Source organism: Gopherus flavomarginatus, chromosome 1 (genome assembly GCF_025201925.1).
Source record: "Gopherus flavomarginatus isolate rGopFla2 chromosome 1, rGopFla2.mat.asm, whole genome shotgun sequence".
Classification (NCBI taxonomy): Eukaryota; Metazoa; Chordata; order Testudines; family Testudinidae; genus Gopherus; species Gopherus flavomarginatus.
Genome location: NC_066617.1, coordinates 346,738,624 through 346,882,802, shown reverse-complemented (window position 1 = coordinate 346,882,802; position 144,179 = coordinate 346,738,624). Strand labels below are relative to the sequence as shown.

The window sequence follows — 144,179 nt, the reverse complement described above, 5'->3', positions numbered from 1 at the left end:
CAACCGAATAACCCTGCCACAGGGTAAGTGCAAGAAATGTAGTCAACTTGCAAGCAGTAGTGTAATCAGAACACACCTAACAGTTAATCCTCTTCTTGGCATGTGTTGCTGGTGATGGAGCATGATCATGAAAACATGCCTGTCTCTTTTTGAGATGTAGGAGGGCTGATGCCTCATAGGTGTTTTGAGCTCTGCAGTGTTTTCTTCACAAAGATGTTCGTGAACGGCAATTTGAATTGTATTTCATAGTGATTGGGATGTGTTTGATCTTCCTTGTGCCGTGTGAGACCCATCTGTTTGTTCAGATTTTGCCTAAGCTGGACAGGCATGAAAATGGGAGTGGTTTTGGTCTGAGGGAGTCCATATAGTTAATTACATGAGCTGTCTGTCTATTCATAAAGTTTAAGGCCAGAAAGGATCATCTAGCCTGGCCTCCTCTGTCAGAGAGGCCGTAGAATCTTATCTGGTTACCCATGTATTATGTTTCTGCAGGTGTATCATTTCATATTCTAGATGGAACTAGAGCCTACCATCTTAGTCACGTTGAGTGGCACCTTACTCCGTAAGTAGCCCATTGATTTAAATAGAACGACTCACAGAGTAAAGTGCTACTCAAAAGTAAGGATGGAAGAATTTCAACATTGCCAGCTTGTGTGATTGTTATCGCAAGTGTTGCAATATTTGGTGTTTTTCTTTAAGTCCCAGCTTTTGGAGTCATGGCATCATGTGAGAATATCAGCTTCAATTAAAAAAAAGTAAGTTTCTAGGCCTCCTGGTTGGGGAGAAAACTTGAAATGTGACCAGAGTGTACCCTAAAGGCTCAAAATTTAAATTGAAAAGAACCCCAAATGTATTATTTTTATAAAACTCATTATTTGAGCCAATTTCATTGTTTTTATAGGGCTCGACTCACAAGTTTTGAACACTTGAAGTTGGCAATACTGGAAACTAACACTTCATAAAGATCTGCTAGAGGAGACAGTGTTGTGACACTACACCCCATATTCTTCACAGAGATATTACTATGATATGATTATTGCATAACTATGAGGTATTTTATGCAAAATGGGTCATGTGAGATATTATTGAAAAGGTTATGAATTACTGAATATGATTATCCTAGTTGTATGCATGTATCACGTTTGTATCTGAAGTTCATAGATTGTAGGGCTGGAAGGGACCTCGAGAGGTCATCCAGTCCAGTCCCATGCTTCTGAATATTGTTGTGCATATTGACTACGTATCTGTGTTACAAATGTTTTTACACATGGGCAACGCCCACTGGGCAGAATACACTCAGTCTAAATGGCTGGCTGGGAAGGGCCATTAGAGAAAACAATAGGCCTTAGAAGAAGTTTATCTCCCATAGGAGAGGAGGGGGCTCTTTCTGAGGATGCTACAAACAGCCTCCAAGCAATGGCTTGTGTGGCACTACAGGGAGATGTAACCAGGTCATCCTTATAGAATGGCTTGTGTGGCACTACAGGGAGATGTAACCAGGTCATCTGGTACTGGACTTTATCTTGGAATACCAGTGTTTTTCCACTGACTGGTGTGGGAAGCAAGCTTTGAGACAAAGGGTTTCCGCCATATGCAAAAGCTTTTTAAGGCAGAGGAGTGACATCATAGTGGTTCTTCAATGACTCCCCACCCCAAAGAGACTCTTGGAAACACCTGAGGAACAAAGGCTGAAATGGGGGGAAGTGCTGGACCCAGGCTAAAGGGATTTTAGCCTGTGAAAGAAATGCTTGGGGTTTTGAAGTTATAAGCAAGTGCAGCTGGCCCCTTAAGAATCTCTGCAGCCTGCTTGAATCATCATTTAGGGTGAGAATTTGCTATTCATATCCAATCTCTTAATATATTAAGCTTAGTTTGTGTGTTTTGTTTGTTTACTAGGTACAGTAACTCCTTGCTTAACACTGTAGTTATGTTCCTGAAAAATGTGACTTTAAGCGAAATGATGTTAAGCAAATCCAATTTCCCCATAAGAATTAATATAAATAGGGGGGTTTAGGTTCCAGGGAATTTTTTTCACCAGACAAAAGACTATGCACCTCTACCCCGATATAACACGGTCCTTGAGAGCCAAAAAATCTTACCACGTTATAGGTGGAACCGTGTTATATCAGGGTAGCTGCGGCAGGGCTCTAGTGGTCATTTAAAGAGCCCCGGGCTCTGGCCGCTGTGGGGAGCTCTGGGCCCTTTAAATCACCACCCAAGCCCCACTGCTGAGTATAATATGGTAAAGCAGCCCTGCCCCTCAGAGCACTGCTTTACCACATTATATCCAAATTTGTGTTATATCGGGTTGCATTATATCGGGGTAGAGGTGTATTTTTATATATATATATACACACATACATACAGCATATGTTTTAAACAAACAGTTTAATAAACTAGTACTCGGCTGGGCCCTCAAGGGTTAACACATTGTTAATGTAGCCTCATACTCTACAAGGCAGCACAAATGGAGTGAAGGGAGACAGCATGGCAGACAGAGACAGAGACACATGCCCTGTGTGTGTGAGAGAGAGATGCATATTGCCCTTTTAAGTACGCTGACCCCTCTAAGTACATTGACTTTTTAAATAGATCAGCAAGTTGAGACAGCAGCTGCTGTGAGCAAGCTCCCTCTGTTCTAAGCCCTGTTGTGTCCCCTTCCCTGCTCTATGGAAATGGGGTAAGCAAGGGGCAGGAGCAAGGGGAGGGGGACACTCTGACATTAGCCCCCCTCTTCCCTGCCCCTGCAAAGCAAGCAGGAGGCTCCTGGGAGCAGCTCACGCCAGAGGGCAGGAGCAGCACATGGCAGTGGTGGGAGGGACAGCTGAACTGCCAGCAATTGATAGGCAGCTGGGCGGCTGCTGCACAGGGAACTTAGGGGACCTTGGGGCTGCCGGTCCACCCTGGTTCCAAGCCCTGACCAGCTAGCTCCAATGGGCTGCTCTTTCTGCAAACAGTGGACAAAGCAGGCAGCTGCAAAACAACAGTAGAAGGGAGCACTGCACAACTTTAAATGAGCATGTTCCCTAATTGATCAGCAACGTAACAACGAAACAATGTTAACTGGGATGACTTTAAGTGAGGAGTTACTGTAATCTGCTTTAATTTGTTTGCTATCCTTTATAATCACTTAAAATCTATCTTTTGTTTAACTTATTTTTGCTTTGTCTAAAACCAGTATGTGGGAGTCATAATTTGGGGCAGTAAGCTGTTGCATATCCTTCTCCCCATGGAGGGAGGAGGCAAATTTTATGAGCTTGTGCTGCACAGACCTCTGTACAGCACAAGACCGTATAATTTTGGGTTTACACTATGGGGTGGGGGGGTGCACTTGAGTAGCTGGGCAATTCCTTAGCTGTAGCCTCCCCATGCAGAGCTGATTGCAGCTGGGTGTGTCCCTACCTGTATCTGCAGCTGGGTGTGTCCCTACCTGTATATGTGCTGGAACTTGGGAGAGGGTTTGCCAGGCTGGTCACAGCAGTACAGTGTAAAGGGAGCACAGGCTGGTGGGTCAAGGGGCTCAGTTATACTCATAGGTGCTGACTCTGTAGGTGCTCCAGCCCTGGAGAAAAATTAGCGGATGCTCAGCACCCACTTGCAGCCAAGCTCCCCACCTCCCCCCGCACCCCAGTGTCTGTCTGCTGCTGGCGGCCCCGCTGATCACTCCTCCCCCTCCCTCCCAGCGCCTCCTGCCCTCCATGAACAGCTGTTTTGCGGCATGCAGGTCGGCTCCAGAAAGGTGTGGGGGAAGGGCGCACTCAGGGGAGGAGGCAGAAAGAGGCGGGGAAGAGATGATGTGGGGGCTTGGGAGAGGGGTGGAGTGGCAGTGGGACCTGGGTGAAATGTGGGGTCGAGCACCCCTCTGGATACAGGGGAAGTCGGCGCCTATGGTGGTACCCTAGTTCCAGGTCACACCCCGGTCAGGCGGGGGAAACCCTCCACAAATGTTATTTAGCAAATAGAGCCCTGGTCTAGGAATAGTGAGAATGAGTTTTAATCCTGGCTCTGCCACTGACCTGGTATGTGACCTTGGGTAAGTCACTTCACTTTTTTATGATTCAGTTTCTCCTTTTTTATTTAGATTTATAAACTCAGGGGAGGCAGTGTCCTCCTTTAGTGCATATACAGTGCCTAGGACAACAGGACTCTGATTTCACTTGAAGCCCCAGCGTAGTATCATACTACAGTGATACTACGTCTAGATGGAAACCAAATTCACACATGCTGCAGGTGACGTCATTGACATACAAGACCAGTGCATTCCTACATCTCTGCATTACCCATTAACTTAATATAGCTGAAATTTAAACAAATTCCAGTTACTGCTAATGTTCTGAAGATCCACATGATGATATCTGGTAAATATCCTTTCAGTTTATTCTTCCTTGTTGTTTGTTTGTGACTTCTAGCTCAGCCTGCACAATGAGGAACTTGTCTCTGGATGCTTTAATGTGGCTATCATCAGGAAATTATTTTCTTGCACAGCATAGCTCCACACATGTTTCTTAGACAGTTGCTTACTTTAATGACCCAAACCCACTTCATTCCACTTATGCTGTATTGGCTTTGCTGGTCTATGGAAGAGGGAACTGGATTTTCCTGCATTGTCAACAAAATGGCGAGCAAAATTCCAATGGTTTACTTTTTATTAGTTGTGATAATGGAAGAGCCAGAAAAAACACAGTTTCAGTTTTCAGAGCCTGGATTTTGAGTTTGCTGCTGGTCATCAGACAAAACTTTTGAAATATCGACGGTAGAAAAAATATGGAGCTTTGTCATTATGTAATTTTTATAGTTATATTTCAGATTATGGCCCCAATGCCATAATTAATTTCATATGAGTGGACCCCTGTGCCTGCTTGATGCTCATTGCAGGACTGGACTTTAATATCAAATTCAGGAATTATCTTTGAAATTTTCAAAGAAATACATAAAAGCTTTTGCATATATCTCTCTGATAAAACAGGATGGTGGACCAAATTCAGAACTGATATAAATGCTCGTGTAAGTTATATATCAGTAGTTCTGTGTCACCTGCACAGGGGATGGAATGGCAGGGCATTAAACGGTAAGCAACAAGCAGGAGTGTGTAGAAAGTTTTCTTGCTGTATCTTACAGCCTGCTTTTAGTTCCATTTTCTGCTACAGATTAGCCCTTCTCCCATTCTGGTGTGTAACGTACATTAAGTCATTTCAGAATTAGGTCTCATTGTTCACTATTTTTGCTTATTTTTACCTGGATGTGTGTGTGCGTTGGGGGCAGGTTGTTTTTAAAATCCTGGCAGACATAATGAGATAATTCTCAAATCTTGGATTTCATATTAAAGTGAAGTTATAGCCGGAAAACGTGACTGAAGTAGAAGAGATCATTTTTGTTCGGCTTCATATTTTTCAGCCTCTATTTCAATATCAAAGTGTGCTCAGTATTATTATTCAGTGATTCAGTACCATTTTATATTATTTAGAGTAGCATCTGAAAGGTGCTAGGAAGTCAAGATGATTGCTCCTGCCATTCAAATAGAAAGGCTGGAGGGTAGGGGAAAGGAATGTTACATGCAAACCAAATGGTTGAGTTACTATCAACACATGGCTTGTTAGTTCTAAGTCTATTTTTAGAAAGAAATGATACGTCATGTGTGTCACAGTTCAGGGCAATTGCACCTGTAATTTCCCCTCAGTGATCCAGCAAGGGCACACACCCTCGGGCTTCCAGCTCCCTAGCTGTTGCCTTTCTGGATGGAGACCCACCACTTGCTCCCTTCTGACTGGAGTATTTCAAGCTGCATAGTTCCCTGTGTTATCCCCAGCACAGACAGGCTACCTAAGGACACCTGCTTGCTTTCTTTTCAGAGATGGTTACCAGGTGTAATTGCTATAGTTATAATGTACCACAGAGCACTTCCTGTGCAAGCCTATTTTATTTTTAAGGTGAAAACATTACAGAGACAACATATTAAACATAAGAGAAGATCCTACACACATGCTAATAAGCTTACCAGACAGCACCTCAACTCTGACATGAGCTTTGGCAGGAGCAGTCCTTCAACACCCCTCCCACATGGTTTCCTTTGTGGTCACAATTCTTCACAGCTTGAGCTCAGAACGAGCACCCAGTCCTTATGATTGGTGCCCTCCATCCACCAGAGATCCTGTCTATTTGTTGGATCAGAAAGAATGCCATGGGCCAGTTAAAAACCAGGCTATTTTTTATCCCAAAATTCTTTCTTTGTCTGTGGAGAATCCAGTTTGAACTAGTATATGCATATTTCTCCGTGGGGGTGGCTTCAAAGGCTGATAACAGAGGAAGTACATTAGGATCCCTCCTAGAGAAGGGACACACTCTAACCCCTTGGGATTTAGAGAGCACGGTCCCTTTGAAACCTCATTCTGAGACAGAGAAATGCTGCTTGATCCAGGGGAGGGGGACCAGTGGGTGGCTGTAGCTCCAGACAAGAGGTCCTACAGCGAGCAGGCCCTCATGCAGCAAAACAGCTGAGAACCAGCCCAAATCCCACGAGGGACAGAGCATCTGACTGGGGATGACTCAGGACAGGAACCAGGAGGAGCACCGTGCCAGGAAGGAATCACCTGAGAAGGACAAATCGGAGCCAGACCCAGTATCATGGTGATTGTAACCAGAGCTGTCTGGGGCTGTGAGTACTGGGACTTGTGACTTTGCACTGGGAATAAGGATGGAGGCTGCAGCTAGCTAAGTGGGGAGGGCGTTGCTTTGTGTGGGTTTGTGGACAATGGCAGATGAGGACACTGAAGGGGTTTGTTGGGGAAAGGTTACTGGCACCGAAGATGACCAGGAGCACCCAGGACTCACTACCAGACTGGAACTCTGCCCAGGATTCCTGAACTATGTGTCTAGATGCAGTGCTTGGCATCTATCCTTTAATACTCTGGTACCACCAGGCCCATGCGTCCTCATCCTGTTTTACCACTCCCCCTGTCTTTTGTCCCTTGTTTTTCTTCATTCATCTCTATGTAAATAAACCTTTTTTCCTTTCCCATATTCATTGTACTATTCTGGTGTGTGCATGAGTTTACAGCAAGAGACGGGGGATGCCTCTGGGGTGGAAGGGAGTTTCCCTGCTGCATTCCTCCATGTGCCTTTTCTTGGCCAGAGACTCCCCCAGCAGTGTAGACTCTGCCTTGGCCAGGAGGACACTACAGTTACAATACCATATCACAATAACACATACACAATCATATTTTTTAATAAAATGGACCCCAAAGACATTGAACTTAATTCAGTAAAGTTAATTCAGGATATTGTCAGTCTGTACAATGTGTATAAACGATCCCCTACTACCACCCCTCTTCTTAGCTATTATTAGTTTTCTGATTTCTTCAGGCATCACAGTAGGAGTAGATCTTTAAGAGGGATTTGAATAAGGAGAGGGCAGTAGCCATGTGGAAAAGATCATAATAATAAGAGTACCTCTTTATAATGCTTTTCATCAGTAGATCTCAAAGCACTTTACAAAGGAGGTCAGCATCATTATCTTCATTTTACAGATAGGGAAACTGAGGCATGGGCTGGTAATGTGACTTGTCCAAGATGACCCAACAGGCAGTGGCAGAGCCAGGAGTAGAATCTAGGTCTTATGAGTCCTAATTCTGTGCTCTATCCATTGGACAACACTGCCTCCAAGCTAAAGGGAGGTGTTCCAGGGATGGGAGGGTGGCACGGAAGAAAACATAGAGACAGTTGTGTGGGTAGTGGATCAAGATGCCATTCGGGTTGGCATTGGCTGAACTAAGGATGCAGGGGGTGACATTTTAAGGGACAAGGGCATATGAATAGGGAGAGACAGAAATATGTAGGATCTTGAAGGTAAAGATAAAAAGCTTGGACTTAATGCAGTGGAGGAAGGGGAGCAGTGGAGGGATTTAGTGATGAGTGGGGTAATTACATGTTACAAGTCAAAATATGGTTTGTCTAGCTACCAGAAACAAACTCAGAACTAGGATCTGAAAATCAACTGTGTTCTTTCTGCCTCTTCCACTATTATCAGTAATAAAGACTCTACCATTTGAATTTTGCTGACTGTTTCATTGACAAGGCAGATGAGAATCCAGCTCACTTTTCCTTAGCACAGAAGAGCCAATATAAAGCTTAACTGGAGTAAAAATTGTGGTGTGCTTTTTTTGTTTTTTGTTTGTTTTTTGGTCAGTAAAGCAAGACAGAAAAGGGGCAGATATGCTGGGTAAGAAAGTGACATTTTTATAGAGTCACTTTTATATTCTTGTAGCCACCCTGCCTTATTTTATATCTACCCTCTTTTTATAATCCTCCCGCGCCCATTTCCCCTGCTTTATCGTATAAAACATACCAATTGATATTCTCTTATGGCAGCTTACTGACATGTAAATGCCACCATCCTATATATCACCTATGCTCTAGTTCTTTCTGAGTAGCCATACTGGTACATTTATCATCTCTCAGTTTGTGATGCTTACAAATGAGCTAGTGGCAAGGCTAGAATCTGTGACTAAATCCTTGGATCTCTTTGGAATGCATATGCTGTAGGACATTCTCTAAGCAGTTCTGATGGTGTCTCATGCAGCTGTCTCTGTTCTTCAGTGAGCATGGGTGATACGATAACTTTGGATGGTGAGGGACTTAAATGTCCATTTAATAAAGATTTTTTTAATAGTTGAGAGGGTATTTTTAAAAGCCTAAACACACTCTTCATGACTTTCACTAACATCTTTGTGAAACAATAAGATGAGATAACAAGGTCCTTGGTCAAGATGATTTTGCTGCACAAAAGGATTTCTCCATATTTTGAGAATGTCTCTTGGTAGCATCTTTTCTGAATCTTGGTGACATGCAAGCTGCTAATACATAACGACGTAACTCCCAGCAAAAAGACTGAACATTTCCAGAGAATTAGCAAGTGGAAGATAGGACTGATTTTTAAAAAAAAATATGGATAGGCACAAAGAAAGAAAAAGAAAAGGCTTGCATAGCTCAGTTTCCCAGCTCTACAATATGTTTTTTGGGGAAAAGGAGCTTCTGCAGTGACTAGAACTGAAAAGAGAGAGAAGATGTATATTGGGGAAGAGTGAGGATAAAATAATGTATACAAATGAATCTTTACATGAACTTGGATGCGACTGTTATTAATTATGAGATCTCTACCTCTAAAAGATAGCAATCCCCTGCCTAAAACTGCCTAATTATCTTATTTAAAGCACATTATTCTTTTAGCATTTTAAAATGTAGATGAGAGAACAATTCATGGTATGGGATTTGGAGATTTTCATGTAATGTTAAGAGAAAGATGAAGATGTTTCTCTACCACTGTTTGATCACCACATGTAATCACTGTTTGACCCTTCTTATATGATTGAGAGTCATCTGGAGTGCTGTATTCTCAGAGCTTGGGCAGCTAAAGGCAGACTGTATTCAGAACCTTGAGTCTTTGTTTTAGGGTGAAGTTCCTAAAAACATTAAACTGGCATACAAGTCTGAAAAGTGATTGTAAAAATGGGACCCTTGGGTTCTATGTTTATTCTCTCATTGAGTTTTGGCATGAAACTTGCTCAGTTAACAAGTTAATTTTTTTTTTCTTACTGCCACGGCTCTGGAAATCAAGCTGGGATTTTTCCTCTCTTATTGGAGGAATATCGCAGTGGTTTGCGCATTGGCCTGCTAAACTCAGGGTTGTGAGTTCATTCCTGAGGGGGCTGTGATTCTGTCCCCCATAATGCTTTATGGGAATGACAATAATGAATATGTTTTGTGCTGCCTGTGCCACGTAACATATCTCTGTAAAAGTTATCGTCCACTATATCTATTCATCCTATTTGTACACATATATCATTTTGTACTTGATGTTAAGAATACTGGCTGTATACTTGCTTGATTTCTAAGTAAGCTTTGTGAGGCATTTGGTCAGCTTCTTTAGGGCGAAATTTGCAAGGTTAAGTACCTGATCAGGAAGCACTTGGGGTCCAATGCATCTTGGAATGCTCCAGTCCACCTAAAGTCTTCCTGGAGATACCATCTGGAAAATGGCTTCTGCCTGTATGGACATGTGACTTGCCCAGTTGACTCTAGAACTCCATCTTGGACCTGGACTTTGCATAGGAGTGAGGAGGGGGTCTCTACCCACAAGAGAGTCTATTTAAACCCCTGGGAAACCCTTCCATTGAGTCTTCAGCTGGCTAAAGAGAGAGCATCTCCACCCCCCAGGATACTTGGAAGAAACTGGAACAAAGGGGTGGGAAAGCAGCAAAGAGTCCTGTGGCACCTTATAGACTAACAGACGTATTGGAGCATGAGCTTTCGTGGGTGAGTACCCACTTCGTCATTTTTTAATTACACCCCAAAATCCACTTGCTGTTGAGAGAGACATTTGACAATTCCTTAGCATGAGAATTTTCCAGATCACAATCCCAGCATGCCTCTTCTAAAACATATAACTCATATCTTGTACCTTCTGTTGCACTCACCTGGCAAGAACAAATTCCATACTGCAGTTCCCAAAGCCCAAACTAATGGCACAAGCCCTTTGCATATTTGGCCTAAACTTTCTTTTGAACTGGAAAAAAATGCTCCAAGAAATCTCAGAAATCATAACTATTCAAACTGCCTAGAGCAACGGATTCACTGAGAAACGAAGACAAGAAATAAACCAACCAGATAAATTGAACACTAGGACAAGAAAATAAAATAGATTTTCTCTTAATCATTAGACCTAATGTTATTTTTTTTAAAGAATCTTATTTGTGAGTTGCTGTTGAATGCCCAGGAGTTGGTTAGTTTTCTTGCTGTTGTCTTGGGGAGCTAATATCTGGGTGCTTCCTAAACCCACAGCATATTTTAGTGACAACCTTACAACACAATTATCGTAACTTCATATGCATTAATGATGTACATATTTAGATGGAACAGTGGGTTTCAGCAGATCATAACCTTTCCCATGATATCTTTACACGGCATGCTTTATATGCCATATCACAGTTCTATGTAAATAAAGAATATAGGGGTTACAGGGTGCTCTCCCAAGGTATAGAATGTCAGTTATACGTACCTTAAGGCAAACTAATTCTGGCATGTCCCCAACTTTTGAGTACTTGACTTTGCAGCCCTGATAATATTCTTTTAATATAGTTTTTTTTGTTTGTAATTTCTTAAATCTGAGAACTATTAAACATTAGCCACCCACTTTTTCATTGGCCTAACTCTGTTCCCACTGATGACATTTGGAAACCCCATCCTCTAATGCAGGTGTGGCCAACCTGTGGCTCCAGAGCCACATGCGGCTCTTCAGAAGTTAATATGTGGCTCCTTGTGTAGGCACTGACTCCAGGGCTGGAGATACAGGTGCCAACTTTCCAATGTGCTGGGGGGTGCTCACTGCTCACCCCCTGGCTCTGCCAAAGGCCTTGCCCCCACTCCACCTCTTCCCTAAGCCTGCAGTGCCCTCACTCCTCCCCTCTCCCTCCCAGAGCCTTCTGCATGCCGCAAAACAGCTGATTGGGAGGGAGGGGAGGTGCTGATTGGCGGGGTTGCTGGTGGGTGGGAAGCGCTGGGAGCAGGGCGGGAGAGCTCATGGGGGGCTGATGATGTATTACTGTGAGTCTTTGGCAATGTACATTGGTAAATTCTGGCTCCTTCTCAGGGTCAGGTTGGCTACCCTTGCTCTAAGGGTGCTGCAGGAAATGGAGCTGTTGAGATAATTCAGTAAGTGGTGCTGCTGCTCCTGATTTTTTAGCCTAATATGATGGGCATTGGGAGGTGCCATCTTTCAACCCAAGCACTGATCATTAAAAATGTGTGACCCCTTTGCCGACAGAAAGGAAGTTAGCACCAAGCTTCTACAATTCTAATTCAATTCCTATGTGGGTTGAGTTGGATGCGATATTCTTCAGTTGCATAGTATTGTTGGGTGCTGCTTAAGGGCTGCTACCAGTAAATCCATGACAATTCAGGGCCATATCCTCAGCTGGTGTAAACCTGCATAGCTCAATTACTCACAGTTTCTAGTCTGCTTTGAAAGGTTCAGTCCTCTGGGATCCTTGGCTGAAATATACTAGTTAAATACCATTTCTATGTATTTGCTATTGTAATGTTCCTTAAGGATTTACATTTGGAATTTTAGTCTATTCACTACTTCACTGTCTTCTTTCCCTGAAACTGTAAGCATCTAATAGTTCTGATTGTCTCTTTCCTCCTCCTAATGATACTATAAATCTTTTTACTTATTCAAATAAGTCCATTTTTTCCATTATACGCTTTTTAGTAACATAGCATTTGAAATGCAAAAAGGTAGAAAGAAACACTGTTTTGTCACATTTCCTTTCACTCTCTAACTTCCACTGTGGTGTCTTATAGCATTTAATTGTATTCCATTCATCCCCTAACTCTTCCAAACCAAACTTATCTTTATAACGTTGACTATTTTAACTTTTCCCCTTGTTGTTTAAAACTCATCCTAATGGCACTTTGATTCAAATGGCTTCCTGCATTCTCCCTTTGCCTTTGTTTTCATATCCTCTATGTTACTTAATAACATGTCTGGCAATGTTGCTTTCCTTGTTGCTTGATGCTCATATTGAGTTAAAAAGCAATTTTGTACCACCTCCACAAACATACCTTCAGGCCTTTTCCTCTACTTAATGAATTCCAGTCAATGCTTGAATAATCAACATCTACAATAAATACAACTTTGCTCTTTAACATGATTTTACCCCCCTATGCTATGGGAAAGTGTCTGGAGTACACAAAGACTATTACATGAGCCTAGGATGCAAAAATAGTTCCCCCACATTTCCAAGCTTCATTGTGATGCCTGTTGAAACAATCTCTCTTGTTAAGTAGAAAGACTTTATTATTTAACATTTAGCCTTTCATCTCAAAGGCTTTCAAACTATGGGTGAAATTTACCTTTGGCCAAGGGCCAGCACAAGACAGATGCACCACTTACTTCTCACTTTTAAGTGCTATTAAGTGCTTCCCAGAGATGACTTTCCCTCTACATACGTGTCACTGAAGATTCGCAGGGATGAAGGGCAGCTTCCAGAGGATAGATAATGCACAACTGGATGGGATTAAGTGATATTTCGGCCATGGAAAAACATCCAGGACAAACTCTTGTTACTTTTCACATGTTCACATAGAGCAGACAGGACTTCATACATGAAGGGCACTACATACTATTCAATCCATCTAACTTAGAAGGGAGGAAGACTTAGCTGAGCTTGTCGGAGTTCCAACCTTAGGGCTTACCGAACCTAGGAATTTCAAACCCTTCCAATGCTGTACCATCCTCTCTAGCAGACGTAATTGCACTCTACTTTTTTCTCTTTATTTTCCTTCCATTTCACCAAGCATCTGTGCTAGAGGTGACCCATTCCCATTAGATCCATGGAGATTCTGGCAAGTTAGTACCCTGGGTAGCAGTCATTTAATTTCCTTCACTTTGACCAATGCCAGAACCGCATCTCTGAATGACATGGCAACAGTGGAAACAACCCCAACCAACAGCTATTATCTGATCAATGCAGAGTTGCTTGTTAATGAAACCATATAGTCATTGATGAAGCACCAGACTTTGCTCATTTTAGAGACCTTGAGACCTTAGTAGGTGTGCAATAGGGCCCTATCCTCACTATGAAAGGGACCAGGCTCAGTCCCTATTCTTACGCTTCTGATATGCAGGGGTCAGGAATCCTCCTAGCACAGGGGTTTTCAAACTAGAGGTCAGGACCCCTCATGGGGTCATGAGATTATTACATGGGGGGCTGTGAGCTGTCAACCTCCACCCCAAACCCCACTTTGCCTCCACCATTTATAATGGTGTTAAATATATAAAAAATTATTTTTATTTGATAAGGGGAGTCGCCCTCAGAGGCTTGCTATGTGAAAGGGGTCACCAGTACAAAAGTTTGAGAACCACTGATCTAGCACCATCAGTGGTACTAGATTCTAGCACTGTAATCACCAGAGCATTTTTTCTTCTCTGATGCGCATTGCTCTTGATCTTGTTCCCCCCAGTGAAGTCAGTGGCAAGATTCTGCTTTGCTTCAGTGAGAGCAAGATTAGGCCTGCAATATTGTGCTGATATAAGCTACTGTTTACAATTCAGTGGCTTCATAAGATGCAAAGCTGGTTAGAATGTTTTTAATGTATTTACCATCTTAGTTGTATGTAGTTAGCTCCTCATCTGATGAGTTTTTTTTTAATTTGCCTCTTAAAGAGCCTGGTATCTTTTACTGACTGAGTGAGTGGAGACGGGGTTATATTAAAGGGGAGACCAGTTATATTAAGGGGGAACTGGAGGTAGTGAACCTAAAAGCAGAGAGAGAGCTCCCCCCCATTTCCCTGTCTTGGGGGACCACCACTCTAATTTCCTCCTCTGCTGGTACAAAGCAACCTGCCACTCTTGTTTCACTCCACTTTAATCACTGGGGGCAGTATGTGGCATATCTACTCATCACACTGAGCCTTCAGCTCCCCTCTTTCTACATTTCTTTAATGATATTCCATTCTGCAGTAGAGTTTCATATAATGATATTGACAGATGATTTAAGGAATTCGACTGTGTAAACTCCAGGCCAGTAGTTGTCTAGAGATGCCCTGTACACATGGTACCAACTGAAACAGCATCAGCCATTTAAAAAATAGCCACATATCATGTTTTTGTTTTTTCATTTTATACTTAAGAACGTAGACTGAACTTCCACATCTGCATGTTAATTTAAGTAATAATGATTGAGGTGCAGAGCATTTCCTGGGGATTAATATCCATTTGGGGTGAATGCCCCTTGATGCAGTTGAGATCCTCAAGCCCCAGACAGCCATTAATCTCCAGGAAATACCCTGCATTTCTATCATTATTGTTCACATCAATGTGCAAGCCTAAATGCCAGTGCTCTGTCTACATTCCTGAGGATAAATCCTTAGCATTGAACAGAAGCTGGGTACATTTTCCCCCTGTTATTGACAGAACCTTATGAAAAATTCTACTTCTGGATAAATTCTTCATCCTCCTGATTTTTTTTTGTTACATTTATCAGAGAAGATTTGCAACCTGTGCATTTATATAAATATGTCTACTGTATATTTCGGCTGCTTCTATCAATGGTTATAAATCAACAGAAATACAGCAGAACCTCAGAGTTATGAACACCCAAGGTACAAACTGACCACGCACCTCATTTGGAACTGGAAGTATGCAATCAGGCAGCAGCAGAGACCCTCAAAAAAGGAAAAAAGCATATACAGTACAGTACTGTGTTAAAAATAAACTACTAAAAAAATAAAGGCAAAGTGTAAAAGAAAAGATTTGACAAGGTATGGAAACTGTTTCTGTGCATGATTCATTTAAATTAAGATGGTTAAAAGCAGCATTTTTCTTCTGCATAGTAAAGTTTCAAAACTGTATTAAGTCAGTGTTCAGCTGTAACCTTTTGAAAGAACAACCATGATGTTTTGTTCAAAGTTACAAACATTTCAGAGTTGCAAACAACCTCCATTCTTGAAGTGTTTGTAACTTTGAGATCCTACTGTATGCCACTGTTTGAAATATTGCAGTACTTAATGGGGCGAATCCTGGCACTATTGAAAAGTAAGGATTTCACTCATTTAAATTTTCATGGATTCATATATATGCACCATATAAAAGAAACAATCAGAACTTTATATTGAAACTTGAGAGCCAAATCCTACAGTCTTTTCTCAGCCAAAACATCCATTGGAGTAGTGTGACTTTTCCTTGAGTAAGGACTGATGAAGTACTGCAGAACATGTCCCAAGAGAACCTGTCAGTCCATGGAAAGGACATACTTACCATCCCTTTTGCCTCCAATCCCACCTCAGAAATAAGATCCAGAGTACCTCTAGCTATGTGAATCCAAAAACCACATAGGACAGTCACATGGCTGTCCTGCTGACCATGGGAGCTTAAGTTGGCCCCCAGGGATTGTCATCCGTTTGGAAATTGAAGTCACCCAATTAGTTCAGGCAACCTCAGAGGTTCTGCAGAAAGAAATGTTGTCAACTCAAGCAGGGACTCTGTGGTATAGTGAACTGTACATCAGTGTGGTACATAGTGCCCCTGTTTCACCCTTCTTAAGATTCCCATACAAGGTGGTCACACCTTCAAATCTAGTGGCGTTGGGACTGCATTCAGAGCCAGGTGTAAACAGCACTGTCTCGCCATCTTTCTCATGGTTTATGTTGAACAGACTTCTTGGTCAGGGTCATCTGAGCCTGCAGCGTTGGCCAGCTGGGTTTCAATTATACCTGGAAAGCAAGGGTTCCCATCCATCTTTTATATCGTGTATGCTAATTATAATGTTAGCCACTTGTCCTGTATTCAACTGCATGAAGTGAGGGAGCAGGAGCACTGTCTGCTAACCCAAGATGAGCTGGCACACATAGCCAGTGAGGCCAATGTTACATGCCACACTCTTGGCATATGCCTAGTCAGTCTCACTCCACTATGAGAGGACTCAAGCCTCCCACAAACTGTGCTCACTCTGAATTATCAAAGCAGCACTGCAGGGTAGGAAGCTGTCAAAGAGAAAATTCAAGCCCCTTCCTTATTTCAAAGATTGTTTTAACCATTAGCTAGCACACACCTGTGCCCTGTTCCACATAATAGACCAGTTCTGCTTTCAGTTACAGATAGGCAACTGCACTAAAATCAGTGCAGAGAATTTTTCAGAGACACCACGAAAGTACCTTTGTAATATCAGTTATTCTTGTGGGTTCTGGCAGAGAATTACAGAATGTTTTATAGACATTAGGATATTCATGAGTGTTTTGTGTGCCCTGAACCTAAACAGTATTAGCTTGGTGGCATAGGTAAAATTAAATTCTAGCTTTTTAATCAGATTAATTTATTAATCCTCACTTCACATCTATGAGGTAAGTAAGCAAGTTTCCTTATCCCCATTTTAAAGTCAGAGCAATTGAGACAGAAAGGTAAAACAGCTTACCCAAGGCTGTGTGGTGAGGCAATGGGGACAGCTGACTTGCCACCCTGTGATCACTACTCCAGATTATCCTGCCTTTCTAGCTGTGCTAAAACTATCAGCTGCTTTTAGTACAAGCACCTGAATGCTATGTGACAAGGGAATTATGGTCACTCAATCTAATGATACGAGCTCTGTGACTCTGCTTTCCATTTTAAATGCAGTTAGTTAAGGGGTGATGTGGGGCAATGGAATTTGCCTTTCACCTGTGGAAATGCATGCTCAAATACTAGTTTAGGTCATGAGTGAAAATTAGTCTATTTCATTCCAGCCTTGTGTTTATAAATGCCATAAAACCACCATACAAAATGGCAGCAGAGGCCCAAGAGTGGCCTAGCCTGGAGGATCTAAGATTAGGGCTGGGGTGAGTCAGCAGAGATGTGCTTGGAACTGTCACCTGGCACTGCACTGTGCTCGAGCCACCATTAGTTCACTTTTTAGAGCATTCAATTCACTCCTAACTCACAATATACTAGCAATAACAAAGATTTTTCAATGGCACTAAGGGCAGTTATGTGTCCCATTCGTGCTTAATCTTAATAGGATTTAGGAGCCTAACTCCCTTAGGGTCCTCTGACAATCCTGGCCTAAAATATCCTTGATTCTGTAGTAGCGTTAGGGTGCGTATATGTGCGGGGTCTCTCCCACTCCTTTCTCCCTATCTCCTTTAATAGCTCAAAAAAGAATACATTTTACTCCTGCCAGGGAATGACATTCCAGGTGCAATCTAGACTAGTGAGGAGCTGTGTTACCACTTGCCCTGCAACCTGGGGTGCCTCACAATGCTTTGCTGGTGTACTTACCAACATGGGCTCCTCACAATCATCCTGCAAACATGCAGGTCACACTTCGAGGCTATGTCTACAATATCGCAGTAAGTTGATCTATGTTATACAACTTCATAAGGTAGCTGGAGTAGATGTAGCTTATGTTGACTTACTGTGGCGTCTACACCACACTGGGTTGATGGGAGAGTGTCTCCCATTGACTTACCTTATTCTTCTTGTTCAGGGTAGAGTACCAGGGTTGATCAGAGAGGGATCTGCAGTCAATTTGGCGGATCTTCACTAGACCCGCTAAATCAACCCTTGGTGCATCGATCGCCAGAGCGTTGATCTGGCGGTAGTATAGACATAGCCTGAATGTCTGTGGATAGCCACAGCTTTGGCCAGCAACCTGTTAGCAAATACCAGTCACACTCTGGCTTCCAGTAGCCTTGGTTACTACATTCAGGGTGACCCCAACATACTTCCATCCTGGGTTTTCCCCAAATAACATATATTTTACACTATCCAGCCCTCTATTGGATGGTCCAGATAGATGAGGTCTATTGCTCCTCTAAGAGGATCAATATACAGCAGTCTGTTACCTTAAATGAAGTTACCCAAACAATTCACAACAGTGGATTAACTGAGTTTTAATTAAGGAGAAAAACAAGTTTATTTAACTACAAATAAATAGGTTTTTAAGCAAGTACAGGTATAAGGCATTAAAGTCAGAAATGGTTACAAAAGAAATAAAGATAAAACACTTTTTAAACTTAACAAACTAGACTTGGTTCAAGGTGCAATTCTTACCACAGGTTCCCAGTAACATTACTGACCAAATTCTGAGGCCACAATCTGCTCCCAAAGTCCAAAGGCTGTTTATTTTGACTTCTTATGTGAAAAAGAGAGAGATGGATAGGTAGAGATAATATGGGGTGCTTTAGCCTCCAACTTTTATAGTTCAGTGACATTTTGAAATCTTTGAATTGCATTTTCCTGAGGTTACCCCTAGTTAAAGTTCATTGAAACAGTAAAGAAGGTGACATGGTATCTGGTGGTGAAAGAGGATGCATGCTTTTTCTTCTCACCTCTGTTTGCTGAAATGCAGATTTTCCTTTTCTCCTGTCCAACCCTTCTTGCTGTCTGAGGACCCTATTTACAACTTATATGTAAACTGAAGTAACCACACATTCCTTTATTTAGGACCTGCTTGACCAGTCCTGCCTACTCAGGTTTAAACATGTTGCCACACAGCTTTTACCATAATACTATTGACCGGGAAGTTATTAGTTTTAAATGATACCTCACAGGGGCATATTTTGTACAAAGATCATTACAGCGGTGTAAAGGGTGTGAATACAGGGCTGTATTCAGTCACATAGGGCTAGTTTTGTTGTTTTGCCATCCCATTGCCGAGTGTCAGATCTACCATACAGCTTTGACAGATTTCTTAAGCTGCATAGCACAAAAAATGACTTGATAAAGGGAAAAGGTTTCTACTTTCTAAGGGTATGCGCACAGGCTAGCCTACTCAAGCTAGCTTGAATCCAGCTAGTTTAACTATATGAATGAAGACAGCACAGCATGAGTAGTACAAGCCTGGTATGGACCCTGAGTTCGTGCCTGCTTCACTAGCCCACTCTAAACCCTCCACCTCACTGTCTTCACTGCTATTGTTACTGGCGCTAGCTAGAGTCAAGCTAGCTGTGGTGGGTTAGCCTGTGCATAGCTCTGGTTGTGCAGACATACCCTAGGAATAATAAACTATTCCACATGTCCCAGTTTAACTCATTCAGAGGTCTTGTGATTAAGATTCAGGAGACTGGATTCAGTTCCCAGCTGTAGCATAGACTCACTGTGTGACCTTTGGGCAAGTCACTTAAACTCTGTAAAATGGAGATGAGAACACTGCCTTTTTCACTCTTCTTTGTCTTGTTTATTTAGCTTATAAGCCCTTTGGGGCAGGGTCTGTCTCTTACTATGTTTCTACACAGCTTTTACCATATGGTGCCCCAGTCTTGGATGAGGCCTCTGGATATTACTTTACTACAAATAAATAATAATTGTCTGTTCTTGTGGTGGGGAGTTGGATGGCAGTCACCCAGTTGGAAGATCCCACTGACTTTTATGGAGAGTTCTAGGGGAAAATAAAGCTATTTTTAAAAGTTGGAAAAAATATGCAACAAAGATAACAACACTGGCTTTGATTTCTAGATAAGTACCTTCTTATAGTGTGGGAGCAAAAAAGATGCACATCAAATAGCAAAAGTTAGTCGGTCAATCAACTTTGTTTCTGGGATGGCACCGTTTCTCCTTTCTGCAAGGAGATACTGCTTTTTGTGCAGGTTCTCAACAGTAGACAAGAAGTGATGGGCAGAAGAGGCTTTCTTTTAAACATTGTAACTTGGGCCTGATTTGACTCAAAAGTAAGTCAAACTGTTTTTGAAAGAATTAAACTTGGATCAAATTGAAAGCAGGAGAGCAGCCTAGATTCTGGCTTCCACCGGGATGTGCAGAGTTTAAATTACCATGAAATTAACACCACTGAAAGCATAAAGGTGTTTTAAGAGATGGTGCATTCAAGTTCAAATTGCACTGTTACTTTACAGAAACGTGTGATAACATAATGAATGTGCTGAGAGGTAATTTTTTCTTCTGTTCTACTGGGAAACGGAAAATTTAATGGACGCCAGCAGTAGCAACTTCTTTCTTCTGAAATTACATTCATGTTCATGAAAAGTTTACACTTGTGACAGCTGGTTAAAGATAAGTCCCTTTAAAAAAAATCAGTAAAACACAGAAAACGGGAGCATGAATGAATCTTCAGGAAGCAGCCACACATTTTCAGGAAAAAAAGAACAATCCACAGAGAACAGCCTTGGGCAGCCGAGTGATGTGTGGAATATTTGATTGCTCCCCATACAGGCAATTCCTTGGTTTTGTCCTGCAGCAGACACACAGAGCCTTATATTGCTTAAAAAACAAATCTGCCTGGACCTACATCACAGAATAAAATTACTTCCCCTAGACATAAAATGAGGGGCAGGGGCGTAGAATTTTTCAAATGAAAATAAAAGATTTTTAATATTACTTTTAAATACCAAGGCATTTCTCTATATTACAACTCAATAGGAGTACCTTAACCACAAAATTGATCTGTTTATATAATCAGCAGAAGTTATTCTGAACAAACACTTTTTAATTACCCATGACTGTTCTCAGTGCAGTTTTCCAGATTCACTCGTAGATGAAGTACCACATCCCACTTCAAGTAAAAGAAAAAAAAATCAGAGTAAGGGTGATCTTTTTCAGAAAACTAAAAGAAGCATTTCCTAGAGAGAGCATCCACAGATATAACACAGGAAAGCATTACTGGGAAAAGTCCCACTGATTCCAAGCATTGATAGATAGTCAAGGCTTTAAAAAATGGGCTCTTGGACTCCTTAATAAGTTACCTGATTCTCAAAAGTGTTCAGCATTCAGCAGTTCTCATTAGGGTCAATGGAAAATGATGGTGCTCAGCAATTTTGACAATCAGATCCTCTTACTTAGGTGCCTAAGTAAGGGGTAGGTGCCCCATATTAGGTGCTTATTTTTTAAAGTATGGCTGACGTTTCTGGACCAAATTCTTATCTCAGTTAAATCTTCTTCTTTTGTATGGCTGGTGCAGAGCAGCAACTACAATTTCACCTGAAGTTGATCGAGCCAAATGGCTACATCAGGAACTGCAGAATTTATTGCAGTAATGCATGCTTCATATTCATAAATTGGGAAGTAGGTAGTGATATGTTTGATGGTCTGTTGTGGGGAACCAAATTCGCACGCTGGGAGTCCTTGATTTTCCATTTGTGCATTAGATGTGCACATCTACCATTGTTGGTTCGAATTCTGTTCAGAGTTGACCAAGATGACCATGGAAGGTCAAACCTAAGAACCTTCTGAATGGGATCTAGTACAATTTTTAAGTCTTATTTTATTTGTTAAGTCTTATTTAGCCCAATCTGCTTTCCAAGCCTCCTTCTGACCGTAGCCTGATTGCTTGAGGCTTAACGAATGTCCCCAGAAATGCCTGTGGGACTTAAGACGTTGCAGGGGATCAATGTCAAGGTCTTGGTGGATAGGAATGCATCCATTTTCCTGGATTCACTGAGCTTTGCAGAATGTTGCAGCAGTTTGGTGTATCAGCGAGGGAGTGACGTTAGATAGAACAGGTAGCCATGGTGTTGGAGTTGACTTAAGGATGCCTGTCATGCACCGCATCACTGTATTCAGATGGGTATCCACAAGTCGTGTGTGGCTGCATCTGCTCCATACCAGTGCACAATAGTCAACTTGAACAAATTAGATGTCTTCAAGTCACCAGGGCCTGATGAAATGCATCCTAGAATACTTAGGAGCTGACTGAGGAGATATCTGAGCCATTAGTGATTATCTTTGAAAAGTCATGGAAGACCAGAGAGGTTCCAGAAGACTGAAAAAGGGCAAATATAGTGCCAATCTATAAAAAGGGAAATAAGGACAACCCAGAGAATTACAGACCAGTCAGCTTATCTTCTGTACCTGGAAAGATAACGAAGCAAATAATTAAGCAATCAATTTGCAAATATCTAGAAGATAATACAGTCAGCATGGATCTGTCAAAAACAAATAATGTCAAACCAACTTGATAGCTTTCTTTGACAGGGTAACAAGCCTTGTGGATAGAGGGGAAGTGGTAGATGTGGTATATCTTGACTTTAGTAAAACGTTTGATACTGTCTCTCATGACCTTCTCGTAAACAAACTAGGGAAATGCAAGCTAGATAGTGCTACTATAAGGTGGGTGCAAAACTGGTTGGAAAACCATTCACAGAGAGTAGTTATCAGTGGTTCACAGTCATGCTGGAAGGGCATAAAAAGTTCAGTCTTGCAGGGATCAGTTCTGGGTCTGGTTTTATTCAATATCTTCATCAGTGATTTAGATAATGGCATACAGAGTACACTTGTAAAGTTTGCAGATGATACCAAGCTGGGAGGAGTTGCAAGTGCTTTGGAGGATAGGATTAAAATTCAAAATGATCTGGACATACTGGAGAAATGGTCTGAAGTAAATAGGATGAAATTCAATAAGGACAAATGCAAAATACTCTATTTAGGAAGGAACAATCAATTGCACGCATACAAAATGAGAAATGACTGCCTAGGAAGGAGTACTGTGGAAAGGAATCTGGGGGTCATAGTGGACCACAAGCCAAATTTGACTCAACAGTGTAATGCTGTTGCAAAAAAAACGATCATCCTTCTGGGATGTATTAGCTGGAGTGTTGTAAGCAAGACAGAAGAAGTAATTCTACTGCTCTACTCTGCACTGATTAGGCCTCAGCTGGACTATTGTGTCCAGTTCTGGGCACCACATTTCAGGAAGGATATGGACAAATTGGAGACAGTCCAGAGACAGCTTATTCTTTTGACAACTCATTAAAGATAAATACCTCAAGAACAATACAACAATGAAACTTCCATTTAAAATGGATCATTACTAGTTTGTTGGTGGTAAAGTGAAAGCAAAGTTGTGCTTATTGTAGGCTTGAGTCTTATCTGTTAAACAGATACAATGCTCTTTATTTTACAGCATCAAGACAGCAGCTGAGGAATGTCCACTCAGTAGTGATACTTTTGAGGGCAGAACTGGATTGGTTCAAAATATCAAAATTTTGGGACATTCTTTCATGTACAGTTTGCAAACGATGTTGATGACTAGGCTGCCTTAGAGATGTCTAAATACAAAGCTACACAACTTTAACTTAAAGCAAAATTTTTTTAAACTGATTTTGTTAAACTGATGCAAAAGGCTGAGTGGACAGTTGGGTTTTAACTAGTGTTATTTCAGTTTATCTTAAGTTGATTAAACCAAGAAAGTACTAATAAACCGAAACTGAAGGGTGTGCACTAGTTTAACCACTGCAAGTTTCTGTGGAGAAAGTACCTCAAAGAGGCAACTGGCCATAATGGAGTAACTATAATTTTGCTGTTGGATTGGCCAGAAAACTGCCTCTTTTTGGGGAGTTTGCCTGTTAATACCAGTAGGCTGCTAACCCTAAACTCAATGCTTGGTAAAGTATGGGGAGAAAAAACTATGGGCCATATGCTCCCTTTGCTATGTAGCCCTTAATCCCATGTAAAAAAAAGCATGAAGGGGCCACTGAGAAGGGAAATACAATGACATAGTAAGTTTTCCTGTATTATATAGCTGCCAACCCCTCCTCCAAGAAATTCGCAATAATGGGGCAAGAAGAGAAGCAATGCAGGAGCATGTGGCAAGATCCTTCCAGAAAATGGTGCAAAGTGGGTCCCCAAACCTTTTTCACTGAGACATGCATGGTTTGGCCTCCTTTTTCTTGCAGATCTTACTTTTTGTATTAATTGAACACAGGTGTGTGGCAGCCGTCACTCCCACTGCAATTCTCCGCTCCAGGCCAATGTTGGCTGCAGGAAGTGGTGCGAGCTGAGGGACACGCTGGCTGCCCTTCCTGCAGCCCCCATTGGTCTGGAGCGGCGAACCGTGGCCAGTGGGAGCCACGATCGGCTGAACCTGTGGACGCAGCAGGTAAACAAACTGGCCTGGCCTGCCTGGGGCTTTCCCTGAACAAGCGGCAGCCCTAGTTTGAGAACTGCTGTTCTAGGGGATTTCAGTGCACATGTTGGATGAGACTCAGACCTGTGGAAAGGAACAATCGGGAAAGAAGGAGTTGGCAAAAGTAAGTCAAATGGAATTCTGCTCCTGACCAGTGTGCTGAACATGAATTTATTATTACGAACACCCTTTTCTGACAAAAGGAAAAGTCCAAAACATCTTGAAGACACCTACAGTCAAAGCACTGGCATCTCCTCAACTATGTCATAGTTCGTACCCGAGATTGTAGTGACGACTTCTCACAAGAGCAGTGACAAGTGCTGATGACTATTGGACTGATCATCGCCTTATTTGATCCACAATGAAAATTAAGATCGCTCCCAAATGGAGGCTGCAAAAGAAGCAGGTCAGACGCAAACTGAAGAGTTCAAGATTTGAAGGACCCTATTAAGCATGACCACTTCCAAGCAGTCTTAGAAGAAAAGCTCCCATCAGTTTCCAGATGAAATTGAGGAACTTTGGAGCCAGTTGAAAGCAGTAATCATCAATGCCTGTGAGGAAACCATAGGCTACCACACCAGAAAACATCAGGACTGGTTTGATGAGAATGATGCTGAAATTGAGCAACTCATCAATGAGAAGAGAATGGCATTTTGTGCTTGGCAGAATGACATAAATTGTAATATAAAGAGAGAAGCCCATGCCAAGGCAAAGGCAGAAGTACAACGTAAAACCAGAGAACTTAAGAACAAATGGTGGACTGAGAAACCACAAGAACTCCAACATCTCACGGACATCCACAATACATGTGGTTTCTTTAGTGCCACCAAAGCTGTTTATGGGCCAATATGTCATGGCATGAATCCTCTTCACTCTAAGGACGGAACCACACTTCTGAAGGACAATGAAGCCATCAATTCTCACTGGAAAGAACATTTTGAAGATCTCCTTAACCGTAATTCTATGGTTGTAGATGAAGTCCTTGAGCAAATCCCTCAACAACCATTTAGGGATGAGCTCAGAGACCCTCCCAATTTCTATGAGGTGCACAATGCCACCATGCAGATGAAGAACAACAAGGCAGCAGGTCTACGTGGGATCCCCGCTGAAATCTTCAAAAATGGTGGACCAGAGCTAATTTGGCAGCTTTACCTGCTTATCTGTAAAATCTGGATAAAGGAGGAGATACCCAATGAAATGAGGGATGCCTTGATTGTCACCCTCTTCAAGAAAGAGGATAAAGTGGATTGTGGAAATTATCGTATCATCTCCCTCCTAGACACTGCAGGCAAAGTTCTGATGTGGAACTTTGCAACCTGCCTTCTGCTCCTGTCAGAAGAAATTTTACCAGAGTCACAGAGTGGTTTCCGACCATGTCACGGAACTGCGGATATGATCTTCACAGCACGGCAGCTGGAAGAAAAGTATTGGGAGCAAAACCGACCACTGTACACGGCTTTTATTGATCTAACTAAAGCCTCTGACTCAGTGAATTGCCATGCTCTCTGAACTGTACTTTCTAAGTCTGGATGTCCTGGTAAATACATCAATGTCCTAAAATTTCTTCAAGTGACTGTTCTGAGCAGCACTAGCTCCCAGAGTGAACCTTTCAAAGTACAAACAGGAGTCAAACATGCCCCAGAATCAATGGACTGTGACTGGAGAAAGTCAATCATTTCCTCTACCTTGGAAGTCATCTTTCATCCAAGGCAGATATTGATGCACAAATTCAACATCTCCTGAGCTGTGCCAGTGTAGCTTTTTCTTGTTTATGACACAGGGTCTTTGAAGATCACAACATTTGAACAGACACCAAGCTTCTTGTTTATCAAGCCATTATTCTCCCAACACCGTTGTATGGGTCCGAAACTTGGACAACCTATAGACACCACTTGAAAGCCCTTGAGAGGCACCATCAATGCTGCCTTTGTAAGATTCTGAAGATCAAATGGGAAGACAGGCATGCCAACATTAGTGTTCTGGAAGAGAAAAAGACCACCTGTATTGAGGCAATGATCATCCATCAGCAATTCCGCTGGAATAGTCACGTTGTCTGGATGCCAGACCATTGCCTCCCAAAACAGGTACTGTTCTCTCAGCTGAAAGAAGGGTACTGTAACGTGGGTGGATAAAGGAAGCGTTATAAGGACTTGCTGAAGGACAACCTAAAAAAATGTAATATTGACATTGATACCTGGGAGACACTTGCCCAGGACCGCTTAAAATGGAGTGAAGTCCTACATGATGTTCCCTTGCATTTTGAACTTGCTCACCAACAAGTAGAAGAGGACAAGAGGTGCAGGAGGAAGGAGAGACTGGTGTCCGGTCATGGTCAACAGCCTCCTGCTGAGCCTGAAAACATCTGCCCTCATTGTAATAGAACTTGTGGTTCAAGGATTGGCCTTATTAGCTACCTGAGGACCCCTAACTCCCATGGAAGATGATCATACTCGGTAATGAGTGATTGCCCATCAACAGAAGCCTAAGGGTGGATATGTCCATGTTAGGGGCTGTAGTAAGTGAAGGCGCTGATAAAGGCCCAGTATGAGGTCTGAGGCCTGAACTAAAATAATGGTCAAGACTTTGCTAACATAAAGCAAAGTGAAGCTGTGAGCCAGAGGCAGGCCCTGCTCACAGAAGCTGGCAAGGAAAGGGCTGATGCTGCAAGAAGATACGTACCTAAAAGGTACTGAACACTAGATATCAGAACATTCACATACTTGTACGTTACACACAGATAACAAGGAACAGACTGACCCATCCCAATGACAGGGGCAAAAGGGTAATATGATGGATGGAGTTGTTTTGTTCAAACCAACATGTACAAGGTGAGAGGCGGCACCTTACTATGTAGAGGGGTTCTACCTTGCTACGTAGAGGGGTTGCACCTCAATACGTCAGGAGTGATGTGTAACTTGTTTGTACCTGTGTATAAGAATGCATCCCTGGGGTGATGTCTTTGTCCGGCCTAGGGGGCAGTGGAAAGTCCCGCCACTAACTGAGCCGAGTCCATTGACCGTGGGTACATATTCGTAGTATGCCCTGAATTAGGCTAAGAAACCTAGAGGCAACTATTATTGTGTCCAATACGGCAATAAACCTGGCCGAAGTGCCTTCGTACCTTATTAGACTCTGTGGTCATTGGGGGTTCTCTTCGGGTCTGCTGTGTCAACTATCTGCGCAGAGCTGGGGCAGCACATAGAGGGAACACACGCACGCAGCCGAGTGATACCAACAAGGAGACAGCAGAGCACCACACCGGTAGCCTCTGACAACACATCTGACAACAGAGGTGAATCCTACAACATAAATAAATTATAGCCAAAGTCTGCCAGGAAAGTCAAATCTGCGTGACTTGTGAAATTCACAGAGTACACTGGATGTTATTTATCATACATTGATCAATTTATCTGTGAAATTTTGGGGAGTAGGAGGGGAAGTGAAGTCGCACACAAGTCTGGATCTTGTATATAATCTTACTGTCATATCAGGAGGCAATGTGGCCTAGTATATAGGGCATCAGACTAGCAGTGAAAAGATCTGGGTTCCTGTAATCATAGTTCAAATGATATTCTATGTGCGTAACCTTTGCCACTTCTGTAAGTCATGCCTATTTAGATTGTAAGCTCTCTGAGGGCAGGGACTGTATATCACCCTAGTGTTTGTGCAGCATCAAACAAAATGGGGCCCTGTTCTCAGGTGGTGTCTCTTGGCATTAATGTAACACAACTAATAATACATACATAATGTCATGCATCTGAAGAAGTGGGTATTCACCCACGAAAGCTCATGCTCCAAAACGTCTGTTAGTCTATAAGGTGCCACAGGATTCTTTGCTGCTTTTACAGATCCAGACTAACACGGCTACCCCTCTGATACTTAATAATACATAGTGTGTATTGTATTATATTTAGCAAATGATTATGTTCAGTGGTGCCCAATCTTATTACACATGAGGGCCACATAAACCTTAGCACAATCTTGCGTGGGCTAAACAGATTCCACAAATCTTAATAAGATTTAAAGTCACCTGTATTGATTTATATTTTAAGTTCAGCTTATTTCATACGTATTTAAACAGGTTGTTTCTATGTACAGTATTGTTTATTTACACACTTGTGTAAACTAAAATGATGTAAACATGATGACAAAATGCTAGTGAATCAGCTATTAATATATTGTATTGAAGCAGGCTGTGGGCCCTATGAAATGCTCTTGTGGGCTGTAGGTTGAGTACCCCGACGTAATCCATAGAAAGTGACTGAAATTACTTTATAGAAAGTGACTGAAATTACTTTAACTGGTGGGAAAGCAATGGAACATTTAGAGCCAGACAACAGATGGTGTAGAGCCAGGAGGTGAGGAGGGATTTCCCATTACAACTAACTCACTCTAGCTGTTAGACTAATCCTGAGGAAGATAAAGTTCTCCTCCTTGGGTGCCTCATGTGTAGTTACTGACTTTTAGTAGGGAGACTTGCTTTAGAAAATCGCCTCCTGCCAAATCAGTTCTGAAACTCCAAGCCTGACAGAGATAGTATAGATAGAGCTGGATTACATGGACTTCTTAATTAAGATAAACTCTAAATCCAAAGCTCTGCCCTGTTTAAAAAAAAGGAGATGAAGGGTTGCTTGCTGCCCTTAATTACCTTATCTTGGTTAGTCAGGCCATTCAAACGTCAAAGGCAGTGAAACCAAGGAGGAATTGCTCCTTTGGCAGCTATTCACCCAGCCTCTTCTCATGAGTCATGTGGAAGCCCCAGGATCTCAGCTGGCATCTCCTGATGTCCAAGCTCAGACTCCTGGCTGGGTGCCATGCAGCTCCAGCACTGTCCTGGGAAAGAAGAGGCCTGGACATCGACACCTCTGAGGCTTATTGCTAATGAGTATTGTCTTTAAACTCTTCCTCTCCCAGCAGCAGTGAGCTGCGCCATAATGGGCCCTTCTGCTGCCACCCCCACTCATGGCTGTGACTTATCCCACACAGAAAGGCTCCTCTACCTCATGCAGCCCCTTCCCCCCCCCCCCCCCCCGCTGCTTCTTCACAGGAAGGGCCCTGGATCTGCAGCTCAAGATCAACCCCTCACACAGCCCAGAGGCACAGCTAGGCTTAGTGCCTGGTGAGACTGCTGCTAGCAGCGGGGGACATCCACGTCAGCAGGACCGGACCCCTTGTGGCGTGCGATCACCCCTGCCTGCCCCACTTACAGCAGCAGCAGCAGCATCCTCTACACTCCCAACTCAGCCACAGCCCCCAGGCCTGTGCCAGCCCTGCTGCATGCAGTGCCCTGCACCTGGCTGTGTATTACCACTGTACCAGGTGCCAGGCCCCAGCTTGCATGGTGCCTGCCTATCTGGGGGCTTGTCTACATCAGAAAGTTGCAGCGCTGGTGAGGGAGTTACAGCGCTGCAACTTTGAAGGTGTACACATCTGCAGGGCACCACCAGCGCTGCAACTCCCTGTTTGCAGCGCTGGCCGTACTCCCGTTTTGTCTCGGGTGTAGAGGATCCAGCGCTGGTGATCCAGCGCTGGTAATCCAATGTAGACACTTACCAGCGCTTTTCTTGACCTCCGTGGAAGGAGGAAGCCTCTGGTAATCAAGCTGGTCTCCTTTCCCGGTTTGCTCTCTCGTTCCCGGAGCCCAGAGCAAGCAGGTCTCCTTCCCTGCGGTTTGCTGGGTGGCTCCGGGAACGCGAGAGCAAACCGCGGCGAAGCGGGTCTCCTTTCCCGGTTTGCTCTCTCGTTCCCGGAGCCCCGAGCAAGCAGGTCTCCTTCCCTGCGGTTTGCTGGGTGGCTCCGGGAACGAGAGAGCAAACCGCGGCGAAGCGAGTCTCCTTTCCCGGTTTCCTCTCTCGTTCCCGGAGCCCCGAGCAAGCAGGTCTCCTTCCCTGCGGTTTGCTGGGTGGCTCCGGGAACGAGAGAGCAAACCGCGGCGAAGCGGGTCTCCTTTCCCGGTTTGCTCTCGCGTTCCCCGAACCGCCGAGCAAGCAGGTCTCCTTCCCTGCGGTTTGCAGGGGGGTTCGCGGAACGCGAGAGCAAACCGCGGCGAAGCTGGTCTCCTTTCCCGGTTTGCTCTCTCGTTCCCGGAGCCCCGAGCAAGCAGGTCTCCTTCCCTGCGGTTTGCTGGGTGGCTCCGGGAACGAGAGAGCAAACCGCGGCGAAGCGGGTCTCCTTTCCCGGTTTGCTCTCTCGTTCCTGGAGCCCCGAGCAAGCAGGTCTCCTTCCCTGCGGTTTGCTGGGTGGCTCCGGGAACGAGAGAGCAAACCGCGGCGAAGCGGGTCTCCTTTCCCGGTTTGCTCTCTCGTTCCCGGAGCCCCGAGCAAGCAGGTCTCCTTCCCTGCGGTTTGCTGGGTGGCTCCGGGAACGAGAGAGCAAACCGCGGCGAAGCGGGTCTCCTTTCCCGGTTTGCTCTCTCGTTCCCGGAGCCCCGAGCAAGCAGGTCTCCTTCCCTGCGGTTTGCTGGGTGGCTCCGGGAACGAGAGAGCAAACCGCGGCGAAGCGGGTCTCCTTTCCCGGTTTGCTCTCGCGTTCCCCGAACCGCCGAGCAAGCAGGTCTCCTTCCCTGCGGTTTGCAGGGGGGTTCGCGGAACGCGAGAGCAAACCGCGGCGAAGCTGGTCTCCTTTCCCGGTTTGCTCTCGCGTTCCCGGAACCCCCCTTGAAGCCGCCCAACAGCGCTGCAGTGTGGCCACATCTAACACCACTTGCAGCGCTGGTTGCTGTAAGTGTGGCCACTCTGCAGCGCTGGCCCTATACAGCTGTACTAATACAGCTGTAACAACCAGCGCTGCAAAACTTTAGATGTAGACATGGCCTGGGACTCCTCTCTCACCAACACGCCCTCTGTTTGGGGCTCTCTGCCTTTTGTCCACACACCCCATTCCCTTCACCCAGTGGTTTTCAACTTGTGGTCCGTGCACCCCTGGTGCACCCCGTGCAGACCAGTAGTATAGCTGAGAGGGGGAGAGAAGTGGAGCAGTGGCCACTCCCCCACTGAGCACAAGTGGCGCCTTTTCAATTTCTTGCCGCCTTTTTAATTTTACTCACCCGGCGGTGCTCGGGGTCTTTGGCAGCACTTCAGCTGCAGCTCCTTCACTCACCCCGGATCTTCAGCGGTGGGTTCCTCCCTTGCCCCGGGGTGTGTTTGGCAGCACTGAAGGACCTGCCGCCGGAGACACATGGAGTGAGTCAAGGGCCCGCCGCCGAAGACCCGGAGCGCCGCCCCATCAGTAAAAGCGCTGCAGCGGCTGGCGCCTCGCTCCCACTGTTCCCTCCACCGGGCTATGCCGCTGCTGCAGACTAGGACCGAGATTTCCAAGGGGGTCCCTCTGCACTTCCATTTGAAATATTTTAGGGGTCCACAAGTGAAAAAAGGTTGACTGCCACTGCCCTGATCATGTCCCCCTCCTCCGTGAGTCCCCCCTCCCTAGGCATCCTCCCCTCCCTCGTGAGCCTCCTTCCTCTACGCACCCTTCCTCCCCCCCCCTTGATTCCCTCTCCTCTATGCATCCTCCTTTCCCCTATGCTTCCCCTATCCGCCGTCAGTGATAACCTCCCCTATGGCTGCTCTCCCCCCTGTGCATGTGCTCCCCTCCCCGTCCGGAATCCCCTTCCCTTACACACGCTCCCTCCCCATGCCCGCTTCCCCGCCCCCCCTGCCCGATCTCTCCTAACTCACTCGGAGCCGCCCTGTTCACGAGACCCCGCTGCCCCCCTCCTTGCTCAGGTGCCGCCCCGCAGCAAAGCTCCGGCGCGCTGGCTCCCCCCAGCGCCCCCGGCCGTAGCCGAGCTGCAGGGAGCGGCGCGCGGGAAAGTTTGCAGTCACGCCGGGCGCCTGTGTGTGTGGGGGGGGGGGCGGGGGGGAGGCAGGGCAGCGCGGGAGGGACCGGGCCGGCTGCTCTGAGTCTCCTCCCCGCCTGCCCCAGCTCCTGGCGGGGCTGCGGGCCGGGGGCTGGCGAGAGATGGGGGATTCGGGGGGGGGGGGGCTTTGCTGCCTCCCGCCCCGCCCGGCCGCCGCCCCGCAGCGCCTTCTGCTGGGGAGGCAGCGGGGCGGGGAGCGCAGCCCGTTAAAGCCCAACCCGCCGCCGAGCACCGCTAGTCTGCAGCGCCTGGGCACCCGGGGCGGGAGGGAAGGCGGCAGCCGGCGCTGCCATGGGGAGCCCGGGGCGCCCCAGCCGGTGCTAGGAGGAGGCGGGCGGGAGAAGGGGGCGCGGGCGGCCGCGATGCTGGGGAATGGCTCGCTGCGGAACTGCTGCGAGCTGGGCGGGCGAGGGGGCTTCGGCTTGGCGGGGCGGGAGGCGGCGGCGGCCCGGCGGCCGGCCTGGGTGGGCCCGGCGCTGTCCAGCGTGCTGATCTTCACCACCGTGGTGGACATCGTGGGCAACCTGCTGGTCGTCGTCTCGGTCTTCAAGAACCGCAAGCTCCGGAACTCAGGTAAGAGGCTGGACGGGGCCGCTTCTAGAGCCAGCCCTGGACTCTGGCGTAGCCCTTCGCTGCCCAGCCCGGGGCGGCTGGGGTGGGGGGCGGCGGCTTTATACAGCGGGCAGCCTGGTACTCAGCCCGAAACTATCCCGCTGCCTCTCCTGGACCCTTCAACTGGGCCACTCCCAGAGCTCTGCCCGGGACTTCCCAACTCTGCCGAGCCCCGCAACTCAGTCCGGAAACCACGGCACTGGGCTGGCCCCACACTTGTGCCAATCCCTGTCCTCGAGCCGCTAACCCCGGCACTGGCTCCTAATGGGCAGCAAGGCATCGGGTAATCTTAGTGCGGCGTGTGGTGCCGTGTTTTATAAGGATGCGGGGTAATACAATAGCGTTTCAGGATTAACTGAAAGTTTTCCCCAAAACTGAACGGGAGGGAAATCTCTGTAGAGATTCAGACCTGTCTAAGGTACTTTTCAGTGAGTGTGTGTGTAGGAGAGAGAGGCTCAATCCACTGTCCGCGGGTTTATCAAATTCACAGTAATCTTCGTATTTATTAACCAACGTTTTCTGCCGCCTGCTTGGTCATCCTTAAACACCAAATAAAGGGGATTTTTCGAATCCTGTGTGTGTTTATTTCTTGAGGTGATGTAACTGATAAACTTTCTGTTTGCCTCGCAGTTTATTCAGTTTGGGGTTGGCTAAAGATGCAGGTGGCTAGACATTTGTTTGCCCTACAGAACTAGACAGGGGGAGGAAATAAGTGGTACCCAGATGGGACTGCTTTGCCATGCCTCTTTTAGAATGACTTCCCATTGTTGTTTTATGTCGTTCAATGGACTTTTGTTATACCGCCTACGTGCTGTCTACAGCCTGATTCAGCCGAACAGGAGTTCATTTATAAGTGCTAAAAAGTTAGATTGTTCATAGGATATTTGCACTCAGTCGACGGTTAGGTATATGGATGTAATGGAAGGTGTTATTATCCCCACTAACTGAAGGGAACGAGCTCGTTTGAGTTCCCATTACTAGCGGTTCCGGGACTGCACTGTTACTTCAGATCTTCAATAGCATTATTTTATGACGTGAAGGAACTCAGTCCTAAGTAACAAAACTTTGTCAAGACCAGATCCAAGTTAGGCGCAGAATGCCCCATACCATCTCTATGCTAAATGGGAGACTGCTTTGGTGCTACAAGAATTTTAGATCAAAGAGATACATCGGGAGCCTCGCTATGAACCCTCCCTTTGTTAATAAAATATAGTTGGTAATATATCTTTATTAAAGTACTTTAAGCATGCAGGTCTATTTCAGGGAGGTTCATTTCTTTTGCAGAGGTCTTTTCAGTGTTTTCTTGTTTCACATTCATTGTGGATAGATCTTGAACTGAAGGGAATTGAGGAAAATTCAGTCCCTGTGTTAAATACAAAAAATGAAATAGTGTGTAAAGAGATGACATTTCAGTTCATTAAATGTTTATTGTTGGTGCTTTAACTATCTGTATGCATCCCCCCCAGTTGACAATGCAATACACTAGGTTTCATTTACTATAAGAAAGGCTGAAATATCTCTTTATCTTATGTATTAACTTACCTGGTACAAATGGTATTCTTGTAGTTCAGCTGAAGCATAAGACTTGTACAAAGATCATTTCAGATGTGCAAAACTCTGGTTTATGTAACTTGACACGAGTAACTCCTATAGCTATACTGATTAGACTTGTATTGAACAGTAAGAGGCACTAAGAACTAGGTTGCCTTTGCTTTTCAAAGAAAAAATGCTTCTCTAGGAAGCAGAAATAAATGAAATTGGAAAGAATACAATATACAGAGCTATCATTACTATTCTGTTATCATTTGGTCAATACTTAGATACTATTATAATTTTTAAAAAAGGAATCTGGCCTCTATCAGTTTCAGTAGGAAAAATAAATCAAAGGAACAGAAAAATGAAAATATAGGAACATAACCCATCAGGAAGATATTGAACTGAAAAAGGGATGATGCTGAGTTTTCATCTAAAAGCAGTTTTCTTTTAGCAAATGACTGTGTTTAGTCATCAATTGCCTAGTAACTTGATAACATGTTTATATTTTAAGGGCAGGATGTGGATTAGAAGGCCATATAATATAGTATGGTTAAAACAATATGCTTCTATTGGGCTTTACTCCATGTAGAAACCTAATTAGTTAGGAGGAAGATAATGACATATTCCTCCATATTTTAAAATTCCTCCTATTACACTGAGGCCACCTGTACCTCTGCTGATGAGAAAATACTGTAAGTGGGGAGAGAAAACATCACAACAACCTACCAGTCCTTAGACAAATAGATCTATCACTTATCAGAGCTCATAGATATGAATCACTGTAGCTTTGCATGACCCAAAGACTGACAGAAATGTCAGTTCTGCTCTGAATAACCCTGGGGGTCTGGGAGTACACTGCTGTCACTAGTGCCCATTGGTTGATGAAAATGAATAGACCTTTGTTCACTCATCTTTGTGAAGCTCAGATGGACAGAAACATCAGATCATAGAGGAGGAAGGATGATCAGGACTTCTGTGCAGGTAGGCTGATATGGTTTGCTGTGTTCATTTTACAGTGCACAGAAGTTACTGGTGAGTATGATAGTGGGAATAAACTTAAATTAATTATCAAAGTGCATGGTGGTATCATAAGATGTCACTAGTTACAAGCATTATTTTCATAATAGAATTATTAATGCATATTATTAGGTCCAGTAGTGCCCACAAAGTGCTAGCAACAGTTTGCAATTCATGAGGCCAAGCAACATGCTGAGGGTCAGGGAGAGGGACACCATAAACATTTATTTTCAATATACATATTCTCTTCTTAACCTTAAATATTTATCTACATGTGACTGTCCCACAAATTCATTTTTAGGCATCAGGAAGAAATGACTCTTAAGGATGGATTTGAGGGGGTAGAGATAGGTAGAGGCTTATGGGTCAATTCAGTCAGATTTCCATGTGTAGAATGCAGAATGAAAGAAGGTGTGAAGATGACTGTGGGAGAATCAGAGAGATGGACATTCAAGACTATCACCATTAATGGAGTAGTGGAGAAGGTGTGGAATGCTAAGAATCAATTACTTTGGAGATGGAGGGAAGAAGAGAGAAGAGGCAGGAGTTGGAAAGATAGGTGGGTCAAGAGTTGACTTTTTGAAGTGACTGGAGCATAGGATTATAGAATCATAGAACTGTAAGGCTGGAAGGGACCTGAAGAGATCATCTGGCCCAGCCCTCTGCGTTAAGGTTCTGTTGGAGCCTATTTCAGTGCTTAACTATCCTTATAGTTAAGATATTAGGAAAAACTGTCTAATCTCCCTTACTGCAGATTAGGCTCATTATTTCTTACCCCACCTTCAGTGGAGATGGGGAACAATGGATCACCATCCTTCTTGTAACAGCCCTTCACATATCTGAAGACTTATCACATTTTCCCCACCCATCCCCATGTTCTTTTCTCAAGTCTAAATATGCCCAGTGTTTTTAACTTTTCATCCTAGGTCAGGGTTTCTAAAATTTTATCATTTTTGTTGCTCTCCTCTGTATTGTCTCCAAATTGTCCCCATCTTTCTGAAAGTCTGGTGCCCAGAACTGGACACAGTACTCCAGCTGAAGCTCACCAGTGTCAATAGAATGGGACAATTACACCTGTGTCTTACATACAACACTCCTGTTAATACAACCCAGAATGATAAGACTTTTTCCCAACTGCAGCCATTAACGCATATTCATCTGTGATCCACTCCAACTCCCAGATCCTTTTTTCAGCAGTACTACTACCTAGCCACCACATTTTATAGTTGTGCATTTGACTTTTCTTCCTAAGCATAGTACTTAGCACTTGTCTTTATTGAATTTCATCTTGTTGATTTTGAGCATCTTTGTAATTGTGAAGGGAAGGAGCAAAGGAGAGTCAGATATTGGGGAAGGTCAGGAGGTGGTGAGAGTGGATGGCAATGGATGTCAGAGACAAGAGGGACTGAGACAGTGGAAGGGTTAGAGGAGGAGAGCAGTCCAAAACTTTGGTGTTGGTGACAGGAGAAAAGGAGGACAGGGTGCTGGAAGAGAGGAAATAGGAGGAATTTTGGTCACCACTATATAGAAGAGATGTAGAGAAACTGAAAAGGATCCAGAGGCAAGCAACAAAGATGATCAAAGGGATGGAATGCAATCCTTATGAGCAAAGGCTGAAGGAACTGGGCATGTTTTGTTTGGAAAGGGGCACATTAAGGGCAGCAGGGGAAACATGATAGAAGTCTTAAAATACTTGAAAGGCTGCCATAAAACAAATGGAGAAAAATTGTTCTCTCTTGCCACAGAAGGCAGGACAAGAGGCAATGGGTTCAAACTACAGCATAGCAGATTTATATTAAATCTCAGGAAAAACTTCTTAACTGTAAGAACAGTAGGACAATGGAACACACTGCCTTGGGAAGTTGTGAAAGCTCCTTCACAGGAGCTTTTCAAAAAGAAACTGGATAGCCATCTGTCTTGGATGGCTTAGACACAACAAATACTGCATCTTGGCAGGGAGTTAGACTAGATGACCCTTGTGGTCCCTTCTAACACTGTGGTTCTATGAATGGGAGAGACCACTTCAGATCTTGACTACTTTTTCTCTGAAAAAGCTGGTGAACTCTTGTGTGGAGGCAGAGGGAGAGTTTTAGGATGTGAGCTGAAGGTTACGACTAAGCAGTGTGGATTTAGGGAATAAAGAACCCAAGCTCAATTACTTTAACTAATATCACTAATAACCTTCTCTTCAGGAATCAAGACACCATTATGTCATAGCCCCCAGATTTAGACACACTGTTCTGTCTCAGGTTTTACTAAGATCCTGATAATTACAAATTGTTTAATTATGAATCATCCACCATACAATTAAGGAATGATCAAAAGCAAATGTTTCACAGCCTTCGTATAATATGGGGCTCACAGAACTGAGTGAAATGAAATGCCCCATTAGCCTTTATATAGAAAAGTGTAGGTTGGTATTCATATTCAGCAGAAGAGGAGAGTCAAGGAAGTGTGGGGCATTGTTAGGACTGATGCTTTTAGGGCCTGATCTTTCTGTCCTACTACATTGGGAGTTTGGGCAGCATTACAACTGCAGGCTTGATGTACATACTGAAGTCTGTTTCTCAATTGTGCTTGAGAGAAAGGGAGTGAATTTGTGAAGGCTTTTTCTACTAATTCATATCTAATTGGTATGACTCCACACCACTTGTCCAGTTATGTAACTGTAGCCAGACTTTTTGTAAGATCCTGAGCAATTTCTGATCTCTATAAATGGTTCATTTTATAGAAATTAGTGCTTTTATATTGTCTGATTTTGAAAGAGAAATAATTTTATCCAACCTGTTGCAAAATTAAACAAAACTTCATATGTGGGAAAGATCAAAGCGAACTTTTTCTTTCGGTTTGACATAATGTACTGAATTTTCAGAAGTGACTAATGATTTTGGGTGCCTTAATCGTTGTTTTCCAATTTTGACATATCTTTAAAGGGGCCTCATTTTCAGCTGAACAGTCACCCTAAAAAATCAGGTCTCATTAAGATCACTAGTCACTTCTGAGACTTTCAGTCCATATTTATATAGACATAGATAACTCTACTATTCCAGTCCCAAACTAGCTCTTATATAGATACTAGTGCTCTCGAGATGAGAGAGACAAAGACAGAGACAGGCTCATAAGCAGCAGCTAGCACAATGGAACTCCAATCTAGATTGGGGTATCTAGAAGCTACTACTATATAAATAATAATAATTCCACTCTTTCCTCCATTCTTCCCTCCCCGAGTCATCAGAACACTGGTGTATATAGACATGTAATTAATTCTTGGTAGTCCATCAATCCGATGATGTCAAATGATGATTTGCACAGGACCTGTGCATGAAAGCTTTTTAAGTGGTAGAGCCGTTGCACGGGAGCAATCCCACTCTCTCGACCTTAGAAGCCAGATACCAATGATACGAAAAATCGTCATGACTGGTAACTTCTTTGGTTGCAGTGGATGGCCCTGACATTTTTCGTGCCTCATCAAACCCTTTGCTGTCCACAAAGCGTTGCAGAACCGCCTTCTTGGCTGTTAGATCTTAGTGATCTCTTTCACCCAGTCCGCCGGAACTGACGTCGCATGCAGGGTAGGCATATCCCTAATTCACTGAGGGTTTGAGACCCATCAGTTACACTCACCTGGTTTAGCCGACCTGTTGAAGCCGTTGCCCGGGGTGTGGCCACTGCGCATGCTGCAGCTACTTGGAGCCACAAGTGAGAGCTGAGTGACTGGTGGGGACCAAAGTGGACAGACCACCCCCGAAGGGTTACGACAAGTCCCCCCATCAGAGGTACCACCCCTCCCTGGGCACCCCCTACACCCCTGACATGTAATTATATATCTATATATACACATATTATGTACATGTCTGCATAAACGGTTATTTCTATATGTAAATATATACACATCTGTAGAAAATAAAACATTCCTGCACATGGTATTTTAACAATTTTGGCATTCAACTTCCTACTAAATAAACTTTAAAAAATGTAATTGTGACTTGTGCTTTTCTTCTTCATTTTCCCATTTCTCATCATTCACACCACATTCTTTCCTTTTTCTTTACATACGGGTGTATATTCTCCTCCATTATGATTTGTAGCCTTCCCTTATTCCTCATTTCTCCCTACATCTCCCTTCATTTTTCCCCTGCATTGTGTTCTCTCCCTTCTTTTCCATGTTCTCTCTCACATCTAATTTCCACTCTCTGTATCGCCTTTCCTTTTCCCCACCCCAGGCTCTCTGCACCTGTCCTTTCTTACCCACTCAATTGTACTGCTACTCTTTTCTAGCCATCAACATCAATCTGTCATCTCACTTCTACATTCCCCCACGTGTCCTTCACTCACCCCTTCCCATCCCCAAAACACTGATCCCTTACAGCATTCTGTTTCTCTCCCTTTCCTCCCTCCATCAAGACTCTCTCCCTTCTTTCCCCACCAGCCCACTCTTTCTACCCATCGTTAGTAAGCTAAACACAGTACGTCTCTGTTTTCTGGGAGATGGGATGGGAGAAGATTCCCAGTGGGATGGGAGAAGATTCCCTCTTCCATGTCAGCTGGTTCAAAAAGTAACTACGGTTGAGTCACTGGTTTTGAGACATTAATTTTAATGAGCATTGGGTGCCTAAATACTTTTCAAGATCTAGGCCTAAGTGATAATGACTGAAATCTTTGCCCTATGGGAGTTTTGCCATTAACTTCAAAGGGCTAAGATTTCACCCAGTGATAACAATATAATCCACTTCAATGTTGCTGGAGAAGGGTGTGTATCAAAAGCTAACACTTTGACCAAACTTTATTTATTTTGTGCCAAAAACTAGAGCTGGCATAAATCAGCATAACTTCATTACAGTAAATAGATATACACCAATTTACATCAGCTGAGGATCTGATCCTTTATTTTTAATTATTTTTTAAAGAGGAAGCTAGTCAAAAAGACCCTAACATTGAAAATAAGGACATTAAACTCCTTAGACTCAACACGGAGGCTATTTAAACAGCTACAGTCGAGTCATAAAAGGCATATGTTATAACCTTAGTCCCAGATTTGGACCTTAGCGTCCAAAATATGGGGGTTAGCATGAAAACCTCCAAGCTTAGTTACCAGCTTGGACCTGGTACCTGCTGCCACCACCCAAAAATTAGAGTGTTTTGGGGCACTCTGGTCCCCCTGAAAAACCTTCCCTGGGGACCCCAAGACCCAAATCCCTTGGGTCTCACAACAAAGGGAAATAATCCTTTTTCCCTTCCCCCCTCCAGGTGCTCCTGGAGAGATACACAGACACAAGCTCTGTGAAACTACACAGACTGACTCCCCCTCTCTGTTTCCAATCCTGGAACCAAATAGTACTTTCCTATTCCCCCAGAGGGAATGCAAAATCAGGCTAGTAATCCAACACACAGATCTCCCCGATTTCTTCCTCCCACCAATTCCCTGGTGAGTACAGACTCAATTTCCCTGAAGTAAAGAAAAACTCCAACAGGTCTTAAAAGAAAGCTTTATATAAAAAGAAAGAAAAATAAGTACAAATGGTCTCTCTGTATTAAGATGATACAATACAGGGTCGATTGCTTAAAAGAATATTGAATAAACAGCCTTATTCAAAAAGAATACAAATCAAAGCACTCCAGCACTTATATTCATGCAACTACCAAAGAAAAGAAACCATAGAACTTACTATCTGATCTCTTTGTCCTTAAACTTAGAAACAGAAGACTAGAAAGTAGAAAGTACTTCTCCAAAGCTCAGAGAAAGCAGGCAGACTCACAAAAGACTTAGACGCTCAATTCCCTCCACCCAAAGTTGAAAAAATCCGGTTTCCTGATTGGTCCTCTGGTCAGGTGCTTCAGGTGAAAGAGACATTAACCCTTAGCTATCTGTTTATGACACGCCCCCCAAATTGCAGACAGTGGGGAAGCTCACTGGCGGCGATTTCCTTCTAGAACTTTAAAATAAACAGATTAATACAACACATGCACCTTTACATATACCCCTAAGTATATAACTAACAGACTTCTACATTTTAAGAACACTTTTTAACTACTGAATTCTGGGAAACTCTCACGGGAGAGTGCATCAGCTACTTTGTTAGAAGCTCCTGTGATGTGCTGAATTTCAAAATCAAAATCTTGGAGAGCTAAACTCCAATGAAGAAGTTTCTTGTTGTTCCCCTTGGCAGTATGAAGCCACTTTAGTGCAGCATGGTCAGTTTGTAGTTGGAACCGCCGTCCCCAAACATATGGGCGTAGCTTTTCCAGGGCGTACACAATGGCATAGCATTCCTTTTCACTGACTGACCAGTGACTTTCCCTCTCAGACAGTTTCTTGCTGAGAAACACGACAGGATGGAAGTTGTGATCTGTTGCTTCCTGCATGAGCACTGCTCCTATACCACGCTCAGATGCATCTGTTGTTACTAGGAATGGCTTGTCAAAGTCCGGGGCCCTGAGCACAGGGTCAGACATGAGCGTTGCCTTAAGTTGGGTAAAGGCCTTTTGACACTCATCAGTCCACTTAACGGCATTTGGCTGGGTCTTTTTGGTCAGGTCGGTCAATGGGGCAGCGATTTGGCTGTAGTGTGGTACAAATCGCCTGTAGTATCCGGCCAAACCTAAGAAGGATTGGACCTGCTTCTTGGACCGTGGGACAGGCCACTTTTGGATAGCATCCACCTTGGCCTGTAGGGGGTTTATGGTTCCTCGACCCACCTGGTGCCCCAGGTAAGTCACTCTGTTTTGGCCTATTTGACACTTTTTGGCCTTAACAGTTAGTCCGGCCTGCCTGATGCGCTCAAAGACCTTTTCCAGGTGTAGTAGGTGTTCGGGCCAGGAGTCTGAAAAAATGGCCACATCATCGAGGTAGGCAACTGCAAATTCTCCCAGTCCAGCTAGTAGACCATCTACCAGCCTCTGGAAGGTGGCGGGTGCATTTCGAAGGCCGAAAGGAAGGACATTGAATTCATACACCCCCGCATGGGTGACGAATGCTGACCTCTCCTTGGCAGGTTCATCTAGTGGTACTTGCCAGTACCCCTTGGTTAAGTCTATTGTAGACATGAACTGGGCACGTCCCAACTTTTCCAATAGCTCATCAGTGCGTGGCATTGGATAGTTGTCCGGACGAGTTACAGCATTTAGCTTACGGTAGTCCATGCAAAAGCGTATTTCCCCATCTGGTTTGGGTACCAGAACCACTGGAGATGCCCATGCACTGGTAGATGGGCGGATTATACCCATTTGTAGCATGTTCTGGATCTCCCGTTCTATAGCAGCTTGGGCATGAGGAGACACTCGGTAGGGTGGGGTTCTGATTGGGTGAGCATTACCTGTATCAATGGAGTGGTATGCCCGTTCAGTCCGTCCTGGGGTGGCTGAGAACAATGGGGCGAAGCTAGTGACAGCTCCTTGATTTGTTGCCGCTGCAGACGTTCCAGGGTGGTTGAGAGGTTCACCTCTTCCACGCCACCGTCTTTTTTCCCGTTGTAGTAGACACCGTCAGGCCACTCAGCATCCTCTCCCTGGACTGTAAACTGACAAACCTGTAAGTCTCTGGAATAGAAAGGCTTGAGAGAATTAACATGGTACACTTTAGGCTTTAGTGAGGAATTGGGAAATGCTATGAGGTAGTTTACAGCTCCCAGGCGTTCTTGGACCGTGAATGGCCCTTCCCATGATGCTTCCATCTTATGGGCCTGTTGCGCCTTCAAGACCATAACCTGGTCTCCTACCTTGAAAGAACGTTCTCTGGCATGTCTGTCATACCAGGCCTTTTGCTCTTCCTGAGCATCCTTTAGATTCTCTCTAGCAAGGGCTAAAGAGTGTCGGAGGGTGCTTTGCAGATTGCTTACAAAGTCCAGAATGTTAGTTCCTGGAGAAGGCGTAAACCCCTCCCATTGCTGCTTCACCAACTGTAATGGCCCCTTAACCTCGTGACCATACACAAGTTCAAATGGTGAAAACCCTAAACTGGGATGTGGTACAGCCCTGTAGGCAAACAGCAACTGCTGCAACACTAGGTCCCAATTATTGGAGAATTCGTTGATGAATTTTCGTATCATGGCCCCCAAAGTTCCATTGAACCTTTCCACCAGGCCATTGGTTTGATGGTGGTACGGGGTGGCAACCAAGTGATTCACCCCATGAGTTTCCCACAGTTTTTCCATGGTCCCTGCCAGGAAATTAGACCCTGAATCTGTAAGGATGTCGGAGGGCCAACCTACCCTGGCAAAGATGTCTGTTAGGGCCAGGCACACAGCGTTAGCCCTGGTGTTGCCTAGAGCGACTGCTTCTGGCCATCGGGTAGCAAAGTCCACTAAAGTCAGTACGTACTGCTTTCCTCTGGGCGTCTTTTTTGGGAAAGGGCCCAGAATATCCACAGCTACTCGCTGAAATGGGACCTCAATTATGGGGAGTGGCTGGAGAGGGGCCTTGACCTGGTCTTGAGGCTTTCCCACTCTTTGGCATACCTCACAAGACCGGACATACTTGGCAACGTCCTTGCCCATCCCCTCCCAGTGGAAGGACTTCCCCAACCGGTCCTTGGTTCTGTTCACCCCAGCATGGCCACTGGGATGATCATGGGCTAAGCTTAAGAGCTTCCCCCGGTACTTAGTTGGAACCACCAACTGTTTTTGCGGCTGCCATTCTTCCCGGTGTCCACCAGAAAGAATTTCCTTGTATAAAAGTCCTTGGTCTATAACAAACCGGGATCGATTAGAAGAGCTGAGAGGCGGTGGGGTGCTCCGTGCCACCGCCCAAGCTTTCTGAAGGCTGTCATCTGCTTCCTGCTCAGTCTGGAACTGTTCCCTTGAGGCTGGGGTCACCAGTTCTTCCTCAGACTGTGGACTTGGGCTTGGTCCCTCTGGAAGCGATGTAGGTGATGGGGTTGTTTCCGTTGCTGGTGAACCGCTCTCCGCTGGTGCACCTGAGGGTATTTCAGGCTCTGGCTGAGCCTTTTGGGTATGGCTGTCTTTTGCTTCTGCCAGTTCTGGCTCGCTGGCGCCCTCTGGCGTTGAGGTTGAAGATGTGGTTGCACTTGCTGGTGCTGGTTGCTGTTCCAGTTCCGGGCCTGGGACTGGAGATGCTGTGGCTGTTTCAGTGGTAGGCATGGAATCCGGGTCCACTACCTCTGTCTGGGTCTCTGGTAACACAGACGGGGCCTCTGTGGACGGTTCAGGAACAGGAATGGGTCTGGAAGCTTGCCTGGTTTGGCTACGTGTAACCATTCCCACTCTCTTGGCCCGCCTCACCTGGTTGGCCAAGTCTTCCCCCAGTAGCATGGGGATAGGATAATTGTCATAGACTGCAAAAGTCCACATTCCTGACCAGCCTTTGTACTGGACAGGCAGTTGAGCTGTAGGCAAATCTACAGCTTGTGACATGAAGGGGTAAATTGTAACTTTGGCCTTTGGGTTGATGAATTTGGGGTCAACGAAGGATTGGTGGATAGCTGACACTTGTGCCCCCGTGTCTCTCCACGCAGTAACCTTCTTTCCGCCCACTCTCAAATTTTCCCTTCGCTCCAAGGGTATTTGAGAGGCATCCGGGCCTGGGGATCTTTGGGGTGATGGTGGTGTAATGAATTGCACTCGCATGGTGTTCTTGGGACACTTGGCCTTGATATGTCCCAGTTCATTACACTTAAAGCATCTTCCATCTGATGGGTCACTGGGCCGAGGTGAGTTACTGGAGACTGGTGAGGTTGAAGGGTAGGGTATCTGTGGCTTTACTTGGGTGGTATGTGGGGTCTTTGGCTGTCCTCGGTTGTAGGGTTTATGGTCTGTGTGCCCCCTGGGGTAATCGTTCCCCTTGACAGTAGCTTTCTTGCTTTCTGCCAGTTCCATCCATTTGGCTCCAATCTGCCCCGCCTCAGCGATATCTTTGGGATTTCCATCTTGTATGTACCGTGTGATGTCTTCAGGAACACCATCCAAGAACTGCTCCATTTGTATGAGGAGGTTCAGTTCTTCCAAGGTTTGAATGTTGTTTCCTGTTATCCAGGCCTCATAGTTTTTTGCAATGTAGTAGGCGTGTTTGGGAAATGACACCTCGGGTTTCCACTTTTGGGTTCTGAAGCGCCGACGGGCATGATCTGGGGTTATCCCCATTCGGTATCTGGCCTTGGTTTGAAAAAGTTTATAGTCATTCATTTGCAGCTTAGGCATTTCAGCTGCCACCTCTGCTAAAGGTCCACTGAGCTGTGACCTCAATTCTACCATGTACTGGTCTTCGGGGATGTTGTACCCAAGACAGGCTCTTTCAAAATTTTCCAAGAAGGCCTCGGTGTCATCACCTGCCTTGTAGGTGGGAAATTTCCTGGGCTGTGGAGCAATTTTTGGCGCCAGGTTGTTAGGGTTGGCTGGCACAGGCAGCCCAGCTTTTGCCAAGTCCAGTTCATGTTTTCTCTGTTTTTCCTTCTCTTCATTCTCTTTTTGTTGTTTTTCCATTTCTTTTTGTTGTTTTTCCATTTCTTTTTGGTGTTTTTCCATGTCTCGGCGGTGGGCCGCCTCTTCTTCTTCTTGCTTCCTTCTGTGGGCCAACTCTTCTTCTGCTTGTTTCCTTCGGTAGGCCACCTCTTCTTCTTCTAGTTTTCTTTTGTGTGCTGCCTCCTTGGCTGCCTCTTTGGCTGCCTGTTCTCTTTGGTAGGCTGCCTGTTCTCTTTGGTAGGCTGCCTCTTTGATCTGTTCTTCTCTTTCTTTCATCTCCATCTCTTTTTGTTTTATTTCCAGTTGTCGCCTGTGTTCAGCTTCTCTGAATTGTTCTTCGGCCTCAATTTTTGACTTAGAAGTCATGGTTCCTGTTTTCTTGGGTTGGGGTGCCCTCCGGTGTTTATCTTCTGCACTGCAGGTTCTCTGTTGCCTCCTGAAGTCTGCCTAGCAACAGTGCTTTTTTCCTTTTCTCTCTCTAGCTAATGTTCAATGAAGGGAAACCAGAAAAACCACTTTATTTGCATGCATATAAGTGCTGGTACTTGCCTCCTAATGGGAGGGCTATTGCATGACAAAAGACCCTCACAGTCTCTTAATGGCTTCTCGCTTAACATGCAAGCCACAAACTGCCAGAGAGAGCAGAAAAAAAAATTCTCTCTGGTTCCCTTTTAAAACCAACTGTTTCTCTCTGCTAAAAAGCCCTTAGCAGAGAAGAGAAAAATATAATATTCCTACTGGCTTCTGGATTCTGTCTATATCCCACCCACTGCCACCATGTTATAACCTTAGTCCCAGATTTGGACCTTAGCGTCCAAAATATGGGGGTTAGCATGAAAACCTCCAAGCTTAGTTACCAGCTTGGACCTGGTACCTGCTGCCACCACCCAAAAATTAGAGTGTTTTGGGGCACTCTGGTCCCCCTGAAAAACCTTCCCTGGGGACCCCAAGACCCAAATCCCTTGGGTCTCACAACAAAGGGAAATAATCCTTTTTCCCTTCCCCCCTCCAGGTGCTCCTGGAGAGATACACAGACATAAGCTCTGTGAAACTACACAGAGTGACTCCCCCTCTCTGTTTCCAATCCTGGAACCAAATAGTACTTTCCTATTCCCCCAGAGGGAATGCAAAATCAGGCTAGCAATCCAACACACAGATCTCCCCGATTTCTTCCTCCCACCAATTCCCTGGTGAGTACAGACTCAATTTCCCTGAAGTAAAGAAAAACTCCAACAGGTCTTAAAAGAAAGCTTTATATAAAAAGAAAGAAAAATAAGTACAAATGGTCTCTCTGTATTAAGATGATACAATACAGGGTCAATTGCTTAAAAGAATATTGAATAAACAGCCTTATTCAAAAAGAATACAAATCAAAGCACTCCAGCACTTATATTCATGCAACTACCAAAGAAAAGAAACCATAGAACTTACTATCTGATCTCTTTGTCCTTAAACTTAGAAACAGAAGACTAGAAAGTAGAAAGTACTTCTCCAAAGCTCAGAGAAAGCAGGCAGACTCACAAAAGACTTAGACACTCAATTCCCTCCACCCAAAGTTGAAAAAATCCGGTTTCCTGATTGGTCCTCTGGTCAGGTGCTTCAGGTGAAAGAGACATTAACCCTTAGCTATCTGTTTATGACAGCATACATACCCTTAAACAAGAAAGGAAGCGAAAAACCTAGTCTGGGTAAATGACAAGTTACAAGAGGGCATTTGAGCTAAAGAGAAAGTGGAAATCCAACCCAAGAGGAGCCAACAGAAATGTGTATAAACTCTAGCAGGTAAGACATAGGCTAGAAATCAGAGTGCAAAGAGGGAATTTGAAGAGCAGAGAAGTAAAACCAAATAAGATTATATATCTATATTTATCAGAAGCAGGAAGCCCACAAGATAATCAGTAGATCATGTGGGCTGCTAGGGGTTACAAGGAACACTTAATAAGATAAGGACATTGGTGAGAAACTAAATGACTATTTCAGATCAGTCTTTGCCACAGACAATGGTGGGGAGTTAACTAGTCTTTTCAGACAATAAAGAGAATGTACTGCTAGAGAATGGATACAAAACAATGAATGGGCCAGTGAAGGGAGATCAGGATCTTCTGTTCTCATAACATAAGAACCAGGGGATGTTCAATGAAAGTGAAAGACAAAAAATTCTAAACAAAAAAAAAAGAAAAGAAAAAGAAAAAGGAAATACTTTTTCACACACTGTGTAATTGGACTATGGAACTCTGCCACAGTAATGTATAGAGACCACACATTTAGCAAGATTCAAAGCGGGGTTGAATATTTGTAAGGAGCCATTCATAGTAATAGCTAATGTGAACAAAAAATATGAGAGGGATATAAAACTCATGTTAACAGATTTAAATGAATCTCTAAAAATTAGGGATTATGATTAGACTATAATTCAGGGGCAGATTATCTGACATCTGCTACTGCAGGATTTTTTGGATCTTCCTATGAATTATCAGGTGCTGGCTATTGTCAGATGGGATACTGGACTAGATAGGCTATGGGTCTGATACAGTATGGCAATTCCTATGTAGCTGAGGCGTCAAAAAGAAAGGTGGTAGAATGTAGTGCTAAATGAATGTGGAACAAGCTACCACAATCAGATTCCTGGGTCTTGAATTAATTTAAGAATGGAGTGCTGAACCCTAATGCAAATATGCAATCCTCTCTACTCTGGAGGACTTGAAGGTAGCAAATGTTGTGCCTTATCTTTAAGTAAGACATGAGGTGAGCCTGGCAATTACAGATTTGTGAGCCTTACTGCGGGCAAAATGTTTGAATGATCATTAAAAAAAATCACAATGATAAAATACCTAGATGAATATGATACAGGGATTTCTTGCACTTTCTGAAGCAACTAGTACTAATTACTCTCAGACAGGATGTGGAACTAGATGGAGCTCTGAACTGATCTTATATGGCAACTCCTCTGTGGCTTGGCATCTCCCCATGGACTCTGGAAAGGCTGCCCCTTTACAGTGCTTTCTGACTTCCACAGAATGTTCACTCTACAAGAGAGCTCCAATCCTGGCCAAACCCAGAGGATCTGCTGAGTATTCAGTGGTGTCACTGCAGATGCTTTGACACATTGATTCAGAGAGCGAAGATGCCAGATGCTTTCTACAAGGAGTAATGAAAATCATTTTTAAAGGGGGGATTTTTCTTCTAATTTTTTAACTGCTTAATATTTCAGATCGTGACGTGAGCCACCTTGGGCCACTTTGTCATACAGAGCCAGATCCAATTGCCACTGAAGTCAATGGCAGTCTTTCCATGGACTTTAGGATGAGTTCGATTGGACCCATATTGAGTACTAATGTCCTAGGGAGCTCACCAAAGTTAGGTAGCAAACTAGGGAAATGTGGTCTACATGAAGTTACTATAAGGTGCAGGGCCGGCGCTGGCTTTTTTGCCGCCCCAAACAAAAAAGAAAAGGGATGGGCGCATCGGAGTGGCAAAGCAGGGGAAAAAAATAACAAAAAAACACACAGCGTGGCCGGAGCGGCAAAGCAGGGGGCGGGGGGACAAAAAAATGGTGCGGCTGGAACTGCAAAGCAGGGGGAAAAAAAAATCTGCAGCACAGCCGGAGCGGTAAAGTGGGGGGTGGAAAAAACAAAAAAACACGGCACAGCTGGAGTGGCAAAGCAGGTGAAACAAAAAAAACAAACCGGCAGTGTGGCAAAGCCTGAGGGGGGAACAAAACAAAAACACAGCGCGGCTGGGGCAGCAAAGTGGGTGGGCGGGGGGGAAGGACAGTGACGCAGCCAGCAAAGCAGGGAAAACTAAAACAAAAAACCTCTACAGGGCGGCCGGAGTCAGGGTACAGGGGGACTCCCTGTGCTGCAGAATGCGCGCCTGGTCTAGTGGGGGGGAGGAGGAGGGAACAGGGAGGAGAGACAGAAGGGGGGCGGCCAGCGCTTCAGCAAAGTGCTCACCCCGTGGCCCCGATCGCCACACCGGCTGCCGGGAGGGCTCCGCGCTGCTCCGGTCAGCAGGGAGGGAAGGACAGGGGCTGCCCTGCTGTGTTTGGTGCAGGGTGCTCCCTTCATCCGCCCCCTACAGGGCGGCCAGAGCAGCAAACAAACAAACAAACAAAAGGTGGCCATGCCCCCCTAGGATTGGACAGAATGCCCCCCGCGAGAAGCTGCCGCCCCAAGCACCAGCTTGCTCAGCTGGTGCCTGGAGGTGGCCCTGATAAGGTGGGTGCATAATTGGTTGAAAGAGCATACTCAAAGAGTAGTTATGAATTCTTTGCTGTTAAATTGGAAGGGTGTTTTTAATGGGATCCCAGAGGGGTCAGTCCTGGGTCCACCACTATTCAATATTTTCATTAATGACTTAGATAGTGGAGTGGAGAGTATGTTCAGAAAGGAAAAATCAAATTTACAACTATAAAAGGAGGAATAACTGGCTCAGTGGTAGTGCTACTGAAAAGAATCTGGGGGTTATAGCGGATCACAAATTGAATATGAATCAACAGTGTGATGCAGTTGCGAAAAAGACTAATACCATTCTGGAATGTATTAATAAGAGTGTTCTAAATAAGCCAAAGGAGGTAATAATCCTGTTATACTTGGCACTAGTGTGGCCTTTGCTGGAATACTATGTCCAACTCTGGATGACACATTTTAATAAAGATGTGGACAAATTGGAGAGAGTCCAGAGGAGAGCAACAAAAACGATAAAAGGTTTAGAAAATATGATGTCAGAGGAAAGGTTAAAAAAACTTGGCATATATAGTCCTGAGAAAAGAAGACTATGGGGAGGGGGAACGACTTGAAAACAGTCGTCAAACGTGTTAAGGGCAGTTATAAAGACAACAGTGATCAATTGTTCTCCATGTCCACTGGAGGTAGGACAAGAAGTAATGGGCTTAATCTGCAGCAAGGGAGATTTAGGTTAGATATTTGGAAAAACTTTCTAACTATAAGGGTAGTTAAACTCTGGGATAGGCCTCCAAGGGCGGTTGTGGAATCCCCATCACAAGAGGTTTTTAAAAACAGGTCAGACAAACACGTGTCAGGGACAGTCAACATTTACTTGATCTTGCAGTAGTGTAGGGGGCTGGACTTGATGAGTTCTCTAGGTCCCTTCTGGACCTACATTTCTATAATTCTAGCTATTAGCCTCTCAGGTCAAGGACATTATATTTATATTTCCTTCTAAAATGCTGTTCAGACAAATGGTGAAGTGCGGAAATGAATAAGTTCTAGCATATTGACTTGTTCCAAGGAGGACAAGTGACATTAACCTCAGAAAACATAAGACGGTAGCAACTTGGTAGTACCCCACCCTAGACTGATTTACCAAAAACTTTGCCTAAGTGGCAGAAAGTGTGCTACAGGATGTAATTTTCCATACCTCAATGTCTGATTTTCATTAATCCATTATCTTTTCAGTCCTGAAACTTCTACCTTAACATGGGACATAAAAACAGAATTCCCAGTAACTATAATAAATGGAGATGTTATGGCTAATTCTCTGCTGGCTATGCCAATTGATAACTGAGAAATGGCCCATGATGTCTGGTATCCCCAAATTTACGTTTGGACTCAGCGCTAGCAAGTACAAAGTGTGAGTGATGTTAGGATGGTTAACATTTTCCTGTAATTTCAGCTAAACAGGAAATATATTAAACTCAGGGATGAAACAGCCACATCTTCTATTTGGCACCAGGTAATATTATCCTAGCTCTGTCCTTGTGTACCCGCACTGACAGAGGAGAATGAGAAATACCATGAAAAGTCAGCTTTCCAGGATATTCTGCAGTGCTCAATTTGTAATGAAAGAGGTGCCAGGGTTCATGCAAGTAGATGCCGGGGCTCGAGCAAGTTTTTTACTTTTATAACTAAAACTCAAGCCCTGTGGTGCAAGGGCAATGAACTACCAAGCCTACAGATGCCGGAGCTTGGTCCTGGCACAGATTAAGCACTGATATTTTGAAGTCTGCACCATACATAGGTGGAGTATGGACTGCTGCTTTTTTCCTTTTTTAATTGCAAATGAGCTACTTGAACATTTGATTAAGCTATTTGATAATAGCTACTAAACAAATTGTGCAGTAAAATCCCTCACTCGATATCATTAAATTTGCCTGAATGTTTATATTTTATCTAGTTCACTTCCTGTGTTTAAATATTATTTATGTAAACCTTGTATCCAGCTTATATTTTGTATTTAAATACCAATATCATGATTCTGCTTATGTTTTATGTTGCTCCCACAAACATTGACTCTGTCTTGCAATAAAATAACATCCTTCACATTCGGCAAGACAATCATAAAAATGTTGCATGCAAAAGTTAGCTGTTTGGCTAATAATAATGGGTAAAATAAGGATCCCAATATCAGCTTTGCAAATATAACTCTGTTTACCAACTATAAATCTTGAGCTGCTTTCTAAGGGTAAAATTCATTCCTGTGTAAAGTACTTACACAAAACTCTATGCATTGCATAAACCTCAATTTTAAGATTTAAAGCTCTATCCACCTCCCATTGACACTAATGAAAAGATTTAATTGGCGTCAATGGGAGATGGATTGGGCCCTTAATTTGAGTTTGAGCACTGAAAAATTAGATCAATCTAGTTACTTCTTGCAGGGGTGTGAGAAATTTACATCCCTGAGCACCATGCTTAGGTCAACCTAACTCCGGGTGTTGACACAGCTAGGTCAACAGAAGAATTTTTCCATTGACCTAGCTACCTTTTCTTGAAGGGGTAGATTAACTATAATGGGAAAAAAAACCCTTCCACTAGTGTAGGACACGTCTACGCTACAGTAGCACAACTCCAGTGCTAGAATGTATAAATGTTGAAGAGGGTTTTGCATGAATCCTATATCATCTCTCTGTATTTATGTCTCTGTCCAATATATCTAGGTACTTATTATATTTCATTCGTCACCATGGTATTGAAGCAGTCATATTAGTGGCTTTTATATCTGCAGCCTCTTTACTGGCTTTTATATCTGCACAGGTTTAAAGTGATGTGAATAGTCTAACTATTGAATGAAGTTAATTTGAATATACATACTAAGCTGTGTTGGAGAACCTTTGAAAGATTGGTTGTGGTTTTGATAAATATCCACATGTTCAGAGATCGTTTGAACTGCAATAGCAGGCTGGAAATCTTGCAACAACATTTCTCAAAAGATTCCACTCCTTTTGGGCCCAGAGAAGATAACCTCTTGCATAGTATTTTAGCAATCTGGGTACAACTGTGACCTGTGAGTGCACAGGCATTTCAGAAGGAAAATATTGTCCATAGACTTCAGAAGCACAAAAAAGTTTTGGTCCTAAAAACAAATGAGCTGGAAAGGAGGATGTGGGTCATATTGTTAATTATTAGTAGTGGTACCTAGAAGCTCTATTCATGTTCTTCCAGCTGGCATAAAATAGAGCTGTCTGGTGATTGATCTTTTTTATACTAAGTACTTGGACAATGGTTAGATGGTTCCAAGATCAGGGACCATAAAATAGCACTTGAGCTGCACCAAGTGTGTCTCAGAATCATCCCAGGATCTGGCCCTTTATATATTTCACCCTTCCCCCCCACCATTCATATCTAGTAGCGACAAAGTCATTTCAAAGAAGGAAGAACATTTAGAGGTCTGACTTGTCCATCTCTTCTCCTTGTTACTAGTGTCAGAAAAACATACACAACTGAAGAAGCAGGGAAACTTACAGATGGTTTCAGGAAGAATTATGGTAAATATTTTCTAAGTAGAACATTTATTGAGCATTCTTAACTGACAGGATAAAATGTATCTCGTGTCTGTAGATCTTTTGTAATGAATGATGAAAGTCACTAGTGAACCATATCATTGAAACTGTACATTCTGAGGCTATAAGCAATATTTATGGAGCAAAATGCTGGCTTCACACTCATCTTTGTCTTACAAGGAGAATGTAATCATTCTTTCCATGACACTTCAAACTGGGGTGAAGGAATGTTTTATATATTAGAAGAACAACGAGTCCTATTAAATCCTCCAAGCCAGGGCTCAATGTAGCCATTACTTAGAGGCGGTGAATCATCAACTTGACCACTCTACATATATATTGCATCCCTTCCTATTGATCTCCGTTTGTCTTTAGAGTGTGTAAAGTGCCATGCCTTTTCAGTGTAGAAATCTCTTAAGAATATCATGGATGCTACCAGTATTAAGGGTGGGATATTCAAATATGCCTATGTGATTTAGGAGTAAAGTCAGGACATTTAGGTGCTTTGGAAAATCTTGCCCTAAATGCATAATAATCCAACTCTTCACAGAGAGTCATTTTTAGTTGGGCTTTCTGATAAGATCGTGCTGCTGTCTAACAGCGTCACATTCACACATTTAGGGGCAAAGTAGCTGCTCATTTCAATCAGACCAGATCCTGGTTGCAGCAGTGTCTATATCATGGAGCTTACACAAACTGCCTGGGTAGGTTCTTCAGCTGTGGTTACCTATGTTAAAGTGGGGGTAGGTCCCGGAACAGCCTTACCTCAAAGCCAGTGAGAAAGAGCAAATGGGCCGTGCCCTGAAGAGGTATTTTCTAGATGACAGAGAATTTAGTCTCCAGGGCCATCAAACATGACAAGGGCCTAACTCTGCAATAGGTCTCCAGCTCAGCCCAGGAGCCAGCTGCCCTCCCCCTCAGCTCTGGAGCTGCAAGACAGCCAGGGCCGGCGCTAGGTTTTTTTTACCACCCCAAGCAAAAAAATTTTTGACTGTCCCCAACCTCAGCCCTGGGCTCTCACCTCCCCCCCACCAGTCCCTTCCCCCATCCGCTCCCTGCTGCCCCAGCCCTGGGCTCTCTCTCCTTCCCACACCACCCCAGCCCTGGGCTTCCTCTCCCTCCCACCCCATCCCCTGCCACCCCAGCCCTGGGCTCCCCCCTTGCCTCCAGCTGGTCCAGCACTGGCAGGGTCGGGGTAAGCAGCGGGGCTCCCAAGCCACACCTCAGCCCAGGGTCCCTCCAGCAAGGGCTCCCTCCTCCAGGACTGGCTGGGACCAGGGAGGGCAGAGCTAGGGCACCTCCCTGGCAGGGGACTGAGGAGCTGGGGCAGGGTAGCCCCAGAAGGATTGGAGTCCCGGAGAGCGGGATGCTGGCCCCACACGGCAGTGCCCTACCCTCTATGGCCCCACTTCTGCTGTTGCTTCTGGCCACCCTGACGCAGTCCCTGGGTAGCTCGAGCCACTTCGCTAAGCCCTGGCTGCAGCGCTGGGGTCGGCTGCCCTGTGGCATTTGCACGCAGCTCCCTCTCTATGGGGTGGCCCCCAGCCTGAGTGTCCCCTGCTCGGAGCCTGCCAGGCCCAGCCATAAGGTGCAGGCGCTGCTCCCCCGCGGCGTGAACTGCAGCGGCCCTAGGGCACAATGCACTGCTGCTGCCAGGGCCAGCTCTAGGCTTTTGCCACCCGAAGCAAAAAAAAAAAATGGCCAGAATGCCACCCCTGAAACATGCTTGGTTTGCTGGTGCCTAGAGCCAGCCCTGAAGACAGCAAAAGCTACCTTCAGGAGTGGTTCTGGCAGCTGGACAAGCCAGAGGACATGCCCTCTTATGTGCAGCTGAATGGTATATGGTGCCAGGGCAGCAGCATGGACCTGGACAAGGACATCTGGAAGACCCCACCCCAGCCACGACAGGAAAGTCCTGGAAGCAACTAAAGCTGGGCAGAGCAGAGATAAACAGCAGCAAGAGACCAGGGTTAGTTAAATTCAAAGAGCAGGTGTTATGAAGGGCAAAATCATTCACAAATATGAGTCATTCTGCTGCCATCCATTTCCAAACCATGGTCTTCACAGACCCAGCCAGAAGTCACCCTTCAGGACAACGAGGATTCAAAAAAGCCCTACGACTTCCAGCAGATGAAGAAGCAGTACTTTGCTAGAGAGGAGAAGGAGGGGGAACAGGAAGGGGAAGGAAGTGGGTTTAAAGGAGGCTCCCAGGATGCCTCATCGGAGAATGAGGGGAAGCAACAGCTGGGTGGGGAGTCCTATCCAGACAGGCATGAAGACAAGATCCTGTGCCAAGAAGCCAGGTTGCCCAGTGTGCAGGAGCCCCCATAGAGGAGCAAAGTGTATGACCAGTGGTCCCTGGAGCAGCACATGCACCTTCATGTGGCCTATGCAACACCTCCTTCACCAGGCACAAGAAATTCCAGGCCCACCAGCTCAGCCACAACATGGGGCAGTGATGCTCCCAGATCCAGCAGCTAACCAGTGCTGCTGGGTCCAGGCAAGCCCAGCTGGTGCCAGGATCAGCACGGCTGGAGGCAGAACAACCTCCAGACCAGCTTGTCCAGGCCCACATCAACCTACCTGGAACAGTTTTCAAAGAAGCATTCACTGCCCACCTGGACCCACCTTGACCGGGGTCAGAGGAGAATGGCTATCCTGGCAGTAGCTTGCCACTGGCTGATGAGGGAAGCATCTGTCTCTGTGCACTTATCCAGTCTTTCACCTCATGTGCTGACTTTAAATAGGCCTTTCCTAACTCAGTGTGCTTAAAAAGGAAGCTAAGTGATGTTTATTTTGGGTTGTCCATTTGCTTACGTTGTAGGAAACAGCTTTGTAGGAGGTATCTCCTCTATGAGCTGCCTTCATGCTGAATGTGTCTAGCTGCTCTGCTCCTATTAAGCAGGCAGGTGCTCCCAGGTACCCCATCTGTTGCTAATCATATTCTGGGCCAGATCTTCAGTAGAGCTGGTTGGGAATTTTTCAAGGAAATGTTTTGGCAATTCCTTGAAAACAAATCTGTTTGCAGGAAAGGGTTGATTTCAATGAATCTTCAAAATTGTCACAACAGCCCCATTTGACATTTTCAATACTAAAAATTGTGGGTTTTCATTTCAAAATGATTTTCTGTTAAGAAATTTAAATTAATTTGACCTTTTTTAAAAAATATATTCTATGTGAGAACTAAATGTTTCAAAATGATTGAAGTGAAGCATTTAGATTAACCCAAACTGATTTTTTTCTTCCAGATTCTCAGTTTGCAAAAATTGTTAAGATCTTGACTCTATCCCAGTTCAGGATAGGAAAAATGTTCAGAATCTGATTTTTTTTCCTGGGATAGGAAAAGAGTTTCTTGCCCAGCTCTAATCCTCAGAGGTGTTGCGCTCCTTGCAAGTCTCCTTTCAAATTGTCTCTTCTCAGGGTCAGGTCCTCTGTATGTGATGGCCTAACATTGCATGCATCTGAGACTCCAGTATGCTTTTACTTGGTCCTGCCTCTGTGCAGAGAGCTGGACTTGATCACTTCTTGAGGTCCCTTCCAGCCCTTCATTTTATAACTCTATGGGAGCACTGCATACAGTATTTCCCTTACAGCAAAACAAAAAATGCTATATTGGTCCTATTGCTCCCAGCTACACTGACTTGACAGTGCCAGGGGAGCGGCAGCCTAACAGGAAAAAGTTGCCAGTTTGTCTCTAGCAGTGTTGCCTGTGGATTTTCATGTAAATCCAGAGCTGTGTTGACTGAAACCTACCCACCAGTCCCAGTCATCCAACAGGATGGAACCTTTCAACAGCACAAAATTCATTCAATTGACAGATAAACAAACTCCGATTTTATTACAATCCTCTAAAAACATTCCAATGCCCACAGGATTTCAACACTTCATTAAGCTAAATCAGTGGTTCCCAGACTTTTTCAGGGCACAACCCCCTTTAGGTTCACCTCTGTTAATTTGACCCCAGGGGTCTGAGGTGTTTTGTTTTTTTTGAAAATTAAAAGCACAAAAAATCATTTCCAGACCACTCCCCTACTCCAAACATGGCAATAATGTGATCCTACATTTATATTAAAAGTTGTAAATAGGGTTACAAAAACTGGCCACTGGCTCCACCATGCTAACCCTTCTATTGCCCTCTCAGACACCCCTCCCAAACCTGCAGCCTGATGCCCCTGACCCATAAAGCTCCATACCCACTCCCTCCCAGGAGACTCCCTCAATCCTCAAGGGAAGGTGAGCCCCCCTGAAGTCACCTAGACACATGAGCCCCTGACTGCTGCTTTCCTCCTCCCACCACCACGAGCCCCTACATCCACAACCAACCTCCTTCTAGGAACCTCAGCCATCGAGGGAGCCCTGGTGCTGCCCGAGCAGCACTCTCTGTGCCCATGTGATTTGCATGCCAGTTGCTATGCAGCAGTCAGCACCTCCATGTTTGTGTGAAAGCTCACATTGGTTGCAATGTGACAGCATGTGTTTTTATTTCTCTCCTCCCCTACACTTTTTACAAATGCTTTCTTACATTTTCTTCTCCCATTTACCTCCCCCCCTGTTATTTTTTTTTAACATCTCATGAAACTCTCCCTGGTACCTACACATCAGGAAATGCCAGGCTAAGTGTTTGATTTCCCACCCCCAATGTTATGACAAAGTAAATTTACAAGCCCATCACAAACAAAAGACTTTTGTTATAAATGTCAATGACCGTATATAATATGTCACACTTTATTGCATTCATTCATGCAATTTTGTTAAATAGAAAAATCTGACATCCTGGTATCGTACTGGAATGTTAAAATAAACTACCTTACAATTAGGAGCCAGGACAAAACACTCCTCTGGGACTTGATCCAGTGAGAGACCATGTACCTCCCTGAGACAGTTACAGCACCCTTCAGGAACAAGCTCTTAATGAAATACAACAGAACCTTATTAGTGTGCTGTGTGTGCAAAGCCCTACTGAGTAAATATCCGGGAAGGCCAAAGGCACGTCCATGCTGTAGCTGGGGGTCTGATTTGCAGCTCATGTAGATGTACCCGCATCAGCTATAGTCTAACTAACTTGCTAAACATGGCATTGAGGACATGGTGGTGAGGGGTTTGGCAGAGACTGTATAAGTGAGTCTGTACCCAGGGTGGGGTGTCAAGTGAACTTGTGCAGCCCGCACTGAAGCCTGTACCACTGCATCCTCACTGATATTTTTAGCGAGCTAGCTAGATTACAGCTAGCATGGATATGTCTACATGAACACCAAATCACACACCCAACTGCAATGTAGACCTAAGAGACAGAATTCTGGAAACTTACTCTGAGGCCACAAAATACAGTGTATAAGCTTCACTAAAATACCTTAATCCCATGGTCCCCAAACTTTTCATATCATGCCCTCCCTTAATCCGGTCTGTGTCACCGTCCTGTCCACCCCAGGAGCAGAGACTAGGAGCTGGGCTGTGGCTCAGGATGGCAGGGGGCCGCAGCTGGGAGCCGTGACTGGGGTTGGGAGCTGGGAGCCGAGGCTGGGGTAGAGTGGCGCTGTGTGGAGTTCTCTCCCCACCCCTCCCACCCTCATGCGGGCTAACCTCATGCCCTGCCACTCTCCCCTGAATGTTCCTCCACACTGCCCCTGGGAGGGGGCTCACCCCACAGTTTGGGGACCTCTGCCTTAATCAGAACTTGAATCTTCACCTAGGACTCCTCTCTGGACCTGACCCTGCAGAGCACTATTGTAGCTAAGGTAAACAGGTTTATGATTGCTTTCGTGCCCACCTTGTGAATAAGCACTCCCTCCTACACTCTCGGTATGAAAGGCAACTAACTTTCCTTTACTGAAATGGCTCAGCAAATGGTACATTGTGAAGCCACCTAAGTAGTAAGTACTGCTGCACATCTACAGTCAGTCCAGTGAGAATGTGAGTTCTATGGCACACGACCATGTCTTCCTTTGCAATCGGTGCAATGCCAAGCACACTGTTCACATTTAACAAATATAAAATAACAAAGAGAGTGAGATTTTCAGAAGCACTCTGCATCCAACTGTTCCCACTTAGGCACCAAAATGAAGAGGCTACATTTTCAAAAGTGCTTGGCAACTCTTACTCTCCATAGGATCATCTGGTTGGGAAATACGGCCCACAGCTCCAACCCAACTATTAGCAAATTTGTTCATACCCACTATCCAGAGATACAGAATGCAGGAAAAAGGAGATGTGCTTTTGAACTGAAAGAAGTTCCATTGCAGGGACATGAATGCTTTCCCACAGCATGCAAAAATTAAGACCTGCTGATGAAAAAAAAAACAAAACAGCACAGCTAGGGACTCTGGCAGCATTGGCATTATTCCCATTACTGCTACTGTCAGTCAGGATGAAAAAGTATTATAGTCAACACACTAAAATGAGGTTAAGGGTCTGATTCAGACCAAGGAAAGCAAGTACACTTTGAGTCAAGGAGACAATTTTCCCTTAATTTACCCAATTGGGCCAACATCATTCTAAATGTAATACCATTTAAATCAATGCTGTTGCACTGGGAAGGAGTCCGCTCGCATATGTTGCTCAGGCAGAGTATACAAGTTGTAAATAGTCTGCAGTGGATTGAGGGAGAATTCCCTTGGTGCAGGCAGTGCTGAACCACTGTGAGTGGGCCTGCAATGGACCCTGCAAGTGCCAGTGGCTAAAGTGTGTGAGCCATAGTTCATGCAGTTACGGTTTTCGTGTCTTATGCCACAAAACACAGGCAGCACCAGGAGGCTGCCATAACTTAAAGCTGCTGCCAAGGCTGCCTAAAACTAACCGAAATGCCATTTTAGCCCCAAGAATCTAACCCATTTGGTTTACTTATTGGAAATGGTCATAGAACAGTGGGCAGTCTCACAATACCATGATGGTATGTGTTAAGGATGGAGTGCTAGTGTAAACTCTAACTCCTGCATTTGTGGGATTAGAAGAAACTTGAAATAGTAGTTTAATATCTTTGATTCCCTTCAATTCTGCAGGTATAAGCTAACCAGGGTTAAGCTTGATCAGTGCTTTGATAAGAGACATCCCAGGAAAATGCAAGATGCTGTAAAACATGCTATTGGTGACTGAGTAGGTATCACTCTTTCCTCTGATTCACTACTGAGCCAATGTCCCAGCATAACACTATACATTTCTCACAGTGCACTAACCTATATTGTTTAAAAGGCAGTATGTAATCATGTCATTAAATGTTGTATTGATTGGGGAAGAGTCATCAGCTTGTATAAATTGGTCTAGCTCCAAATGAGCCACACAAGCTGAGGATCTGGCCCAAAGTTGCATATACAAGCTTAGCGTTTGCATTTCCTCACTTTTGAGTTTTTAAACCATGCAGCCTAAATGTTATTTAAAGAGAAGATTGCAGAATACCTATTCAGGCTAGGGGAGCAGAAATGGTAAGAATAGTGATCTTTCATTTTAAGGCTATCTTTCCTACTTTTTACGGTTCTTGAACATTATCCCTCCCTAGTTTTCTATTTCTTTATTGTGCTCCCTTCACAGGAATGAATTTTGCATCCCTGAAAAGTAGGAGCAGTGAAATAAACTTATCATTGGCAACATGCTTACAACAGGATCAGTGCATTTGGTGGGACATTATTTCTTGCATTAAAAAACATGGAGACCTTTTGCTAAAATATGCATGATAACAAGGGAATGGTTTGTATCTGTGTAATGCTTTAAATTTACAGTGTTACTGGAAGCAGCTGGAACTTGGAGGTAAAGCCTGGTGAGCATTTTGTATCTGTGGGTAGGTTCAAATCTTAACTGAAACAAATATAATTTCAAAAAGGAGAAAAAGCAGACTGTCATATACTGAATGAAATCCAGGAAACTTCTCAATACAGTCACCTGAGATGGAGCCTTAGTTAAGTATAAAGGCCTACTACTGTACTTAGATAAAGAAACACTTATCTGATTAATGAGGGCCTGGTGTCCTTTTGTGCATCTCACTCAAGTCAGAGGTCACTTAAACAGGAAATTTAAAACTAAGCACACTCTGCAGCATGGTTATCCGAAAGCAAATGATACTTAGATATTCCAGTCAGGAGGCTGTGATAAAACGTTGATAGCTCGTGTGACAGAAAGTGATTGGTAGTGATTCTAAACTATAGAGCACTCTAGGAAAGGCAGATTACTAAGCACTGTGTACTCATTGCAAAAACACCCTCATAGCAATTTACGAATAGTGAAAAACACTGCTTTTCCTTGCCAGACACTCTTTTCTGAACTGATTGCCATGTTGGCCTGTGACGTTATTGATATAAACTGGGACCATATAGAACATGGGTTGCAACCAAGGTCCAGTAGTGGCACCAAATCTTATGTAAAGGGGTTCATATAAGGTGTCTAAGACCAGGTTATGGGTTACTGGTTATGATTATGCTGTCTGTACGTCTGTATCATTTTGTAGTTGAAGTTATAAGTATTGGCTCTATACTGTCTGTATTTCAATTTGGTGCTGCAGTTCTGGGACAGATCCCAGACAAGTTGGTGTTAGCTCTGCTTAGCCTGCTTAATGGCCCATTAAGGACCATCAGCTACACAATTGACCCATTGAGAGGAGGCAGATACGCCTTGTAACTCAGCAAAGTATGCAGGGACTTGCCCATGTGACTCCAGACTCCATTTTGCTGTAACTTTCCACAGTAAGAACAAAGAGGTGTTCTTGCACCTGGAAAAGCCTGTATAAGGCTGATGCCTCATCTCCATCTTGTCTTCAATCCTGCTTCCTACCTCTGGAGGGACTTTGGTACAAACTAAAGCTCTACACAAGGAACTGATGACCCATCCCAGTGGGGGATGTACTCCAGAGACTTGATTTGAACCTGCAGTTTACTCCATCACTGCTGCAAGCCTAAACTAAGAACTTTGCCATTACTGTATGTAATTGATTCCATTTAACCAATTCTAGCTCTCATCTCTATCTTTTTCCTTTTGTGAATAAACCTTTAGATTTTGCCCCAGACCCAGGTCAATATACACATCAGATCTTACCCACAAATCACGCTGTTGCCAATCCTTTAGAATCTAAAATCTAAAGGTTTCTCCGTAAAGGGAAAAAGGTAGAAATGAGAGATCGAATTGGTTAAATGGAATCAATTACATACAGTAATGGCAAAGTTCTTAGTTCAGGCTTGTAGCAGTGATGGAGTAAACTGCAGGTTCAAATCAAGAGAACATCCCCCGCTGGGATGGGTCATCAGTCCTTTGTGTAGAGCTTCAGTTTGTAATACTGATCTCGCCTCCTTTGTAAATAATACCTCTCTCTTATATAGCCTCAATAGATTTCAAAGCACTATGCAAACGAGGTCAATATCATTATCCCCATTTTACATACAGGGAAACTGAAGTACAGAGAGGGGAAGTGACTTACCCCAGGTCACCCAGCAGGCCAGTGGCAGAGGTGGGAATAAAACAGATCTCCTGAGGCCCAGTTCAGTGCTGTAGCCACTAAATCACACTGCCTTCCTCAAATCACTTTGCGGTCTACGGATGGTATGGTACAGTTGGGTGGGTCAAAAATGGCCTTTTTTCTCCCTGAATCAACAATTTTCACAAACACTAAAAAAAATTCATTTTTTTAATGAAACTGGAAAACAAAAAATTTAAACAGAGCTTCACTTTCATTTTTCTCCTCCCTCCCTTCATCTATCGTTTTCCTTTTTCAGTGGCAAAATGGAGAAAAGGAAAAAGGGAGCTATCATAACCTTAGTCCCAGATTTGGACCTTAGCGTCCAAAATATGGGGGTTAGCATGAAAACCTCCAAGCTTAGTTACCAGCTTGGACCTGGTACTTGCTGCCACCACCCAAAAAATTAGAGTGTTTTGGGGCACTCTGGTCCCCCTGAAAAACCTTCCCTGGGGACCCCAAGACCCAAATCCCTTGAGTCTCACAACAAAGGGAAATAATCCTTTTTCCCTTCCCCCCTCCAGGTGCTCCTGGAGAGATACACAGACACAAGCTCTGTGAAACTACACAGAGACTCCCCCCTCTCTGTTCCCAATCCTGGAAACAAAAAGTACTTTCCTATTCCCCCAGAGGGAATGCAAAATCAGGCTAGCAATCCAACACACAGATCTCCCCGATTTCTTCCTCCCACCAATTTCCTGGTGAGTACAGACTCAATTTCCCTGAAGTAAAGAAAACTTCAACAGGTCTTAAAAGAAAGCTTTATATAAAAAGAAAGAAAAATACATACAAATGTGCTTTCTGTATTAAGATGATACAACACAGGGTCAATTGCTTAAAAGAATATTGAATAAACAGCCTTATTCAAAAAGAAGACAAATCAAAGCACTTCAGCACTTATATTCATGCAAATACCAAAGAAAAGAAACCATAGAACTTACTATCTGATCTCTTTGTCCTTACACTTAGAAACAGAAGACTAGAAAGTAGAACTACTTCTCCAAAGCTCAGAGAAAGCAGGCAGGCAGACAAAAGACAAAAGACTCAGACACTCAATTCCCTCCACCCAAAGTTGAAAAAATCCGGTTTCCTGATTGGTCCTCTGGTCAGGTGCTTCAGGTGAAAGAGACATTAACCCTTAGCTATCTGTTTATGACACGCCCCCCAAATTGCAGACAGTGGGGAAGCTCACTGGCGGCGATTTTCTTCTAGAACTTGAAAATAAACAGATTAATACAACACATAGACCTTTACATATACTCCTAAGTATATAACTAACAGACTTTTACATTTTAAGAACACTTTTTAACTACTGAATTTTGGGAAACTTTCACGGGAGAGTGCATCAGCTACTTTGTTAGAAGCTCCTGTGATGTGTTGAATTTTAAAATCAAAATCTTGGAGAGCTAAACTTCAACGAAGAAGTTTTTTGTTGTTCCCCTTGGCAGTATGAAGCCACTTTAGTGCAGCATGGTCAGTTTGTAGTTGGAACCGCCGTCCCCAAACATATGGGCGTAGCTTTTCCAGGGCGTACACAATGGCATAGCATTCCTTTTCACTGACTGACCAGTGACTTTCCCTCTCAGACAGTTTTTTGCTGAGAAACACGACAGGATGGAAGTTGTGATCTGTTGCTTCCTGCATGAGCACTGCTCCTATACCACGCTCAGATGCATCTGTGGTTACTAGGAATGGCTTGTCAAAGTCCGGGGCCCTGAGCACAGGGTCAGACATGAGCGTTGCCTTAAGTTGGGTAAAGGCCTTTTGACACTCATCAGTCCACTTAACTGCATTTGGCTTGGTCTTTTTGGTCAGGTCGGTCAGTGGGGCAGCGATTTGGCTGTAGTGTGGTACAAATTGCCTGTAGTATCCGGCCAAGCCTAAGAAGGATTGGACCTGCTTCTTGGACCGTGGGACAGGCCACTTTTGGATAGCATCCACCTTGGCCTGTAGGGGGTTTATGGTTCCTCGACCCACCTGGTGCCCCAGGTAAGTCACTCTGTTTTGGCCTATTTGACACTTTTTGGCCTTAACTGTTAGTCCTGCCTGCCTGATGCGCTCAAAGACCTTTTCCAGGTGTAGTAGGTGTTCGGGCCAGGAGTCTGAAAAAATGGCCACATCATCGAGGTAGGCAACTGCAAATTCTCCCAGTCCAGCTAGTAGACCATCTACCAGCCTCTGGAAGGTGGCGGGTGCATTTCGAAGGCCGAAAGGAAGGACATTGAATTCATACACCCCCGCATGGGTGACGAATGCTGACCTCTCCTTGGCAGGTTCATTTAGTGGTACTTGCCAGTACCCCTTGGTTAAGTTTATTGTAGAGATGAACTGGGCACGTCCCAACTTTTCCAATAGCTTATCGGTGCGTGGCATTGGATAGTTGTTTGGACGAGTTACAGCATTTAGCTTACGGTAGTCCACGCAAAAGCGTATTTCCCCATCTGGTTTGGGTACCAGAACCACTGGAGATGCCCACGCACTGGTAGATGAGCGGATTATACCCATTTGTAGCATGTTCTGGATCTCCCGTTTTATAGCAGCTTGGGCATGAGGAGACACTCGGTAGGGTGGGGTTCTGATTGGGTGAGCATTACCTGTATTAATGGAGTGGTATGCCCGTTCAGTCCGTCCTGGGGTGGCTGAGAACAATGGGGCGAAGCTAGTGCACAGCTCCTTGATTTGTTGCCGCTGCAGACGTTCCAGGGTGGTTGAGAGGTTCACCTCTTCCACGCCACCGTCTTTTTTCCCGTTGTAGTAGACACCGTCAGGCCACTCAGCATCCTCTCCCTGGACTGTAAACTGACAAACCTGTAAGTCTCTGGAATAGAAAGGCTTGAGAGAATTAACATGGTACACTTTAGGCTTTAGTGAGGAATTGGGAAATGCTATGAGGTAGTTTACAGCTCCCAGGCGCTCTTGGACCGTGAAGGGCCCTTCCCATGATGCTTCCATCTTATGGGCCTGTTGCGCCTTCAAGACCATAACCTGGTCTCCTACCTTGAAGGAACGTTCTCTGGCATGTCTGTCATACCAGGCCTTTTGCTTTTCTTGAGCATCCTTTAGGTTTTCTCTAGCAAGGGCTAAAGAGTGTCAGAGGGTGCTTTGTAGGTTGCTTACAAAGTCCAGAATGTTAGTTCCTGGAGAAGGCGTAAACCCCTCCCATTGCTGCTTCACCAACTGTAATGGCCCCTTAACCTCGTGACCATACACAAGTTCAAATGGTGAAAACCCTAAACTGGGATGTGGTACAGCCCTGTAGGCAAACAGCAACTGCTGCAACACTAGGTCCCAATTATTGGAGAATTCGTTGATGAATTTTCGTATCATGGCCCCCAAAGTTCCATTGAACCTTTCCACCAGGCCATTGGTTTGATGGTGGTATGGGGTGGCAACCAAGTGATTCACCCCATGAGTTTCCCACAGTTTTTCCATGGTCCCTGCCAGGAAATTAGACCCTGAATCTGTAAGGATGTCGGAGGGCCAACCTACCCTGGCAAAGATGTCTGTTAGGGCCAGGCACACAGTGTTAGCCCTGGTGTTGCCTAAAGCTACTGCTTCTGGCCATCGGGTAGCAAAGTCCACTAAAGTCAGTACGTACTGCTTTCCTCTGGGCGTCTTTTTTGGGAAAGGGCCCAGAATATCCACAGCTACTCGCTGAAATGGGACCTCAATTATGGGGAGTGGCTGGAGAGGGGCCTTGACCTGGTCTTGAGGCTTACCCACTCTTTGGCATACCTCACAAGACCGTACATACTTGGCAACGTCCTTGCCCATCCCCTCCCAGTGGAAGGACTTCCCCAACCGGTCCTTGGTTCTGTTCACCCCAGCATGGCCACTGGGATGATCATGGGCTAAGTTTAAGAGCTTCCCCCGGTACTTAGTTGGAACCACCAACTGTTTTTGCGGCTGCCATTCTTCCCGGTGTCCACCAGAAAGAATTTCCTTGTATAAAAGTCCTTGGTCTATAACAAACCGGGATCGATTAGAAGAGCTGAGAGGCGGTGGGGTGCTCCGTGCCGCCGCCCAAGCTTTCTGAAGGCTGTCATTCGCTTCCTGCTCAGCTTGGAACTGTTCCCTTGAGGCTGGGGTCACCAGTTCTTCCTCAGACTGTGGACTTGGGCTTGGTCCCTCTGGAAGCGATGTAGGTGATGGGGTTGTTTCCGTTGCTGGTGAACCGCTCTCCGCTGGTGCACCTGAGGGTATTTCAGGCTCTGGCTGAGCCTTTTGGGTATGGCTGTCTTTTGCTTCTGCCAGTTCTGGCTCGCTGGCGCCCTCTGGCGTTGAGTTTGAAAATGTGGTTGCACTTGCTGGTGCTGGTTGCTGTTCCAGTTCCGGGCCTGGGACTGGAGATGCTGTGGCTGTTTCAGTGGTAGGCATGGAATCCGGGTCCACTACCTCTGTCTGGGTCTCTGGTAACACAGACGGGGCCTCTGTGGACGGTTCAGGAACAGGAATGGGTCTGGAAGCTTGCCTGGTTTGGCTACGCGTAACCATTCCCACTCTCTTGGCCCGCCTCACCTGGTTGGCCAAGTCTTCCCCCAGTAGCATGGGGATAGGATAATTGTCATAGACTGCAAAAGTCCACATTCCTGACCAGCCTTTGTACTGGACAGGCAGTTGAGCTGTAGGCAAGTCTACAGCTTGTGACATGAAGGGGTAAATTGTAACTTTGGCCTTTGGGTTGATGAATTTGGGGTCAACGAAGGATTGGTGGATAGCTGACACTTGTGCCCCCGTGTCTCTCCACGCAGTAACCTTCTTTCCGCCCACTCTCAAATTTTCCCTTCGCTCCAAGGGTATTTGAGAGGCATCCGGGCCTGGGGATCTTTGGGGTGATGGTGGTGTAATGAATTGCACTCGCATGGTGTTCTTGGGACACTTGGCCTTGATATGTCCCAGTTCATTACACTTAAAGCATCTTCCATCTGATGGGTCACTGGGCCGAGGTGAGTTACTGGAGACTGGTGAGGTTGAAGGGTAGGGTATCTGTGGCTTTACTTGGGTGGTATGTGGGGTCTTTGGCTGTCCTCGGTTGTAGGGTTTATGGTCTGTGTGCCCCCTGGGGTAATCGTTCCCCTTGACAGTAGCTTTCTTGCTTTCTGCCAGTTCCATCCATTTGGCTCCAATCTGCCCCGCCTCAGCGATATCTTTGGGATTTCCATCTTGTATGTACCGTGTGATGTCTTCAGGAACACCATCCAAGAACTGCTCCATTTGTATGAGGAGGTTTAGTTCTTCCAAGGTTTGAATGTTGTTTCCTGTTATCCAGGCCTCATAGTTTTTTGCAATGTAGTAGGCGTGTTTGGGAAATGACACCTCTGGTTTCCACTTTTGGGTTTTGAAACGCCGACGGGCATGATCTGGGGTTATCCCCATCCTGTATCTGGCCTTGGTTTGAAAAAGTTTATAGTCATTCATTTGCTGCTTAGGCATTTCAGCTGCCACCTCTGCTATAGGTCCACTGAGCTGTGACCTCAATTCTACCATGTACTGGTCTTCGGGAATGCTGTACCCAAGACAGGCTCTTTCAAAATTTTCCAAGAAGGCCTCGGTGTCATCACCTGCCTTGTAGGTGGGAAATTTCCTGTGCTGTGGAGCAATAATTGGCGCCGGGTTGTTAGGGTTGGCTGGCACATGCAGCCCAGCTTTTGCCAACTCCAGTTCATGTTTTCTCTGTTTTTCCTTCTCTTCATTCTCTTTTTGTTGTTTTTCCATTTCTTTTTGTTGTTTTTCCATTTCTCGGTGGTGGGCCGCCTCCTCTTCTTCTTGCTTCCTTCTGTGGGCCAACTCTTCTTCTGCTTGTTTCCTTCGGTAGGCTACCTCTTCTTCTTCTAGTTTTCTTTTGTGTGCTGCCTCTTGGGCTGCTTGTTCTCTTTGGTAGGCTGCCTGTTCTCTTTGGTAGGCTGCCTCTTTGATCTGTTCTTCTCTTTCTTTCATCTCCATCTCTTTTTGTTTTATTTCCAGTTGTCGCCTGTGTTCAGCTTCTTTGATTTGTTCTTCGGCCTCAATTTTTGCCTTAGAAGTCATGATTCCTGTTTTCTTGTGTTGGGGTGCCCTCCGGTGTTTATCTTCTGAACTGCAGGTTCTCTGTTGCCTCTTGAAGTCTGCCTAGCAACAGTGCCTTTTTTTCCCTTTCTCTCTCTAGCTAATGTTCAATGAAGGGAAACCAGAAAAACCACTTTATTTGCATGCATATAAGTGCTGGTACTTGCCTCCTAATGGGAGGGCTATTGCATGACAAATGACCCTCACAGTCTCTTAATGGCTTCTCGCTTAACATGCAAGCCACAAACTGCCAGAGAGAGCAGAAAAAAAAATTCTCTCTGGTTCCCTTTTAAAACCAACTGTTTCTCTCTGCTAAAAAGCCCTTAGCAGAGAAGAGAAAAATATAATATTCCTACTGGCTTCTGGATTCTGTCTATATCCCACCGCTGCTACTCATATCATAACCTTAGTCCCAGATTTGGACCTTAGCGTCCAAAATATGGGGGTTAGCATGAAAACCTCCAAGCTTAGTTACCAGCTTGGACCTGGTACTTGCTGCCACCACCCAAAAAATTAGAGTGTTTTGGGGCACTCTGGTCCCCCTGAAAAACCTTCCCTGGGGACCCCAAGACCCAAATCCCTTGAGTCTCACAACAAAGGGAAATAATCCTTTTTCCCTTCCCCCCCTCCAGGTGCTCCTGGAGAGATACACAGACACAAGCTCTGTGAAACTACACAGAGACTCCCCCCTCTCTGTTCCCAATCCTGGAAACAAAAAGTACTTTCCTATTCCCCCAGAGGGAATGCAAAATCAGGCTAGCAATCCAACACACAGATCTCCCCGATTTCTTCCTCCCACCAATTTCCTGGTGAGTACAGACTCAATTTCCCTGAAGTAAAGAAAACTTCAACAGGTCTTAAAAGAAAGCTTTATATAAAAAGAAAGAAAAATACATACAAATGTGCTTTCTGTATTAAGATGATACAACACAGGGTCAATTGCTTAAAAGAATATTGAATAAACAGCCTTATTCAAAAAGAAGACAAATCAAAGCACTTCAGCACTTATATTCATGCAAATACCAAAGAAAAGAAACCATAGAACTTACTATCTGATCTCTTTGTCCTTACACTTAGAAACAGAAGACTAGAAAGTAGAACTACTTCTCCAAAGCTCAGAGAAAGCAGGCAGGCAGACAAAAGACAAAAGACTCAGACACTCAATTCCCTCCACCCAAAGTTGAAAAAATCCGGTTTCCTGATTGGTCCTCTGGTCAGGTGCTTCAGGTGAAAGAGACATTAACCCTTAGCTATCTGTTTATGACAGGAGCAGAGGAGGAAAACTGAAGAAAATGAAAAGAAAAAAATAATTTTCTATAAATTGATGCAAATTTTGGCAAAAATTGTTCTTTTTTGAAATCCAAGGAATGAAAATTTAAAGAATTTATGAAAATTTTTGTGATTTTCCCCTTCCATTTTTCAACCAACTCTGCTTCAGACACACTGGAGTATCTTTAAATTAAGAGGATAGACCCAGGCCTTCTATACAGCTATCCAGAGTGTTACCAATGCTGCTTAGATCTACTGTTATTCTAAACATCCCTAAGGAGTTTAGCCTCCATTTGTAAAAGCCTATGGCCCAAATGTATAACAGTGGCCATTGAAACAGATAGGATTTAATGTTCAGAGATAAGGTGCACCTAAAGTTCCTATAACATTTAATGGAAGTAGAGCACTCAGAACTGCAAATCAAGGCATAAGGGTTCTCAAGTTGAGCACCCAACAATCCTAGAAAACAATCAATGGGAACTTTTTGGCTTAGTTGTGTAGGTCCCTCTTAATGGACAGCATGTGCTAGCAGAAATTACATGCTGCTACTTTTTGGACTAGCAATAAGGTGTCCCCCGCCCCCCCCGCCCCATCATATAGATTCATAGCTTCTACAGCCAGAAGGGACCATTAGAGCATCACCACTGACCTCTTGTATCACTCAGGCCAAAGGCCTCTTACCCCTGGATTGAGCCCATATATTAGCCCTGCATTTAGCCCTCCCTGGTCCTGAGCTGGAAAGATGGGCTCTTAAGGGACTGCTGCTCACATCCTCTGCTTCCTGCAATCTTCTAAGATGACTAGTAGGAATTTGCCGTTCATTATTGCTGGCTGAACTATTTATTGCAAATTATAAATGGCAAATAATTCTTGACTGAATATTCTCCTAGCCTAATGCTGGAATAGGGATGCTGAGCATGCTGCTGGATCCCCTGGTTTGAAGCGGTTTCTGTCTGATACAGGGTTTACAGTTTGGTTCAATGGCTCTCAGCACCCCCACTATACAAATTGTTCCTGCACCTCAGAATAATCTTGCTAAGTCTTGTGAAACTTTTAGCATTTGTGAACATTTTCACAAATATCAACCTCTCCTCTGTCTGAATACTTGCAAATAACATAAACCCACTAATGTCAAACCAACTCAGTGCTTTAACTCACAAAGAAAGTTTTACTCTTCAGCCAGCTATGCTCCAGAGTGTGATAGCACGTCCAGACTAGGTATTAAAATCGATTTTAGATACGCAACTTCAGCTACGGGAATAACGCAGCTGAAGTCGAATTTCTAAAATCGAGGTACTCACCCGTCTGGACGGCGCGGCATCGATGTCCGCGGCTCTCCGTGTCGATTCCAGAACTCCGTTCGGGTTGATGTATTTATGGGCCCAATTCTGTCACTCTTACTCATGTGCAGTGGCATTTATTCCAACAAGGGATCCTACTGAGCACAGTGGGACAACTCATGAGTAACAGCTGCTCTACGTAAGTTAAAGTGGTGGAATTGGGCCCAAAATGATCACGCTTTTAGAGTCTGAATGTTTACAAAACAGTAGCGACAGTAAATATATTGTTAAAGATTCTTGCATTGAACTTGGCTTATAAATTTATTCAGAGCACCTCTTGCGTGTGTCCTAAGTTTTCAGTGGCACTGGGAGTTGAGGAAGCCTTGTACCTCTCAGGACTAGATCAGATGGTTGCTTGTCTGTTTTGGAAACACAAACCACCACACACTTTGTATATGTTGCCTTCCACAGTTAGTTGGTACAGTACAATTTATTATATCTCTTTTAGCTGAAACACAAGGTGGCACTACAGAGTCATATTAATTATTAATACTGACTGATTTCACCATGGGACATTGCATCTGGGCAATGTTCTACATTTAGGGGGTCACATAGCTTGTGCCAGATTAGCTTTTTAGCAATGGAGCAGCACAGAAGTTTCTTTTATACTCGAGATACATTATAAAAAAATTCACAGACTTGGGAACCAGCACGGACAAACAACTCTCACTTATAGTACTGTCTTTACTCTTTTTCTGTAATTAAGAAGGATAGAGCAGGAATTCTGTCCACCCAATCATATTAAAGTATAAAGCAGGGGTCCCCAACGCAGTGCCCATGGGTGCGATGGTGCCCGCCAGGGCATCTAAGTGCGCCTGCGTACTGGCCAGCAGACAAGCATCCGCTGAAATGCCGCCAACAAGCAGCGTCATCCAGAGGCGTTGCCACTGAAATACTGCCAAAATCGGTGCCATTTCGGTGGCAACACCTCTGGATGATGCTGCTTGTTGGCGGCAATGCCTGTTGACGTTGCCGCTTGTTGGCAACATTTCGGCAGTGACACCTATTGACGTTGCTGCTTGGTGACATTTCAGTGGATGCTTGTCCACCATCACGGTCCTCCATGGCTCATCACCTGGTGCCTGCCAGACGAAAAAGGTTGGGGACCACTGTTATAAAGCTACAAAATCCTCCCCTGTCATACCTATGCTTTCAAAATATGAAGGGTCCGGTCCTATTCTTCTGAATGCAAACCCATAGAAGCAATTGAGAAGATGCATAACAAATGCAGGATCAGTTATTGGAAAAATATTTTCCCCCTCCCTAATCTCTTGTTCTGCACACAAAGCTCCAAGCCATATCAGAGGGATTTCAATTGAGAAATCCAGGGGAGAATTATACTCACCAAGTATTTAAAGTTTCTTCTAAGGACATGCTTCTACTAACAGTAAATACCCTCAATAGCCCATGGATCAAGGGCAAAGCCCTCTGCCTTACTTTTAAAATAACTTTTTTTTTTTCCTATTGATCCACAAATCCTCAGGTGTGATGGCGCACTCCTAGTGAAAATATCTAGGCTGTCACTTTACACAAGATCAATCTTCTGCAGTTTCACCCAAAAAGTATTTTTGACCATGAGAAAGAAGCAACAACATTAGGACATTGCTACCTTTAACTTTTATTGTGCAAAACAAACAAACAAACCCATCCATACTTGCTAGGAGGATTATGTTAACGCTTCTGTTCACAGTACATTACTTAACATAAGGATTAACTCATGTCCAGAGTATCTCAAAAAATACCCTAGATATTGATCCATGGTGTCTCCACTTTGTACTACAGATAATCTAAATTTCAGACTATGAAAGATCTAATCCTATGCTCCACCTGCAGATTGGGGCAAATCCTGTTGTTTTTTTTCCTGCTCAGATGAACAGAGTTTTGCCTGAATATGGTTGGCAGGGTTTCTCCTCTTTAATGCACTGATGAAAAAGAAGATTGAGACCATGTGTTGTGGCTTGGTTAGACTCAGACATTACAGATTTAAACCAAGAGCCAACATCAAACGGATCTTGAAATTATCATTTTTTTTTAATTCAAAGAAGGCAATACCAAACAAGAAAGCCAGGCCTGCAGACAGGTGCACGGTGGCTCTCTACTTGTACGGCTGGTCTCACGACTGAGCCCTGTAGCAGCACCAGGATTAGCCTAGGGTCTAGCTGAGCCATCAGGATTATGGATATTGGTGGCCCAGTGTTGACTAGGAAAATTGAGTCTGTTCAGATAAAATAAATGTAACCCTTCTGCCAGGTGCCAATGACAGCCACAAGCCCAGGGTTAGATCTGTGGAGGGACTTTTTTTGAAAACAGAAACGTCCCCATACAGAGCTGTATCACTACATCTGGCTCTGGGAAATTAAATCATAACCTCCCTGGTCATCTTCCTAGGTGGGTCTTCCCTACTTGCAAGTGTTCAGGAGTCCTTGGAAACATGACACAATAAATAATTTGGGGAAGAAAGAAGAGCAAACAAAAGAAACAAAACAAATTACTCCAGGGAGAATTCTGCGCTAAAAAAAAATTAAAAATTCTGCAAAGTTCTGCACATTTTGTCAAAATAACCCAATATAATCACATCATTTTCTATTATTTTTGCCATTTATTTCAAAATACCAGTCAACAAGTATGTCTGTAACAATACAGACAACAAAAAAGATTCCCCCAGGAGCAGAGAGTTAAAGAAACCCCTGCACCCACATGGATCCTCACTGCAGGATCAAGGTTCAAGTTACCCTGAAGTAGGAGAGATGGGGAGGAAGGCAGAGAGCAGATTAGTCAGCTGAGAGAATGCATTAGCTTAGTGGAGTCTGTCCCCACTCTCTTCCCAGAGACAGGTAAGGGTGATCCCTGCTTCTGAGGGCAAATGGATCCCAAGATCCCCTTGCTGCTCCTAGCCTTCGATCTTTCTTCAGCTCCCCCTCTCTCGGATCCTCACCAAGGGACTATCCCTCTTCAGGTGCTCCTCCCATACTTTCTGCCCCTTCCTTCAGGGCACAGCCCTTTGCCCTCACCTCTCCTTTTCCCTGGAGATTGACTCCCCTTTCCCACCTCACTGCCCCCTCCCCCAGGCTACAACACTGGGAACCCTCTCCTTCTCCTCACACACTCCCACCACAGGGTCTCTTATGCTCACCCCTCCAACCCTGACTGACCCCTTCCTTGCCTGCCCCACCCCCCAGAGGCCTAACGCAGTAGAGGAAACTGACCATGGGAGTCACAGTTGGAGAACCCTGATAGCTGGAGGAGGGGATCTGACTGCGTGGTGCTGCAGGTAGGAGCTCCGCCTGGGGTGCAGCTGTGAGCAGACCTCTGGTTCAGAACTCACGAGGGAGTAGGTACCCCCATGCACTCCCTAAATGGCACCCTTGGCCAAGGCTCCATGTGACTTCCCCATACCTGCTTGGGTCAGCCCTATGCCTCTGCAGAGCAGGCCCATCAACAGGGGCTGGGGCCTTCTGCCCTCTGGCTGCACAGAGATGGGGAATTACCCTGCAACCCTTCCCCAGGGACACAGACTTGGCAGTGAGGCTGCACCCAACACTGCACAAGAGGGAGACCTGCCCCAGCAACATCACAGGACTCTGCTCCTCAGCACTGGGCACACCGTGATAGCAAGTGAGAGAGAGTCTTGCCTGACTAGCCTTGTCCCCCGCCCTTGTTGGTGATTTACATCTTTCCCAGTGCCTGAACCACTTGGGAACACTGCCGGGGAGGGGGCGCATGATCCCTCTTGTGGCTTCCCTTTGCTTCCCTATCAGAATCTATTATTCTGCAGGGAAACAAACAAACAAAAATCTCTGGGGGATATGATTCTGCAGGTGCGCAGTGGCACAGAATTCCATCCAGAAGTAATGTGGGAAAGAAACCCTAAACAGTGGCCAACTCGTCAGTTCCATTGTATCAACTGTCCAGCTTGTTGTGGTACAGAACTCTTGGTCACAAACAAAAGCCACTCACTGTTTGAAAGAGACTTGATGATCGTCAGGGGCCAGCTGAATGATGGGTGGAGGTTCTGGGGGGCAGTCAGGGGCCAGGGGTTGGATAAGTGTAGGAGTTCCAGGGGGGCCTGTCAGGGGGTGGGGGTGTGGATAAGGGTCAGAGCAGTCAGGGGGATTGGGAGCAGGGGGGGTTGGATGGGTCGGGTTCTGAGGGGGGTAGTCAGGGGGCGAGAAGTGGGAGAGGTCAGATAGCTGGTGGAGGCCAAGCTATTTGGGTAGGCACAGCCTTTCCTACCCGGCTCTCCATACAGTTTTGCAACCCCATTGTGGCCCTTGGGCCAAAAAATTTGCCCACCCCTGTGTTAGGGACTTTCATTTATTATCTTGCTTCTACAGGATAAAGAACATGTGGAGGTTTATCATCTACAACACAAAACAACCCAGGTACATACTGAATTCTGGTTAGACAGCAGAAATTCTCCCTTGATTTCTTTCTCCCTGAGAAGAAGCCTGATCTTTTATAAACCTTTGATTACAGAACAAAGCTCAGCTGCATTGGTTAACAGGAGGCTTAGCTGGGGATCCAGCTGCTTTCCTTCAGCTTCAATGATCTCAAATTAGAATCTACAGTTGGGATTTAACCCCAATCTCCCCAGCCCCCAGCTTCTCCTGGAGCAGCAGACTCTCTCAGTATCTAAGGTAACAGATGCTAGATTTAAACAACTCCAGTTTTCTCAAGCCCACCTGCATTGCTGGCCAGTTTGGCAATGTTTCTGCTTAGTAGTAAATGTCATGACAATAAGAATCTCCTTTTGGGATGCTAATGGACTTGAACACCCCATTATAAAATAGCAGCGTAAGCTTTGGATGAGTATTCTGAGATCCTCCCATCATAAGCTCTGAATCATACAGCACAGTGGTTCTCAAACTACGGCTGCCACTTGTTCAGAGAAAGCCCCTGGCGGGCTGGGCCAGGCTGGGTCTGTTTGTTTACCTGCCGCATCCACAGTTCAGCCAATCGCAGCTCACGCGGTTCGCTACTCCAGGCCAATGAAAGCTGCAGGAAGCGGCGCGGGCTGAGGAGCGTACTGGCCGCCACTTTCTGCCGCCCCCATTGGCCTGAGTGACGAACTGCAGCCATTGGGCACTGTGATCGGCTGAACCTGCAGAGGCAGCAGGTAAAAAAACTGGTGCAGCCCGCCAGGGGCTTTCCCTGAACAAGTGGTGGCTGTAGTTTGAGAACCACTGATACTGCAGATGTTTGCAAACCCAATGCCATACCTAGCATATACTTCTTTAGATGTAGGACTCCCTGATATGGGGTAATAAGCATTTCAGAAAAACATCAAAACATGAGTGAATTGCTTTTATTCCACTGGCTACATTTCCTATTAGGGAAGTTCAACCGAGTAGCAGAATAACTTTGATCCTTTCTAACAAATAAAAGTGTCCTTTTACTTCCTGGCTGCAGCTAGATTGTCCTGGCCACTTCCCTTGGCATGGCCGACCTTTCTCAGGCTTTTTCCTACCTGAGGTTGCTAGTGGGTTATTTCTTAGCTCTGTTTTGAGAAGAGGTCTATTCTTTAAAAAGTTGTAGAAACTTTTGGTTGGATAGAAATTATGGGTTGGGATTTTTCTTTGTTTGTTTTCATATTTTGTGCACATGCCTTGGACTTTCACAATTTAGTGCATGTTAGCTATACCATATGTTTTCAGTGTTTCACATTCTTGTTAAACAAACATTTAACAGTCTTTACTGAAGTAAGAACCTGTGAAAACTCCATATTCCCATTTATTACTGTATCTTTTATTGGTGGAGATCTTGTTCCCTTAAATTAGTGCATCTCAATTTTCTGCAATTTTGGAGAGCAGATGCTTTTCTGGATCTCATTAGTTGAGAAATCTGTGTGAAAAACTTGCCAGATTTTGCTAGTAAGATTTCTTGTAGTATCTGGTTTAGGTCAGGTTGGAAGTACCGTGAGAACAGCTTCTCATAGGATTTCCACTTTAGAGTAAGTGACCTTTATTTCCTTATACTTCTGTTATTTAATGGCCTGGTTCAATGCCCATTGAAATCAATGGGAATTCTTCCATTTGACTTTCATAGACATTGGACTAGGCCAGAGGTGGGCAAACTATGGCCCGTGGGCCACATCTGACCCACAGGATCCTCCTGCCTGGCCCCTGAGCTCCTGGTCTGGGAGACTAGCTCCAGGCCCCTCCCCTGCTGTTCCCCTTCCTCCTGCAGCCTCAGCCCCCTGTTCCACCCGGACAATGCTCTGGGTGGCTGGGCTGTGAGCTCCTGCAGGTGCAGTGTATTAAACTGCTCCCCATAGGAATGTGCTACTGGTAGCAGTTACTGATGCAAAGGCTTGTAAGAAACTGCTATTCCAGCAGCGCAGCTGCAGAGCTGTGGACTGACCCGGTGCTCTGTGCTGCACGGTGGCATCGCTGGCTTGAACCAGGCGGTGTGGCTGCCTGTCCTGGTGCTCTGGGCAGCATGGCTCTAGCACCGCCAGCCACCGGTGCTCCAGGCAGCAGGGTAAGGGGGCAGGGAGCGGGGGAGGGTTAGAGCACAGGGGAGTTCAGGGTGATGGGCAGGGGGTAGGGGTGTGGATAGGTGTCAGGGCGGTCAGAGGGTGGTAAATGGGGATTGAATGGGGGCAGGAGTCCGCGGTGGAACAATCAGAAAAGGGAGGGTTGGATGGGGCAGCAGGGAGGGCAGTCAGGGGCAGGAGTTCTGGGAGCAGGCAGGGAGAAAGGGTGGTTGGATGGGGCAGGAGTCCCAGGGGGGCCATTAGGGGGTGAGAAGCAGGGAGGGTCAGATAGGGGGCAAGGGCCGGGCCATGCCTGGCTGTTTGGGGAGACACAGCCTCCCCTAACCAGCCCTCCACACAATTCTGGAAACCCAGTGTGGCCCTCAGGCCAGAAAGTTTGCCCGTAGATACACCAACTGTGAACATATTATAAGCATCTCTGGCACACTCAGTCTGCTATTTTGACATAATTTTCTAAGTTGTTTTGTTATCAATTTTACACCTTGAGTGAATTCCTGGTTCTACTGAAGACAATGTCAAAACTCCCAATTACTTCATTAGGGTCAGAATTTCACCCTTTCTCTGTCACGGAGGACAATACTACCTCCCTGTCACTCAGGCCCATAACCTGAGATAACTTTGGGTTTTTTTCATTTTGCCCCTCCCCTGCCTCACACATCCATATCATGTTCATAACAGGATGCACCATGTTCATACTTCCTATTCAATATTTTTTTCTATCACCATTCAGTGAGTGGCCCTGTGTTTTATTTACTGCACACCATTCAAACTCTACAGTGGATACAGAATTCTTTTCTGATGTCTCTTAATTATTGTTTTATTATCCTTTCCAGGTCCATCCTTAACATGCATCCAAACCATCGCAGTCATTTTTCTTGAATCTTCTGTAAAAGCATTATTTCTTGCCCTAGCTGTTTTCTTATCACTTCATCTTTTATTTTCTGTGGTTTTGAAATTGTCAATATTCCTCTCAATTAGTTCATTTCTGCAGTCAATATTTTTGTTTGTTAGCTTTCCTCATATTTCAACACTCCAAACCATACAGCAGGACTGGCATGAAAATTGTCTCATGTATGCTGATCTTCATTTTTATCTGAATGTCTATAGCCTTCCAGAAAATTCTGCAAGATCTGAATGCAAGAGCACCTAGTCCAATTCTTCTTATGTGATCTTCACAATTCCCAATGTTTGATACTAGTCCTCCAAGATTTACAAATTTTTCCACTTGTTCTAGTTTTTGTCTCCAACTTTGATCTTTATCTCTTCCTCTTGCCTTCCAATTGGCATAATGTTTGCTTTCTCCTTGCTGATCTTCCGTCTGAATTTTCAGTTTTCCCAGCCTACCTGGTTTGTTATTCTCTGTAAATCCTCCTTGGTCAATACTGTGAAGTCAATACCATTAATATAGTATCATTATTACAGCCTTTTTGAAATATGGAGTCTAAACCAGAGATTTCACATTTAAATGTTCCAACTTAACTCTTAATAAAAGTAACAAATATGCCAGGGCATTCTGCCTTGAGCTTCTGGAAACAAACTATTCTGAGCTTCTCTCTTGTGGTTAAGATAACTAGCACACTACTGCCCTTTGATAGACTAACGTCTTTGTATTACAGGGCTAACATATCATCATTCTTATTACATTAATACATAGTACTGATTTTGCCCTTTGTGCACAGAAGGATTATTTGAAGGACTAATTATAATGTTAACTATATGTCTTAAATAACAATGGGCTCAATTTTGCCTTCTGATTTCCATGTACAAGTCCAGTGTACTTCAGTTGGATGCAACTGAGGGAACATTAACTCCAGCCAAATCCTGCTCTTAGTTAGATGGATGTAACCGAGAGTAAAATTTAGCCCTAAGACATTTGCATATCATTATTTCTGTGTGTTAAAAACTGTAACCTTAACTCTAATATTAATGCAAAATTTTATATTTAATATATCTTCAATAGGATGTAGGCTGCTAATTGCGTAAGTTGCACTTGAAAAAAATGTAACCCAAAGACTTTTTTATTTTTGTATATTGTACAGTGCCCCAGTGCCCAGTACTTTATTCATGCTAAACAAATAAATAACAAATATAACAAAGATGGGCGGTATTTCCAATATGGAGGAGAACCGGAATATCGTACAAGAAGAACTTGATGACCTTGTAAACTGGTGTAATAGAAATGGGATGGAATTTAACAGTGCAGATTTAATAGTGGAATTTAATAGACTGTTGCCCCTTTACTAACATTCAGTGGGGGTGTTTTGGTTGCCTAGTTCCCAGCACTAAAGATTGGGGAGAGGCCAATGCTCCAGGTCAGCCTCAGCCTCTGAGCCTGATTGAGGGGAAGGGATAACTCAGTGGTTTGAGCATTGGCCTGCTAAACCCATGGTTGTGAGTTCAATCCTTAAGGGAGCCATTTGAGGAACCGAGGTAAAAATCTGGGGGCTGGTCCTGCTTTAAGTAGGAGGTTGTTGGACTAGATGACTTCCTGAGGTCCCTTCCAACCCTGATATTCTATGACAGTGCGGGCAGGTGAGTCAGGAGGCCGGGGGGGTCTTGGCTTCCATGTGAGCTGGAATTGCCTGTGTCAGACAGAGTGGGGCCAAGCTGAGCTGGGGAGCAAAGCTGTGCTGGGGCCAGAAAAGCAGGTCAGACTTGGGAGCAGAGGCAGCCTAGGGAGCCAGCAGATCCTGTGCTGGGAGCAAAGCTGCAGCCAGAGACATGGCCCAGGGAGAGCAGATACTGTGCTGGGAGCAGAGCTGCAGCCACAGAGCCAGATGAGGTAAGCAATTGGGGTCAGCCAAGGGGGGACCTTAGGCAAAGGGCCCAGCACAGAAAGACACTCCCAGCCAAGGGTCTTTGCAGGCCAGACAGGGATCTTAACCCAACAGGGGGCTGATGCTGGTGTCATAAACAGATAGACAAGGGTTAATGTCCCCTTTACCTGTAAAGGGTTACAAGCAGTGAACCTAGACCACCTGACCAGAGGACCAATCAGAAGGCAAAATACTTTCAAATCTCGGTGGAGGGAAGTCTTTGTTTTGTGTGTTTTCTTTATCTGTTGTTCTCTCTGGGTTCTGAGAGTAACCAGACATACCTACAGGCTCTCTAATTTTCTATTCAAATAGTGAGTACAAGTACAAAGGTGGTTTAGTCTTTTTGATTGTTTTCTTTATTTGCAAATGTGTATTTTGCTCGAATGATTTTAATGTATATTTGTGCTGGGGGGAAGGCTCCTCTCTAGTGTCTATAAGCTAAAAGACCCTGTAACATTTACCATCTAAATTACAGAGACAACTTTTACTTTTTTTATTTCTTTTATTAAAAGTTTTCTTTTTAAGACCTGATTGATTTTATCCCCTTGTTGAGGCTCAAGGGAATTGAGTCTTTACTCACCAGGGAATTGGTGGGAGACAGGGAAAGAGAAGGGACGCGGGAAGTTGGAATCCCTTTGTTTTAGATTCACGGAGCTTGAATCTGTATTACCTCTTGGGGAGGGGGAAAGAGGAGGGGGCAAAGTGCACTCCTCTCTGTTTTTAGATTCAAGGAGTTTGAATCACAGTGATCTTCCAGGGTAACCCAGGGAGGGAAAGCTTGGGAGAGACAACGGTGGGGGAAAGGGTTTACTTTCCTTGTGTAAGATCCATGGGGTCTGGGTCTTGGGGTCCTCTGAGACGGTTTTGGGGGACCAGAGTGTACCAGGCACTGCAAGTCCTGGTTGGTGGCAGCACTACAAGATCTAAGCTGGTAATTAAGCTTCGGGGGATTCATGCTGGTACTCCATCTTTTGGACACTAAGGTTCAGAGTGGGGATTTCTACCATGACAGCTGGGAAGAAGGGTCCCACCAAACATAGCCTGGAGGTGTGTGGCCACCACCATTGCAAATGTCCAACCCGCAGCATCTCTGCAGCACTGCCAGGACCTGAGAAGGAGACCTGATACCTACAAGGAACAGACTTTGAAGTGCCCTGATGTCTAGAGACCCTGTTTATAGTTCCCTGCCACAGAGCAGGGTGACATGTTTTCCTTTAACCTTTCCCATTTTTCCTTATTCTTTGTGTAAAGTAATTGTTAATTAAACAACTTGTATTTGCTTTAAATTGTATGAAATGATCAGTGGGCCAGGGAGGTGTCCACTGCAGAGAGAGCACTCTGGAGTGGGGACATCCTAGCCCCATCCCAGGCAACACAGCAGGGTTGGGGGTTGAACCCCCAGGAATCCTCGGCCCAGCCTTGTTGGGGTTATGAGGACTCTGCCAGACAGGAGAGTGGAAGGGGAGTCCTCAAGGGCAGGGTGTCCTTTGGGTAAAGGAAGTGGGAGTGAGGACTCAGATATTTTTGCTAGCCCAGATCATGAAGTTAGTGCAGAAGCCAGGAAAGTTCCCCACCGTAGCAGGACCATTCCCCCGCTTACACAAAGTGCAAGGCCATGCATGTAGGGAGTAAGAGCAAGAATTTTTGCTATAAACTGGGGCCTTATCAGTTGGAAGCAACAGAGGAGAAAGATCTGGGTGTACTGATTGGCCACAGGATGACTATGAGCCATCAGTGTGATGTAGCCGTGAAAAAGGCTAATGCTGTCCTAGGATGCATCAGGCGAGGTATTTCAGGTAGAGACAGGGAAGTGTTAGTAACATTATACAAGGCATTGGCGAGACCTCCTCTGGAATACTGCATGAAATTCTGGTCTCCCATGTTCAAAAAAGATTTATTCAAACTAGGGCTGTCAATTAATCATAGTTAACCCACATGATGAACTCAAAAAAATTAATCATAGTTTTAATTGCACTGTCAAACAATAGAATACCAATTGAAATTTATTACATATTCTGGATGTTTTTCTACATTTCATAGATATTGTACTCTGTATTGTAATTGAAATCAAAGTGTGTATTAACAAAAGAATAGTATTTTTCAGTTCACCTCATACAAGTACTGTAGTGAAATCTCTTTGTCATGAAAGTGCAACTTATAAATGTAGATTTTTTTTGTTACATAGCTGCACTCAAAAACAAAACAAAACAATGTAAAACTTCAAAGCCTACAAGTCCACTCAGTCCTACTTCTTGATTAGCCAATTGCTAAGACAAACAAGTTTGTTTACATTTATAGGAGATAATGCCGCCCTCTTCTTATTTACAATGTCACCAGAAAGTGAAAACAGGCATTTGCATGGCATTTTTTGTAGCTGGCATTGCAAAGTATTTATGTGCCAGATATGCTAAACATTCATATGCCTCTTCATGCTTTGGCCACCATTCCAGAAGACATGCTTCCATGCTGATTATGCTCATTAAAAAAATAATGCTTTAATTCAATTTGTGACTGAACTCTTTGGGGGAGAATCGTATGTCCCCTCTTCTGTTTTACCCACAGTCTGCCGTGTATTTCATGTTATAGCGTCTTGGATGATGACCCAGCACATGTTGTTCATTTTAAGAACACTTTCACTGCAGATTTCACAAAATGAAAAGAATGTACCAATGTGAGATTTCTAAAGATAGCTACAGCACTTGAACCAAGGTTTAAGAATCTGAAGTGCCTTACAAAATCTGAGAGGGATGAGGTAGGAAACATGCTTTCAGAAGTCTTAAAAGAATAACAATCCAATGTGGAAACTACAGAACCCGAACGACCAAAAAAAAAAAAATCAACATTGTGCTGGTGGCACCTGACTCAGATAATGAAAATGAACATGCATTGGTCTGCACTGCTTTGGATTGTTATCTTGTGATCTCAGCTGCAACAGTGCCATGTGAATGCCTGTTCTCACTTTCAGGTGACGCTGTAAAAAAAAAGCAGGCAGCATTATCTTCTGCAAATATAAAAAAAACTTGTTTGTCTTGAGTGATTGGTTGAACAAAAGGTAGGACTGAGTGGACTTGCAAGCGCTAACATTTTACAATGTTTTATTTTTGAATGCAGGTTTTTTTGTACATAATTCTGCATTTGTAAGTTCAACTTTCATGATAAAGAGATTGCACTATAGTACTTGTATTAAGTGAATTGAAAAATACTATTTCTTTTGTTTTTTTTCAGTGGAAATACTTGTAATCAAAAATAAATATAAAGTGAGCACTGTACACTTTGTATTCTGTGTTGTAATTGAAATCAATGTATTTGAAAATGTAGAAAACATCCAAAAATATTTAAATAATATTCTATTATTGTTTAACAGATTAATGGCAATTAGTCTTTTTAATTGCAATTAATTTTTTTAATCACTAGAGAGCCCTAATTCAAACTTGAACAGGTGCAGAGAAGGCTACTAGAATGATCCAAGGAATTGAAAACCTATCTTATGAGAGTGTCAGAGGGGTAGCGGTTCTAGTCTGGATCTGTAAAAAGTGACAAAGAGTCCTGTGGCACCTATAGACTCACAGAAGTATTGGAGCATAAGCTTTCGTGGGTGAATACCCACTTTGTCAGATGCATTTATCTTATAAGAGGAGGGTCAAAGAGTTTGGCTTGTTTAGCCTAACCAAAGAAGACTGAGGGGAGGTATGATTGCTCTCTATAACTACCTCAGAGGGATAAATACCAGGGAGGGAGAGGAGTTATTTAAGTTAAGCATCAATGTGGACACAAGAACAAATGGATATAAACTGGCCATCAACAAGTTTAGGCTTGAAATTAGGTGTAGATTTCCAACTATCCGAGGAGTGAAGTTCTGGAACAGCCTTCCAAGGGGAGTAGTGGGGGAAAAATATCTAACTGGCTTCAAGACTAAGCTTGATGAGTTTATGGAGAAGATGGTATGATGGCCCTTTGGCAACTGCCAGTAGCAAAAATCCCCAATAGTTGGAGACAGAACACTCGATGGGGAGGGCTCTGAGTTACTACAGAGAATTCTTTCCCAGGTATCTGCCCGGTGGGTCTTGCCCACACGCTCAAGGTCTAAATGATTGCCATAGTTGGGGTCAGCTTGGCTGAGACCCTGGTTTGTTTGATTTTTTTGCCTTCCCCTGCAGCATGTGGCATCAGTCACGTGCAGGTTTAAACTAGTGATTTAAATGGTGAATTCTCTGTAACTTGAAATCTTTATGCCATGATTTCAGGACTTCAGTAACTCAGCCAGAGGTTAGGGGTCTATTTCAGGAATAAGTGGGTGAGGTTCTGTGGCCTGCAATGTGCAGGAGGTCATACAAGATGATCACGCTGGTCCCTTCTGACCTTAAAGTCTATGAGTCTATAATAAAAATATATACAACAATAAAATAATGTCAATTTGAAACTAAAGAAATAGAATAAAGTTAAAAATACGATTTTAACTACTCCCATTTTTGGGTGCCCAACTTTAAACACCTTCACAGGACCTGCTTTTCCCACAATGGGTGCTCAGCATTTAAAAATCCTGGCTTTAATAAAAAGTTTGTTCTTTAATTTCTCACCATAGTCATTTAAGTACTGTCAGAGATTAAGGACTTGTCTATGTAGGGACAGCCAGGAAAATTAATCTGAATTAACTAAAGGTGTGAATTTGAAATGTGTTGGTTAAATCACATTAAAACCCTGTGTGAATCCTCTTATTAAGAAGTAAAGTGGCCTTAATTCACTTCCAAAGTGAATTAAACTATATTGAATTAAAGCCACTTTAATTCTGAATAACAGCATTCACACAGGGATTTAATGTGGTTTAACTAATCCACTTCAAATTCACATCTTTATTTACTTTGGATTAATTTTCCTGGATGTTCCACTGTAGACAAACCCTAAATGATATCCCATTTACTGTGATTGTGAAGTTGGATTAAAAACAATATGCTCAAACACACATACCAAAAAACATATACATTCCTGTCCTGCTATCAAATCGGGGGTACAACCTGTATAATTGTGCACACGGATTGATAAATAAATGTTCATTTGCCTCTCTGTACACACAAATGTTAGATTTTAATGCACAATGGGTGCATGTACATTGCTGCATCCAGGGCTGATCATCTGGCTCTCAATAGCTGTAGCTCACCCTTGATTGGTGCACATGTGCTTTATTTAGTATGAAGTCATTTTATCATGTAGCTTTCCACTGGGCAGCTGTATTTCTGATCAGTAAGCACTATCTTTTAGCAAATGTAGCAGATGGAACTGAAATCTGGGAACCTATTACCTTGGGTTACATTGTAAGGATGAAATAATCATTCCAACTAGGGTGACCAGATAAGCAAGTGTAAAGAATCAGGACGGGAGTGGGGGATAATAGGTGCCTATGTAGGAAAAAGCCCCCAAAATTGGGACTGTCCCTATAAAATCGGGACATCTGGTCACCTTAATTCCAACTACTTGAGCATACTGTGGCTTCAGACTTGCTGGAGAGAGCAAAGGGTGGTTCCTGCACTAATCTGGTAATTTTCTTACGGATAATACCCATGCTAGAGACTGCATCATAGGCATATTAAGGAACATTTGCTTTCTCACAGAACTTCAAAGACATCACAGTCCTTTGATTTCCAAAAGTTTAGATTATTTATACATTAGAAAAGGTTTTCTTTGCTTTTTCAAACTACTCATTGCAATAATATAACAATTTAGGACCATATTCTGCACTCAACTCCACAAGAAACAAGACTCTGGCCCTTATTTTGCAATGAATAGTCTGAAAAAGCACTGAAAGCATTCTTCTGTCAGGCTTTTACACTCCATCTTCTAAAATGCAGTACACATTATGCACTAATGTCACATTCATTTCTGGACCAGTTTGGAATGGCCTTATTCATCACAGGTGGCATTTTCAAAAGCTCCAAATGCATTTAGGATCACCAGTCCCATTGACTTTCTGCATCTTTTCCAGGGGCCTTTTATATCTGATTTCTATTTCTACATGTAAGTGCTGTGCACCTTGCTATGACTAAAAACTAGTGTTCCTTGGATGCTGCTTATGCAGTATTAGACCTTGTCGAAAATTTCTCATCTAAATATTTCCTCAACAGAAAATGGCTTCTTGACTAAACAGAAATATTTACCAAATATTTTCCATTTTCCTGAAAAGTTTTCTTTTTTTGAATAAAAACTTCACTCTTTGGCCATGGAAAGGTAAAATGTTTCTTTTAAACTGGACAATTTCCGTTTTTGTTGGGGGGGGGGTTGACAAAAACCTGGAAATATTTGAAGAAAAATTTTGTTGAAAATTAAAAAAAAATTGTTTTAATCAAAATGTTTCATGGGGTTGTCATAACTGTCCTACTCAGATCTGAACCTTAGAGTTCAGAACATGAGAAGCTAGCATGAAACCTCCAAACTTAATTACCAGCTTGGATCTGATATTGCTGCCACCAGCCAGAATTCCAGTGTCTGGCTCACTCTGGTTTCCCCAAAACCTTCCCTGGGAACCCCAAGATTCAGATGCCCTGAGTCTCACCACCAAGGGAAATAACCCACTTCCCTTCCCCCTCTTTACCTCCTCCCAGATTTCCCCGCCCTGGGTTCCCTAGGAGATTCCCTGCTTCAAGTCCTTGAAACACAAGTACCGAGAGATCAAATCTCTCTCTCCCCTCACCCAGAGGGTATGCAAAGTCAGGCTTTGTAAATCTAACACAAAGAGATGTTCCCCCTCCCTTCGTTTCTTAGCCTTAACCAGTGAAAAACACTTAAACAGGTCAGAAAAAAGACATAAAATGGTCTCTGTATCAAGGTGACAATATACAGGGTCAATTGCTTAACAGAAAAAATGAATAAACAGCCTTATCCAAAAAGAATACAATTTAACACATTCCAGCAACTACACACACGTAAATACAAAAAAACGATATAAACCTATTGTCTTACTATCCTTGTACTTACAACTTGGAAACAGAAGATTAGAAAGCCTTGAGATAGAAAGATCACTCTCAGAGCCGAGAGGGTCACCTAACCAAGACAAAGAACAAAGAACTCACACCCAAAACTTCCCTCCACCCAGATTTGAAAAAGTCTTGTTTCCTGATTGGTCCTCTGGTCAGGTGTTTCAGGTCACTTTTTGTTAACCTTTACAGGTAAAAGAACATTAACCCTTAGCTATCTGTTTATGACAGGGGTAAATAATTTCCCATCCATCTCAACCTAGTTTAACCCTCTTCACAGTGTGGCTTAAGCTGATAACTCTGAAATCAGGTTTACATTTAATTAGCTATTACCACGGATTCTCCAGCCATGCCCCCTCCAGGACTAGAGAGAGAATGATCTCTTGAAAGACATCAGTAAGACAAACACTGAGTATGTTCAGGGATCTCACAGATGTTCTCACAAGGAAAGAAGGCTTGTTGCCGCTGCACCAGCAGCACCACCACCTGCTTTTCTGGATTATCTTTACACGGCATTTAATAAGAAGCTGCACCTGTAAGTGTGTGTGAAATGTAAATGATTCAATTATATGGGGAAGATCTCCTGATGGCTAGAAGCCAGGTAGAATTTTATGAAAGTAATAGGCAATTCCTTTAGCTGAATTGAGATATGTGCCTGGTTGATATTTAAGGGGATTTATGTGTTGGCTTGGATTAAATTTTCTCTCCCCAAAAGTTATCACAATGTGGGGAAAATGTGGTGAAGTTACTACCATAAAGCATACACATCATGGTGAGATCCTCCCCACCCTGCTCTGTCCCCTCTATGCCAAGTAAGAAGGGTAGAGTGGAGTAAAGGGGCCAAAAAACCCCTATATCTGACCTGTGGAGGATTCCCCCAGCCCAGGCACTGCAGAAGACAACCACAAGGCTGCTTTTTGAGGACTTCTTCACAATCCTGATGTAAGGTGCATACCAGGAATGGAACTGGGGGCAGGAAGAGAGTTTGGGGGTTGGTCTGAGGAGATTCTGGAAAGCTGCCATAAATTAGCCAGACTCCTAGGACTGTCTAAATGATGCCAGACGCTCTCCAGCCATGAGAACAATTCAGGATTGGGAGGGCAGGAAACTTGTCTTAAAGTCATCTTATCCCCTGCCTCCCCTTCATTTTGAGTTTTGTACTCCACATCATAGAGACACAGTACAGAAAAAGGGATCCAACAGTCTTAAAGAAAATTATTCCAACGTTCAACTGAGTTTTGGAATGAACAGTGGACATCAAGGTGTTTGTGCATCCTGGGAATCATAAAGCCGGCAAGATCCGGCCCTGCAAAGTGCTGCCAAATTTATAGCAAGGAGCTCCCTCAAAAATTTTCTGCATATGTCTTGAGGTAAGCCAGTCTCCTCTCATTGCAGACTACCTGTCCTGGCTGTAGAGGGAAGGTAGAATCATAGGGTTAGAAGGGACTGCAAGGCTCATCTAGTCTAACCACGTGCCAAAATGCAGGATTTGTTGTGTCTAAACTATCCATGACAGATGGCTATCCGGCCTCCTTTTGAAAATCTCCAAGAAAGAAGCTTCTAGAACCTCCCTAGGCAGTCTGTTCTATTGTTCTACTGTTCTTACAGTTAAGAAGTTGTCCCTGAGATTTAGTCTAAATCTGCTATGTTGCAGTTTGAAACCATTGCTTCTTGTCCTGTCCTCTGTGGCAAAAAGAGAACAACTTTTCTCCATCTTCTTTATGGCAGCCTTTCATTACCTGAAGACTGCTATCATATCCCCCATTAATCTCCTCTTTTCCAAACTAAACATGCCGAGTTTGTTCAGCCTTTGCTCAGATGGCTTGCATTCCATCCCTTTGATCATCTGTGTCGCTCACCTCTGGATCTTTTCCATTTTCTTTATATCCTTTCTATACACTGGTGACCAAAATTAGACACAGTACTCCAGTTGAGGCCTATGCAACATCGAGTAGAGTGGCACTATCACTCTCCATGACTTGTATGCTATGCCTCTGGTAATGCAATCTAAAATTGCATTACTTATTTTGCAACAGTTTCACATTGCTGACTCATGTTGAGGTTGTGATCTGCTAAAACTCCCAGATCCTTCCCAGTAATGCTGCTGCCAAGCCAGTTATCCCCCATTCTGTATTTGTGCATTTGGTTTTTCTTCCCTAAATATAGCAGCTTACATTTGTCTTTGTTGAATTTCACTTTTTTGTCTATAGCCCAGGTCTCCAATTTCTCAAGATCCCTCCGAGTTTTAGCTCTATCCTCCAAAGCGGTTGCAGCTTGTTCTCGCTTTGTATCATCAGCAAATTTGATCAGTATGCTCTCTATACCTACATCCAGGTCATTATTAAAGATTTAAACAAGACCGGACCCCAGAACAGATTCCTTTTGAACCCCATTTGAGACTTTCCTCCAATCCAACATCATTCCATTAATAGTTACTCTTTGTGGTTGTTTATGTAGCCATTTACTGGCAGTTCTGTCAAGCCCGAATTTCTCCAGTGTACTTATGTGAATGTCACATGGGACTGTGTCAAAACCATTGATGAAGTCCAAGTATATTATATCCACTACATTCCCCATCCATCAAATTAGTTAGCCTGTCAAAGAAGGAAATCAAGCTATTCTGGCATGATTTGTTCTTGGTAAATCCATGCTGGCTGCTAGTGATTGCCCCTCCACTCTCCAGCTATTCGCAAATTGAATGTTTTATACATTGCTTGAGTAGCTTCCCAGGTATCAAAGTCAGGCTGACTGGTCTATAGTTCCCCAGTTCCTCTTTTTACTCCTTTTTAAAGATGAGCACTATATTAGTAGCCATTCTCCAGTCTTACGGGACCTCTCCTGTCATCCATGAGTTTGTAAATATTATTGCTAGTGGTTCTGAGATTTCTTCACCTAATTCCTTCAATACTCTTGGGTGAATAGCATCTGGCCCTGCTGATCTGAATTTATTCAAATTTATTCAGATTGGTCAGAAGATCTCTGACATATTCTTAACTTACTCTGATCTGCATCCCTTTCCCTTTATTGTCTATGGTAACGTCACTAGTTATCTGGTCACCCCTTCCTGTTGTTTCTAACATATCTTGCCAACTGTAACTCATTCTTTGCCTTAGCTTTCCTGATTCTGTCCCTATGTACTTGCACTATTCCCATGTATACTTTCTTGGTGACATGCCCCTCCTTCCATTTCTCGTGTGTATCCTTTTTGGGTTTTGGCTAGCTCCTTGAGCCAATTAAGTCATAATTTTCTTTATATACCATGACTTTCAGTTCATCCTGCTTGTTCCCCATACTCCTTGCAATCACATACAGGCGTCGAAGATACTTTGCAGACTGTCCTGTTGCTTTTCTTTTTGCCTTTTGAATGCAGTTGTTATTTCTAGACTCTTCTTCAGAAATTAGCCCCTTCCTCTTGTCTTCGTTACTTGAGCCTAGATACTCATTGGCTGTATTTTTGTCACCATCCCCCATTGGACCTAGTTTAAAGCTCTCATCAAGTTAGCCAGACAATGTCCAAAGATGCTCTTCCTAGTAGTCAGTAGATAGAGCCCATCCCAGCAGTAATCCTGGAACATCAGCTTGTTGTTGAAGAAGCCAAAGCCCTCTTTCTGACACCACCTGCGTAACCCTGCATTTACTTCTGCAATTTGATGGTCCCTGCCCAGGCCTTTTCCTTCAACAGAGAGGATCGACGAGAACACCACTTGTGCCCCAAACTCTTTTATCCTTCTTCCTAAAGCCATATAGTCCGCAGTGATCTGCTCAAAGTCCTTCTTGATAGTATCATAACTCTCCCTTACCTCATGTGAAGGGGTTAATGGAAGTAGAGCTCCCTTTGAGTAGAGGGGAGTAGCAGAGCTCCATATTCCTTCCGTATGGTTAAGGTATGTTTGCTAAAGTGTGTGGAGAAATTTGTATGGTCACTGGTCTTGCCATTGTTTCTAAATGTTGAATCCTGCAAGGGACTAGCACTATGGACCAGATCCAGCAATGCACTTAAGCATATGGATTATTCATATGCCTAAAATTAAGCATGTGCATAGGTGTGTCACTGGATCAAGAACAGAATGCTCAGCATCTTCCAGGATTGAGCCCTCAATTGTTCACTGTAAATGAACACCAGATTTATGCTCACACATGATTTTAAAAATACACTGGTCTTTTTCACAATTATGTTCACAGTGTAAAGGATTATTTTTTTTACTAGTCCTATATGGATTTTAATCAAAACAAGCAAAGAGCCAAGCTAAGAACATCTTTTATGTTTCCTGAATATCAGAAACCTAATATTAGTAACTCTCCTATTGTATTACTTTGGGAAGTTGCCAAGAAGGTATTTGGTATTCTTCCCACAGAATCAACGTAACCACTATTTACTGTAACATATTTCACATTTCAAATATACATTTTGATATCCTACTGTTTTATACAGAAATGATTTTATAGATATAGTCCAGAAACTTCAAATAGATGAAAAGGGTATTATTTAAAGAGAGACAATAAGCCTCACTTTTATTATTGAAGTTTCTTCTAACATCAACAGTAGAAAAGAATCTAGACTTCAGTGCATCCAAATATTTTTTCTTTCCATTGCATTCCTATATTTATGATTTTGCATAGTTTGGTGTGCTTTTATATAGAAGATGGTGGAGGTGTTTCACTCTTCCTCCTAAGTTGATTCAATGACAAAATAGCTGCAAAGGGGTAGGCAACATACCAAAGAAAATATCCATAGTTCAGCTTATTGTGTAGCTATTTGAAATAAATATATGATGTATCATCCTGGTACCATCATCTCTGCTCTTTCTGTCATTTTTCCCTTTGCAGTTTGTTGAATCCCTAGGTGTATTACAGCTGCAGCCTGTAACGATCCTCTACACAAGTATCTGCCTACCCAGCTGCCTTTTCAATCACATTTTTGCACAAGGCTCTCTCCAACTACTGGAGTTGGTTACAAAAAACTGACTTAATTTATATATAATGGATTATTGATGTTTAAGTTGGTAGAATAGTAAAGTGATGCTGATAGTAGGGTATTTACTGTGGGAAGGCCCATAGGCCGAAGAGCAGTCACTAATAGCTATAAGCCACTCAGCAGCTGACATTTATGTGATAGCTTGTTCCGTATGACAGAGCGAGATCTCATGTACAGACAGGTTGCTATTTAAATAGCTGAGTCTTGCTGGTTCCTTGAACACGTTCGTGTTACAAATGTTTGAAACTATATTTATTTGTCTCTCTTTTCTTCTTTCGTAGGTAATGCATTTGTGGTTAGCCTGGCTTTGGCAGACCTGGTGGTGGCCTTGTATCCATATCCACTGGTGCTCTTAGCCATTTTCCACAATGGATGGTCCTTGGGCGAAATGCACTGTAAACTGAGTGGCTTTGTGATGGGACTAAGTGTAATAGGCTCCATTTTCAACATTGCTGCAATTGCAATAAACAGATACTGTTACATATGCCATAGCTTTGCTTATGACAAAGTGTATACCTGGTGGAACACAATGCTATACGTCTGCCTAATTTGGGCGTTAACAGTTGTTGCAACCGTGCCAAATTTTTTCGTTGGCTCTTTAGAGTATGATCCGCGCATCTATTCATGCACATTTGTTCAGACTGCTAGCTCCTATTACACCATCGCTGTTGTCATAATTCATTTCATAGTACCTATCACTATTGTGAGCTTCTGCTACTTTCGGATTTGGATCTTAGTGATTCAAGTAAGAAGAAGAGTCAAATCAGAAATAAAACCAAGACTGAAGCCGAGTGACTTCAGAAACTTTCTCACAATGTTTGTGGTTTTCGTGATCTTTGCCTTTTGTTGGGCACCACTAAACTTCATTGGATTAGCTGTAGCTATCAATCCTTTGGAAATGGCACCAAAAATTCCTGAGTGGTTGTTCGTCGTAAGCTATTTCATGGCCTACTTCAACAGTTGCCTTAACGCAATAATATACGGACTTCTTAACCAGAATTTTCGGAAAGAATATAAACGAATCCTAATGTCACTGTGGAAGCCAAAGCTTTTCTTTCAGGACACATCCAAAGGGGGGACTGAAGGTCAGAGGAGCAAGCCTTCTCCTGTTTTAAACAACAATGACCAAATCAAAACTGATACCTTGTAAATGTCCTATGGTGAATGCAAAGAAGTGTCATTGAGAACTCCGATGATGTAGTTATAAGATTACACTCATGCTTGCTTACTTTTCTGTGCTTTCAATGTTAATGGCATAGAGTGACTGGAATCCTGTTGTCTTGATAAAACACACTGCTTTTCTAAATTGATATTTTATACAAGATACCAATTTGAAATCAGCTTCAGAATTAAAGTAGAACATGAATGCCAGCTGCTTTATTTCTGAGAGACTAATCCTGCCCTCAAAATGTGGATGAGGCAGTCATTCACTTCAATGGGAGTCATGCAGTGATCCCAGGTCAGAATTTGGCTCTTAGAAAATATAATGAATTAATTTGCTTAAAGGTATAGTAGTTAAGGCTGAGGGCAATTTTTTCCTGTCATATGTACATGGAGATTGATGTAGATACTTTGCTTTCCATCTATGTGTCAAACTTGGCATTTCTGTGTATATACTTGTAGGGAAACAAGTTTTGCTTGTATATTGAAGAGGAGAATTTTGTCCTTTTGTCCTACAAGAGAATTTTAACACTAATGCCTTTCTTGACAGGGATTTTCATATATCTCCATCTCAGTTTATTTATTCTATTTGTCTTCTGTATATATTGTTTCTCTTTTTTCCTTCAGATGATACAGTGTAACTGGACAATTGTTTACACATTTATATTAGTTTGAGGAGGATTCTTCTTCTTATATGTGCTCAGAATTCCCATGGGACTCGGTGGAGTTGTGTGTATACTGAAGGGCAATAGACACATAATAACCATACAGAAATAATAGATATAAAATGTATAGTATAAATGTTGCCTTCTTAATTTTATATATAGTATATATAGTTCATTTGCGAGTTGTAGGCTCCAAAAACTATATGGAACAATGAAATCCAAACAGAATCTGGTAAAATGAAGGGGAGTCACTAACAGTGTCACTTTTCAAAAGTGCTCAGCATTGACCTAGCTCTGCTCTCATTGAAGTCAGTGGTGAAACGCTTATTTACTTCATTGACTCCTACTGACTTCAGTGCAAGCAGTATTTGGCCAATACCGAACAGTTTTGAGAAAACCTCCCCTTAGATATTTAAACGTTTCCTGTACACTGAGCAGGTGCGGTTGCTGACTTCAAGTGGGGTGCTGCTCTAAAAATATCAGTATGAGGTTCCATGTCTGTGGTCTTTTAGTGCGACTCCAGGGAGGGCCGACTCCAGGCTACAGCGCGCCAAGCGCGTGCTTGGGGCGGCATGCCGCAGGGGGTGCTCTGCCAGTTGCTGGGAGGGCGGCAGGTGGCTCCAGATGAGCTGCCACAGGCGTGGCTGCGGACGGTCCGCTGCTCCCGCGGCTCCGGTGGACCTCCCGCAGACACGCCTGTGGCAGGTCCACTGGAGCTGCGGGCCAGCTGATCATCCGCAGAAACGCCTGTGGCAGGTCCACCGGAGCCGCGGGACCAGCTGACCGTCCGCAGAAACGCGTGTGGGAGGTCCACCGGAGCCGCGGGACCGGCGAGCGGCAGAGCGCCCCCCGCGGCGTGCCGCCGTGCTTGGGGCTGCGAAATTGCTAGAGCTGGCCCTGACTCCAGGTCAACTCTTCACAATTTGCAAGATAAAAGGGAAGTTTTTTTGGTCAGCTCTGCAAACTCAGCTTTCAGCTCTGAAATTCAAGCTGGGTCCTTTCCTTCTCCACTAACAGCAATCATGCAGGCCAAATTACAACATGGGTTACACCTGCACACCCCACTATGGCCTGTATAATTTAGCTTACATCATCTTTATTACTATAGTAATGATGCTGAATAAGAAGGAAGGAACTCAACTTGACTTTTACACTCCAAGTTGGTTTCAGAGTAGCAGCCGTGTTAGTCTGTATCCGCAAAAAGAACAGGAGTACTTGTGGCACCTTAGAGACTAACAAATTTATTTGAGCATAAGCTTTCATTGGGTTTACTGTGCTGACCATTAGGAAAAATATTTAAAAACTTGTCCACTAAGCAAATTGGATATGAAGTCACTAAAACACATTAAACATAGGACCCTATTTTTAGAGAGAAATTTCAAAGAATGAACTCACTTTAATGCTTTTCATTGCCTGCCATAAAATCTATCTAAAGTCAAAACCTTATGGCAAAGTGACAAATCCAAAGATTTTCCAATCTTCTTCCATATTTTCCTGGTATTTCTAATGTGCTCTGAAGCACAAGAGCCTAACTGGCATACAGTACTGCTTTGATGAAAACTAAGTGGACAAATATCTTGGAGAGACATAACCATTTTCTATAGGATGGTGAAAGAGAGAAACACTAAATGATGACCCAAGAGAAATAGCTAAAGAATCAGGGCCAAATTCATTCCTTTTATTACTCTATGGATTTAAAGAGGACAAATTTGTCTCAGTGGTGTCTATAAAATTAATTTAACTATAAGAAACCACCCTTAAAACATAGTTCCACTTTGAAAATGGCTCTATAAAACTTGCACCCTCCATTTCTTCCAAGGACCTGAATATGGAATTGCTGTGTCTGTGTGTGTGTGAAATGCCCATCAAAGTCAATGGGAATTTTGAGTGCTCAGGGAACGCAGGAGGTGGCACCAAATTCGCTTACTTCACAACATTGTTTATACAGACTTCTAGCTCAACTTGAGACTTGACATTCAAGCTTTCCTTTCTAACTTGTAGATGAACACTAGTGTTAAAGATAACTCAGATGGAGCTCAGTTTATCATTTGGTGATGTATGAGCCAGAATAGCATTCAGCTCACACTCCCATTGCTGTGTTAACTCTGCAGAGCTAAATGAAAAGTAGTACTGTAATAACTTCTCATACAAGTAAGCAGATATTCTATATGTTTATAGGAAGCAGATGTGACATGGACATTGACATTTTTACAAAGTCATTTTTCTAATTACATTTGCACTTTAAAACTTAGGGGTCAAATTTTGGAATTGTTACATTGGTGAGCACTTACATCAGTAATCCCAAATGAAGCTAATGAGCCTACTCATGTGAGTAACAGCTTGCTAAGATATATATGGGTTCCAAAATCTGGCCCTTCATTGCAACTGGCTAAAAGATGTCAGAAGAAATGCTTTATCCTAAGGGACAGATTCTGCCAACCTTACTCTCACTTAGTACCTTGTTATCTTGCTCCTCATGGTGTCTACATGAAATCAGTGGGGCTATTTGCAGCACAAGGTACTCTTCATCTTGAATACTTTTGCAATGATGGTGGGTGTTGCTTGCTAAACAAAGAACAAGTTTTTATATAGTATGTTACTGCACAGCTGTTAGGTTTAATTTAAACCTGAAATCAATTATATAAATCCAGTTAAAATAGATGACTAACATAGTTCTTCCATAGTAAACTCTCTCTTCATTTAGCATTAGTTTATTTTTCCATGTAATAATATACTCATATAAAAAGCCGTAAATTAATTTTATCCATTACTTTATTACAGTTAGAAAATCCCTCCCTCCAACTGTACATTTTGAAAAAAACTTGTAAATGTAAGATGCTATTATTTCTGATATGGAAAAAAAGAAACTATTTTATTAGTCTACAATACAGGTTATATGTTTATAGCATGATTTGAAACATACTTAGGATGAGTTTAATAAGCTGCATCTTTGAGGAAATGAGTATCTCAGTTGTGAAGACTGTAAAATATTTATGATACCAGCATATCAAATGTTGACACTTTAAGAAAAAGTCAGAAAAAATCAAAGGGAGACCCTGTCTTCTACATGGGTCACTAGCGAAATGAGAATGGTGCTTCAGGGACAGAAGGCTGTTAGCAATTATTCTGCTTTTGGAAGACTATCTGGGATCTTTTAAACTATTTAGTTTCTTCTTGATTTGATTTTAAATGTTATTAGTGTTTTGAATTTATAACAAAATGATGCTGTTCAGAATGTTTCTTACAGCAAAACTCTTCTGTAGAAGTGAAATTCAACCCTTTGCAGAGCATCTATTGCAGAGATTCTATCCATTAAGTCCCACTTTAGCACAGAGGGATGGATCTTTCTTCAATGAGCTTAAGTGAGATTGATGTGGTGCATTGGCCATATGCTGGCCCTCTGCACAGGCATGATTACAGGGATAACTTTCATCCTCAAAGAGCATTTTCATAAAATATTAAGGATGGAATTCTGGAGCTATTGACTTCAATGAGGCCAGGATTTCACACAGAAAGTGCTGATTCAACTGACTGATTCTGAGTAGCCCATTCTCAGGGGCAGAAACACATTGCTCTCTTCCTTCTTTTAATGACACATTTGGATTTAGAATGATTAGTTTTTGCCCCACTTCTAATTTTAAAAGAACTGTATGAGGCTGGAGATTTTACAGTTAAATAAATAAATCTCTGTCTGTATATAGATTATTGTAAGTATTTGTGGATCTTGTAGATAGTATTCCTTGTAACCATTTCTTGAGTTAAGCTTCTACCACACATTTTAAAAACTACCTCCCCACTTCCACCCCCCAGCATTCCTGTTCCATTGGAATAAATGGCTATTTTCACTGGCTGGATTCTACACCCTAAGTCTAAATAATAAATCCATAGACTGCCTCAACCTCTATCAAGCATGTATGTAGACAGTTCATAATGTCAAACTGTAGGAAGCATTATTGATTCTGGTTCATCCTTTGTTAATTATTCCTTCAGCAACATCCAGAAAACGCTGCTAAAAACTGATGTGATCATTTTTAAAAAAAGATCTTTTTGTAAATATTTTGCAATAATTCCCTTCATGTAACCTCTAGGGCAAGAGTTATTTTTAATTGCATTGTAAAAAAATAATAATATGAATGTAATATTAAGAATGTTTCATGTTGACATGGTTGCAGTAACAAAGAACTTGATCTCGCAAGACCTGCCGCTGTAACCTACTGGCTGGATCCACAGAGGAAGAGTTTCACAGTGCCTAGCCACAGAGCCTGGTTCTTTAGCTCATTCTGCAGAGCCTCATGTGTTCAGTCGTAGAAGTCCCCAGTCCAATACCTGGTGATAGCTAAAATGCTGGCTACCACATGAAGAACTCCTGTTGACTTCCATGCATACTGCATGATCAGGCCAAAAATAAATATCTGATCTGAAGTTCTTGTGCAAGCAAAATGCTCACTCAATCTAAGGATTGCGGGATGAAGTCTTGAAGTTGCTGCCTTTAATTTTTACATATTTATTTAGCTTAAATCTATGATAATATAGGAAATCATTCTTCAGCAGTGCAATGAAGAATTGGCTATGGTAATGCAGTTTTACAATTATTCAATGTAACTAAAATGGATATCAAAGAACCCATGAACTCTTCTGTAGACCAGGTGAGGTGGCCTTCTGGTTACAGATGTGACATAATCACAAGTACTAAAACTGCAGGAACGATGAGCTATGCCAATTTACACCAGCTGGGCCAGTGCTTTTTAGGTACAAAATCAGGAATGGCCTATATTTGCTCTGTTTGCTGTTGTTTCTTCATGTGTTCAGTAAAAAATGCCTTGCTTTTGAGCCAAAATGGCTTCACAATGAAAACATGACAATTCACCTCCTTGCATGTGTTCCATGTGAATGTTGCCATTTCATCAGTATATCACTGAAAAAGCAAAAGCATGAAAGGCCTTGCAAAATGACACAAAATAATTAGCAAAATTCCCTTACACCTCCATTCCCTCCCCTCCCCACTGCCACTGTCCACACTGGGGGGTGGGTGAGGCAAAAAGCTGCTGCTATGCAGTGGCCAGCACCAGGTCTATCCAGCACTTGACTCCTAAGCACATCTGCATGTAAGACGTGTGTTCAGTGACAACTTGAGCCTTTTGAAGACTCACACAGACTAACATGAGGGCAGAATATGGAAGAATACTCATGGACTTACAATCAGTTCCAGACATGAGGAAGCACTCCTTCATATCCTTTACTTCTTCCACAACATAAACACCGCTTGACTGCAGCGTGAGCTTAGAACACAAAAGGAGTGCAGAATCAGGCCCATTGACAAAAGCAGCTCTCTACAGTAGCAATCACTCTTTAATAGCCTTATTCTTCTCCCATGTTCTTCGATATCTTTCATTTAACTGCATTAATACTCAAAATGGAAGCTAAAAAGGGTTCAGAAGAGATAGAAAACATTCAATGTGAACCTGAATGCTTAGAAACAAGGATGAAAATTTACGTCAACCCAAGGAATAAATGTCTACCCAAAGCGCCAGGAGACAGGCTTTCCAACTGCTCATTTGTGTAGCCTCACCCATTAAATATCTAGCACTACTGCTCAACATGAAAAAAAAAATCCCCCATTTGCTCTTTAAGAGACAGATTATGCCTGGACTTTAGTACAAGCACAGTGTCGATGAGGGATCATCTCCCTGGTAGCATTGCCCACATAAGGGCCAGGTTGAATTCTCATGTGGGAACACAGAGACTTCTACCTCCCTATCCTATATAGATACATGGTGTCCTAAGAAGGGGTGGAGGGCAGTAAACTGCACCCTGTTATTGTACCTGGGAGCCCTAAGTGGTGCAGAACAGAATGGCTCCTGGTGCCCCCATTAGAGTGGTGGTACTTTGCACCATCTTTTACTTGAGCTGTGTCTAAATGGCAATCAAAATTAGACAGAGCAATCACATAGGCAATAACAATCAAAATTAGATAGAACTTTTGCTATGATCATTCTTTTTCAGGATAGGTTCTGTATTTAACAAGCGGTGTGATAGTGGGTGGTGTTCTACTAATAACTCCATTTTGATAAAATGCCAAAACCTGTCAAAGAGTAAAACCCTAAATGAGTGATGCAATCAAGGAGAATGCTCAGTTTTCTACTTGTACTAGATGCCAGTAGCAGTTACTTGCACAATTTACAGACTTCTCCTAAAAAAGCCTTTCCTGACATTTTTAAAATGTTAATTAGGATGATACCCTAGTCTGATTGCCTTAAAAAATCTGAATGGCCATCACTATCGCATGAAAATGGATTATGATGTTTTCTCCATAAGGATTACCTAAACTAAGATTACTTAGACCATCTTTGTCTTGCAGGAACCATCTTTTCACTCTGTTTGAACAGCACCTAGCATAATGGGTTCCTGGCCCATGACTAGGGATCCCAGGTGCTGCAATGATAATTCTAATTTTCAAAAATAGGTGCCTAAACTGAGGCTCCTATTTCCACATTTAGGGTCCCAAAAAGTGACAATTTTGTACCGATCAGCTCCCATTGAGTAGCTGCTGGCTACTCTTCAATTTTGAAAACCAGACCATTTGTTTGGGAACATGACTTGAGCCATCTGGTTTTGAAATGGCAAATAAAAAACTCTCAAAGACCAGGGTACAATTTCCATAAGCTCCCAAGTCACTTAGGAGCCCAAGTCTCATCCGCTTTCAATGAGACTTAGGCTCCTAAGTGTCTAAAGCACTTTTGAAAACAGGACAGACTCCTGAGTCACTTCGGCACTTTAAAATGTTTCCCCATGTGTGACTAGATGTGAGTAGAGCTTGATCCTGAACTCACTCACTGCTGGCAGTAGCACCTAGTCTTGCAAGTACTCCCACTGATGTCAGCGTGGTGGTATGAGCTGGCAAACTTGGCTCCAGTTCACAAATCACATTGGGCTAGATTGTGCCATTTAGTCACAACCCATAGAAAGGGTTGTTATGCAGCTGCCCACCACAGGGTAAGACTTCTCAGAGCGCTTGGGTATGCAGAGGCTGCATATATACTACTATGCACCTCTGAGAGGCACAACGCACTCCCCTCCTCCAACTGGCTGTTGTACAATGGTGGGGAGGAACCATAGACCAGCCTCATGTCTGCCCACTTCAGGGAACCATGCACCCCAGGAGAGCAGGAAAGAAGCAGTCCCTATACTCCTGAGCTTAGGGACTGGAATTGTTCCTGACTCTTCTCTCAGCCAGGCTTTTTATAGCCTCCTCCAAACAGTTCCCATGAAAAAGGGCCAGGCAGAATTTCCCTTTCATCTACTCTGGTGCAAGCAGGGAGTCTTGTGTCCTGTTTAGCTCAAAGCCTCACTGCTAAAAGTTTCCCTTTAACTCTTTGTTGCAAATCTATTTTCTAACCATTTCTGTTATTCCCCTTGATTAAAATTTAATGAATCAAATATTCTATTAATTATATTAGATATAACATTAGTTCCCTCAAATGCAGTGTGTTCATCAGCCCCACATGCCCTAGCTGATAACATATGATTATATGGGATATAGTGTAATAATCTAGATTTTTTTTTAAAATCAGAGCCATGAGCTAGCTTATCTATCTAACCTCTGTTCTCTATCCAGGTATTTATGCCAGGCTTTGTCACTGTGGCATCTGTGTTTCAGCTAATAAAGATTGGATCAGGCCCCTAGGCAGGAGTCTGCCACAGGAAAGGTTAATTATACTTAAAGTTTCCTCAGTGCTTTACACAATAGCACACCATGAAAGATGATTGTCATTAAAATTAGACAGAGCATCAAATTTTGCCCCCCCTTCAATCTGAAGTGAAACTAATCTAAAATAATGAGTCACTCTTCCAGTACAGTGAAAGCCAGCTACACTGCAGAATTTCAAGTAGACTTTTGATGCTTTAGAATATTTTGCACAATTAGCAGCTATGAACCATTGAAAAGCTACTGAGACTAGCGAGCTGGATACTCTAGGGTCATTGGTTACAGCCAGTAGTGTTTAGTTTGAGATGGTAAAAGCATGTTAATAGCCCTCTCTGCTGTATATCATAAACTGATGTGGCATTGAAGCCATCTGCATTCAAAGACATCGTGCCTACATTTTTGAGATTTATTTGTGTACAGAATTTTTTTTAAAACAGCATGACAATCTTGCATGTGTAAAGACATCATTCAAGCACGTTACGTACAACCAATCACACTGCCAAAAGTGCCATATCACTTATGGGGGAAAAATACAGCAATCCTGGAGTTTGCTCAGTGAGTTAATTCATTAAATGCTGCACCTCCTTTGCCAACTATTTTTCAAAAGGTACTTTTAATTGTTGAATAACTTGTTCTATCCAAGGAATTAATCCTGCACAAGTAAAGTTTCCTGACTTTAATTTAAGCCTATCAATGATGTTATTTGTAAGAGTTCAGTGCACTACTGACACAACGTTTCATTTAAAAAAAAATAATGAACCAAGACTTTATTACAATGTTGCTTTCATTCAATGTTTTGTTAACTCTGTCAGTTATTTCTGTAATGTTGGCCAGTTTCTATCTTGTGTGCTTATTCTCTTTGACCAAGGAAACAATTTTAATTTAAACTTCAGCATTGTTCTCCTTATTAAATGTAATTAAAACTGCATCATAAACATGGATTGTTCAGTCTTTCATATTCTTCTTAATTGAAGTGATTTTAAGTTTCGAGATTATGAGAGAAATTGAACAAAAAGAACCAGACTTCTCTCCTCCCTCCTCTCCTCCTACCCCCCCTCAAAAAAAAGGTAAGTAGCCAAATAGAGGTTTAATACACTGGATGAAACATACATGTGACACTTGATGCCATAGGCTGAGTTATACTGAACACAACAGGCCCAATGATAACAGCTGTTTAGGGCAAGTTACAGCTTCTAACATCACTTTAGTTAAAGCAAGTCTTGTCAGAGAGGAAGATTATTTATCAGATAAGACTGTGAATATTGTAATCCTCTCTTTGTTTACTGTGAATGTGCCTTTAGCCTGAAGCCATCTTGAATGGAAGGGTATTAAACATGGAGTTGTAGTTTAGGAAGTGATTGCCGGCTGATCTTTTAATTGGGGATGATGTTAAAGCTATGTTCAGTCAAGTTAGTATTATAAAATATCTTTGAAAAGTCATGGAAGATGGGAGATGTTCCAGAAGACTGGAAAAGGGCAAATAAAGTGCCCATCTATAAAAAAAGGGAAATAAGGACAACCCGGGGAATTACAGACTAGTCAGCTTAATTTCTGTACCAGAAAGATTATGGAGCAAATAATTAAGAAATCAATTTGCAAATACCTAGAAGATAATGACATGATAAGTAACAGTCAGCATGGATTTCTCGAGAACAAACTGTGTCAAACCAACTTGATAGCTGTCTTTGACAGGGTAACAAGCCTTGTGTATAGGGGGGAGGCAGTCGATGTGGCATATCTTGACTTTAGTAAGGCTTTTGACACTGTCTCGCATGACCTTCTCATAAACAAACTAGGGAAAACTACAACCTAGATGGAGCTACTATAAGGTGGGTGCATAACTGGTTGGAAAATTGTTCCCAGAGAGTAGTTCTCAGTGGTTCACAGTCATGCTACAAGGGTATAACCAGTGGGGTCCCACAGTGATCAGTTCTGGGTCCGGTTCTGTTCAATATCTTCATCAATGATTTAGATAATAGCATAGAGAGTACACTTATAAAGTTTATGGATGATAGCAAGCTGGGAGGGGCTGCAAATGCTTTGGAGGATAGGATTAAATTCAAAATGATCTAGACAAATTGGAGAAATGGTCTGAAGTAAATAGGATGAAATTCAATAAGGACAAATGCAAAGTACTCCACTTAGGAAGGAACAACCAGTTGACACATACAGAATGGGAAATGACTGCCTAGGAAGGAGTACTGTGGAAACGGATCTGGGGGTCATAGTGGATCACAAGCTAATTATGAGTCAACAGTGTGACACTGTTGCAAAAAAGCAAACATCATTCTGGGATCTATTAGCAGGAGTATTGTAAGCAAGACACAAGAAGTAATTCTTCTCCTCTACTCCGTGCTGATTAGGCCTCAGCTGAAGTATCGTGTCCAGTTCTGGGAACCACATATCAGGAAAGATGTGGATTAATGGGAGAAAGCCCAGAGAAGGGGGAGGGATAGCTCAGTGGTTTGAGCATTGGCTTGCTAAACTCAAGGTTGTGAGCTTCATCCTTGAAGGGGCCATTTAGGGAATCTGGGGCAAAAATCTGTCTGGGGATTAGACCTGCTTTGAGCAGGGGGTTGGACTAAATAAGCTCCGTTCCAACCCTGATATTCTATGTAAACAAAAATGATTAAAGGTCTAGAACTATGAGGGAAGATTGAAAAAATTGGGTTTGTTTCTTCTGGAGAAGACAGAGGGTGGACATGATGACAATTTTCAATTACATAAAAGGTTGTTACAAGGAGGAGAGAGAAAAAATGTTCTTCCTAACCTCTGAGAATAGGACAAGAAACAATGGACTTAAATTGCAGCAAGGGCAGTTTAAGTTGGACATTAGGAAAAACTTCCTAACTGTCCGAGTGGTTAAGCACTGGAATAAATTGCCTAGGGAGGTTGTGGAATCTCCATCATTGGAGATTTTTAAGAGGAGATTGGACAAACACCTGTCAGGGATGGTCTAGATAATAATTAGTCCTGCCATAAGTGCAAGGGACTGGACTAGATGACCTCTCAAGGTCCCTTCCAGTTCTATGATTCTATAACCCAGTCACAAAGGAACTATGAAGGTATTCCCTTGCCTTACCTGCTACCAATAACAAGAGTATGACTAGGAAGGAAGTGCCCCTAAACCTTTATATATTAGGGGCAATGACTTGCCTATGGAGGGTTTCTCTAATTGTTTGTCTGTTGAAAATAGTCATATGCCTGCTGAAGAAAAGTGTATCTCCAGGCCTTTGTCTGTGGAACAGACAGAAGGAGCCTCTCAGCTTATGCTAGTTAAGGATTTGTCATTTGTCCCAGAGTTGGTTCTCGACTTAACTGAAACCCAGGAAGGAAGTGTTCCTAAGCCTGGGTCTATTAGGGGTAATGACATTATAACCAGGTTGCATATGATTAATGTCATGATTAGGTTCCAGGGATTGGGCAATGCTGATGCATCTATCTTGCCTCTTGGTGAGGTGTTGCTGGGTAAGGATATGACAACTGTGTTTAATCAGGTTGATATCTTGACCAGGGCACCAGGAAAGCATGAAGGTGATTTAACTGTGTTACCCACTACCAGTGTAGAAACTTGTGACTAGGAGGGAATGGTCCCTAAGCTTGTGTGTGGTAACCTGCCTGTGGCCAGTGAGAAAAGCTGCAGAGGGAAAAAGGGTGATTCTGCATTTAAGTGAAGGAGTTTAGTGTCACTCAACAGTACACTAATGTATAATTATTAATTATGTTTTTGCCTGGGATATTGATTGATACTTGCTTAGTGGCTCATGGTGTAGCTGTCTCTTTAAGCAGCCTGAATGAGACTGTGCAAATAAATAACAAGGAGGATGAGGAGTCTAATTGTCTTTACAGATCTTTAATCATGTTGAAGGTGATACTGTCTCCATTTAAAGAATTAACACCCCCCTTTATAAATCTCCTGTTGACCGCCAACCTCTCTTTACAAAGCCATACCATCCAATAGATGCATGAGAAAGAGCATTTGAAGTATTGGAGCCAGGCTGTGGGATGCCTGTTTAATCCTTTCAGTTACAAGTCACACCTGCACTCTGCCCTAGAGCAATGAAAAAAGAACTTACTTATGTGTTGTGAGCTTCTATAACTGGGTTCAGCACTTAGATACAATCATGATATACTGGTACCAGTACATGTGGTATGCAGGTCAGTGAAGCAGCTGCAATGTGAGATGCAAGAGTTGCATTTATGCCAAGCCATTAGTACCTCACTATTTGTTAGCTATGCTATAATAGCTGCTAACAGCTAGATGGAATATCCTGGCTGGCAGGTGACAGACAACACAATATTTCTTTATCTTCAGTGACCTTCGCCCACATTCAGTGGGACAAATCAACTGAATGGAAGGGATGTTTTTATCTACTATGTGATATTCACCCAGACATGCTTTTTTAGAGCAATTAAAATACCTGTCCCCCATTTGGTTACTCAATTAAGTTGGTGTTTGTAAAGGATGAGGCCATCTCGGTGTATCTTTTTCTGGGTTTATTCTGCTGAGAATTTAGCTTTGTAACTGGTGTTAAGGTTACATAGGCATAAGACCCTATATGGAACAGAATAGAATGTACCTGTCTTTTGGTATGAACATATGGGAAAATGCATGATGTCCATCAAGTTGTTGCTAAGAATATTGGGACAGGGACACAGCCTCCAAGGAGGATTTAGCATCAATATGATTGTGTATATTGATATTGGCTTTGTGACTTGCAGATGTAACTGTGATTATACTTATTTCAGCCATCTCCCCAGTGGCTCTCTATCTGCTGCATGTTATTTGGATATTTAATATATCCTTCGTTTTAACTGGTGTCAGGCTACTAGATTTCAGCCAACTTTTGGGTCCCACTGCACAAATATATAGTAAGACAAAGTCTGTGCCCCAAGGAGATTGCAGTCTAAATAAAAAATGAACGATGAGCGAAAATAGTGGGACACTAAGGTGAAGTGACTTGCCCAAGTTCAGACAATAGGTCAGTATCAAAACTGGGATTAGAAAGCAGGGGTGAAATTCTGACCCAATGACATCAGTGGCAAAACTCTGACTTTAATGGGACCAGATTTCATTGCAAAGTCCCTGTCTTGCACCCTATCCATTAGACCAGACTGCCTCTTTTGGAGCCAGACTGTGCCTCTTTTGGAGCTCTACCTGAATGGAAACATAGTACACAAAAGTCATCTGTATTCCTATTTGGGAAACACTGTGGCATGACAGAAAACAAGTAGGAAATAGAAAGATGGTGATCAAATCGCCTGTGTGGAGACAGTGCCTCTTCCCAGGGGCGTAGCCACGGCTGGGTCTGGGTGGGCCATGGCCCATCCACTTAGCATCCAGGCCTATCCAAATCAGGGCCAGAGCCCCCCGAATCCACAGTCTGGGAGGGGTGAGTCATCCCATGTAGGCTGTGCCTCATGGGGATGGGTCTGGGTAGGGCTAGCATTGGGGCTGGAGATTGGAGAAGCAGCACGCAGTGCAGGCAGGAGAGGGACACGGCCAGGCACGCGGATAAACACCGAGCCTGGGTCGGGAGGGGTGGGTGGAGCTCGAGCCGCATTGGGGCTCCTGTGAGCCATGGTTGAATCCTGTAGCCTGTGAGCCCCAGGCAGCTTCATCTTCTGATTCCTTCTGAGTAGTAAAGGCTGGTTGGAGGGGGTAGTGGGAGGCGCCCCACCTCCCTTCTGCCTTCCCTCCCACTGCTCTCCCCTGACCCCCCCCGCCATGCTCCTCTGACCCTCCCTTCCACCGTCATCACCTGCCCACCCAAAAGCTGGGGCCCACTTAGTTTTTCTGTCCTAGCTACGTCACTGCCTCTGCCCAATGGCAAAACTGGGCAGCCCTTACACATGTTGGCGAGCACTTAGGGTTGGTCTACAGGAGTTATCCCTGATTTACTCTGTGTGCAAACACTCTTATTCTGAAATAAAAGTGTCCACATATGGAGTTAATCAGGGACAATTAATCAGGAATAACTCCATGTATAGACAAACCCTTATTCATCTGAATAGTTCCAGTCACTTCAGTGGGACTACTCACATGAGTAAACTCTCAGCAACATGAGCAAAGGCCCCAGAATTTGATTCCGCAGGCCAAATTTTCAGAAGAACTCAGCACTGAAAATGGGCAAGATTTTCAAAAGAGCTAAGATTTCATTTAGACACCAGAATAAGCAGACAATTTTTTTTCTTTTTAAAAAAAGAGGCCCAGCATTTTGGGTGTTGAGTGCCTTTGAAAATGTGGCCCCGGTTGCAAAAGAGCATCTAGACACTCGGGAGAGAGAAGAGATCGGTGGGTAGTGATCAATATATTGTGAATCGATGTATTGCGTCTCGTCTAGACGCGATACATTGATCCCTGAACGTGCTCTCCGTCGACTCTGGAACTCCACCAGGGCGAGAGGCAGAAGCAGAGTCAACGAGGGAGAGGCAGCTGTTGATCCTGTGCTGCGAGGATGCAAAGTAAGTTGATCTAAGATACATCGACTTCAGCTATGCTATTCTTGTAGCCTAAGTTGCGTATCTTAGATCCAGGTCCGGCTCAAGGCACCAGCTCAGCAAGCAGCTGCTTGGGGCAGCCAACGGTGAGGGGCCGCATGTCCGCGTCTTCGATGGCAATTTGGCGGTGTGTCCCTCTGTCCCTCTATGAGTGAAGGACCCGCCGCCAAATTGCCACCAAAGACTGAAGCAGCGGCGGTAGAGCTGCAGATTGCGATCACGACATTTTTTTTATTATTATTTTTTTTTTACTTTTTGCTGCTTGGGGTGGCAAAAACCCTGGAGCCGGCCCTGCTTAAACCGATCAATCCTCCCCACTGCCCCAGTGTAGACCAGGCCTGAGAGTAGGAAGAAGGGACACTACTTTCAAATAAGTCAGTTTGCATAAATCAAGTTCAGCTCAACTTCTCTCTGTTACTATCATGAAAGCACTAATCTTAGCTCCATCCTTTAAAAGATTTTCAGAAGCAGGATTTTAAGCAGCAAGGCTTACCTGATATTTTCAGGCAATGATTAAAGTGTAATAGGAATTTATTAAAAATATGCATAGCAATTTATATTTTTGACAGCTAAAGGAGAGAGAGAAAACAGATGGATGTGTTTAAATGGTAGAAAATGGTTTGGTTACTTTCCTTTGAATGTACATGAAGGGGAAAACTATATCGAAGGGCGATCATTTTTAATAGATAAAAGGCAATTGCCAATCATTTTTCTCACAAATATATATAAATATAGCTATATTAAGGGCACTTTGGCTACGTTAAAGTTATAAACCTTCAATTTTTTTAAGCGAGGTTACTAGTTTATATCATGATAACTGGCTGGTGATCTATATGGAATGAATTGGTCATCTCACTTGGGTTCTTAACTGCACTGGAGTGTTGATAAGCATAATTATCATCCATGTATGTGGTCTTAGCAAACAGTCCAAGGACTAAGCAATGATGGAAGCTGAAATAAGCACTCACCCCTATATCAGGTGTGAGTCAGAATGGTACACTGGGCGGGGAAGGAAACGTCCCTGTACTGAGCTGATTCCCTCGATAATCAGAAGTCTTCAGACTCCAGTGTTTTCAATCACTAGTATCAAACTGACAGTAACATACAGGGAAATAAAGTGAAGAAACTGCAATTTTGGTTTTTTCAAACTCATTTTCAGGAAAGGGAAAGGGAGATGTAATTTTGTTAGAGACTGGGCTAGTTTCAAAGCCCCCCGGTTTCGAAGTCTAAATAACCAATTACAAAGTGCAGTTGGTGTATAGTTAGCAACACTGCACATGTCATAGCACACATTACCTTGTTGCATGACATACATGCTCTTCTCAATAAAGGTTTGCAGATGATACTTGAATGGGAATGGTTTCTGTCAAAGCTGTGTATGAAGCCCATGTGTGATAAGGTAATATGATATCAATTTAAGTACAAGTAAGGAATACTTAAATAGGTTACTCAAATGGTAAATCTGGAGTGGAAACTTTCTGGAGTGAAACTGAGCCACGGAAAATGAATCCAAGGGAGGACTGTGCAGTCTAATCCATCATCAGGAGCCTTTCAGGCTTGGCTTACATATTTATGTAATATTTTCCATGCATGCCTGGAGTTTTGCAAACTTTCAATGATATTCTGCTACCATATTCTTTTTGTGTGTTTTATTTATTCAAATACCTTTGCTTTGCAAATGCCAGGCTCATTCCCAAACTCAAATGAAACAGTTTTTATGCAGCATTTGAAAACAAGAGATCCAAATGAGTGCACAGATCATTCAAGAAAAAACAAAGTATTTTCCCAGCCACAAACACTCCCCAACCTCCCCGAATAGCTGCCAAATCTATTCCCTCAACCAGTTCTCTACCTCCACTCTAAGGAAAATCCTGCAAGAACAGGTGAGTTTTGAAACCCAGGGAGAAAGTGAATTCTAGAGCAAGTGTAACCCACTGGTGAGTGTGTTCTACAGGTCCCATTCTGTGCCAACTCACAGAGGATATAAATTGTGGAAGCTGCTAACTAAAGAGCTTTGGTACTTTAGCTCAAACTGTAGCAGCTCATGTTTTTAGCTTTGTAGGTTCAATCCCTGGGGTGCCCGCCAAGTACCACAAAAGTACCCCACACTAAAAGTGCCCTGTCACTTAATTTTTTTTTTGGCTATTAGTTTTTGAGTTTTGGGCTAGTTGTGCTTCACATTCTTTTTTGGCTTGCCTAATTATACTTTTACACTTAACTTGCCAGAGAGTTTATGCTCTTTTCTATTTTTCTCAGTAGGATTTGACTTCCAATTTTTAAAGGATGCCTTTGTGTCTCTAACCACCTCTTTACTCTGTTATTTATCCATGCTGACACTTTTTTGGTCCTCTTACTACTTTTTTTAATTTGGAGTATACATTAGTTTGAGCCTCTATTATGATGTTTTTGAAAAGTTTCCATGCAGCTTGCAGTCCTGTGGCAGTTCCTTTTAATTTCCATTTAACTAGTATCCTAATTTTCATGCCGTTCCCCCTTCTGAAGTTAAATGCTACTGTGACAGGCTTCTTTGGTATTCAACCCCCATCCCCACCCCCCTGCCGCCCATAAAGATGTTAAATTTAATTATATTTTGGTCACTATTTTCAAGCAGTTCAGCTACATTCCACTTTGGACAGGAACCTGGGGACTACTTGAGACTAAATCAAGAATTGCCTCTCCCCTTGTGGGATCCAGGACCAGCTGCTCCAAGAAGCAGTCATCTATAGTGTCTAGAAATTGTATCTCTGCATCCGTCCTGAGGTGACATGTCTGCAGATACTATGGGGGGATAGTTGAAATCCCCAATTATTATTGAATTTTCTGTCTCAATAGCCTCGCTAATCTCCCTGAGCATTTCCTAATCACCACCTCCATCCTGATTCCCTTCATCTTCACCTTCAGGTTCCCTAATTTTGACTCTTTGACCTCCAAACCTGTCCTTGTCATTATTTAAGTCCTGGGCTCAGTGGATCCTCCCCATAGGCTTTACCCTCCTTTAATATGCACCCACCCACTTCCCGGAACCCAACAGGACCATCCTGGTCAGGTGGTGAGTATTATATTCCCACTGCTATACTTTTATTATTCAAGCATGGGATTTCTATCTATGGAGATTCAATGCTATTGTTTGAGTCATTTAAGATTGTTACTGTATTTGACTCTATACTTTCTTTCACATATAGTCCCACTCCCCCTTCAGTGCAACCTACTCTGTCATTCCTATATATTTTGTACTGTGGTATTATCATGTCCCATTGATTGCCATCATTTTACCACATTTATGTGATGATATCAATATCCTCATTTTATACCAGGCGCTCGAGTTCACCCATCTCCGTATTTAGACTCCAAGCACTTAAAAAAATTGTCACTTCTTAGTTATCCACCTTCATGTTATGTAATTGGATGGGACTCCTTTTCATTTGACTATTTCTCTTCAGTTCCCACTTTTTCTTTATCAACTTCTATCCTCTCTTCCCTACTAGGACATAGAGAATTCCTGTTAATAGATCCTCCCCTATGGGATGTCTCTGTCCAAACCATATACTCCTCCGTACCTGTTGGCTTTCCCCCAGCTCTTAGTTTCAAAACTCCTCTACAACTTTTTAAATTTTACATGCTAACAATCTGGTTCCTTTTGGTTTAGGTGGAGCCCATCCTTGCTCCTAAGAAACCTAAAACTCTCCTCCTACTCTATTGACTCATCAACACATTGAGACCCTGCAATTCTGCCTGTCTGAACTGGCCCTGCGTGTGGAACTGGAAACATATCAAAGAATGCTACCAAGGAGGTTCTTAACTTTAATCTCTTGCCTAGCAGCCTAAATTTGGCCTCCAGAACCTCTCTCCTACTTTTCCCTATGTCATTGGTTCCTTCATGTACAACGACCACTGGTTCCTCCCCAGCACTGTACATACATCTATCTCAATGTCTTAAGAGATCCAGAACCTTTGTACTCAGAAGACAATTTATCATGCAGTTCTCCCAGTCATCACAAACCCAACTCCTCTGTATTTCTAATGATCAAATCCTCCATTGCAATTACCTTTCTTTTCCTAATAACAAGGGTCCCCTCTCCCTGGAGAGGTATCCTCAGTGTGAGAGGATACCATGACATCATCTGGAAGGAGGTTCCCAGCTATGGGATCATTTCTCTCCATTCCAGCTTGATGTTCTCCTTCCCTGAGACTTTCATTTTCCTCAACAGCACAGAGGCTGTTGGACTGGGGGTGGGACCACTCTACTGTGTCCTGGAAATTCTCATCTATGTACCTCTCTATGTCCTTTAGCTCCTCAGTTCAGCGACTCTGGTCTCTGGAGTGCATTGGAGACAACTTAAGGAAACATTATTAAGGGCACAAGAGCAAACTATCCTAATGAGCGGGAAAAATAAGAAGCCTGTGTGACCAAATACATTCCCTATACGCCATTGTAATAATCTTTGTACAAAATATGCCTTGTGAGGAATCATTTGAAAACTATAACTGGCTGGTCAATAATATTATGCTAAAATGTGTGTAGTGACATTATATGTAAAATTATGAATTCCCCCTGAATGATGTTGGTGGCACATGTTCAAACCCACATAGCACCAGTTAGGCAGGACTGATCAAGCAGGTCCTAAACAAATAAATGTGTGGTTACCTCAGTTTACATATAAGTTATAAAGCGGGTCCCTGGACAGTGAGAGGGGTTAGATGGGAAGCAAGGAATATCTTAAACAGAGATGAGAAGAAACAATGTGCATCCTTTTTCACTATCAGATACCAAAGAATCATAGAATATCAAGGTTAGAAGGGACCTCAGGAGGTCATCTAGTCCAACCCCCTGCTCAAAGCAGGACCAATCCCCAACTAAATCATCCCAGCCAGGGCTTCATCAAGCCTGACTTTAAAAACCTCTAAGGAAGGAGATTCCACCACCTCCCCCCTCATTCTTCTCTTCTGCAGACTAAACAATCCCAGTTCCCTCAGCCTTTCCTCATAAGTCACCATGTCACCTTTAACTTTCGAAAGAACTTTAACTAGGGGGTAACCCTCAGGAAAATGCATTTCAAAGCATAACTGAACTAATAAAAGTGAGGGGCAGAAACACCCCAAGTTATCCATCCCTATTCATTTCTCTATTCACCTAAGAAGACAAAAGAAACAGCTGAATGACTTTGGGAGCAGATCCTGGCCTGAGAATTTGGTCAGCAATATTACTGGAAACCTGTGATAAGAGTTTCACCTTGAACCAAGTCTAGTTTGTTAAGTTTAGAAAGCGGTTTTATCTTTACATTTTTTGTAACCATTTCTGACTTTAATGCCTTGTTGCTTGTACTCACAACCTATCTATTTGTAGGTAAATAAACATTTAATTCTGTAATTAAAATTAATACAGTGTTGTGAATTGTCTGGATAACTTAATGTAAGGTAGCAGACTGTTGTTTGTTGATCCCCTTAGAGGGGCAATAGAAATAATATATCTGGAGTGTCCAGAAGAGGACTAAATAGGGCAAAACACACATTTTGGGGGAAAATCCAGGACTGGAGTGTGTTGGGATCATCCTGCAAGTAGTAATCAAGGCTGCTAGAAGCCAAAGTGTGGCTGGTGCTTGCTTTCAGGCTGCTGGGGTCAGAGTTGCTGGACCAGAGCTGTGGCTATACACAGACACTCAGGGTGTGACCTGCATGCAGTTTGTTTGTGAGGAGCCCAGGTTGGGAGCTATAGCAGCAAAGCATTGTGAGGCACCCAGGTTCCAGTGCAGGGCTGACACTGCCCCTCAAAGGTCTGGATTGAACCTCCAGTATAGTATGATAAGAAATCACCCTGGCTTAACCAGGAGATCTTCTATGACCTGAAACTCAAAAAAGAGTCATTTCAAAGTGGAAACTAGGTCAAATTATTCAGGATAAATATAAAAAAAATTACAAAAGCACATGGGGACAAAATTAGAAAGACCAAGGTAGAAAGAAGAGAAAACTATATAGGAACATAAAGTGTAACAATAAAATATTTTACTAATATATTAGAAGCATGAGGAAGACCAAGGACAGAGTAGGCCTATAACTCAATGAGGAGGAAAAGCCAATAACAGAAAACACAGCAACAGCCAAAGTGTTAAATGCATTTTTGTTTCAGTTTTTCACCAAAAAGTTTAGCAGTGATTGGATGATTAACATAGTGAACATTAGTGTAAAGGGAATAGGATCTGAGTCTAAAATAGGGAAAGAATAAGTTAAGACTTACTTAGACATGTTAGAAGTCTTCAAATTGGCAGAGCTTGATGAAATACATCCTAGAATACTTAGGGAACTGGCTTAAGAGATCTCTGAGCCATTGGCAATTATTTTTGAGAACCTGTGAAGGATCGGACAGATCCCAAGGACTGGAAAGAGGAGAATAAAGTACCTATCTATAAAAAGGGGAATAAGAACAACCCAGGGAATTATAAACCAGTCAGCTTGATTTCGGCACCCGAAAAGATAATGGCGCAAATAATCAAACAATTTGAAAGCACCTAGAAGATAGTACGGTAATAAGTAACAGTTAAAATAGATTTGTCAAGAATAAATCATGTCATACCAACATAATATCCTTCTTTGACAGGTCTTATGGATATGGGGGAAGCAGTATATGTGATATATCTTGACTTTAGTAAGGCTTTTGATACTGTCTCACATGACCCTCTCATAAGCAAACTAGGGAAATATAACCTAGACCAGAGGTTCTCAAACTGGGAGGTGGGCACCCTTAGGGGACCCAGAATGTATTCGGCGGGAGGGGACAGGCATGAGAAGCTTTAGGAAAAAAAACATTTTATCCACAGCAATGAATAACTAGCAAAGCTGATTCCTCCAGACATATCAGGTGTTCATGTGATGCTGTGCATTTGACTCTATAAGGTGCTGTGCATTTTGACAGATTTCTGTTAAGCTTGCATAGCATTATACAAAATCATTGCCATCTGTACGTTCATCTGTTTGCTACAATGTGGTGTGCATAATTAATTGCAAGTCACAATTTTGCTTTTGCTCTTATTACAATGGATTGTTGGCTGTTTGAATCAATACCTTACTGGTTTAATATTTAGTGAGAATTGCAGGGGTGTTTTTAATCAGTATATGTACTTGTGTGGCAGTGTGCATGTAAACGACAGACACAAAGAAGGGGGGCATGATCAAACAAGTTTGAGAACCACTGGCCTAGACAAATCTGCTATAAGGTGGGTGCACAACTGGTTGGAAAGCTATACTGTCATAAACAGATAGCTAAGGGTTAATGTCTCTTTCACCTGAAGCACCTGACCAGACGACCAATCAGGAAACCGGATTTTTTCAACTTTGGATGGAGGGAATTTTGTGTCTGAGGGTCTTTGTTTTCTGTCTGCCTGCTTTCTCTGAGCTTTGGAGAAGTAGTTCTGCTTTCTAGTCTTCTGTTTCTAAGTGTAAGGAAAAAGAGATCAGATAGTAAGTTATATGGTTTTTTTTCTTTGGTATTTGCATGAATATAAGTGCTGGAGTGCTTTGATTTGTATTCTTTTTGAATAAGGCTGTTTATTCAATATTCTTTTAAGCAATCGACCCTGTATTTTGTCACCTTAATACAGAGAGACCATTTGTATGTATTTTTCCTTTCTTTTTTATATAAAGCTTTCTTTTAAGACCTGTTGAAGTTTTCTTTACTGGGAAATTTCAGGGAAATTGAGTCTGTACTCACCAGGGAATTGGTGGGAGGAAGAAATCAGGGGGAGATCTGTGTGTTGGATGTGCTAGCCTGATTTTGCATTCCCTCTGGGGGAATAGGAAAGTGCTTTTGGTTTCCAGGACTGGGAACGGAGAGGGGGAGTCACTTTGTTTGGATTCACAGAGCTTGTGTCTGTGTATCTCTCCAGGAGCACCTGGAGGGGGGAAGGGAAAAAGGATTATTTCCCTTTGTTGTGAGACTCAAGGGATTTGGGTCTTGGGGTCCCCAGGGAAGGTTTTTCAGGGGGACCAGAGTGCCCCAAAACACTCTAATTTTTTGGGTGGTGGCAGCAAGTACCAGGTCCAAGCTGGTAACTAAGCTTGGAGGTTTTCATGCTAACCCCCATATTTTGGACGCTAAGGTCCAAATCTGGGACTAAGGTTATGATATGGTGTGCAGTGGTGGGATAGACAGAATCCAGAAGCCAGTAGGAATATTATATTTTTCTTTTCCCTGCTAAGGGCTTTTTAGCAGAGAGAAACAGTTTGGTTTTAAAAGGGAACCAGAGAGAATTTTTTTTTTCTGCTCTCTCTGGCAGTTTGTGGCTTGCATGTTAAGCAAGAAGCCATTACCAGACTGTTAAGGGTCTTTTGTCACACAATAGCACTCCCATTGAGAGTCAGTACCAGCACTATATGCATGCAAATAAAGTGGTTTTTCAGGTTTACTTAACATTGAAAATTAGCTAAAGGCACTGTTGCTAGGCAGACTTCAGGAGGCAACAGAGAACCTGCAGTTCAGAAGATAAACACCGGAGGGCACCCCAACACAAGAAAACAGGAACCATGACTTCTAAGGCAAAAATTGAGGCCGAAGAGCAAATCAAAGAAGCTGAACACAGGCGAGAGATGGAAAAACACAAACAGGAACTAGAAATAAAACAAAAAGAGATGGAGATGAAAGAAAAGGAAGAAAGCATCAAACTGGCAGCCTACCAAAGAGAACAGGCAGCCAAAGAGGCAGCACACAAAAGAAAACTAGAAGAAGAAGAGGTGGCCTACCGAAGGAAGCAAGCAGAAGAAGAGTTGGCCCACAGAAGGAAGCAAGAAGAAGAAGAGGCGGCCCACCGCCGAGACATGGAAAAACAACAAAAAGAAATGGAAAAACAACAAAAAGAAAATGAAGAGAAGGAAAAACAGAGAAAACATGAATTGGACTTGGCAAAAGCTGGGCTGCATGTGCCAGCCAACCCTAACAACCCGGCGCCAACTATTGCTCCACAGCACAGGAAATTTCCCACCTACAAGGCAGGAGATGACACCGAGGCCTTCTTGGAAAATTTTGAAAGAGCCTGTCTTGGGTACAGCATCCCCGAAGACCAGTACATGGTAGAATTAAGGTCACAGCTCAGTGGACCTTTAGCAGAGGTGGCAGCTGAAATGCCTAAGCAGCAAATGAATGACTATAAACTTTTTCAAACCAAGGCCAGATACAGAATGGGAATAACCCCAGATCATGCCCGTCGGCGCTTCCGAACCCAAAAGTGGAAACCAGAGGTGTCATTTCCCAAACACGCCTACTACGTTGCAAAAAACTATGAGGCCTGGATAACAGGAAACAACGTTCAAACCTTGGAAGAACTGCACCTCCTCATACAAATGGAGCAGTTCTTGGATGGTGTTCCTGAAGACATCACACGGTACATACAAGATGGAAAACCCAAAGATCTCGCTGAGGCGGGGGAGATTGGAGCCAAATGGATGGAACTGGCAGAAAGCAAGAAAGCTACTGTCAAGGGGAACGAATACCCCAAGGGGCACACCGACCATAAATCCTACAACCGAGGACAGCCAAAGACCCCACATACCACCCAAGTAAAGCCACAGACACCCTACTCTTCCACCTCACCAGTCTCCAGTAACTCACCTCGGCCCAGTGACCCATCAGATGGAAGATGCTTTAAGTGTAATGAACTGGGACATATCAAGGCCAACTGTCCCAAGAACACCATGAGAGTGCAATTCATTACACCACCATCACACCAAAGATCCCCAGGCCCAGATGCCTCTCAAATACCCTTGGAGTGAAGGGAAAATTTGAGAGTGGGCAGAAAGAAGGTTACTGCGTGGAGAGACACGGGGGCACAAGTGTCAGCTATCCACCAATCCTTCGTTGACCCCAAATTCATCAACCCAAAGGCCAAAGTTACAATTTACCCCTTCATGTCACAAGCTGTAGACTTGCCTACAGCTCAACTGCCTGTCCAGTACAAAGGCTGGTCAGGAATGTGGACTTTTGCAGTCTATGACAATTATCCTATCCCCATGCTACTGGGGGAAGACTTGGCCAACCAGGTGAGGCGGGCCAAGAGAGTGGGAATGGTTACACGTAGCCAAACCAGGCAAGCTTCCAGACCCATTCCTGTTCCTGAACCGTCCACAGACACCCCATCTGGGTTACCAGAGACCCAGACAGAGGTAGTGGACCCAGATTCCATGCCAACCACTGAAACAGCCACAGCACCTCCAGTCCCAGGCCCGGAACTGGAACAGCAACCAGCACCAGCAAGTGCAACCACATCTTCAAACTCAACGCCAGAGGGCGCCAGCGAGCCAGAACTGGCAGAAGCCAAAGACAGCCATACCCAAAAGGCTCAGCCAGAGCCTGAAATACCCTCAGGTGCACCAGCGGAGAGCGGTTCACCAGCAATGGAAACAACCCCATCACCTACATCGCTTCCAGAGGGACCAAGCCCAAGTCCACAGTCTGAGGAAGAACTGGTGACCCCAACCTCAAGGGAACAGTTCCAGGCTGAGCAGGAAGCGGATGACAGCCTTCAGAAAGCTTGGGCGGCGGCACGGAGCACCCCACCGCCTTTCAGCTCTTCTAATCGATCCCGGTTTGTTATAGACCAAGGACTTTTATACAAGGAAATTCTTTCTGGTGGACACCGGGAAGAATGGCAGCCGCAAAAACAGTTGGTGGTTCCAACTAAGTACCGGGGGAGGCTCTTAAGCTTAGCCCATGATCATCCCAGTGGCCATGCTGGGGTGAACAGAACCAAGGACCGGTTGGGGAAGTCCTTCCACTGGGAGGGGATGGGCAAGGACGTTGCCAAGTATGTCCAGTCTTGTGAGGTATGCCAAAGAGTGGGAAAGCCTCAAGACCAGGTCAAGGCCCCTCTCCAGCCACTCCCCATAATTGAGGTCCCATTTCAGCGAGTAGCTGTGGATATTCTGGGCCCTTTCCCAAAAAAGACGCCCAGAGGAAAGCAGTACATACTGACTTTAGTGGACTTTGCTACCCGATGGCCAGAAGCAGTAGCTCTAGGCAACACCAGGGCTAACACTGTGTGCCTGGCCCTAACAGACATCTTTGCCAGGGTAGGTTGGCCCTCTGACATCCTTACAGATTCAGGGTCTAATTTCCTGGCAGGGACCATGGAAAAACTGTGGGAAACTCATGGGGTGAATCACTTGGTTGCCACCCCGTACCACCATCAAACCAATGGCCTGGTGGAAAGGTTCAATGGAACTTTGGGGGCCATGATACGAAAATTCATCAACGAATTCTCCAATAATTGGGACCTAGTGTTGCAGCAGTTGCTGTTTGCCTAAAGGGCTGTACCACATCCCAGTTTAGGGTTTTCACCATTTGAACTTGTGTATGGTCACGAGGTTAAGGGGCCATTACAGTTGGTAAAGCAGCAATGGGAGGGGTTTACGCCTTCTCCAGGAACTAACATTCTGGACTTTGTAAGCAACCTACAAAGCACCCTCCAACTCTCTTTAGCCCTTGCTAGAGAGAACCTAAAGGATGCTCAGGAAGAGCAAAAGGCCTGGTATGACAGACATGCCAGAGAACGTTCTTTCAAGGTAGGAGACCAGGTTATGGTCTTGAAGGCGCAACAGGCCCATAAGATGGAAGCATCATGGGAAGGGCCATTCACGGTCCAAGAGCGCTTGGGAACTGTAAACTACCTCATAGCATTTCCAAATTCCTCACTAAAGCCTAAAGTGTACCATGTTAATTCTCTCAAGCCTTTCTATTCCAGAGACTTACAGGTTTGTCAGTTTACAGTCCAGGGAGATGAGGCTGAGTGGCCTGACGGTGTCTACTACTACGGAAAAAAAGACGGTGGCGTGGAAGAGGTGAACCTCTCAACCACCCTGGAACGTCTGCAGCAGCGACAAATCAAGGAGCTGTGCACTAGCTTCGCCCCATTGTTCTCAGCCACCCCAGGACGGACTGAACGGGCATACCACTCCATTGATACAGGTAATGCTCACCCAATCAGAACCCCACCCTACTGGGTGTGTCCTCATGCCCAAGCTGCTATAGAACGGGAGATCCAGAACATGCTACAGATGGGTATAATCCGCTCATCTACCAGTGCATGGGCATCTCCAGTGGTTCTGGTACCCAAACCAGATGGGGAAATACGCTTTTGCGTGGACTACCGTAAGCTAAATGCTGTAACTCGTCCGGACAACTATCCCATGCCACGTACCGATGAGCTTTTGGAGAAGTTGAGACGCGCCCAGTTCATCTCTATAATAGACTTAACCAAGGGGTACTGGCAAGTACCGCTAGATGAACCTGCCAAGGAGAGGTCAGCATTCGTCACCCATGCGGGGGTGTATGAATTCAATGTCCTTCCTTTCGGCCTTCGAAATGCACCCGCCACCTTCCAGAGGCTGGTAGATGGTCTACTAGCTGGACTGGGAGAATTTGCAGTTGCCTACCTCGATGATGTGGCCATTTTTTCAGACTCCTGGCCCAAACACCTACTACACCTGGAAAAGGTCTTTGAGCGCATCAGGCAGGCAGGACTAACTGTTAAGGCCAAAAAGTGTCAAATAGGCCAAAACAGAGTGACTTACCTGGGGCACCAGGTGGGTCGAGGAACCATAAACCCCCTACAGGCCAAGGTGGATGCTATCCAAAAGTGGCCTGTCCCACGGTCCAAGAAGCAGGTCCAATCCTTCTTAGGCTTGGCCGGATACTACAGGCGATTTTTACCACACTACAGCCAAATCGCTGCCCTGCTGACCGACCTGACCAAAAAGACCCAGCCAAATGCAGTTAAGTGGACTGATGAGTGTCAAAAGGCCTTTACCCAACTTAAGGCAACGCTCATGTCTGACCCTGTGCTCAGGGCCCCGGACTTTGACAAGCCATTCCTAGTAACCACGGATGCATCTGAGCGTGGTATAGGAGCAGTGCTCATGCAGGAAGCAACAGATCACAACTTCCATCCTGTCGTATTTCTCAGCAAGAAACTGTCTGAGAGGGAAAGTCACTGGTCAGTCAGTGAAAAGGAATGCTATGCCATTGTGTACGCCCTGGAAAAGCTACGCCCATATGTTTGGGGATGGCGGTTCCAACTACAAACTGACCATGCTGCACTAAAGTGGCTTCATACTGCCAAGGGGAACAACAAGAAACTTCTTCGTTGGAGTTTAGCTCTCCAAGATTTTGATTTTGAAATTCAGCACATCACAGGAGCTTCTAACAAAGTAGCTGATGCACTCTCCCGTGAGAGTTTCCCAGAATTCAGTAGTTAAAAAGTGTTCTTAAAATGTAGAAGTCTGTTAGTTATATACTTAGTGGTATATGTAAAGGTGCATGTGTTGTACTAATCTGTTTATTTTAAAGTTCTAGGAGGAAATCGCCGCCAGTGAGCTTCCCCACTGTCTGCAATTTGGGGGGCGTGTCATAAACAGATAGCTAAGGGTTAATGTCTCTTTCACCTGAAGCACCTGACCAGACGACCAATCAGGAAACCGGATTTTTTCAACTTTGGGTGGAGGGAATTTTGTGTCTGAGGGTCTTTGTTTTCTGTCTGCCTGCTTTCTCTGAGCTTTGGAGAAGTAGTTCTGCTTTCTAGTCTTCTGTTTCTAAGTGTAAGGACAAAGAGATCAGATAGTAAGTTATATGGTTTCTTTTCTTTGGTATTTGCATGAATATAAGTGCTGGAGTGCTTTGATTTGTATTCTTTTTGAATAAGGCTGTTTATTCAATATTCTTTTAAGCAATCGACCCTGTATTTTGTCACCTTAATACAGAGAGACCATTTGTATGTATTTTTCCTTTCTTTTTTATATAAAGCTTTCTTTTAAGACCTGTTGAAGTTTTCTTTACTGGGAAATTTCAGGGAAATTGAGTCTGTACTCACCAGGGAATTGGTGGGAGGAAGAAATCAGGGGGAGATCTGTGTGTTGGATGTGCTAGCCTGATTTTGCATTCCCTCTGGGGGAATAGGAAAGTGCTTTTGGTTTCCAGGACTGGGAACGGAGAGGGAGAGTCACTCTGTTTGGATTCACAGAGCTTGTGTCTGTGTATCTCTCCAGGAGCACCTGGAGGGGGGAAGGGAAAAAGGATTATTTCCCTTTGTTGTGAGACTCAAGGGATTTGGGTCTTGGGGTCCCCAGGGAAGGTTTTTCAGGGGGACCAGAGTGCCCCAAAACACTCTAATTTTTTGGGTGGTGGCAGCAAGTACCAGGTCCAAGCTGGTAACTAAGCTTGGAGGTTTTCATGCTAACCCCCATATTTTGGACGCTAAGGTCCAAATCTGGGACTAAGGTTATGATATATACTCTGAGAGTAGTTATTAATGGTTCACAATTGCACTGAAAGGGCATATTGAGGGGGTCCCGCAGAGACCTATCCTGGATCTGGTTCTGTTCAATATCTTCATAAATGATTTGGATAGTAGCACAGAGAGCACACTTATAAAGTTTTCAGGTGATACAAAGCGGGAAGGTTGAAAGTGCTTTGGAGGACAGGCTTAGAATTCAAAATGATCTGGACAAACTGGAGAAATGATCTAAAATAAATAGTATGAAATTCAAGAAGGACACTTAGTAAGGAATAAGCCAGAGGTAGGCAAACTTTTTGGCCCAAGGGCCACATTGGGGTTGTGCAACTGTATGGAGGGCCAGGTAGGGAAAGCTGTGCCTACCCAAACAGCCTGGCCCCTGCCCCCTATCCACCCCCTCCCACTTCTTGCCCCCTGACTGCCCCCCTCAGAACCTCCAACCCATCCAACCCCCCCTGCTCCTTGTCCCCTGACCACCCCCTTCCGGGACCCCCACCCCCCATCCAACCCCCCTACTCCCTGTCCCCTGACTGCCCCGACCCCTATCCACACCCCAGTCCCCTGACATCCCCCTCGGGACTCACACCCCCTATCCAACTGCCCTCTGCTCCTTGTCCCCTGACCACTGCTTCCTGGGACCCCCCACCTCTAACTGCCCCCCAGGATCCCACCCCCTTATCCAACCCCCCCCACTTCCTGTCCCCTGACTGCCCTCCCAACCCCTATCCACATCCCCACCCCCTGACAGGCCCCCCCCGGGACTCTCACTCCCAATCCTCCCTGTTCCCCATCCCCTGACTGCCCCCTCCGAACCTCCACTCCATCTAACTGACCCCTCCTCCCTGACTGCCCCCCAGGACCTCCTGCTCCCTTACCCAACCCCCCCACTCCCCACCCCCTTACCAGCAGCAGGAGCTCACAGCTGTGACAGCCAGCTAGAGCCAGCTGCGCTCCCCACGCTGCCCAGTGGGAGCAGTGGGCCAGAGCGCGGCCTGCCCGGCGGTGTGGCTGCGGGGGAAGGAGACAGCTGGGGAGGGGGGACTAGGCTATCCGGCCGGTAGCTCGGGGGGCTGGGCTGGGCAGGACAGTCCCACAGGCCGGATGTGGCCTGCAGGCTGTAGTTTGCCCATGTCTGGAATAAGAAGTTGAAGAAATACAAATTGAGAAATGACTGCCTAGGAAGGAGTATTGCAGAAAAGGATCTGGGGGTTAGAGTGGATCACAAACTAAATTTGAGTCAACAATGTAATATAGTTGCAAAAAAAGTGAATATCATTCTGAGCTGTATTACCTGGAGTATTGTAAACAACACATGAGAAGTAATTCTCTGATTCTGTTCAGCACTGATAAGGTTTCAACTGGAGTACTGCATCCAGTTCTGGGCACAATACTCTGGGAAAGAAGTGGACAAATTGGAAAAAATCCAGAGGAGAGCAACAAAAATGATTCAAGGTCTGGAAAACACAAGTTACCTGGAAAGATTGAAAAAATTGAATTTGTTGATTTTGGAGAGGAGAATACTGAGAGGTGACAAAAATTGATATAATAATTACGTAAATTGTTCTCCTTATCCAGTGAGGACAGCACAAGAAGTAACGGGCTTAAACTGTAGCAAGGTTGATTTAGGCTAGGCATTATGAAAAAAATTCCTAACTGTAAGAGTAGTTAAGTACTGGAACAAATTACCTAGGATGGTTGTGGAATCTCCATCATTGGAGGTTTTTAAGAACAGGTTAGACAAACAGCTGTCAGGGATGGTATTTCTACATAATACTTAGTCCTGCCTCAGTGAATGCACCTACTGTAGTAGATGACCTATGGAAGTGCCTTCCAGTCCTACATTTCTATGATTGTATATGTTGCAAGTGAATAACAATGAGGTGTGCTTATTAAAAGCACAATTACAGAGCCCTCTGGAAAATGATAATGCTTTGTGACATACTGTGCCTTTCTAACTGTGGTCGACTGGTAAGGAAAAAGGCTTTAGGCAATAATTATTTACTCACTAATTCTGAAAGGCTTGTTTTGGAGTTGTTTAGGTTGATTAAGTAAATAGACGGAGTACATAGGCTTCCTGCTGTCCTTTCACAACTTATTTGGAAACAATTACAGCACATTCAGAATAGGTGAGTGTTAAACCTTGTATTATACCACCAGCATGGAGGGGGGACCTATTACTCAGCAACTCCCACACATGCATACGAAGCACAGAATACCCATAGAGGTGGACAGAGCTTTAAACAACCTCTCCCTGATACAGTGGGTTATTCCACTCCCAGAGGGGAAAAGCAGGGAAACCTTTGGGAAAGTGGTGGCTGAAGTGAGACAGTTCTGATGCAAAAAGTCATTGGAAATGTTTGAGAGATGAGCCTTAAACAAAACCTTAGCTCTAAGCAACCCTGCTTCACTCCATTACAGAGATTCAGAGGGGCCAGCTATGAAATCTGGATCTTGTGTCCTAACTGATTAGGAACTTCTGGAATGAATCACACAGACCCTGTATGTAGATTTAATCTAAGATCCCACAGACCACTGCAGGTTTAATCCTGCAGCTCGCACAACACATCATGCAGATTTTCCATTTGCAGCTAATTCTGCAATCAGGGCCAGAATCAGGCCCTGCATCGGTGCCTAAGAGGGCCCTGTGCCAGCGTCTTTTTAATTTTTATTCACCTGGCAGCTCTCTGGGTCTTCGGCGGCATTTTGGCCACGGGCCCTTCACTCATTCCGGGTCTTTGGCAGCATTTCGGTGGTGGGTCCTTGAGTGCCGCCGAAGACCCAGAATGAGTGAAGGACCCACTGCCGAAGTGCTGTCGAAGACCTGGATTGCCACTGGGTGAGTATGAATCAGGCCCCACACTTGCTAAAGCCAGCCCTATCTGCACTCTCCAGTCAAAACCAAAGCCTGGAATGGACTACCGCAGGGGTGGGCAAACTTTTTGGGCTGAGGGACACATTGGGGTATGGAAATTGTATGGCGGGCCATGAATGCTCATTAAATTGGGGGTTGGGGTGTAGGAGGGGGTGAGGGCTCTGGGATGGGGCCAGAAATGAGGAGTTCAGAGTGCGGAGGGGGCTCTGGGCTAGGACTAAGGAGTTCGGAGGATGGGACAGGTATCAGGGCTGGGGCAGAGGTTTGGGTGAGTGAGGGGATCAGGGGTGCAGGATCCGGATGACGCTTACCTCAAGAAGCTCCCGGAAGCAACAGCATGACCCCACTCTGGCTCCTATATGGAGGAGTGGCCAGGCGCCTCTGCACGCTGCCTGTCTGCAGGTGCCACCCCTTCAGCTCCCATTGGTCGCAGTTCCCAGCCAATGTGAGCTGTGGAGGCAGCGTTTGAGTTGGGGGCAGCGTGCAGAGCCCCCTGGCTGCCCCTACATGTAGGAGCTGGAGTGGGGACATGCCACTGTTTCCAGGAGCTGTATGCAGTCATGGCACACACTGAGCAGGGATAGGCCCAAACCCCACTCACCTGCAGGAGCTCGAGGGCCGGACTAAAACATCTGAAGGGCCGGATGTGGCCCCTGGGCCATAGTTTGTCCGCTCCTGAACTACTGTGACTCAGCTGTTACACTTGCTATTATAAAAAGCCTGCATGGATCACAGAATGGATTCTCCACAAACACTACATTTCTGAGTTTGGATTCTCCCTCAAAGCCCAAATGGGCATTGGACCACCCCCAGTAAGAATGCACAACATTTTCAAGTCTCTCATCATTTCAAATCTCCAGCAACCTATGTGAAAATATTTCGCAGTTAATTACTCACTTGATTTCAAAACACCCTCAGAGCAAACTCCTACCAACACGTCACAGCAACAACTCAATTTGGCAATTAGAAGAATTAAAACTAATTTAAAGCATCATCAACAAGTCTTTAGGTTAGTTTTAAGCACAGACCAGGCTTCTGTTTCTCTGTTCCAAGGGAGCTGTGACTTTCACAGGCAGTTAACACAAGAAAGGATAAAACTTAAATTTAACCCAGGTTTTGGTGGATGGTGGCATTCACCCTGAGAAGACATGACATGTAATTAATTCAGCAAGCTGTTGGCTTCTGCTGACAAGGGAAAAAAATGACTCCAGATATAGTCGTGATGAATCACTTGCTGCTCTTCTCTGGTGAGAGCTGTCTCTAGGAGGGTTAAAGTTCATCTTCTTGTTGTTCTCTCTTTCTTTAAACTACCTATTGGGATGGTTAGATTATTGAAGAACCAGCATTGTCCTCAGCCCTGCCTTTTGAGTAGTTTGCAATGTAAAAGAGAGCCTCAGTAAGAATAAAGCAAAAATTGAAAGAGATGAGATGTGGTGTTAAATCAAAACATTACCTCTATACAACTGCAGCATCGCTTTCCCAGTTATGGAATATTCTGGGTTCAGTGCCCATAAATGAAGTGTCTAAGCAGTGGGATGGCGAGAGCTGTTCTGGGATGTTACAGAACTGAAAGAAGAGAGCCTTTAGGAATGGACTGAAAGAGGAGGGGCATACTAGGATTGAGAAATTGTACTAATCACATAGGGGGGCCAGAAGAAGAGTCCATAAGGACAAGAGTGGGAGAAGATGATGAAGGATTTAGTGAAGCTCAGAACTGGCAATTCTGTGAAGAGAAGCACAATAAGGAACAACAACCACTATGAAGGCCAGGGTGAAGTTGTAGCAGACTTTGAAGTGGAAAATGAGAAAGCGGAGCTCAATATGACAGGCAACAGGGAGCACGGAGGTACCTATGTAGCCTAAGAGCAAACTAACATGCTGCTAGACCAAGTAGTACAGTACATCTTTCCTTTCCCTTCCTAGAAATGAGAAACAGAAGAGAAAACCAATGGGGTTCCCAATCTTAGGAGAACAAGCTTTCCTGAAGAGTGCCAGGAACTTTGTGGTTTCACCTAGGCTGGCAATCTTGTATAATCAGTGGCAAGCAATCCTCTAGCCAGCTAGGCATGTGAAAAGAAAAGTGTTGTTCGTACATTTTCAAACTTGCCAAGTGGTCTGCCTCAGACTGATTTATGGTGAGAGTCTGAGTTATGTATTTGTATTTATTTCAATGGTTTAAGGAGTACAGTCAAAAGAAACAAAAAGAATTATATATGTAAGCCAGAAAGAGCCCAGCTCCAGGTACAATCCAGACCTAGGAGAACCAGATGTGAAGTTCAGCTCTTCGGGAATCTCTTCCATCTATGATTAGCCGGGAGATACTAGCTTGCCTCTGAGTGCCAGAGTATATCGTCAGACATCAACAATGCTCCATTACTCTCTTCCACACACTGGTGAGAGATCTAACCCAGGAGTTAACCCTTGGCTGGCTGGTAACACAACAACTGGGATATGGATATAGTAGATTTTGATCTTTGGATACCATAACTGGTTACACTTTGGGAATCTTACTGATCATAGATTCAAGAATCCAGCTACAAAACCTAAGACTATACATGTGTATCAGAAGTGGAGACAGTCCTACATCCATTTTTTGAAGAATGATTATATGCAATTTTATATTTCATACTTTATCAGAAAAAAAGTTAGCATAAAATGGCCAGGCTTCCTTTTTTGGACCTTTTCCATAGCCTATCCCTTATCTGGTTCTCACGTAGAAAATTAATATTGGATACGTAACCTACTAGCTAAAATGATCAAACACACATAAGGCTTCTTAAGAATGATTTTGAAAAATCATCTTATTTTACAACTTCCCATGGGATAGTCTCAGTCTAGAGAAAAGTGGTAAATACAAAAGGATCCTCGTGCCAGATTAGTTGTTAAAAGGAAGAAAAAGTGAAAGATCAATTCTGAAGAATTACTGGCTACATCGCCACTTAACTCCCAAGGAAGAATGAGCTTGGAACGCAAGCATCAGCAGACATAGCAAGTGACTTTGTCCTCATTTTGTGCAGGTAAACAAGGGTCACCCATAATATTGATATTGGATTAGCCAGCTAATTGGATCAACCAGACTAAGAAGGTTAAATGAACTAATTGCTGCTACTTCCTTTCTTGAATCATTAGAAACCAATAAGGGAGCCCATTCTCTCACTTTTGTCAAAGTGTGGCCTGATGGATTTGATTAACATGTTTTAAGGGCCATAAGACTTCAGTTCTTGCTGATCTCTGTTTCGAAATCCTTCCAGTTCTGTGAGTCTTTACTGCATTTGACTTGATGAGAACTTGAGAAGGTTAATGCAAAATCACTAGGAAGCACTGTGCTCATCACAACAGAGAAGGAATTTTGCTAAATATTTTTCATTATACAAAATTCAACAGCTAAATTTGGATCTCACTCTTTCCAAGTGCAGTATGCCCTGCCAGAAAATAGCTGTTTCATCCGTTGGACCAGCATTATAGCATCTTGTCTGTGATAGAAAGCTTAAAAGCCTGTCAGGCTTCCTTGCATAAACTAGGATTTTCAGGCCTTTCTAACTCTGGATTAGAGACATCAACCAGGGTGCCAAGGTTCTCAGACTACGGTGTATTTATTTATTTATTTTAAAGAAAGAACTTTCCATTACTACCGTTATACTCTTTCTACTCCAGTGCAAACAATGGTTTCTTAGACCCATAGATCTGACAGAGCTGGAAAAAAAACAATTGGGTTCACTGGTTTCATTTTCTTGCCAGTGCTGGATAACTTCCTATAGTACATTCTCTACTGCAGTGGTTCTCAAACTTTTGTACTGGTGTATAAATAAATGGAGGCAAAGCAGGGTTTGGGGTGAAGGCTGACAGCTCTCAACCTCACCATGTAAGAACCTTGCAACTCTCTGAGGGGTCCTGACCCCCAGTTTGAGAACCCCTGCTCTACTGCTTTCCCAGGCTAGTTTTAAATGTCCAAAGCAGAGCAGGGGTATACACAGCCAAAAAGTATTCACTACCCACATGCCACAGTGACCTATTTGTGACCTTTCTTATTCACTTCCGGGGAGATGAGTGATTTGCCAGACATTTGTGAGAGTATGCCTACTGGAAATGCTCCTGCAGACATTTGGAATGCTCGTTAGAGGCAAGAAGGTGCTCTCTGGAGTGAGGAGGAGCTCCAGAAGGCACTGAGCCCACCTATCCTTTCTGGAGGACATGTCACATAGTGTGGAGGGAAACCCCTGGATCCACTGTATCAGGTTGCTCCCAGTTGGTCTCATGGCAGTTAAAATAGGCCCTGCTACATCTTGGACTCATCCTTGCTTCTTGCTGCTCTGACTGACTACATTGAGAATGTGTTTTTATGGGCTTATCCCTCCTCATCTTCCTCACTTGCTGTAGGGCTTCTGAACCCGTGCAACATGTTGACTTCGCTACTTGCAATTGGCTCCACTCAGATGTGCCCCAGAATCCTTTCCACCATTTCCCATCGTATTTCGTAGTAGATGGTAAGTCCCACAGCATTTCAAAATGGTGTGAAGCTTTATCACTCCTGCTACTCAGGGAGGATCCATTGGAAGTGCTTATGCAATTCTTCTTCAGCCGAGAATGAGTGTGGAACTGAGCTCCCAGGTAACTGCTCCTGACTCATTTGAGGGCCAAGATTCATAGGCTGAGAACTGCACTCCTAGTGCACCTCCAGCTCTCTTACCAGATAAAGTGCCTTAACTAAGTCATCATTGACTGCAATGAACAAGGAGGCAGATTTGGTGATTGGGAACAATAGATGCAAATAAATAGATGCAAAGTTCTACTCTGCAGTGATGGCCTTTTGCTGGGTAAAAATACATGTTAGAAAAAATTAATGTATTTGAATAAACGTTTACAAAAATGTTACATGGATTTTACAGACTCATCCTTTTTACATTCTCCTTCCCCTTTCGTTTAAAGGGGCTTTCCAGAAATTTACCACTGATAGGCAACAGTGGTACATTGAGAGTGAGAATGCAAAGTGACACCTGTGAATTACATTGCTCTGAAATGAATTCCTCCTGCAAGACTACCAGGACTCACAGGATCAGCTAGCTCTGGTCATTGTAGCCAGGGGCTTAATGCCTAATCCCTACCTAGTCCTACACAAGAGGACTGTAATCGTTCTGCACACTGCTCTTTGGAATGTAGTAACAGAGCTTTGAAACTACAGCATATATTACAGAAAGGTTCAGACCTTCATACATATATTGCTTCTGTGATCATTCGGTGCATAGTTATGAGAGGATCTCTAAAACTACATGTCAAGTGCTTTGGAGAGCCTATTGTCCTACCTATCAGAGAGAGAAAATAAAGCAAGACCAAAAATGTCATGAGTACTATTTGGCTGAGCCATTCCAGTAAACTTCACTATGACTAGTGATCCTTCTAAATACCTGACAGCATGCAGCACTTAGTTGGATGGTTACCAAGATCACTAGATTACATTTTAGCCTCAATATTTCTCCATGTATTAAGCATAAGTGAAGACAAAAGTGCATCTTTATAAATACAAACAGTTCAAGAAAAATACTCTCTAGCAGGACTTGAGCCAGGCCAGACCCTGGTTTGTTTTAGATTACCTGAGACCAGGGGTCGGCAACCTTTCAGAAGTGCTGTGCCGAATCTTCATTTATTCACTCTAATTTAAGGTTTCGCGTGCCAGTAATACATTTTAATGTTTTTAGAAGGTCTCTTTCTATAAGTCTATAATATATAACTAAACTATTGTATGAAAAGTAAATAAGGTTTTTAAAATGTTTAAGAAACTTCATTTAAAATTAAATTAAAATGCAGAGTCCCCCGGACCGGTGGCCAGGGCCTGGGCAGTGTGAGTGCCACTGAAAATGAGTTCACGTGCCGCCTTCAGGACGCGTGCCATAGGTTGCCTACCCCTGCCTTAGACAGTAGTTCATGCCAACATGAGTATGATCAGTGGTGCTTTCTTAATCCTCTGCCTTCTTCTTCACTGGCTTCTGCTTCAGGGCCTGCCCCTTATGTGTGGATAACAAATTGATATGATTCAACACAGTGATGCAGTTCAGAAAAAGGCTTCTATCATTCTGGGAGGGATTAAAAGGCACGTTGTAAGTCATAGGCGGTAACTATCCTGCTCCACTCGGCACTAGTAAGGCCTCAGCTGGAGTCCTGTATCCAATTCTGGACTCCATGCTTGAAGAAAGGTATGGACAAATTGGAAAGAGAGTGCAGAGGAGAGCAACAAAAACAACATAAGGTTTAGAAAACCAGACCTATGAGGAAAAGTTTAAAAAACTGGCCACATTTAGTCTTGAGAAAAGAAGGCTGACATGGAGACATGATAACAGTCTTCAAATATGGTGAGGATTGTTAAAAAAGGAACTGTGACCAATTATTCTCCATGTACACTGAAGATAGGATCAGAAGTCTTCAGCTTACTCTGCAGCACAGAGATTTAGATTAGTTATTAGGAAAAACATTTTCAACTAAAAGGATAGTTAAGCTCTAGAATAGACTCTAAGGGAAATTGTGGAATCCTCATCATTGGAGGTTTTTAAGAACAGCTTAGACAATCACCTGTCAGGGATGTTCTAGGTTTATGTGGTCTGGCCTCAGTTCAGGGGGCTGGACTAGACGGCCTCTCATGGTCCCTTCCAGCCCTACATTTCTATGAATGAAGGGGAGATGGATCAAGTAGCCTTTCTGCCCCTGTGCAGCCCACGTAAGGGCCAGGCAGAATTTAATTTTTCTTTTAATGGGGAGGTCAGGGGTTATTCCTGTCCTGCTCCCTTGGGAGTGCACAGTGCCTGAAAGGAAGTGGTATGGAGCCATGGCCCTGTCTCTTCTCTGCCATCCCTCTGCACCAGCTTGTGGAAAGGGATCAACATGCAAGTGGGACACTCCTCTACATACCAGATAATGCATCCCTTGAGGCAGTGAGGATTCACATTGCTTCTTACTCTGGTCTATGCCTAATAGGCATAACCCAGCCTGAGTAACAGGGAAAACTAAGGATTTGAGGGACAATGGGAGGGGGATACCTAGGAAGGATGGAAGCAAAGCTGGGGAATGGCTCACTCGATAACTGGATGGGTGCCACTTCATCAGAAGCTTTGTGAACTGGTGGTGTTCAGAAAGCAGAGCAGGCAGTTGGGGAAGAGATGTCTTAGAGGGGCATCTGGTTAGATCGGCTAAACATCAGACTGATGTTTAAATTTCCATTGATCTTCCAACCCTAAATGGCTCATTTCATCCAGCCTGCTCCTCCCTAAACCAACGGTGATACCTTTTGTGGAAACTGGCCAGTCCACTTCCCCACACTGGAGCAGCTGGGCCTCTGGTGTCAGCTGGTCTGTGTAGCACTGTTACTGATAAACCCCATCACAGGGGATGATATCTGAGCTCCTGCCTATGCAGCTTTTCAGCCCCTCTAACTTGCAAGGCAGGGGTAGTGAATACACTCCAGAACAGTACAACAGGACTGAGGGACCAAGAGCTGGGCAGTAGAAAAGAGGATTGGGCCCGTGGTCACTCTATATGTCAGAAGTGAAGATAGATGTTAAGATAGTGCAAGAAAATCAAACTCCAGCAGGCCCTTAGCCACACCAGACCCCCATTTGCTTTATATTAAACAACAGTGTTTCCCAAACTTGGGATGCCGCTTGTGTAGGGAAAGCCCCTGGCATGCTGGGCCGGTTTGTTTACCTGCCCCTTATGCAGATCCGGCCGATCGCAGCTTCCACTGGCCATGGTTTGCTGCTCCAGGCCAATGGGAGCTGTGGGAAGCGGCAGCCAGTACGTCCCTCGGCCTGTGCCACTTCCAGCAGCTCCCATTGGCCTGGAGCAGAGAACTGCAGCCAGTGGGAGCCACGATCAGCTGGACCTGTGGACATGGCAGGTAAACAAACCAGCCCGGCCCGCCAGAGGCTTTCCTTGCACAAGCAGCATCCAAAGTTTGGGAAACACTGTTATACAAGATGAGGAAGCCAGTGTAAACTTTCTTCAGAGTAAGCTGCCTCACTGGCCTCCTATGAGGAGACCTCACAGCTCAAGAGAAATACTGTAAAAAATGTTTACGGTTCATTGCATATCTGACACATTATGCATATCCTTAGTGGTCATTTCTGCAAAGTAATCCAGTTAGTTATACAGTGGAAGAACTTAATGTGAGGGAAGAAACTTAAGATATGCAAGTTCCATTTCTTGATCTCAGCTGCTGATTTGGAAAAGAGAGAGTACACCAGTAGATGGGAAAAATAAGTTATTTCCCAATGGTTGAGAACCAGCACATGTACAAGATTTCAATGGGAGTTGAGGGAGATGAGTGCCTTGCAAGGATCAGGCCCTATCTGATGTCCTCACCATCCCCACAGCTTATAATAGTAATTGAAATTGTGTCGTTTACCATACAGCAATTTTCCCCAGACCATCCCACGTGCTTTCTGTTTTCTTATAAACTGCAAGCAATATCCTTTGTTGATCAGTCAGAAAAAAAATGCTTTTATTGCCACAAATACAGTCAGTTTCATTACATTACAAAACACTGTTGACACAGTTATTGAGGTTTAATAAAGAGAAATTAACTCTTCAATGTATTGAGTTACTGGCATTCCTAATTATACAACAGAGTGCTCATTTGACAGAGCCGTGCTAATTCCATCAGTTTTTGCTCAGTCCTGCACAGCTGTACAGTCTGACTGATGGTGAATTTCAAGCAATTTTCCAACACTAAACACCTCATTTTAGCCAGACCATCTGGCAGAGCTCCCAGTTAGGAACTGACAATTCTCTAGTATTTACATAAATTAGGTCAAATCAAACTCTCACTAGCAGCTTGTGCACCCACAAAGAAAAGTACAAACTGACAGCTTTCCTGTGCAGCTTTCTTCCTTTACTATGCAGCCTGTTTCAAGTGGGGGCTGCCTGCAAATCATAATTATTCCTGTTGTTTGTACAAGGAGCGTGATGTGCTTTTCAGATCAGAGCGTAAGACAAAGTCCTTGCCCACAAACAGCCTACAATCTAAAGCAAAACAAACAAATAGCTGTCACAAGGACAAAGAAGAGGCAGGAAGGATGTAACATTAGACTAGATCCTTAGATGGTGTCAGTCAAGGTAGCTCCACGACAAGCAATGGAAGATCTGATCCTGATCTGGATTTTGAACTCTCCATATTTTGAGGTGTTCAAAGCCAGGGGTTTTTAGTTGGTCCTTTGGAGACATAAGGGTTAGATGTAAATCTCAAATCTGAAACCAGGTGTCTGTTCTGAACCAAAATCCTCAAGTGAATGTGTTTGGATCCAGTGTATTGGTTTGAGACCTATTTCTGCTTGACAGATACGGAAACCAGGCTACATAACTACGAGATTCCCGCTGGATCCCCTGGGTCTGCAGCAAAGTGTCTGTCAGAAAGAGAGAGTGAGCAGGACGAGTTTGTTAAACACTGACACAGATTCATTATAATCACAACAGAAAAAATGCCATAATTCTGCAGAGGAGAGAGGACCACTGATTATCCTAGGCCTTCCTAACACAAAGCCTCTGTGAGCAATCACTTTTTTATAGTGATGAGGTTCACAAATAAAAAGCAGTTCCATCTCAATACAGTATTAATATACTTTTCTGATAGGGATAGGGGCAGGTGTGTGTACTGAAGGTTTATTGATTTATTTGCGGTTGCTGAGTGCTCATTAGATAGAGGAAGCTGTGGGAGCTGGAGAGGTTGCTCTCTGCCTTGGCCTCTGATTATAGTCAATCCTTGAAGCAGAGTTGCTCCCTGTGAACTGGGCATTGGTGTTGGAATGAGATTCCTGAAAGAAGAGATTGCCTGCATCTCTGTTCCAGGGCAGGTATATGTGTAAGTAAAACTAGTTAAATTTAGAATATCCCAGACTGCTCATCAATAATTTCTTCTCCACTGGGAAGTAGCCATGCAAGGCCTTGTGACATGAGTTGTCATTTGGCAAAGGAATGATGCTGATGTTGAAAAAAAAAAAAGGGCAATAATAATTGAAGCAACCTGCGTGGAACACGGAGGGTGGAGCACAGGTTGTAGGTGAGGTTGTCACCTGTTCAGGTTTTCCCAGCATTGTCCCTTTTTTGAGGTAGCTGTCCTGAGAAATCTAGGGCTGTTCAGTACATACAGCCATCCAGCCAGTTTTATGGACTCTGTCTCATCCCAGAGGTCCTGGTTTCTGGTACTTCAGAGGTGGAGCCCCTATCTGTAGCTAGAGAGCTACTGCTGCAGAACCTCTGTAAATAGTTCTCTTAATGAAGAGCCAGTTTAATTTTGGAAACATGGACTTCTTTCATATTACCCAGAATGTGTATACATTCCTATGTAAACAATCATAATCTAATAGTGTATGTAGTGTATTAAGTCACTGATTTCTGATTTAAGCAGGTGGACCAGATCCTGCTCCTGTGAGTGCTCTAATCACTGGGCTACAGAGTCACTCACATGCTCTCTCTCGCACCAAATGTTCCTTTCACTAATTATCCAGAGTGGAACAACTTCGACAGGAGAGATTGAGGAACCCCATCAGAATACCCCATGGCCCAGTGGTTAGAGCCATCACCTGAGAGGTGGCAGATTCCTGCCAAATCCCTTCTGCCACAAGCAGAAGTGACTTCAACTGGGGCTCTCCAACATCCCAGATAATGACTCTAATCTCTGGGCTAAAAGTTGCTTCCTCCTCCAGCTGTCCTTTGTAAACTTGTCTATAGGGACCTGATCCAGTAGGTGGGTTCTAAGTCCACTTACCGGATCAGGCCCTGCAGGCAATTAGGCACCCTGTACTAGATGGGCCTCTGAACTTAACTGGGACTGTTCCATTTGGGAAGATCCTGAGTGCTGCTATCCAGCCTTGGGGACTACAACTCTCATGATGCCCTCGGGGGAGAGAGAGAGGCATTACACTTCTAGGGGATAGAGGGAGAGCAGTTGGTGGACTGCAACTTGTGTATGAGGAGCTGAAATCCTTGTCAGGGGAGTGGAGGTTGCTATAAGGAGCTATGGCCAAGCCAGGAGCTGATGGTAAGCTAGTGATAGAAAGTCAGAAGCTGCTGCTGATAGTCTTCTGGGACTCTGCCCAGGCAGGGAACCTCAGAGGCTGTTGCTTGGCTTCATGGCAACCAGAGCAGAGACTGTTGTGCCAGAAATGACTGAGGTTGGCCTGCAGTGAAGGCATTGGGAAGGGGGATAGCAAAGAGATGTTAAAGGGTTGCTGTGACCCCTTATGTTGACCCATATTCCTCATAGAGATGTTCTGATACGATTATAGCACATCTGAAATGAATTTTAAGCAAGATGGGTCATGTGAGATATCAGTGGAAAGGTTATGATTTACTGAATATGATTATCATATTTGTAAGCACATATCATTTTGTGTCTGAAGTTAGCAATATTTTCTAAGCATCTATTACACATGTGTTTACATCTGGGGAACGCCCACTAGACAGAATGCAATCAATTTAAATTGCTGGCTGGAAAGGATCATTAGGAAAAACAATAGGTCTTTGAAAATGTTAATCTCCCACCTTCCTGTGGACTCTGCAAATAGACTTTGAGTTATGGCTGCGGGGTCAGTGATCAAATCATCTGATACTGGACTCCATGATAAAATTAGTACTTTTCCACTGATTGGGGGTGGGAATCACACTGGAATACAAAGGATTCCTGCCTTATGTAAAACCTATTTAAAGCAGAGGAGTGAGAAATCCTGGTTCATTCTTCACTGAATCCCTGCCCAGGAGGACTGCTGTAAACATCTAAGAAACAAAGGTAAGGAGGAGAAGGGGAGGAGAAGGACTGAGCCCAGGCTGGAAGGATGTCTAGACTATGAATAAAATATCTGAAGGTCTAAGCTACAGGCCAGTGCAGCTGCCCTTCAAGAATCTCTGCAATCTGCCTAAAACAACATTTAGGGTGAGAATGTGCGAGTTGTAACTAGTTTCTTCAGTATTTTAAGATTATATTGTGTGTTTGTTTTATTTGGTAAGTAATCTGTTTTGATCTGTTTACTATCCCTTACAATTACTTAAAATTAATCTCCTGTAGTTAATAAACTTCATTTTGTTTTCTCTAAAGTCTGTTTGTGGACTTTATAACTGGGGGAGGGGCAAAAAGCTGTGCATATCTTCCTCCACACTGAGGGAGGAGGCAAGTTTCAGTGAGCTTGCACTGCACAGTTCTCTGTGCAGTGCAAGACAAGACGATACATTTTTGGGTTTACTCTCCAGAGGGGGTTTGCACTTGAGTGCTGGGCAATTCCCTAGCTGAGCTGTCCCATGCAGAGCTGATCTCAGCATGTGTGTGAAAGCTGCAGCTGGGCGTGTCCCTACCTGTGTGTGCTGGGAAAGTGCAGTCTGAAGCCGGAGGGAGGGTTTGGCTGCCTTGCCTCAGCAATACAATGTAAAGGGAACCCAGGCTAGTGGGACAGGCAGGCTCGGTGGTACTCCAGTTTCAATTGGCACCCCAGGAGGGAACCCATCACAGTTGCTTGAGTCTGAGAAGAAACAAGTGGTGTTATCACCTAACCAGGACCCCTGGTTATAACAACTCCCATCTTTATGTTGTCCTTGGTTAGGGTGACCAAATGTCCTGATTTTATAGGGACAGTCCTCATTTTTGGGTTGTAGCAATGCAGGACTCACCCCTGCGGTGCCTCCTGTTGGTAATCTCAGGGAATTAGCTCTTTGCCAGCCTGAGTGACCTCTGCAGGCCAGTGTCCTGCTTGTAGCTGGCTCTGTGTCAGTCCCAGACCCTGGTGCCCCTTTACCCTGGGGCTGTCCCCTGGCAATACCCCACCAGTCTCTATGGGTCTCCCCTCTCTGGGAAACCACCAATCCTCTAATCCCCACCTTGCCTCAGTCTGGGCTACTGCCAGTCATCATCTAGCCCCCCCTCCCTGGGGCAGACTGCAGTGTAAGCGCCACTCATCATAGGCTAGGGGGTTTGGATCTGCTGCCTTCCTCTGCCCCCCAGTTCCTCTGTGGGCCTTGGACCAGGCCCAGCAGCCTGGGGAGTTGCCAGCCTGGAGCTCCCCTGCTCCTCTGGCTCTCCCCAGCCCTGCTTCACTTCCAGTACCCTTACTGCAGGCAGCCAGGCACTGCTCTCTCCCAGCCTGGAGAGAGACTTGTTTTTGGGCCTCTGGCTCACAGCCTTTTTATACAGGCCAGCTGCAGTCTGATTGGGGCGTGGCCCAGCTGCAGCCGCTTCCCCAATCAGCCTGGCTTAGCAGCTCTCAACCACAACCTTCTCCCCAGGGCTGACTTTAACCCCTTTTCCACTGGAGTGGGGTCACCCTCTCCTTGGTCTACCTTGTCACCTTTTATCTTGGGAGTTCCAGTCCAGCTACTGTCTTATGTTATTCGTGGCTCTCCTCCATGTGCGTCCTAGTCATCTCATTGTTATTCTGTAATTACCTGTCATATCAGTTTCAGCTTTGTCCTGCAGAGCTCTTCAGTTGTAATTTTTTTGTATCATGTGATTTTGAGGATTTTGTAAGGCAGCTGTTTAAGAAAACTTGGAGTTTGGCTAGTGAGCTCCTAAGTCTACAAGTTTCAGGAACACAGTTGACCAACTATACAATGGTGTTAAATATTCAGAGTTTGGAGGGCAAGATTTCTGTTTCTCCAGATCAGCTCTAGGATTACAAAAGTACATCTGGTATTCACTATTTTGGCTTTAATGTCTTTGTCTATTCCACCAGTGTTAGTTACAATGCTTCCAAGATACGTGGAATATTTGACCTCTTCTATGACCTGAATGAGTTATTGGTATTTCCTGTTGTGCATTACTTCTCATGGTTTTAGTTTTCTCAGTGTTGATTTTAAACCCTACTAACCCTTGAGATCCTTTGTTTTGGTTTGAATGTCTCTATGGGTATGGGATAGCAATTTGATGTCATCTGCAAAGTCAAGGTCTTCTAACTTCTGTATTAAAGTCCTTTGTATGCCCCTTGGTTGTTCTTTGGTCCTTCTCGTTACCCAATCTACTACCAGTAAAAGACCATAGGTGACATAAGACATGCTTTTATCTACCTGGGGAACAAATATTCACTAGTGGGATCTTCAATCTAGCAGAGAAAGGTATAACACAATCCAATGGCTGGAAGTTGAAGCAAGACAAATTCAGACTGGAACTAAGATGTAATTTTTTAACTCTGAGTGTAATTAAGCATTGGAGCAATCTACCAAGAGTTGTGGTGGTGTTGCCGACAATTTTTAGATCAAGATTGGATGTTTTTTTAAAAGATACACTCTAGGAATTATTTCGGGGTTGTTTTATGGTCTGTGTTATACATGAGGTCAGACTAGATTATTATAATGGCCCCTTCTGGCCTTACAATCTATGATGCCAGTAATAACTGAAAATGGCTGCGTCAGTTCACCATTATGTATTACTGGCATGTCATATTTTTGTGTAACCTCTCCATGATGGTCACAATTTTTAGAGGGATTCTCTAGTAATACACCAACTTCCATAGAACTGTTTTATCTTGTATCAAAGGCTTTTTGGAAATCCACATGAATTTTATAAAGTCATGACCACCGTTCGAAAGTTCTATGATGATATGCAGAATTACTATTTGAGCTATACACGATTTTTCCTGTCTGCACCCTACCTGTTCTTGTTGTAACTATTGATCTACTCTGTTCATTATTCTGTTTAGAATAATGCACAAATACTTACATGGGATAGACAGCAATTGAATGTCCCTCAAGTTTTTGCACGGACTATGGTCTCCTTTCTTTAGCAGCTTCATTATATGACCCTTTTCCCACTTGTCTGGTATTTTTCTTCTTCCCATATCTTTTGTAGTAGACATTTTGATAGATCTCTTGTTTTCTTTAAGAACTGCGGTTGGGATATTTTCCAGGCCTGGTGCCTTTCCACTTTTTCACTGATTGACTGCCTTCTCTACTTCTAGTTCAATGTTCAGATCTTCTCCTTCCTCTATATCCAGGGGATTGGCCATTGGCATTTCATTCGTTAGCTGATTAAAGCACTACCTCCTTATATTTAATTGTTCTGTTATCTTTGTTGTTAGGTTTCCCTCATTGTCTTGAACCAGTTGGTTTTTATTTGTTTTAGTTCCTAATAACTGTCTAATGATAGTGTACATTGCCTTTATGTCATTTTGGGCTGCAGCAGTCCACACATCTGTTGCCATTTTTGTCTATAAAATCTCATTTGCCTGTCTTACGACTCTTTTTGGCCTCTTTGTTCTTTACGGCATATTCCTTCTGTGTCTGTGTTTTTGTTCTTGCTTGATTTCATTTCAGCTTAATTTTGTGTCTCTCTTCTGTACTCTACCATCTAGCCTCAAATGACCATCCACTGTTTCTTTCTGAATCCAACCCCTTCCCATGAGTTATAATGTAAGTTTCCATCTGCCTATGGCCATATTATAAATGGCTGCACCTGCTTGGGTATCATAACTCCTATTTACAGTTTATAGTTTCAGTAAGACAACACCTACAGGTGCTAATACCAGCTGAACTGATCAATGTATCTGTATTGTATACCCATTTTTATAATGTATCAAACTGATGGTTCAATGACATTCTGGAATAGGTTACAGCTAAAAATAACACTGTTGTCTTTATTCTCTGAATTCCACTGTGGCACAGAATTAATATTATATTTATATATACACACACACCCCTCTACCCCGATATAACGTGACCTGATATAACACAAATTCGGATATAACGCGGTAAAGCAGTGTTGGGGGGGGGGCTGCATGCTCCAGTGGATCAAAGCAAGTTCGATATAACGTGGTAAGATATTTTGGCTCCTGAGGACAGTGCTATATCGGGGTAGAGGTGTATTTTAGTCCATCATAGGTTGTCATCCACTTATCACTGGTGGTGGAAGAGTTCAGCCTCTCCCTGTCAGCTGTGTCTTGTGCAGACGCAATATGGTGCTCAAAACACGTGGGGATTTGCAGGACATACATACTTATTATTTACATAGCACCATAGTTGTACACATTAGTTATCTTCCCCAAATAAATACCTCCCCAGTTCTGAAGATCTGACGTAAAAGTGATATAGTACAATACAATCTGGGATTCATTCAGAGGAAGCTGTGGTCTTACTCTCTGACATGTTGTAGCGATCAGATGGGCATTTTGGCCCTTTGGTAAACATTAATGCGACAGCTCATTTCATTAATGGTTGTGAAGCACTTTGAGCTACTTGAATCAAAGCTGCTATAGAATTGATCAGTGGCTGCCAATATAATGCCAGATGTTCTGGAAAGGGTTCATTTAAGAATCTCCTTTGTTCTGTCCTGATCAGGCTGCTGATTTTCTTCTGTCAGTCTAGACACTCTGCTGGATGTTTAGTCACTATTATGAATTTAGGTCCAAAATATTATGATTGTTTGCATAAACCCAGAATATTGGAGGAGTGATTCATCCAGTCTTAAAAACTACACATGACCATGACAATTCTAAGAAGGAAATCAAAGGGCTGTTAAAAATTAATATGGCAGGGTGCTGGGTCCAACATATTCAAAACACACATAGTATTATTACTAGAGAGGTTTTATGTGAAACTGTAATTTAATTATCCTAAAGAAGAAACAATAAACCAAGAGCACCAGCTTATACTTCAAAATGACAGGATACTGTGATTAACTTGGCACTTATTACAGCTATTAGATACAATAATATTTTTAACTATAGAGTGTGTGAAAAACTAGAGCTAGAGACAGAGGGAATTAATTGAGAGCTAATCAATATAATAACGTTTTTTAATTCATTGCTATTGACACTTTTTTAAAAACTGTGGGTGTGAAGAGATGAGGCTGTGAAAGCTACAGTAAGAGGCTGCTAAGGAGTTGTTCATTTACGTTTTTATGTGAATTTCAGCACTCGTAAGTTGCAGAATTGGCAGCCCTGCTGACTAAAATCCTGTATGTAGGGGGCAAGTACAGAACAGGCAGCGGGCACAGTACAGGCTACCCTGTTCACTCCCTCAATCCTGACCTGCTTCAAGGTCATTTAGTTCCCATGCTTATTCAATCTAATCCAATTTAAATTGCAGCCTGATTTATTACATTGCAAAAGAGGACTGACCACATCACCTCTATCCTCCCACTTCCACTAGCTCCCTGTACGTTCCATAATCCAATTCAAAATGGCCCTTTTTGCATTTTAAAACATCCCTGGACATTCCAGACTGCCATGCACACCTTCCCTCTTACTCCTTCTGCTCCCCTTATCTAGCATCGACATCAGTTCTTGTACCTTCACATGATCTTGCAACATTCAGTGCAAAAACCTTCTTCTCAGCAGTCCTTACCTCTCCTTGGCTCATTAACTCTCCCTGTTATTTCCCTGCTAAGTCAAGATCTTTAAACCTGGGTGCCTAAAATTAGATTAAAGGTGAGATTTTCAAAAGCCCCTATGTGATTTAGGAGCACAGGTCTTATTGACTTTCTATGGAATTTGTGCTTCTAAGTAACTTGGGCACTTTTGAAAATCCTGCCCCAAATTCATATTGTTGCCTCTCTGCTGCACAGGAGTAGCTTTCAGGGCCCAACAAGTCAGTTTCCTATTGAAAGAGAAATAATGGAGTTTAGGTATTTTCCTAATATGACTTGTTTATTAACACTATGTACTCCAGTCTTTGAACAGAGGTAGTCACAAACAGCATGCAGGCAATCCCCTCTTTCAGAAATCTCAGCTCAAACACCAATGCTCAGTTCTCAGGAAGTAACTTTACCCCAGGAATTGACTCAGGGTATGGCTACACTTGCAGCCATACAGCGCTGCCGCGGGAGCACTCCTGCGGCAGCGCTTTGAAGTGCGAGCTTGGTCGCAGCGCAAGCAGTAGGAGAGAGCTCTCCCAGCGCCGCAGGTACTCCACCTCCCTGTGGGGATTAGCTTGCAGCACTGGGAGCTGTGGTCCCAGAGCTGGGGCACTGTTTACACTGGCGCTTTGCAGCGCTGTAACTTGCTGCGCTCAGGAGTGTGTTTTTTCACACCCCTGAGCGAGAAAGTTGTAGTGCTGAAAAGAGCCAGTGTAGCCAAGGCCTCAGAGAAAGGAAAACAGAAAACTCTCCAGCCTCTTGCAATAACTGTTCCCTCCCTCCAAAAAAGAAAATTATACCA

At 43.8% G+C, this 144,179-nt stretch overlaps 1 protein-coding gene across 1 annotated transcript; it reads left to right on the top strand.

The window, feature by feature from the left end:
- The first annotated feature begins 32,600 nt into the window (after positions 1 to 32,600).
- Positions 32,601 to 94,042, top strand: MTNR1B (melatonin receptor 1B). Its single transcript, XM_050942154.1, has 2 exons — positions 32,601 to 32,811; positions 93,174 to 94,042. The coding sequence occupies exons 1-2, from the start codon at positions 32,601 to 32,603 to the stop codon at positions 94,040 to 94,042; spliced, it is 1,080 nt and encodes a 359-aa protein (XP_050798111.1).
- Positions 94,043 to 144,179: the final 50,137 nt, after the last annotated feature.

Coding starts and splice junctions, on each gene's coding strand:
- MTNR1B (XM_050942154.1), top strand. CDS start 32,601: ATGCTGGGGAATGGCTCGCTGCGGAACTGCTGCGAGCTGGGCGGGCGA. Junction 32,812..93,173: donor CCGCAAGCTCCGGAACTCAG/GTAAGAGGCTGG, acceptor CTTCTTTCGTAG/GTAATGCATTTGTGGTTAGC.